Source organism: Mesocricetus auratus, unplaced genomic scaffold (assembly GCF_017639785.1).
Source record: "Mesocricetus auratus isolate SY011 unplaced genomic scaffold, BCM_Maur_2.0 Super-Scaffold_100010, whole genome shotgun sequence".
Classification (NCBI taxonomy): domain Eukaryota; kingdom Metazoa; phylum Chordata; class Mammalia; order Rodentia; family Cricetidae; genus Mesocricetus; species Mesocricetus auratus.
In genome coordinates, this window is record NW_024429194.1 from 10,555,921 (window position 1) to 10,700,099 (window position 144,179).

A 144,179-nucleotide genomic window follows, 5' to 3' on the forward strand; every position below is an offset into this window, starting at 1 on the left:
CCGGCCTGGTCTACAGAGTGAGTTCCAGTACAACCTGCAAAGCTACAGGGAAACCTTGTCTTGTAAAATTTGAAAAAAGAAAAGAAAAGAAAAAAATACCTGCTAGTTAACTGACAGGTCACATGTATTTAAGGAAATACATTTAGCCGCTTTGTAGAATATACTAGAAAAATAAAGGTAAGAGGACATGGATCCTCTAAGAGAATCAAACCTGTCAATGAATTCTTTCCAGCTTGGCCATAACAACCCTTGGTGACCACAGGAAAGAGAACCTAGAGATACTTTAGTGAATGCAAGAAAAATGTCTAGACGGTTCTGTAGAGATGTAGATTGCAGGAAAATCTAGGCCCTTGAGAAGGATTCAACAGCAAAGTTGAATCCTTGAGGGAGATCTCACACCCTCTTCTGTTGACTCTATTTTCCCAAATCAAATTTTGGTTTTTATTAATATTTAATGGTGTCTTCTAAATATATGGATTGCTGATTTGCTGTTTAAACCTCATTTTTTAATTTTTTATTTCCTTGAAAATATATTGTGTTTGTGTAATAGCATGAATTATAGAAGGTCAAATATCTTCCGCATACAGTTATAAAATATTTCTATTTAAATTTGGATCATCCTGTGAATTTACTTGTATTTTGTGAGATAAACACACAGTAATTCCTCAGTTCTCCTCATTTTACGTTTCACAGGCAAAAAGCTGCTTTTACACAGCTTATCCAATTGTGTTATTCCTTCTCCAGTAATGATAAACACCAGACACTCTGTACACTGGTGCTTCACTGGTAATTTTCTCATGTTTTCCTCGTGATTATGGGCTATTCAAGGGGGCACCACAAAGAAAAAGTGGCTCACTCATCACATCGTGTCAAGGGTCTGTCCTATCATCATGATTCACCGTGATTGGCTTGGAGCTTGATTGCCCAGAGAAAGTCTGTTTACCAGTTCCTCCACTGTGAGGTTCTGACTCCCTCCCCTTCTATTCTCCGTTCTTTAGAGAGATGTGACCACAAAGAATGTACACTTGACCGGTAGGAGGTAGTCACTTACTTTCCAGTGGCTTGACAGTACATCAGATACATTAACCATGTGAAAATGGAAGATTTGCCTTTTTCACTCACTTACATACTAGAATGTATCTATATAAGTGTATACTCACAGAATTTATTTCACATATTTATGTTTTTGCTTGAGTTATTATAGCTTTGGCAACAGTCCTGTCATACCTAGTCTTTGTTCAAGGGATTGTATTACATTCATTTTATGAAGACTTTTAAAACAAAAGATGGTCATCAAAACCCAATTATCAATCACTGATTCATTGATTGAAAGATTAACTGGATGATTGATTAATTAATCATGTCTTGTGTGAATAATGCCCCAAATGTGCATTAAAAGCTGTGTTTTAAATACTAAAGCACGCCTTGTTAAATGTTTACTTTAGCTATCCTGGGTCAACAACCCTGTTCAACAAGGCAACGTCCGGAGGCATCACTATCCCTGACCTCAAGCTCTATTATAGAGCTATAGTCCTGAAAACAGCTTGGTATTGGCACAAAAATAGACAGGCAGACCAATGGAATCGAATTGAAAATCCGGGTATTAACCCACACACGTACGAACATCTGATCTTCGACAAAGAAGCTAAAAATATACAATGGAATAAAGAAAGCATCTTCAACAAATGGTGCTGGCATAATTGGAGACTGGCATGTAGAAAAATGCGGATCGATCCATGTTTATCGCCATGCACAAAACTTAAGTCCAAATGGATCAAAGACCTCAACATAAATCCAGCCACACTGAACCTCTTAGAAGAGAAAGTGGGTGGTACCCTTGAAAGAATTGGTACAGGAGACAGCTTCCTGAACATAACACCAGTAGCACAGACAGTGAGATCAACAATTAATAAATGGGACCTACTGAAACTGAGAAGCTTCTGTAAGGCAAAGGACACAGTCAGCAAGACAAAAAGGCAGCCCACAGAATGGGAAAAATATTCACTAATCCCACATCTGACAGAGGGTTGATCTCCAAAATTTACAAAGAACTCAAGAAGCAAGTCTCCAAAACAGCAAAGGACCCAATTAAGAAGTGGGCTGCAGAACTAAATAGAGAGTTTTCAATAGAGGAGTCTAAAATGGCTGAGAGGCACTTGAGAAAGTGCTCAACATCCTTAGCCATCCGGGAAATGCAAATCAAAGCAACTCTGAGATACCATCTCACTCCTGTCAGAATGGCTAAAATCAAAAACACCAATGACAATTTATGCTGGAGAGGATGTGGTGAAAGGGGGACACTCCTCCACTGCTGGTGGGAGTGCCAACTGGTTCAGCCACTTTGGAAAGCAGTATGGAGATTCCTCAGAAAAATGGGAATAAACCTACCACAAGACCCAGCAACTGCACTCTTAGGCATATATCCAAAAGATGCCCATTCATATAACAAAGATGTCTGTTCCACTATGTTCATAGCAGCTTTATTTGTAATAGCCAGAACTTGGAAGCAACCTAGATGTCCCTCACCCGAAGAATGGATAGAGAAAATGTGGTACATCTACACAATGGAGTACTATTCAGCAGAAAAAAATAATGGAATCATGAGATTCGCAGGCAAATGGATGACACTAGAAGAAACCATCCTGAGTGAGGTAACCCAGTCACAAAAAGAGAAACATGGCATGTACTCTCTCATATATGGATTTTAGACATAGATCTGGGGAGTGCCAGCCTACAATCCTATTGCCAGAGAGTCTGGGAAACAGAAACTTCATTTACTGGCTGGTTAAGTACTGAGCTGAACTCAAGAAAGCCAGTATCAGAGAGGGAGGATCGATGATCAAAGGGATTAAGACTGGGCTGGTTGAACCCCCAGAAACAGCTGACCAGACAAAGGTCAAGTCTTGAATCCCAGGCATCAGCCTGGGAATCCAGCATGGGACTGATCAAGACCCCCTGAATCTGGGTGTCAGTGAGGAGGCCTAGGTAATCTATTGAGCCTTGGACAGCAGATCAGTACCCATCCCAAGTATACACACGGTCTCTGGACTCCCATAGAACAATGTGAGGTGCACTCTCACCCTGAACTCTTGGGGAAGGGTCTAGGCCCTGCCCTATATGAAATGACAGACTATGGACACCCCCATGGAGGGCCTCACCCTCCCTGGGGGAATGAGGGGATAACGGGGGGATGGGGGGAGGGCACAGGAGGAGGGGAGGGAAAGGGAGAGGGACCTCGTACTGACTTGTGAAGCAACCTTGTTTCTTATCTAAATTTAAAATGGAAAATAAAAAAATATTAATATAAAAAAATGTTTACTTTAGTGCAGATAATAATTATACAAGAACAAAAATTTGTGCTTTCAGAGTTACATATAGAATTTGTTCTGACCATTTTATTTTTTAGTGTTCATTCTCTTTTCCTTGACTTCACTTACCATTTTTTCCATATCAAGAAATCTTTAACAACCAAATTTTGTCACTATTCAGTCAATTTTTCTTCAAGTTTTTTCAATGAAGTTTATGTTTTCTTTGTATTAGTTCTTCTTTTCCATATTAATTTTATTCATCTATAAAACTGTATTTTTACAGTGAATGGGGTCTTTTGTCCCATTTACATAATTGGTTATATCATATTGGTTATAACCTTAAAACTTTACTAATGCCATGTTCTAATAGGCTCTTATGTTCTTTTATAAGTAGCCATAATGATAAATAAACAATATTAGTTTAGACATCTGACACTTGTATTATACTCAGAGTTTCTAGGTGGTAAAAACATTTTTATAGAGAACTAAATGTGATAGTGAGATCTCGTTTAGCTCTACATCAAAATTTTACTAACAGAACTTCAACAAACAAAAGGTTATTGATTCCAATTAAATATTAGACTCATTCACGTTCATGATAAAAATGAGGACTTATTTCATTTTGGGCCATTCAAATATAATTTAGATATATGTTGACATACATCACCTAGAAAAAAAGTGTCACAATTCCATAATATCCTACTGTGGGTTAATTAATACAAGGAATCTTTATTATAGCTATTTAATTTTTAAACTACATATTAGTGCTCATTGGGAAGTTTCTAATATGAAGTCATGTTTCATAACTTTTAAGAGTTAATTGATGATCACGAACTCTAGCCCAACAGCTAGGGAAAATGTGCAAGACCTACCTAGAACCTCTGCATGTGGATGACACATGTAAGGCTTGGTTTGTCTGTGATGTCCCTAGCAATGGGACCAGTATTGATCCTTGGTGCATGAGATGGCTTTTGAAACTCATTCTCTATGGGGGGAATCATGCCTAGCTCAACCTTGGTACAGGGAGAGAAGCTTGGTCCTGCCTCAAGTTGATCCATGCTTTGTTCACTCCCCTGGGAGGCCTTCCCCTTTCTGAGGAGTGGATGGGGCAGGGGGAAAAGGAAGTGAGTGAAGGGAAGGGAAGAGAGTAGGCAGGGGAAACTGTGGTTTGTATGTAAATTAAATAAAAAATTAATTAAAAATTTAGTTGGTATTTGTAGATATGTGCTGCTCTCAGCTTTGGTCAGAGCAGCATTTAATGTATACTCAAAACTGGTAAAAATGATGCAGATAAATGATTTTCAGTGCTCAGGTATGAATAGATCACTTATATTAACCTCTGTCCATACAAGACTCAAGACACTCTAGGAAAAAGGAGTGGAAAGAATACAAGTGTTGGGAAATGCTGATTTCTGCCCATAATGTACCTCTTCCACACAGTCACTTGTGGCAGCTGTGGTTACCTGGAATCCAGATTCCAGCATGGTTGGGGAGAAGCCCCCAAGGCCCACTGTTATTGGAAGAGTTATAGGCATTTAATCACTATTGAGGGAAGGTCACTCTCTTTGGGAACATGGCTGTTGGCAGGTTGCACATTCCCAGTGAATGATCACACATGCCTGTGCACGTGAGTAGCACTGATTGAACTAAGGTTTGTGGTACAAAAAATATTCAAGTGAAAAGATAAGAATCTAGGAGTGTGATGAGGTGATAGGCCTACAGGGGGAGTTGGAGGGAAGTAGTTATCAACAAACACAGCTGTATACATTGCATAAATGCTTTCAAGAATATGTAAAATGTTATTACAAATAAAAACAGAAAGCTTCTTCTGAAAACATAATTTCAAATATCTTATCTGTGTGATGTTTGAGCTAACAAGCTAAGTTTTAATAGGCATTAAATACTTTAATTTAAAAAGGTGAATTTGGTGAAAGATAATGGTTTTGCTAACATACAGCATCAGAGACTTACAACACATTTTAATTGGAATTCTTATATCTCTAATATTGTTTCTTAATTATTTACTTTATGTAACTAAATTAAAATAAATGTGAAATGTATTTCCTTCAAATGGCATTAAATAGGTATTCAGATATATGCATAAATATTTCTTCAAATGCAATAATTTGAGTTTTGTTTTTCTTTAAAAATTGGGCTTGGGTTTTATTTGTTTTTCTTTTTCTCCAGACGAAGACAATTAAAGGCAAGATGACCCAGAGACCATTATGGTAGATTGTTTCTTTCACAATACTTTAGTTTATGCTGTTTATAAAGGGAAGAAATGGTATATCAAGAAATCACATTGTAATAAAAGGGCAGTAGCCATTGTTTACTTTGTCATATTATTGAAAGCTGACCCTGTATTTGACACTGCCAATTGACGAGGAGCATAGCCAACATTTGTGTTTGGAAACTATGTTGACTCTTGGAGAATGATTTCAAATGGCATTAAGTAGGCAGAGGTTATTAGCGGGTTTTTTATGATATATCAAGAAAAAAATCTAAGTAATTATTTTATTCTAATTAAATATGAATCTTGAATAAACTTCTAAACTAATCCAATAATAATAATAATAGTAATAATAATAATAATGAATTCTACTCTTCATGTACCAAAGATTATTTTAAATTATTCTATATGTTGTGTCAACTTTCATAGAAAGATTTATAAATGAGTATGACACATTGGCACTCTGACCTCTAAAATGATACTAGTCAGAGATTGTCATTTTTAGAGGTCATGGTTTATTACTCCAACTCCACATAAATATGATTAAGACCCTTAATAATGTCATAGAGAGCTAGTTCACCCTTCTTCTAAAGGAGAACCAAGCTAGTGTGTTATCACTAGAATTTAAATCTGTCATTGTAATGTTCTTATACTGCCTCCTTTTCCTAAGCAGGAAAATACAGTTTATGTTTTTGTTTAATAGTGATTCAGTTGATTTAATATTCCTCAAAGCACTAAGATGATGATGATAATGTTCACAATCAGAATACTTTTGAAATTCTACTATTTCCTATACTTATCAGAATGTACACATCTTGTTTCTGGGGAGATGGCAGAGTTAAAGCCCTGTTACCCAAGCATGTAGACCTGAGTTAACTTTTTAGACATTCATGAACTATCTGGCTGTAGAGGAATACATGTGTCACCAGTTCTGAGCTGCAAGGGAGGCAAATATCCACAAACCTCTCTGAACAGCATATTATCTAGACAAATCAGAAAGAACGAGGTTTATGAGATACTGGACTGTGCTTCAATAAAGAAGGTAGAGAAAGTAGGAGACAACCATATATATATATATCTAACATCTACTTAAGTATGTACTAGCAAGAATTTGTTTATATACACATACATGTACACATACTTAACACACACACACACACACACACACAGAGAGAGAGAGAGAGAGAGAGAGAGAGAGAGAGAGAGAGAGAGAGAGAGAGAGTCTAAACCCATTCTAGTTTTAGCAATTCCCTTTAGGTATGAGGCTTACAGGGAGTCAAGAATCATGTGAGAAGACTTACTATTATAGCTGTTTCATCTACCTTTACAACTCTACCAAACTAACTGGGAACATTTGATCTGAACCTAGTTTGCAACTGTAGTTTCTGTAAAAGAAGCTTCAGGATGTTTAATAATGGAGTGAATGTATGAGTAACAACAGAAGAGTTATTATAAACTCAGAACGTTTCTGTCATGAGTGAGAATTTAACTATTTAGGTATTGTAGGCTGTTCTTTCACTGTTTTAACTGCCACATTCTTTTTATCAGTAATGAATTCACAGAATATGCCTAAATGAATGCATGTGGGCATGTTCTAATTGAAATAACATTTTGGAAATGTAAAGCTTTCAAACTCATATGTTATGAAATATGATATTTTTGTTCTTTTAAACTTTTAACATTAAAATGTATTAGTTTTCAAGGTGTATATAAACATGAAGCAAGCTGGATTAACTTGCACAACCTCTTGTTTCCATTGTTTAAAGATAACTGATTAAAGAATGCACCTTTGCCAAGAGACCAAAACAAATCCTGTAATTAAGCAAATTATATTAAAGAACACCATGCCCTTAAAGTCTTAACATGAACTATTTCTGGGAAGGTGTCACTACATTGATCTCACAAAGTGTGCTTGTACTTTTCTTTGGAAGATCATTTTTGGATGTCAGAAATTTGACTAAAATAACAAGAACATTACTTCTAGTATAGTAGGAAAGATATGAATATCTTACATTTATGTTTCTGATTGAAAGATGTTTCTCCCCAAAGGTAAGCAACACTTCCCTATATTGAAAGGTCACAAATGATTTACAGAAGGATTGGGGGAAATAAATCAAAATCTCAGTGTAAAGAATACATGATGTTATTTCAAGATTAGGCCAAGCCTGTCCTCCATAATAAAACAGACCAGGGTTTTGTGAGAAAGCCTTTTTAAGTGGCAATTACTTTAAACTATTCTAACTTAACAGTTTGTTAGGTATAGTTGGGATTAGGCATTAATTTTAAAAAGCTAAGAAAATTAAGGTTAATGATGATCAATGTTATATACTTCACAATGAAGACTGCATACTTGGAATCATAACAGTTATTAAAATAAACAAAGGCCTTGTTTGAGCAGAAATAGAAGAAAGAAAGAAATACCAATGTAGAATTTGTTTTGTAGATCTGGAGAAGCCTTAGTACCCCATGATATATTGATTCCAAATAGTGGAAAAACTCTAGAGTAATAGAGAACAAATCTGTCTTGTGGAAAGTACTAGACTATCCATGGTTTTAAATTGCAAATCATTCTCTTGTTGCTGGCAATTTTAAAGGAGACAATGTATCAAGTGTGTCTAGATATTATACTGTTTATTGATTTTACCACAGACTTAGGCCTTTAAATGTGCATTATGAATAACAATGTTCATTTTATTAAGTGATACAAAATAAAAAATAAATTGTAATTTTTCAGTAAGGATATTGTCACATTTGTAGATTTCTCTTATTTAACATGTACCTATATGATGGGGGAACTCCTTCTGTGTATATGTTGTTGTACAGGTTGATAAATAACACACTGTTGGCCAATAGGGAAGCAAGATAGGTGGAACTTGGAGTCAAGGAGTATTCTGGGAAATGTAGTCAAAAGCTGACAGCTTCCATGTGATTCCTGGAAGAGATAAGTATTGATAGAAGTATATATTAGTAGTCATGGGGTAATACTTAAGACAGAAATAGACAATGAGAAGCCCCAGACATTGGTTGACAGTATTGTAACTAATAGATTCTTTGTGTGTATTTGGGGTTGACTTGGCACTGGGACCAGGCTGGCACCCATGTCTTATAGTTTATATATAACTTTATTTAAATGGTCTATTTTTCATGTGTGTAAACATGTTTCCTATAACCAAGACCCCAGGACCTTTCTAATGGTCCAGTTTATGTGGATAGGATGAAACTGTTCATTGAAATGTTTGAGACAGTGTTAATTTTTTATGTGAAAATTTGTGTTTGGGAAGTCCAGAATATTGTTTTGTTACTCTTAAATGCTAATATAGAAGAAGAGGTTTGGGGCTTGGGATGTTTATAATCCACGCAAACTTTAAGATAAATATTTTTGTCAGTCTGAAGTGTCTCTAAGACCTTGCCTGTAGCTACTACGAGGAGAGACAGTTCCTATCTTTTGAAGACCCAGTGCAGGGCCTTGCTTCATTTGACCACTGGCTCTGTTGGATTCCCTTGCAAAGGAATTCTGGATAGCAAGCTGTGACACAGTAGATTATCAGACCTTGCTGTCAATGAATACAGATCAGAAGCTGGTACTGCCATTCAAGATTAGAGAACTGGTCATTTCTGTTCAATTTTAGCCTATGCCAGCATGAAGACTCTTTAAAAGTAAACCACAGACCTCTGGAGAAGTAACTCTGTGGCAAGAAGCAGGATCTCATGTTTCTCATTCATTTCATGTTATGGGCAATCTACTTATTATTTCTAATTTATGAGGGTATTTCATCATTAAACAATTACCTTGTTTACTTTTAAATCTATCAAGTATTCATTTGCATACCCTTAACACTTAAAGAAAAAATGAAATCCTATTTTACTTTAGCTTATATTAATAATTAAAATTCTGATATATTAATAGCTGTTTTATCCACATTTATAGATTATATCATATATTGCTTGTATTCTTTTTTATAGCTAGATATTACTGATAAGCAATTTACTGAGTCATAAAAGCACCTATAAATAATCCTTTAAATATTCAATCTTATAAGAGTGCATAATTTATTGGTAATTTGCTATGTCTACATACTAGTATCTTAAATATATAACATTTAGGATTAATAGGGCTGATGGTAATACAAAACATGAAATATTCTTCAATAAATGCAAACCTTTTATAATTTAAATTATTATGACCAAAGAGGAAGAGCATGCTGGAATTGGCTCAATAACCCATTGGCTCTTTGGTTAAGAGTTTTAAAGTTTTTTCTTGATTTGCCCTTGGCCTCACAATAACAACTGTAACTCTCAGTTTTATATTAGCATCCAGTGAGGAATATGTAGGCCAAGACACAAAGTAGTACCAACTATGCTTTTTCCTTTGACTTGTAAAATAAAGTGTGTTTCTACATTTGTAGTCAGTTATCAATATTAGAAAATTATATTACTTTGTTTCAAAATAAATTGTTCAACAGTCCTCTTGACCATATTCTCCATGTCTTTCTTCCCTCTTCACTCGCTTCTTAATTCAAGGTGCTGATATCTGATCTTGTCTTTGTGGGGTAGAATATATATATATATATAATATTTCTGTTTCCATTGTGTTTCTTAGGAGAGTGTGTGTGGTGGCTGTGTGTTATTAGGAAAATCACCTGGTTTCTCATAGGTGTGGGCACTGGATGGTTTGATTAAAATATTTTTCTGGGTATTCTAACCCTACAGGAAGTGGGGTTTGTCTGGGGGCAGTGAAAACCAGGGTGTTCCAGCCAGATCTACTCAGTAAGGTCTCTGGGAATGAGGTCAGAGAGTGAGTGCCACAGAAGGTCTGCTACAGCACTGGGCACGAAACTGAGGTATTGGATGTATAATCCTCATCTGTAAGGTTCTATGAGGGTTAGGTTTAAGAGTGTCTGCAGATATATCCATTGGGGCTGGACTTCGAAATTCTGCATATTGAGTAGTTGTTGTCAATTCATAGGACCACTTGAAGGCCCAACTCAATAAACCTTTGAAAGACATCAGGCTAACTCTATACCGAGATCACCAAAACTAAAAAAAAAAAAATCATTTTCCTTTTTAGAGAATAATTACAACACTCTCCTCTTTCCACCTTCCAGACTTACCCATATTGTCGCACCTGCTGTGCGGCCTGCATCCGAGAATGTAGCGAGGTGGTCGGGATAGATGACACAGAGACCGGTCGGTTGCTTTAAGAAAACTTTATGCTTCCCAAGTCAGCTTAGGAGGAGATTCCAAGTCCGCTTAGGAGAGAGAAGTCTCAGGATAAGTCTCTCTAAGAAAAAGGAGCTTCCCTTTTTAAGGACTTCTGCTCCATCTACATACAATTCTTTCCAGCCTTCTCACCTTCCTGGCTGGTGGTTTAATCTCTGGCCCCAGAATCGGGGAGACACCACAGGGGGGACAGGAAGAGGCATCTAGCCGTGGGGGTGTGAAAGGCATGGTATTTCAGTGAGCAAGCCCTTATCTGAGCCCCATCAAGAGCTTTAGCACTGAATTGTTTTCAGTAAACATTACACAGCTGCCTGCTCCCAGGCCAAAGGGGAAGTGGGTTTCTGCTCAAGGTCTGGTGTCCCCACACCATATACCATAAAGCCTTCAAGTCACGTACAATAATCACCTTGAAATGATTCAAATGCATTAACATAATGCTCAAAACTTTGAAATGACAGGTTAAATCATAGGTGTAATATGTAAGCATAGGCAGTTACTTTCTCCATAGTGCTCTGTAACTCATGAAGTAAGAGCAAGAATTGATATGAGATTACATCAAGTTCAAAATTTCTGTGCATCAAAACATTCAACTGAGTTGTAGAGACAGCCTACAGAATGAGAGACCACTTTGGAAAACTATTCATCTAAAAGAAATTAATACTGAAATTTGTAAACAAACACAAAGCATCAGAAGACCTAATAGCATAATTGATAAATGGACCATATAATTCATATTATTTATTTATTTATTTTAGGATTGATTTTTGTATCTACTTATTTTGTTTGTATGTTTTTCCTGTTTGTGTTGTGTATGTGCCTGATGGGCATGTCTCGTGCCCACAGGGTCAAATGAGACCATCAGATCACTTGAACTGGAGATACAGATGGTTTTGAGAACTGAACTGAAACTGGATCCTCTGCAAGACTAATAATTGCTCTGAATCACTCGACCATCTCTCCAGCTCCAAGTAGATAACCTTTTAATAATCTTCTGCATAGACATTAAATATATGATAAAAGTTTCCATATAATTACCTGTTGGGGAAATAAAAATTAAAATTGAATCAATCACAATCTTACTAGGCTAAATGGATCTCATTTTGAAAACAATATGAACAAATAATCATGATAATGTTGGCAGAAAAACATTTTACCCATTACTGCTAGGAAAGTAATTCAGACTATCCTCTGTAGAATTAAATATGGAGGTTACTTAAACTCAATAGTACATATCTAATACAGACATACAAATTACACTTGTATGTTCAAATGAATCAGTAAGTTTTCTTTAGGACTGACTCTCTTAACTACTCTTAGGGGTTACCAATATACTCTTCACAATAGCTGAAAGATGGAATCAAAACAGGTGCACATCAATGTTTAAATGAACAGAGATCCAGGAACACACACACACCCACACACACACACCCCACACACACACACAAATGAATGCACGCACACACACGCACGCACACACAAGAGTTCACAATGGAATATTACTCATCTATAAAGTAGAACTAAGTTATGTATTGTTCTGGAGAGTGGATGGTACTAGAAATAATTATGTTAAGGGAAATAAGTCAGACTTAAATATTAAGTTTTTTTTCATTTGAAGAATTTGGGAGAAATGAAAGAACATGGTAAGAGAGGGTAGTGATTAGTGTAAAGAAAGACAAACTCTGCTGTTATTGTAAAACACTTCTAACAATACCTCTCATATCTATCGTTTTATTCCTATGGGCTTTAAAATGAGTATAATTTCTGTGTTTGTGCATTGGTGATCGATTTTCAATCATCTCTGCCAAGTACATCACGCATACTCATTTCTCACCAAACTTTTGATAAACAGAGAATGACTTCACTAGCTGCTGCTTCTCTGCGTTTCCAAAGCAGTGTGGAAAGATCTATGGTTTCGCTGAATTTTGCCACTATTTACTTACAGCCTTCATGACTTTATTGAATTGTAAGCCCCTCTAGAAGACAAAACTTTATTTATCTATCAATGTGTCCCCAGTGGAGCACCGGTGCTCAATAAATGTTTGTTGAACAAATCCGTAAATAACAGCAGTGGGGGAGACGCACGTGAGATGCTTTCAGGTGGATCTCAGCCTTCTTCATCCATCTTCACTTCTCTATAGCCCTGCGGAAACGCCTGTCTTATAATTCTTGTATAATTTTCTATTTGGGGGACCATTTATATTTCATTAAAAATGAGAGAAGTTCTGAAGTAAATCTTCTCCCCTGAAGTTCTGAGACTCTATTGTAAGTCTTAATTTTCTCTTTTATGCAGGTAGCACTGTGCATAAATATAGAAACATTAAGTGGCTCACTCACTGGGTCTAGGGCAAAGTGGGCCACAAGGATAGGAAATGAATCAGAAGTGTAACCTCTGTCCACAAGGACAATATGACAGATAAATGAGCTCTGGGACAAATAATTCTCTGTGAACATAAACAATACAGGCATACATATGCTGTTGCTTACATGACTAGATACACACCAGTACAAGGAATCACTCCTGTGAATGGACCAAGAAATCTTCATTTTATACATTTTCTATGAGCCATATCAAATAGAAGCTTGGAGGACAGAAACATAGTTTTGTAGATTTAATAATGGTCTGCATAATCGAAGTCCCCCTGGAAACCTAAAAAATTGTGAAACTGGGTGACTGGTTTTTCATTCTTTACTTTTGGATTCATAACAAGACACAGTTTCTGTCTAGCAGATTGACTTCTATGCTGAGCCAAGTCATAAAAGGTCTTGATTTGTTAAGCAGTCTCTGCATGGTTTCATTTGTATAATTCATCTCCCCAATTACGTTAGTGTTGCAAATTAGCAGATTCCCACATATTTCTGACTCTGCTTTATTTATTATTAACTTTCTGTGCTTTCTGCTTTATAATACCATTCTTTAGGTTGTGCTCCATGATGAGCAACCCAGGAAACTCATAATGCACACTGCTTATGAATATGCTCCAATCAATACTAGCTCACTCAATTGTGATGTGCCTTCTCAAGTACTAAGTTTAAAATAAGTATTTTTCATACACAGTGTCTATATGATACACATACAGTGATTTTATATGTGAAACTAAAGTTGTATGTCCATCATAACCTGTAACATGAATTATATATCATAAAAGAATAATCAGAATGTGAATGGTGATTAATTTTAATTTTAAGATATAATAGGAATTTCAGATCTGAGTGTTTCCCAAGAGGCCAGTAAAAACCAAAATCCACCCTAAAAAATCCAAATTCCTTTATTCGTTGAGACATTTCAGTTACACAATCTTGTTGTAGAATGTTATCCTCAACTTGAGGGGAATGGTAAAATGGCATGTCATCGCATTAACCATGAAACTTTATCTTAGATGAAATCTGAAAACCATGTCTGGAAGTATTGATTACTTATATAACCATCTGTAGGAAGCACTTTAAATGAAAACTGTAAATACAAAACAGGGAAAGAAATAGAAATAAAGAAAGAAATATAGAAAGGATGGAACAAATGAACGAACGAAGAAACAAAGGAAGGAATGAAGGAAGGGAGAAAAAGGAAAGAAAGAAAAGAAAGACCAGAAAATTCACATGTTGTGCCTTCTCTTTCCCCACATTTACTCACAATCTGGATTTGATTCCTTCCTTTGTCATGAGAGGTTCAAATCTGGGATTCATTCTCTGGCAGTCTGCTTATCAGGAAGTTACAGAATGATACAAAATCCTCTCAACGTGTTTTTTTTCTCTTTCTCTCTCTCAGATCTGAACTCTCTTTGGAATGTGAAATTCTAGTCACCATCCACAACTCATAAATAACTTGTTTTGATAATTAATCATTTCTCTGTTATCATGATTTGAACGCTAGTGGAACACATGTGCCGATCAAATGAGAAAACCTTCCTTATCATTATGCTTGCAAAAGTGTCATTTGACGACAGAAATCAAAAGCAAGGAGCTAAATGCCTATTACAAAGGCTCATTCACTGTTGGATTATTGATTAGTAGAAATATCTTGAAATTTTAGAGAAATAGGTAATTTGAATGATACTACTTCTTGAGCATTTGTTGCTTATAGACAAATGACTATTTTGACTTGATTTAGTACTTTGGTAATCTGTTTCTAGTATCTGAGAAATAGCTGCCTTTCCCATTTCAACTTCATAGACAGATAAATAAAGAGATTGAAAGTAATTGCTGCTTCCTACTGACCCTTAACCACCAGACTGATCCACAGGATTTTAATCCATGTCCATTAAGTCTAAAATCTAGAAGCCTACTCAGTATACCACATAATTCTACAGTTCAATTTCTACATTATTTCACATTCTCTATAATTTTCAATTAAAATAATGTCTTACAAAATCCTTTGAAATTTAAATCAAAGGAGAAGAAATACAAGAAAATGTTTGGGTAGTATATTAGACTATCTCAACAATTCATATGGAATTAACAAAAAATCATTTAAGGTCTTAATAATTCACTAATACATCTTATAATTAAATCTGGAGTCAAATATTAAGGTGTGTAAAGTTAATACTGAGTCAGAGAAGCAGAGCAGCCAGGCACTAAAGCTCTTACCCTTACAAAATCCTCAGACTGAAAAGAGAGCAAGTTTCTGTCTCCTCCCACCTTGTATTCCTCTCTCTGCCTAGCTATATCCCTTCCTGTCTGTATATACAGACCTCTGGACCTCTATGGTTAACTAGTCACTACCTCTGCCCTCTGATCTACAGGAAGGCTTTATTTGTTAGATTACAACTAAGATACCAACAAACACATATTTGCTTGACTTTTAATATAAGATGTCAGTGTATTTGTTTAAAGCATTAGTTGTCAACCTTCTGAATCCTGTGGCACTTTAAAACAGTTCCTCATGGTATAGTATCCCCCAACAATAAAATTATTTCATTGCTGCTTCATAACTATAATTTTGCTACTGTTATGAACCATAATGTAAATATCTGGCATGCAGGGTATCTGATAAGCAACTCCCAAAGGTTTGCAACCCACAAGGTAAGAACAGTTATTTTAAAGCAAGTCATTTTCCGCAGCAGTTTGAGTCATATCATACACTTGGATTCTTTCACTGTGTGTTTTCACATATCATGTTTCTACAGTTTCTTTATTATGCAGAAATTTCTATAAATATTCTGGGTCCCTGTGATCTTATCAGTGAAGTGCTTATTTTCTTTCTATTTATCATTTTACAACAGACATTGTAAAATAAAAGTTTTATATTCACAACACAATGGAACAGTATGTTGGGAGGGTTTCCATGACCTTATCCTGTCCTTGAACTCCTTGGGTCTCCTTCATTATATCCATAGCCCACTAGGTAGTACCTTTAATGCAAAAAACAGACACTGACACATGACCATCCCTCATGTTCACACGTTACAGTGGTCTTCACCTCTCATATGTACATTGTGTGATTTTGGAGAGATGTCGGATGACACATGGCTTCCATATTTTAGTTATGTTGAAACAACTGTATTCTCTGCTCTGTTAACTCATTCATTTCTCCTTACTAATTCCTGACTACAGGAGCCAGGAAGCCCTTGGCCCATCATCTATTTATTTGTTGTTGCTAATCCTCAAGAGTTAATAATTGGTAATGTGTTTCACTGGTAATAATTTATTATGTATATCTTAGTTTCTTTTATATTTTCATTCTCATCCAAATCTACAGCCATTACAGGATCACATATGGGCCAACACACCTATGTACATCTGAATAAGTACCCTCTCTCTCTCTCTCTCTCTCTCTCTCTCTCTCTCTCTCTCTCTCTCTCTTGTGTGCTCTTTTGTGTGTGTGTGTGATTTCTGTTCCTGCATAATTTTAATTTTTTTGTTGGAAAAATTATTTTCTTTACATGTGAAGGCAGCATATTTTCTCATTTCCTTGAATATTTAACTATGAATTTCTCCAAATGAAGAAAGTATGCATAAGTTTTCACATAAAATTATTAGTTTATTTTCAAGTAATATTTATACATTTGTTTGTAAGATTTTTCTTTCACTTTGTATTTTAACATGGCATCTACAGAGGAAGGATTCCCAATGGATTCTTTGTAAAGTACAAAAAGTTAAATTTAAGTCAGATATATTCAAAAGAAGAGAGAAAGGTAAATTCCACCATTAGACACAATTCAATATTTAATAAATCATGTCTTAATAAAAAACTTAATTGAAATATGTAGACCATAACAATATAAGGGAAATTCCAATGGGACAAAATTTTATTTCATAAAAAAGAGCACCACACATTACATGCCACATCCAATACAGACACAGGGTTGTCATGGAAGTTTACTGGGGTGGTAGAGATAGTCAGATTCTAAAGTTATTTTACTGAGATTTGGTTCTATTGGGAAGTTAACTTATTCGTCTGGCTATCAATAAATATGATATTTCTCGATCTCTTTCTTCTGAACATTGTAGGATTTTGTTTTGCTCATAATCTATATCCTTTCCACCTGAAAGAACATTAATCTATAGAGTATCTTTTTACATGGTTTTAAGCAATGAATCTTGAATCCAATAAAATCCACGTATAACCAAGAATTTCTAGGGCATGGTTATGTTAAATACAGGGCAACTTTACAATAGATCCTGGCTCAGAAGAAGATTAGAAATTATTTAGACAACCTGTATTTAAAATATGCCTTCTTTAATAAAAATAAGTGTTGTTGCATCTTGCATATTAAAGTAAATCTGCTGAGTCCAATGTTAATTCAGTCACCAGAGCACTTACGGGGACATGCAAACAGAAAAATATTTTTAAATTATTTTTAATTTGTTATGAAGTTATTTTTAATTTGGTTATATAATTCTATCAAACAAAATATGAAAATTTGATATATATGAAAAATCTTCCTTGTATATGTGATCTTAGGTGTTTATAAAACGTGTTATCTTAACCTCACTGTGAAAAATATCTTAGTAATGGGGTAAGGAAAAATAATAAGTTGCGAAGTATTGTGAACCTTAGATCCTCAGATGAAGTCACAGTTATCATGAAGTACACATGTTGTATTCTTTATCATTCCCGACCATCTAGAAAGCAGCGGGACTGGTTGGCTAGTCCACATTTTCCTGATTATTCACAATGCAATGTTTCCTTCTTAGGTTTCTTAACGAACGCCAAAGACTCATCATTAACTGTTCTGTGAATCAAGTGCGTGGTTGCAAAACACTCACAGTTTTAGCATAAAGTAATCTAATTGAAACCCTGCTATGTCTCAGTTTTGTCCTCTGACAATTAAGTCAATATTAGTGTGATGAAAAATACAACTCAGATTAGAAACCCTAAATAATATATGGCACTAAAATGGTGTATAAATAAATAGCAGTATCAGAAGACAAACACATATACTCTCCAATGTGGAATTTGAAAGAAATGCCATACAGAAAGGGCTTTATTCATCTGTCTTAACTATCTCCTGATAGAGAAACTGATGTCAATAATGCTATCTTCATTCTTTACATTCTTCACTTATTTTGTGTTTGCTTTTCTTACAGTTTAAAATAGAGTCACAAAAAACATTTCCCTGTTTAAAATCCCTTTATGATTGAATCATCAACTACTTATGCAGATGTTTCAAAAGATCGCTGGACAGGAAAGCAAACCACACTTGCTTCCCACTTGATCTTAATGACTCATAATTTAGTATAATGAGATTGTGTCCATTTCTTTCCATTTCATGATACAAGAACCCCATTGTTTTTACACAATAAGAAACATAGTCCTGCACTCTGCTAATATTTCTTTTTTCTTTCCAAAAGTCTAGTCGCTATAAATATTATCATCTCACAATGAAAAGGTATGAGGATAAACAACATATTCTTTGTGACAACGTTAAATTAATCAGTGTAGTTCTGACCATCATTGAGAATTTTCCCTTTACTTTAAATTCTTGCCACAAGAATAAGAGATAGCTTTTAACATACATTAGAATGCATTCTGATACTCTGTATTTAGCAGTGATCTGTCTTACTTTCCTCATTGACTTTTTGTGCTGCCTAAAAAAAAAGTATTCTGTGCCATATTCAGCCTGTTGCCCATAGCTAGAACCCAAGAAAGCAGAGACCCAGGGTTGTAACCTCTGTAGTTTTTCCTTGTTTGTTGTGTTTAACCTTTGTGGGGTCTTCCTGTGCTGTCTTCCTCTGTTCCTTAATTTCAGAAGGGGCAGTAAGGACAAAAACAGCAATGCTCCAACAATACTCCACCATCTCAAGACAAGGGCAAATACAAATTCAGTCTTACAGTTTTCAGACTGTGTTGAGCTGAATTATATCATGTGGTCCACGTTTTATTTTGTCATCACTCAATAATTGCTTGGAATAGAGAATTAATTCTGTTTTGTTGAAGGAACAGATATAAGAATTCATAAAAATTAGTAAAGTTCTCCAAGCCACAACATTCCTCATTTGGAAAGTAAAACAATGGTATTGGACATATAAGCAAATAAGAAACTATGTGGATGATATGTGTGTGCGTGTGTTTGTGTTTCTCTGTGTGTAGATGCATGCATGCACGCAAGCCTGTGTGTGTGTGTGTATGTGTGTTATAGGGCTTTGTAGTGATACTTATTAAACATCTATGAAGGGACTGGAATGACTCCTAGATGGTTAAGAGCACATGTTCTTACCTAGTTGGATCCTGCACCCATATCAAAGACTAACAGCAAAATAGATGCCTGTATTTCCAGCTCAATGGGATTCAACACTGTCTTCTGTCCTCCTTAGTCACTGTACTCATGTACACATTTCCTGCAGATACACCAACAGGCAACTTAAAAGTAAATGATGAATATAATGACAATTAAAATTTGAGATCTTCTTGGTATTAGGAAATTCATGGTTTTGAAGGAACTCAGACAGGCTATTGGGATAGGGCAACAATGCAGTCCAGCAATGATTGTGTTTCCGGAATTTCACTATCCAGTTGAACAGCCTGCTTGGGGCAACTGTAGTTTGGACATTTATTGGTGCTCTGCTTGTACAGAATTTAAAATCAGACCAACACTAAAGTGAGTAAGCTTTTTAACACATTAAAGCATCAATAAATTTCCTCCTAGAAATGCAACCTATTTTTTAAGTTTTTAATGATTGCTTTTGTTCCTATGGATTTAAATAATGTTTTGTAAGTTTCAAGTTAGCCTATCTACTGTTGTAAAGATTGTATCCATCATGGAATTGAGTTTAACCTCACTTACACAGGAGGACCATATGTGTCTTTGTTTCCAGAGTAAGTTAAAAGATTGGATGTAACAATACTAGAGCAATTGCAGTATCACAGGACATATTAATGACAAAAGGGGAAAATTCTGCAGGGTCTCATCCCCAGACAAATTAGCATGAACAAATATCAGTTACTGATAAAAAGATCATCAGATCGGCCCCATTGTGAAATCCCTGAACTGCCTGTCCAATACAAAGTGGTCAGCCTTGAAACAGACTAGAATGTATATATGCATATTAATATAGATATATTTAATAATAATAATAATAAAAGGAAATGGGGCTTCAGGTATTCTCAATGTCATGTTGTCGCTTCCAAATAACTACTCAGAGACTTATATTATTGGTAAATGCTCAGTCCATAGCTTAGGCTTATTACTAACTAGCTCTTACATTTTTAAGCTAATACATATTCCTTATTTACATTCTGGTGGTATCTTTATTAACATGGTGTATTCATCTCCTGCTCCCTCTGAACCTGTCTTTTTTTAAATAGTGAAAGTTTCTTCCTTTCAAATTTGCATCCCCTTGATCTCCTTTTGTTGTTTTATTGCTCAAGTTAGAACTTCAAGTAAAATATTGAAGAGATATGGAGAGAGTGGATAGTCTTGTCTTTTTCCTGATTTTAGAGGAATCATGTTGAGTTTTCCTTCATTTAATTTAGTGTTGGCTGTTGGTTTACTGAATATTGATTTTATTATCTTTAGGTATGTTCCTGTTATCCCTAATCTCTACAAGACCTTTATCATGAAGGGGTGTTTTATTTTGTCAAAGGCTTTTTCTGCATCTAAGTGAGATGATCATTTGGTTTTCTTTTGCAGTTTGTTTATATGGTGGATTACATTGATAGGTTTTCATATGTTGAGCCATCTCTGCATCCCTGGGATAAAGCCTACTTGCTCATGATGAATGATTTCTCTGATGTGCTCTTGGATTTGATTTGCCAGTATTTTACTGAGTATTTTTGCATCAGTGTTCATGAGGGATATTGATCTGTAATTCTCTTTCTTAGTTGTGTCTTTGTGTGGCTTGTGTACAGTGGAAATACTGAGTAAACTACTGAGCAGTAAAAGAGTCACACAGGATTACAGGGTCTAAGGATTAATTCTGATAAAGTTATCATACGAGTTTCCAGATTAAATGTTGAAACATAAAGCTTAAGTTCTCCTACTTCATTACAGATGCAGACTAATGTGTAAAATTTCCTGCTTTTTCAATGACAGAATAACATAATTTGAAGTAGTAATCTTGACCCTTGTGCAGCTCCAATGGGCTTGATCTGCACTACCACATAAAGCCAAGCATGAGGCTGCACTCTTATAATCTCAGCAATGTACAGTCAACAAGAGTAAGACAGACAATGTTATCCAAACATTAATAATCTGTTTGCCAATGTAAAGAATCCAAGTTTATAATCCATAATTGCTTTATAATTGTAAACTTAAAGTTCAGTAAAAGAAAGCTCTTACTTTTCATATTCCCTTTCTGGACACTATTGCTGACTGGGTTTTTCACTTCATGATACTATTGATAATGATCTCAGCACATATAGTATTTACTTTTTTCTCGTAAGTTTATCCATCATTATTTTGCTGTGTGGGGAGTTGGATCCCAGGACTCATGTGTGTTACTCCAGAACTCTATCTCTTCTAGTTACATCCCAGCACTAGTTTTACAATAAAGTGTGTGATATGAGTTGTAAATTGTTGTAGAAACTTAAAATGATAAAATTGAGTTTGCCTTTTAATTTATGTGTGATTAAAAAAGAACTTTAAGCAGCAGAGTGATTCAGGGGTCAGGTAGCATGGAACATTTCCTGGCACTATTTCTACATATAGGTGTATACATTCAGGGTGATACTAACTGAGCAGGAAAATTCTATATCAATAAGGGTTTGGAATTTCTGTTCATTAAAAGGTATCATTGATGGCTTCAATATTTAAGCAATTTGGCTAAGAGGTTTGCAACTCGTGTAAACCATGATGAACTATTTTTTGTTGTTTTTGTTCAGAATAAATTACAAATTTAAAATCTAGAGAAATCATTTGAGAGCGCAGGAAGTGCAATAGAAAGCCATGGGAAGGAAAACCTTGAACAGGATATTCACGTGGCTTTCAAGATGAATAAATTATTCAATGCCTTTTATATAAAAATTAGAGCTGCAATCCATGCATGCTGCTGTTTCACATTCAAGAGCATCTTAACAGAAAATTAAGGACACTGACAATACTTACCTTTTTTAAATTGCAGGAAAATTATCATATTTATATCATTTGGCAATATGTATATGTGAGTTAGTATAAAACTCTTGAAAACAGATTTTCATTTTTATAGAAGTTGATCACCTGCTGTGCTACTTAGGGTTATTTTTTGACATCTTGATACAAACTAGAGGAATCTAGAATGAGGAAACCTCAACAAATAAAAATAAATAAATCATATTGGCATGTACCCAAGTCTATGAGGCACTTTATTGCTTAATTAGTGATGTGGATTAGTCCACTATGGGTGGTGTCACCTCTGTACAAGTGGCCCTGTGATATATAAAAAAGAATACTGAATGAAATTTACAAGCAGTGTTCTTTAACCAGGGTTTTTCTGTCCTACCTCTTTCCAGAGCTGTTTCTAAATAATCACCCAGAGGCTGCCTCTGGTTCAGGCTTATTACTAACTAGCCTTTTACATTTAAATGAATCAATTTCTATCAATCCATGTATTGACATGTGGCCATGGCAAAACTTGTCTGCTGGCATCTTGCTTCCTGGGCTGCTAGACTGTGTCTCTGCCAACTCTCCCCTCCTCATCTGAGTTCTCACTTTGCTCATTCTTCCTAACCTTATCCTGCCTGGCTATTGGTCAAACAGCTTTCATATTAACCAGTTAAAGCAACAGATACTCACAGTGTATAGAAGCTAATTATTGATGTGGGGAGCCTCGAAGCAAATAGCTAGAAAGACTACTGTCCATGTCTACCTGATAACCAGAAACTCCTTATAAAGCTAAAATGATGTGCTAGCTTAATATCATTCAGATTACGAGCACTCCGGTGACGTCACATGGTGATGATATGTTGCCTGTTGAATATAAACAAATGGGAATGAATATAGTGCTGCATGCAATAGGACTCATGTGTTTAAACAGTGAGTACAACAATAACAATATAAAAAGATAATTTTAGGTAATTTGCATTAAACTGAAAGCAACTCAAATTAATGTAAACTATTAGAAATCAGGATAGTGCTTAATTTGGGGGTATGCTTTTGACTGAGAGAAATTTCAAGGCAGATAAAAAATTGTGCATAACTTTAATTAATAGCAATTTACTTGGGATTGTATTTAAAGCTGAGAAAAAATTCCAACCCATCTTTACTTCCTGAATGACAATTTAAACCTTAATCATAGATTAAACATAATCAGACACAGATTTGCTAGAGTACCTGGTAGAAATACCAGTGAACAGGGGTAGCATACAAGTGTTACATTACTGTTAGCAGTGTCTTGAAATGTACATTTGGGATATTAACTTTGCCAGATGTAAACTAATGCTTTAATGCAAAAATTCATTTAAAGTTCATTCTATACCATTGTACAACTCTTTGCTCTTTTTAAAATTAGATATACTTTTATTTATCCTTTTCCAAGTTTATTCTTATTCCAGGAATATATGACTTGGCGAAGTCCTAGAATTCAATACCCGACATTTTTTGCAAGACTGAGGATGATGGAGTGGTGATGACTTTATAAGGCAAAAGTAACATTTCTACTTTTGAATTGCTAAGGATTCACGCAATGTTTAATATGCACAGAAGTCAACATTATATTATCTCTTAAAATAGGTGAAATCGCACAAAACATGAAATCGTTGCCAATTATTGATTACTTACACATGAAATTATATACCAATGTTTGAATGTGTTTACTCATATTTAATCAAAATTAAATATAAACTTAAATTTACTATTCAAAAGAATTGACATTTTGAAAACTTCAAAAGATTATTTAGTCAGTAGTTTTATACTTTGATCTCTTAAACAAGGGAGTTCTCAAGACAATATTTGTATGATACCAGTAACTTTTAAATACTTCTTTAACTATATTTCTATACACACACATATATATTATGCAATATATACTGTATAGTCAAATGTATAACCATATATATGTCTAGTATATATGAAATTTTCAAGTCAGATACAGTTTATAATTTATTTAGTTGGAAATTATGGAACTTTGTATAATTGTATTTCTCAAATCTAAAAGTAAATGTAAAAATAAAACCACAGTATTTAGAAATACAGCTTAAACTGTAAAGTTTTCACAGTTCCTGGTGTGTTAATTGTTTATGGTTTCCATTATTGGATTGCTATAATTTATTATTCATTATAAACAGAGTAGGAATTATTGAAACGTTATGGTTTTAGGGTTTCTATTGTCGTGAATAGACAACATGTCCACAGCAACTCGTATAAAAAGGAGTTTAACTGAGGTGGTTTACAGTTTCAGAGGTTCAGTCCATTAACATGGTGGGGAGCATGGTGGCATGCAGCCAGGCATGGTCCTAGAGTAGTAACTGAGACTCCTAGATCTTGCAGGCAACAGGAAATAAAACGTCATCCTACTGAGTGAATCTGTATACTTCATCCCTGCTAGTAAGTTTTCATAGGGATATTTCTGTGTACACTAAGAGGAGAGAAAAGTAAAGCAATTGTTTTGTGCGACTGTGACGTCTGTGAGACAATAGAATGACTTGCCCAGCAAGATATAGCCACTGGTGCAATAGTGTCACAAATGTTATGAGAGTGACCACCTACCTTCTGGTTGGATTGAAAGCCAGCTCCAAAATCCAGAACTCATGCCTGGAATTATTAGCAGTCAAAACAAACACAAGACCAGCCTGGTCTACAAGAGCTAGTTCCAGGACAGCATCCAAAGCCACAGAGAAACCCTATCTCAAAAAACAAAAACAAACAAAAAACCACAGCACCAGACACAAAATAAACACACACACACACACACACACACACACACACACACACACACACACACACACACACTAAAGGCTTAAGTATCATCATGGAAGAAGAGGAAGGAAAAACTGGAATAGACAGAGGTAGTAGGCATCTGGAACAAGACAGTATTGCAGACATGACAGAATGCTACAAACATGAAACCTTCATTGCTTTTAACATGCACAAGATCCAGGAAGGCAAAATCTCAGCGGGGATAAGCCAGGAGCTCACGACACTCTACAATATCTTTGAAGATATGGGAAAACCGAAGGTTCCTGGGGGAGGGATATTTAGTTTGTTTCAGAGATATGCACCCTGAGAGACTAGCCATGCGTCATTTGGCAGCCTTCATATACAGGCAGCACTCACTGGAATCACTTCAGTATAAAGAGTATGGATTTGTGGGGCGGGGAGGGGGAGTAGGAGTAGTGATGAAGATAGAAGAGGAATGAAGTGGAGGAAACAGAGGAAGTTTTGAACAAAACACATTAAATGTATGTATGAGTTTCTCAAACAAAAAAACAGACATGAATTGCAGGAACTAAAACTATATAATGAAACCTTGTTCACAATTAACTTACGTTCAGGTTCAGAATTGTATGTTTAAAATGGATATTTGCCGGCTAATTATAAGGAATCAGGATAATGCTTACATATAGCACACTTATATTATATATGAAACAAAACTACTGAGATAAATTATCTGCTTATTGAGACAGATAATTTAAGTGTGTGACATATCAAATATATAGTTTTTAGTGCATATTTGAATAATGTAATTTTATTCGCCTAAAATTAAGAGGACATAGACACAAAGAAAAAGGACCTGTCGTTTATTGCAGCAACTTTGGGCCGTTTGTACATTTAATGTTTCACCTTCAAATATTTATTCATACAGCAAGGGAACACTATGCCATTGTATAGATCATTCCAAATGAGAAAGCCCGCACCTCTTATTTGAGGAAGCATGTGGGGACACCAGACCTTGAGCAGAAACCTACTTCCCCTTTGGCCTGGGAGCAGGCAGCTGTGAGATAATGTTTACTGAAAACAATTCAGTGCTATAAAGCTTTTGATAGGGCTCAGATAAGGGCTTGCTCACTGAGATACCATGACTTTCACACCCCCTACTGCTAGATGCCTCTTCCTGTTCCCCTGCTGTGTCTCCCCGATTCTGGGGCCGGAGATTAAACCACCAGCCAGGAGGGTGAGAAGGCTGGAAAGAATTGTATGTAGATGGGTGACAGAAGTCCTTAAAAAGGGAAGCTCTTTTTTCTTGGAGAGACTTCTCCTGAGAGACTTCTCTCTCCTAAGCGGACTTGGAATCTCCTCCTAAGCTGACTTGGGAAGCATAAAGTTTTTCTTAAAGCAACCAACCGGTCTCTGTGTCATCTATCCCGACAACCTCGCTACATTCTCGGATGCAGGCCGCACAGCAGGTGTGACAGAAGCAGCTGTTTATTTTGCTGAACTCTTTTTTCTTGTAGGTAATTCTGAGATAACAAAGGATTAATGAAAGGTTCAGGCATTATGCTGGCCTGCCCTGTTACCTGGCAGGATGCGCTCAGGCAACACTCTGGCCAGCCCAGAGTTCCGTGAGAACCAGGCAGGTGCAAAGGACCCCTTTAAAGGACTGACCCCTGCCCGTTTACGCTCTCTTACCCTCTTACTCCTCTTACTCTCTTACTCTCTCTTACTCTTTTGCTCTTGCTCTTACTCTCTCTCTCTCTCTCTTATCTCTCTCTCTCTGCTCCCCTTTTCCCTCCCCGTCCACCAATAAACTCCACGTGGGATCATTGAGTCGCGGTCTGTGTCTCCTTACTCTGGAAAAACCTAAACGTTTTAACAACATTGGTTCCAAAGGACCCCTTTAAGGGACTGACCCCTGCCAGTTTACTCTCTTTTACTCCTCTTCCTCTCTTACTCTCTCTTACTCCTCTTCCTCTGCTCTTGCTCTTACTCTCTCTCTCTCTGCTCCCCTTTTCCTTCCCCGTCCACCAATAAACTCCACGTGGGATGGTTGAGTCGCGGTCTGCGTCTCCTTACTGGATAAACCTAAATGTTTTAACAACAATTAACACAGAATTATTTGCTTATTTTAATGTGCTATAGTGTTCTTTACAATATAACTGGAATAAAAATAACACAATGAAGTCAAATTTTGTAGCAGGAAAATTTGACCTTCATTCTGAACCATCAATCTGAATCTGGAAATGAGAATGACTTCTCATTGTTGATGAGTGTGTTCATTCCTTACCTTTTGTTTTACAATGATTGTTTTTGTTTTGTTTTGCTTTGCTTTGCTTTGTTTCAGTGCATAGGATATTTCCGTGCGTGTGTCTATAACCTCAATCCATTTGCTGGATCTCCTGAAACCAATGAAGTCAAAGCAGTATGGAGTTTATGGCCATAGTCCCAGATATGCCATACACTTTTGGCACTTTTATGAGGAAACAGAACTGGCTTCCCAGGAAGGTGTATTTAAGCAGGGCTACACCAGCCTACACCAATGAAGTGTAAGCTTTACCCTGAGCTAATCATCTTCTCTGTTTTAGGTCTCTGTAGTAAATGGTGATGTACAGAGGACACCAATCATTGAAGTTTTATAACTCTCATAAGAATTGTAAAATAAAGATGAAAATAAAAGGAAAGAAATTGGATATTTTTAAAAGTATTTTCCTTTTAGGGAAATTCTTGACACTTGTTTGGATAAATATAGTTTCCAAATAAGCGCTATCCCAGATGGCCATGTGTAAGGTATTATAATCTCTTTTGTTCTGCATAAACTTGTCATCAGAAGCTTTAATGCTGGCTCTGGAAGCATTTTGAAAATCTTAAAACAATAATGTTTGAGCCAATATAATGAAAACAAATTTATCCTTTATTTGTTTTTGTTCTTATAAGAACAAAATTTAAAATTCCTTAAACCAACATGAAATATTATTAAATAACCATGTGCCATTCTGATATAGACTTTCACACCCAAATAAGCCATCATATTTCATGTAGTCACTGGAAGTGCAGGAGTTTGAAAGGAGAAGAAGAAATAAGGGCAAAGATTGTCATTGAAGTACCACTTAATAAATGATACAGGTTATCTATCTTTTTAGATGAGATTTAACCCCCACTAATGAAATAGTTAAAAATTAAAACAATTCCAAATATATGAACAGAAGAGCAGTTATATTTTTGCTCAGAATCCTGCTTATTGTTAACCTACATGTGTGCCAAACACACACACACACAATATTTATTTACACATAGAGGAGTTACCATGTGATGTATGTGATGTCCATTGGGATGTATAGATCCTGATGTCCAAGAATCCAATTCCTTTGTTTCTCTAAGCCTTGATATTCTTTCCTTTACTATACAACACTTATTTATCTACTTTAGATAGTCCTGACAAATTTGAGATTCCAGATAGTGATGATAACTATCTAACTGGACTAGAAAACCTAACTGATAGAATTGGTAGTTTAAAGAAGGAAGATAACTCAGCTCTTAAATGTTTCATCTTTTGCTCATTCATTTTTTCATTGTTAATTTATCCTGCCAGGTTCAAAGGCTTTGAAGTAATTAACAGTTCTTAGGGTTCATGTAATGATTAACACTCATTGCCTCATCTCTGTAAATTTCTAAGGGGTAAATTGAGATATCATTGTAACTTACAAAACCTAGTAAGAAGACTATAGCATAATAATAAAGTGGTAATTATTATCCTAATGTGATTAGTGTCAGTTACAGTTATCACAAAGCTAATACATAGTAACAATGTTATTATTATCCAATGCTTCATAGTAAACCACAATCTTCCTCCTCCCTCTGATTAAGATATTTCTTGGTCACATGTTCAAAGTCAGATGCAGAACACACATTGTCTATTAATATCAAAAACATGTTTTCCAACTACCTAAAACACCTATAACCTGATTGATCTCTTCTAATGTATTTTGTCCAGAGAATACAGAATTAGTATATTCCATTATGTTATTTTACCTATTATGAATTTTATGGTTATGTATAAGTGTCTGAACCAGGACAAATGCAATGATGTCCTCAGATCCCTGAATTACATGTTTACACTAGAGAGTATCTAATTTCAAGATACATGTAGGATAAATAATGATGCATTTCACTTATGATAAATTAAGTGTTAATTATATCAGTGTTTCTCATTTCTCCTGCAGGAAACTTCACAGGAAAGAAAATATATAGTAAGAAAAAGGAGCATGTGTTTGCAAGTGCTAATGTAGCATTCCCAATTAAGTAAATGAATGGCTACATTTTCAGATGAATCAGCTACATTCAAAAGATATTTCTAGGTACCACCTTTAGAAATTGATGGGACTATGACATAGCCTAGAAAACAAGAGCCATCACTGCTTTGGTTTACTGCAAGGTCCAGATGTACCTGTGAGGAGGGAAGAAGAGACAGGGCCATGAGAAAGAACTCAGGGTGGATTCTTCTAAAGATATATAGTTCCTCAGCTGCTTGCCATTGGTTTTTCCCTATAATGAATTCATCTCTCACCATTTATCTCCTCTCATTACAGGTTGTATGAACAAACCAGGTTGGTTGGTTTGCTTGTTTGTTTGTTTGTTTTTCCTGCATGGGACCCTACTCCATGGTTCCCAGCTTTAGTTTTTTTTTTCCATTTTTAATTTAAATTTGAAACAAGTTTCTTTTATATGTCAATCCCAGTTCCCTCTCCCTCCCCTCCTCTCCTGCCCCATATCAACCCCATATCCCCTCCCCTTTCTGCTCTCCAGGGAGGGTGAGGCCTTCCATGGGGGATCATCAAAGTCTGTCATATCATTTGGAGCAGGGCCTATACCCTCCACCACACCCCCACCCACCCCATGTTTGTCTAGGCTAAGCGAGAATCCCTCTATGTGTAGTGGGCTCCCAAATCCATTCGTGTGCTAGGGATAAATACTGATCCACTACCAGAGGCCCCATAGATTAACCAGACCTTCAGACTTACATCCTCATTCAGGGGGTCTGGAACAGTCCTATGCTGGTTTTCCAGCTATCAGTCTTGGGTCCATGAGCAACAACGTGTTCAAGTCAACTGTTTCTGTGTGTTTCTCCAGACTGATTTTGACCCCTTTGCACATCACTCCTCCCTCTCTGCAACTGAATTCCAATATTGATCTCAGTGTTTACCTGTGGGGTTTGCTTCTGCTTCCATCATCTATCTGATAAAGGCTCTAGAATGGCATTTAAGGTAGTCATCAATCTCATAATTGGAGAAGGGCATTTAAGGTAGCATCTCAGCTATTGCTTATATTGCTAGTTGGGGTTAGCCTTGTAGATCTCTGGACATTTCACTAGTGACAGATTTCTCTTTAAATCTATAATGGCTCCCTCTCCATCCATTATGGTACCTCTTTTCTTTCTCTCCTCTATTCTTCCCTGACTCGATCTTCCTGCTCTTTCCTGAACTCTTCTCCCCTCCTATTCTCCCCTTCTCTTTCTTCTAAGTACCTCTCCCCTCCCCCCATGCTCCCAATTAGTTCAGGAGATCTTGTCCTTTTCCCCTTCTCTGGGGAACCATGTATGTACATCTCTCTTAGGGTCATCCTTGTTTCCTAGCTTCTCTGGCAGTGTGGATGGTACACTGGTACTCCTTTGCTCTATGTCTAAAATCTATATATGAGTGAGTACATACCATTTTTGTCTTTTTGTGACTCGGTTACCTCACTCAAGAAGGTTTTTTCTACTTCCATCCATTTGCTGCGAATTTCAAGATTCCATTGTTTTTTTTTTTTTCCACTGATTAGTACTACATCATCTAAATGTTCCACATTTTCTCCTCCATTTTCAGTTTGGGGGACACATATGCTACTTCCAGTTTCTGGATACTATAAATAATGCTGCTATGAATATGGTTGAACAGGTAGGTGTCCTTGTTATATGAATGTGCATCTTTTGGGTATATGCATAAGAGTGGGATTGCTGGATCTTGTGATAGACTGATTCCCATTTTCCTGAAGAACTGCCATATTGATTTCCAAAGTGGCTGCATGAGTTTGCACTCCCACCAGCAGTGGAGGAGTGTTCCCCTTTCTCCACATCCTCTCCAGCATAAATTGTCATTGGTGTTTTTGATTTTAGCCATTCTGACAGGAGTAAAATGATATCGCAGATTTGTTTTGATTTGCATTTTCCTGATGGCTAAGGATATTGAGCACTTTCTTATGTGTCTCTCAGCCATTTATATTCCTCTATTAAGAATTCTCTATTTAGCTCTGTACCCTATTTTTAATCGGATTATTTGGTGTATTGTTGACTAGGTTTTTTAGTTCTTTTTTATATTTTGGAGATCAGTTCTCTGTCAGATGTGGGGTTGGTAGCTATCTCTTTCCATTCTATGGGCTGCTGTTTTGTGGTGGCGAACACTGGTAGGATTTGCTGAACAAGGCAGGTTTTATACGGTTGAATTCTCTAAGAAAAAATTATTGTTTTCTTTTCTTTTATTATTCCCTACAGTCTGACTCTGAATTTTTTGTTTCTTGTTGAGTAGCAAAACTCATGATCTTCCTAGTAAAGTATCTTTTGGGACTTTCACACCCATACATTTGTTCATGCAAAGGATGCTTCCAGGTGCTTTAAATCTCTTCAGCTTCTGTCCACACAGTTCCTTTGTTTGTGAACAGAGCCACGCTTCAGCAAACCCAACCTTTATAACACAAACCATCCTTTTATCGACTGCATTAACATCAAAGTCAACTGAATGGTTTCTTTTGTTCATCATTTCAATTAGAAACAATCTTGATTTACATGTCAATCCATGTTTCCTCTCCCTCCCCTCCTCCCTTGCCCCCCCCACTAACCTCTTCTCCCTTCCACTTTCTGCTCCCAAGGCAGGGTGAAGCCTTCCATAGGGGATCTTCAATGTCTGTCATTTCATTTTGAGCTGGATCTAGGCCCTCCCACATGTGTCTAGGCCTCTCCCACATGTGTCTAGGCTGAGAGAGTGTCCCTCCATGGCTCTCAACATCCCTGAAAGGTTTCTTTATGTGAAAAATCATATATATATATATATCCTACCCAACTTACATGTATCCTTCCCAATTTATAGCATTTGTCAAAATTTTCTGACTAAACTTTTGTTAAGAGAGTTAGTTAATTTAACAATCATTTTTCCATTTATTCTACAAGATTCTCTAGCGGCTGCAGATAGTCTTGCTTGTCTGCAAGACCAATCATCTCTCAAAGCCTGTTGGAGCACTGCTCTTTTCTCCATTAAGAAGCAGTGTGAGTGACTGCTTTCAAATATTGACCGTCTGTTATGTTTTAGGCTGAAAGTCCTTCAAAGAAAATCTTTGAAGAAGGATTTTGCTTTAAATAATTTAAGAAATAGATAAACTATTGTGAATGTAATAAATGATTAACATTCAGACACTTCTGCATTAATATTTAATAAGAAAATGTGTTGTAACATGAAAGATAAATTTCCCTAAATACATAAAAACATGAACCACGAATCATTCATATCTCTTTTCTTATCAGTCTGCAAGTAAAATTTAAGTCCTTGTACATGCTACATCTCTAAAATAACATAACTAGCATTTTTATTGGATGTCAAAAAGTATTTCATAGTCCTTTCCTATTTGCCCTGTGAACTTTAACAATAATCTATGTATCCTCTTTGTTTTCTTTAGAATAAACAGGAAATTGTTCCTTTCTAATTTATATACAAATAATGTCTTTTTTGCAATGCTAAGTGTGTTAGGATATGAATATACACACCATGTATAAATCCTAAACATATCACACATTCCAAAACAGAAGTATTGTATTTAAGATTTTAAAAAATATTTTTGGAATTCTAAATCAACAAAAGAAATATAAATATTGATTTCAAATATGATTAGATTATAGGAGCATTTGATGGATGGAAATAAATGTACTCTATACAAGGAGAGTGCACACATTTTTGCTTTAGTAGAAAATACAAAACTAGTGGAAAAATTCCAAATGTCAAAACTTAGCTTCAGTGATTTTTATTATTTGATGAGGAAGATGGCTGAATTACTTAATACTTATCAACCTTGAGATACTAAGGATTGAGAATGACAGGTTCTAGAAGCCTGAATGTAACCATAATTTTTATAAGAAACTATTTTAATAGATATGTGCTAGACATTCTTAAATATAAAAATTAGAACAAATAATACAGAAACAACTAACACATGCATGATTGACAATAAGTGTATTCTTATAAACATTTTTCCCTCAATGTCCTTTAAGTATTTTTGATTTCTCAGTGTAAAAGATGAGCCATAGAAAGCAAATGTGATAGTAAGTCAGGGATTAAACAGATTTTTTACCACCCTTCCCCGATGCCATGAAAGTAAACCCCTTCACTGAAAAACTTGTTTCTGAGTGATTGCAACAGTGCTGTTTGAAAAGCAAAATTTCTCATCAAAAGCATTGGTTTCCATACCTTGCTTTCAGTTTGACTTGTGTCAAAAAAATAAAAGCACTTTTCCTTCAGCTGTGTTTGTCTTATTGTACAACTTAAGCATATCTGAAATAAACGCAGCTGAGAAACTTGTGTAGCAGTACTTGAAGAGAGGAAAAACAACCTTAATGGATGTGTGGAAACCATTCCAAAGAATGTACGAACCTGACTTATCTTGGCAGATTTAGACTTTACTGAGCTAAGCAGGCTGTTCAACTGGATAGTGAAGTTCAGGAAACACAATCATTGCTGGAATTGCATTGTTACCTCTTGGAAACTGGCTGCGGAAGTTGTTTTGGTGTAAAATATCCCACAGAACATTTATATAAAAACAAATCTCTCCTTACTTTTTTGGCATCATAGGGTCATGACTCCTAGTTGTTCACTACTAAATGCCCATCGCATGTCTCCCTGTTGTTTCCAAGGATGTAAAGCATCATGTGTTCATTTGCACACTCAAGGGAAACCGCAGCAGCTTCCACCAAGACAGTGGCCTATCCAGACCAGTCCTTTAAACACAGAGGAGAGAGCATGATTAACTAACTGTATTCCCAAAGGAAAGTCCACAGCAAGACAGAGCCTAAAAAATGATCTTGGGGAAAACAGTCATTCATTTCAATGCATCTTGGAATTGAAGATCAACATGTAAATGGTACATGAGTGTGGTTGCTTATCTAAAGGGTTTAAAGAGAACAAAACGTTCTCAGTAGTATCCTGTAAGGGGCAAACAGCAAAGGAGCAAAAGCACTAACACTGACAATATAACGTTGGGGGAGTGATGTTGTGTGACCTTGAACCGTGGTCTGTTCTGTGCTATAATGCTTTGCTGCTTTATCTTCAGTTTCCCTGTTTTGATTCTCTCCAGGTAGCAGACACCGTGTTAATGAGACAATTGCATTATCAATTGATAACATATACCAAATATTGTGCATTAGTGATAGCGGATGCTCTTAGTTTTGTTTGACATGTTTTCTACAAAGGCAAATTTTTGAAAAAGGAGTGAATTCATTTTAATGTGATATATAAAAATGCAAAAAGTGTGTGGGGACACCAGACCTTGAGCAGAAACCCACTTCCCCTTCGGCCTGGGAGCAGGCATCTATGTAATGTTTACTGAAAACAATTCAGTGCTTTAAAGCTTGATAGGGCTCAGATAAGGGCTGGCTCACTGAAATACCATGCCGTTCACACCTCCTACGGCTAGATGCCTCTTCCTGCCCCCTGTGGTGTCTCCCCGATTCTGGGGCCTGAGATTAAACCACCAGCCGGGAGGGTGAGAATTGGAAAGAATGGTATGTAAATGGATGGCAAAAGTCCTTAAAAAGGGAAGCTCCTTTTTCTTGGGGAGACTTCTCCAGAGATTTTGCCAGAGACTTCTCCTGAGATTTCTTCTGAGAGCTCTCTCCTAAGCGGACTGGGGTCTCCTCCTAAACTGACTTGGGAAGCATAAAGTTTTCTTAAAGCAACCGACCGGTCTCTGTGTCATCTATCCCGACCACCTCACTACATTCTTGGATGCAGGCCACACAGCAGGTGCGACAAAACTGTGCAGCCATGCATCAATTTGAGGCATGCATTCTTATTAAGGTGGTTTAAAAAAGACAAAATGCATCTCTATCTTCAAATACTTTTAATTTCTTTACAGCAAAAAAAACTTTAAAATTCTTTTGTTTGAGGTCTTTGAACCATATGGTATATTATTGGTATCTACAGCCACCCAACAGTATACAGTAGGTTCTTGATTTTACCTAATTGTAACTTTTTGATATAATGATGGAACTTTCTGCCCAGTATCTGGCAACAATTCAATTACTTTTAACTTCTGAAAATTAAGCTGTTATTGATCACATATATAGATGATAAAATGGTTTACTCCTTTTAGACTTTAGCTATTTGTCATAACTCAATGATTCCCAGGATGTACATAATTTATAGATGAATTATCTATGTTATAATATATATTATACATACATAATCTTTAATCATTTGTCAGTTAGTAAGCACTTAGTTTGATCTTTTTGGTCTTTGTAAATAGTGATGCAATGAACTTGAGAGTATAAATGTATTATGTCTTTGGCAAATGTCAGTTTCTAGTGATTTGAATTTCTCAGCTTTTTTCTTAACAATAATTCTTAAAAGTTTTCTCCCTGTATTCCCTTTTTCTGTTTCTTTAAAGGGTCAATTTGCATTGTCATTCAAATTTATTGACAGAAAATGTTGCCTGAATATTTATGAATTGCATCTGTCTTGAGGAATGAGATATATCATTTACGGAATGGATAAACTTCTTGCCTTTGGAATATTTGTTTGAATGAAGGAATCATATAAAATATATCATCCATTAATAATGACCATTGTCAAAAAAAATAAAATGACTTGAGTCATAGACATGCGATAAAGAGTGACATATAACTCTTTGCAGTTTGGCCTAAAGCAATCTTTCCTCATGCAAGAGTGAAGAATAGAAAATGGACTAGTTCAGGGTGAGGGACTGAGTTTCTGTGTTGAAGTCGTTGATTGTGGTATGTATATTAAATTTAAATATTAAGGATCCAAGTGCAAATGTCAAGCAGCAATTGCAAGTTAGAGATCCTATACAGAGAGTGGTACTGGGTGCATGAAGAAGTCTCCTGCATACACATCTATGCATCCAGACTCCGTTCCTCAGGCCTTACTCATGATAATCTTTAGGATGAAGAGATGGCACAAGATGGACAAATACAAAGTGTGTGCACCTCTTGTCCCAATCCTGTAGATTATGAAAAGGACAATAAAAATGCCATTTTTAAAAGATTGCTGCTGGAGTTCTTTACAGTAGCACATACAAAATCATTTCAGCTGATAAATTAGTGGAGCATTTTCACTGCCACACTTGGCAGGGATGCCAGAGAGTGAACCTATGAGAAAACAAGGAAAATATCATATTTCAATTTAGTGAGGAACATATCCAGACTTACCACTGTTCCTTGACCAGAAAGGGGACTTTTTAATAAAGAAGCAGTTGGTTCATTCCATGGGCCCTCCTGTGCTTTCATCAGATGGTTTGCTGTTTTGCTTTTGTTCACATCAGTGATTCTAGGAAAACAGATGGTAGAAGAAGTTCTTTTTTTATCTTTAAGATTACAACATAGTGACAGTTCCTTTTCTTCCCACCAAAGTGTTTCATACAGGCCTCCCCTCCTTTCTGTTTTTTTTTTTAAATTCATGACCACTTTTTCCATTACATTCATATGTGTAGATATACAGATATATTCTTACATATCACTTGCTCTGTATAATGCCACATGTATGTATGTGCTCAGGGATGACCATTTGATTTGATAACCAGTTGGTGTGTTCTTCAATGGGGAAGATTATTTCTCCAGCTTTAAGCATTACTTCATTAGATGTCGCATTATTTTTTCAGATCACAGAACCAGCTCAACTAACTGTAATAAAGGTTTCTGACTCCTTGCTCACCAGCATTCACATCGTCTCATTGGGTGAAATCCAGGCTTGCAGTTTTGGAATCACCCCTCCCTGCACTGCTTGAGGCTAGGACATATCTTTAATCTTAGTACCTTTGCTTTTACCCTAAGGTACTAATGGAAAAGTGAATTTGTGACTATACTTCTTTCAGAAGACACTTTTTTTTGTTTTTTGTTTTTTTGTTTTTTTTCAAGACAGGGTTTCTCTGTATTGTTTTAGAGGCTGTGCTGGAACTCGCTCTGTAGACCAGGCTGGCCTCAATCTCACAAGAGATCTGCCTATCTCTGCTTCCCGAGTGCTGGGAATAAAGGCGTGCACCACCATCGCCCAGCCATAAGACCTATTTTTGTTATACTTTGCATGTGTAAAGGAAAAAATAATAAGCTAGTTGCATTTCTTCCAAGTACACTGTTGGTAAAAATCTTGAAGAATCTCAAGAACTATATCCTAACATTCCAAGCATGCTATTACTCATGTTATTTTTTGTTGTGCCTCATTTTTTTCATAGAAAGTCTATAACTATTTACTCAGATTTACACATAGATGAACGGGAACAGGTTATTTTAGAAGTGGAATCTTGTTATTGTGAAACATCTCTGTTGCTACCCTTTCAATGAAAAAAAAAACCAGCATAAGATTGTGATGAAGAAGTATTGTAGATTCTATGCAAAAATCTACAGTAATAGCCACTTCCACATCATGTAAGAGTGGCCACAGAACACTTAGAGAAGTGGGAGCCTGAGAAAGTACTGTTAGAAGTTTGCACTGTATAAATCAACTCACTGTAGTAGAGCTAAACCTACTGTAGTTGTTTTTTCTCACTTATGAGAAAGTTTTCAGCAGAGTATTTAGGAAAATTTCCATAATTGAAATTCAAAACATTGCTTAAGATAACAAATGACCTCATGACACTTGGGTTTGGGGTATTGATAGGGAGGTTCCAAATGTTAGCATCATTCTTCATATGCATACTGCTCCTTGTTAATTAGTTCTCTTTTGTATCCATGCTTAGTCAAGTGAAAACAGCTTAATAATTTCTTTGGTTCGAGAGAATCCAGCCTTCAGGCATAGGTCCTTGTTCTATTTGTCCATAGGTCTCCAATTATTATTACAGAATATATTTCCATTTAATCATTTGGTACCATTGGCATAAAGTCTATCTAAATATCTAAATTTTCTGTACTTATTTCAGAGACAGAATAAAAAATTTCTACAACCTATGATACCATTTTGAATGTATTCCTTAGTCATATTTTTAATTTTCAGAACTTTCACTCACAACATATCTCAAATAGGAAAAATGTTGACCTACATCCATGATGACCCAGGAGTCCCCAAATCCATATTAAAAAGCCTGGTATGATGACACACTTGTAATCCCTTTGCTGGTAAGGTTCTGATAGCATTGATTCTTATTTTTTAAAAAAGTATGATTTTATTAGCACCAATAGAAACTGCCACAAGGGGCAATAAATAACTTTGAATTTTCAGGGTACAATCTTCCTTTTGAGAAAAAAATCTAAGCCATTGTAATTTATACTGTTACAAAAAATTTATAGAAAAAAATCCATGGAAACTGAAGAAAACCTATACTTACCAATAATTATATAATCTTGGCTATAACATTATTCTACATGCTTTATAAAACTATTATATTTTGAGTGAATTATATATTTACATACAATTTTAAAGAAGAGTCATAAAGGGTGTGGTGGCTCACTGAACACTGAGAGAAGGCATTTGCCACCAAACTCATGATCTGAACTCAATTCCTGAACCCACACAGTAAGAAAAGAGAACTGATTCTGGAGATCCTGTCAACTCCATGTACAACCCACCCCACTTGCAAACAATGAACTAAAAAGTTAATACAAATTTAAAACATCACAGTAGACATCGTGTAGCCTTTACATCATTTTGTCAGGTGATGATGTCCTGAAAAACTGTAGGATTGTGTCACAGCCATGAAGGTGACATTGATAGAGTCTGGGATAAAGGCATCTTGATCACCACAAAATTTCTTCATGTTGCTCTTTTATGGCTACCCCTGCCTTCCCCCTGGAAATTCCTAATCAATTTTCGGTATCTATAACGTTATGAAATCAAAAATTTATATGAATGGATTTGTTTTGTATGATGTTTCCAATTGGCATTCTCAGTAATAAAACCCTGCCATATCAGCCCGGTTACTGATAACCAGTATGTATCTCTATTTTCCTTCAGCATGAACAGTATTTCCTTATGTAGGTGGTCTGTAGGTTGCTTAGAAATGCACAAATGAAATATGTTTGAGTTGTTTCTAACCTTCATTGTCACAAATGAAGTGACAGTCAAAAATCAATTATGAGTTTTAAATAATAATAATTACTATTACTATCATTATTATTATTATTATTATTATTATTACAGTATCCGACTTGCCAGTTCTCTAGGATAAGTGCCAGGAGTTCATTACTGTGAAGTACATTAGCTCTATATTCAGTTTGGAAAAGGATATCAAATTGTTTTCCACGTAACTGCATCACTTTTCGTTGCTGTCTGTGATGGCTGCCTAATTAACTGTCCCACACATTCTTGCCAGCGTTTGATGTCTCTGATTTAAATGGCATTTACTATGATTGATGTATATTTTGAACTGACACTTTTCACAATAGCAGTCTTTTAACAAAACAATGGGAATGTTAAATTAAAATCCTTTTCACATATCTGTGATTGATATAACTTATAGCAATAACTGTCCTTATCTTCTGTCCATTTTGTAATCTGAAGGATTGTAAACGGTATTATGTATTTTTTTGTAGTGGTATCTGCATAAACACTTCTAACAGTCAGAATTACAGTTAACTTTGAGTATGTGCCTTATAGACTGTCATCATACTGAATTCAGTTACTGGTTTATATAAATCATATGTTTTCAATAAATTCCCTGAGAATTTTATTGTTTAGAAAGTCAGGTCTTCTGTTACAGATGATTGAGCTTCTTTACTCCTGTCTTGCGTAGCTTTCGTTCTGTTTTGTCTTCTTTGGTATTGTAATTGCCTGCTAGCATTTTCAGCAGTATGCTGAATGAGCCAGGTGAGACATACATTCCTTGCTTTTAATATCAGAGGGGCACCCGGCTGATGGGGAATGGTCTTCTGTGTATAGGTTTGTCTTAATTGTTGATAAACAATGCACTGTTGGCAAATAGGGAAGCAAGATAGGTGTGACTAGGAGAGGTGGAGGATTCTGGGACACAGAGGCACAGTCAGTCACTATGAAGGACACAAGGGGAATAGGAGGTCTTGACACTTTCTCTGGTAAGAGAAGACCATGTGGAAATACTCAGATTAGCAGTTATGGGTTAATAATTAAGTCAGAACTACCAACAAGAAGCCATAGCAAAAGGCCAACAGCTTCATAATTAATATAGCATCCTGTGTGTTTATTTGGGACTGACATGGCTCAGAGACCAGGCTGGCGGGAAGAATGCTGGTTATAGCCAGCTTTCCAACATCCAGTGCAACATCAGCATACAGTATTTTAAAGTTATCTTCGAGTTCTTCTAAACTTTTTGTTGTGAATATTACTTTTAATCTTTAGTGATTTTTTTTCTGACGCTTTTTGTACTAATTGATACTATCCTTACTAGTTTTCTTATTCTTTTCTTTATTTGCTGAACTGTATTGACTGCTTTGGATCTATAATCCAGGCTCCCATCACTGCTATAAAACCCCACTCATAATACACAATGATTTATGCTGCTTAATTTTGCTTGTTAATATTTTGGTAAAAATCTATATTCATTAAAGATTCATGATTCAGTTTATAGTTGTCTTCTTTTCGGGTACAGTTTCTGTGTATTTCTGAGACTGGAGTAACATTAACTTTGTAAAATTAATTGGGAAGCTTATATTTCTAGTTTCATAAAAGATTGTGAATAACTTTATAAAATATTTTTAAACACTTGATGGCATTATCCAATGAACCTTTTTAATACTGGAGTGTAAAATGTAGTCTTCCCACTAGCCTCCTGGATCCCTTTGCCACTTTAGCCCCCAAATAACACACCAGACACTATACTAACTATGAAGCTGTTGGCTGTTTGTTATGGTTTCTTAAAGGCTAGCTCTGAATTAATTATTAACACATAATTGCTAATATACATTTTTATCTTACAGAGGATGCAGCCTCATGGGTCCTCTCCCTGCGATCACATAGCAATGCCTCTCTTCACTACATTTCTCAGAATCCTACTAGACTTCTAGTCCTTCCTGTCTTCCTATTGGCCAACAGTGCTTAATGTACATATACACAGAATGACTTCCCCATCATCTCCTCTTTTCTGTCTAAATAAAAAGAAAGGTTTTAATTTTAGCATAGTAAAATTATATATAACAGAACAGTTGTCAAGTAAGAACTATAGTTACAATATTTTGTCCATTAACATTTAGTAAGTTTTAAAGAAAGTATTTTATCATCTATCCTATCTGTGTGATTCTAAAGTCTTACATGTAGTTTATCTTTTATCATACCTAAGGAAAACTGTAACTATCTGTCTTCACCTCCATCAAAGACCACAGAAGGTTAAGAAGAATTGACAGAGACATCTCACTACCTGGACAGCCACCCAAAATTCCTCTGAAATGTTAGGGCATCTGTTTGCAGATCATAGGCCACTGTGTGTCTGGCAGACTTCCCAGCAAAGCAGGAAATTTTTAAACTGTGTGTATGCATTGGCATTTTGTCAGTCATTTTTCTGAGTCCTGAAGAATGTCTGGCAGACTCTTCCATGAAGAAGGAACACTGTAGGACTGTCCCAGTTTAGCAGTCACTTTCCTATGGGTCCTGCATGTCCACTTTATTCAGTAACCAACAAACAGTCCAGGCAAGAGAAGTTTCTTGCCCAGATGGCTAATCTTGCCATGTTGAAACCAAACTCAATAACATGTTTCTTTGATGCCTACCTTCCTCTCAGACATACTTGATGTGTCAGGAGTAGTTGTGTCTCAATATCATGAAAAATCTTAAACCATTTAAATGCCGTATATTCTGTAGGTCTTTGGAAGGTTTGAAGACTATACATTCATCTGAAATATGTCTCTGTATATCTAGAAAATCTAACTAACCTAACTGTAAGTTCTGACTATTACAGTAACTATCTATAATCTGTACTTAATTATATATTACATTTTTAAAAGATCAATATAAACACAATATTTAAATAAGAGGAGAAATATACATATCACAAAGTTGACCTTAAATTTGTATCAATAAATGAAAATCTATTCCAATGCAAAGTAGTCCTTTCTATACCATAATCTCCCTTTTAAATTTAAAAAGAGATTGGTTGTGATCATTAACCATTTATAAGGATCCCCATTAAAATGAAACAAAAATTTATAAACAATATTTGGGAATATGGGTGTTGTTCATTCCAAACTACTTTCTGCTGGTGGGTGAGCTGTCCATATCATGGGGATCATGACAAATCTAAGAAACCTGGCTAAGTCCTTGATTTATTAGCCTGCAAGGTTGCATCCTCTCAGCTGTTTCAGATGTTGGACTGCCTGTGGAGACACAAACAAAAACTAGTTTCCCAATAAGCTGTCCTTATATTTAAATTTAGAAGTGAAACTATTTTCAAAATATATAAGTTGGATTAATGTGGTAGTACTTGTTTTAGCAGTTGTTTCTATTTCATTAGCAGTGAAATGATTCAAAGACACCACAATAGCATATAGTATCCAGATTCTCTGTGTTTTTTCCATTTTTACCTGGCTTATATTACTATATATCTTTTACCTTTATGTATTCATTTTTTAATCTGAGACAGGGTTTCTCTGTGGAAATCTTCCTGCCTCTGCCTCTGGAGTGCTGGGATTAAAGGCATGTGCACCACCACTACCCAGCCTCTGTATTTTTTTTAAACCACTTTATTTTGTTTCTTTTTCTCTCTGAAGCCTACATGTATTTTTAAACACATTGTAAAACTTTTAGAGGTTTTACTGGATTGGAATCTGACTTTACTGTAAATCTTTATGTTTTTCTGGCCACATGTCTTTTATCTACTAAGAGCCATGGCTGTTTTAACTGTGGTCTTTCAAAGATGGTGGGTATAATTTTACTGCCAGCACTGGTGTGTAAGTCTCTGCTTGTCTCTAGCAAAACAGAGCCCACAGGAGAAAATGCTGCTGCCAAGAAGCCTTGCTTGTCTCTGTTCTTTTGTTTCTAAACTCCCTTTTTAAGTTTTTAAGATTCTTAAGTGGGAGTTCATGCCCCAAGTTCAGACACCATATGAAACGTGTGTTCTTCCTGCCTGCTAATCTAAGTATTTCCACATGGTCTTCTCTAAGAGGTTTGGAACCTTTCTCTGCGTCCTACATCATGACTAACTGTGCGTTTGTTTCCCAGAATCCTCCTCAAATCCTTGTCCCACCTATCTTGCTTCCCTGTTGGCCACTATTGCTTTATTTACATATACAAGGATGGACTTCGCCCATCACTGGAGATTTTTAAAGTGTTTGAAACTTATGAATGCAATTATCTCAATGAGAGTAGTGATCACTGAGAAATATCTTATTGAAAAGTGTGCCATTATCCATATTTAACTAAGAAACTACACTGTCTCATCTATGCCATCCTTATCTACAGAGTTCTTTGCTTTCCTTCTTCATTCTGTAGATGTCTCCAATATGTGCAGCAATTTCTGCCTTCTTCATGATATTAATGGATACTTTTATTTTTTATTTGCTTGTCAGCTTCTGTTTTCAAGTTTAACGTCTGCTATTGCTATTATTACTGTGTTTGTCATTGTGTTGCTTTCTTTTTCTAGGTTCTGAGAATGTCCCTATTTTTGTGTTCGTTTTGGTCTTACAATGTTTATTGTGGGACATCATATAACACATAATAGTTCCCATGACATTTTCTGTTTGCTATAGTCATTAAAAACTTTAATTAGTGTCAGTTTTATTTATATGATGTGCAGTTTATAAAGTGATTCCTGTCCTACTCCTGACTCTAACTTTCATCCTGTAAAATAATTTGAACCTGTGCTTATGATTCTGTGAAAAAAGAAGAATACACTCCTTTAGTACACATTTCAGTACATTATGTTCCTCAAAGTAAGATATTATATTTTTTTGTTTCAGAACATTAAATTTTCCTGTCAGAAAATTTTCTTGATACACAAGTGACTTGAAAGTCCTGTCTATACCTTCTCATAATCTGGTGATTTTTCTGGTTGCCATCTTTAATAAACTTAAGTGTAGGTTCACTTATTTCATGTGTATAAGGGTTTTGCATGAATGTATCTAAGTGTACTATCTGCATGTCAGGAACCCTGAGATGTCAAGACAGGGCATAGAATCTGGACTGGAGTCTTGAATAAAATTTAGCTTCTATAATGATTCTTGGGCCTGAACACTGGGCTTTTGTAAGACCAGTAAGCATTCCTTTTTACATAAAAAACTTTTAAAATAAATTTTATATACCAACCCCAGTTCCCTCTCCCTCCCATCCTTCTGCTTCCTCACCTTCTCCCTACTGCACCACCATCCACTCCTCAGAGAGGGTGAGGCCTCCATGCGGAATCAGCAAAGCCTATCACATCACTTGAGACAGGATCTGCCCTGTATCTAGGTTGAGCAAGGTGTCCCTTTATTGGGAATGGCTCCAGAGGCCAGTTCAAACAGTAGGGATAAATACTGGTTCCACAACCAGTGGCCCCATAAACTGCTCAAGCCACACAACTGTCACTCACATTCAGAGGCTCTAGTTCAGTCATATGCAGGTTCCTGGCTGTGAGTCCAGAGTCAGTGAGTTCCCACTCTCTGGGATCGGCTGTTTCTGTGGGTATTCCTTGTCATGTGAGTATTCTTGCTCTTATACACTCAGTCTCCTCTCTTGAGCCTATATTAAATCATTTTGATACATACCTTAGTAATTTTCCTATCTTCATATGGCATGCATCTAAAACTTTAGAATACATACTATTAGACAGTTTCAAATTAGTTTTTTTCAAATAAAACTCACAAAAATTAAAATTTACAAACACTAAGTGCACAGACACAGAACTTTTATATATAGCCAAAATAAAATTTCACAATGTCTAATACGCTTATCCTGGAAAATGCTTTCAATTCTTGTCAATCTCTATACTCCAACAAAAGAACATAGTCTTTCTGTCTCCACATTTTTCCCTAATTTGTATAGAGTTTCTGACATGATCTGTACTGTTAGTATGTGAAGTTTTTCATGATCTCATCATTGTCTGTTTATAATTTTTACCTCTATGCCTTTTGTCACTCTGTGACTATCAGAGTTAGTTATAATTTTTGGCTGATTAAAAATATGACATTTTCTAGTTTATGTCAAGTCTAATTCAACCAAATTTAATTGATTTTATCCTGAATTGTCCCACTCTAATTTTAGTAAATGACTACATCCACTCAAGCTTGAGAATTTTTCTGACTGGAGTGTCAATTTCCTAATCTGTCTGCTCTAAGTCCTGTCCAATGCATTTGTGTGGCTGATTTTTGTAGGTGGGCAAAGCTTACTGAAAAAAATTGCTCTTAAGTCAACATCTTATCCATTATAGGGAGAAATATGATTGCGTGTATATCAGTAAATGCTGAATTTTATCCAGTTGAAATTTTATTAACTGTTGGAAAATTATTGAAACGGAGTGTTAATTTTTGTGGTATTTTTGTCTTGCCTGGTCAGTTTTTGTTCTATGTTTAATCAGTATGCTAAGTATATTTCTTTTTATGTTTTTGCTGAAAATTATTGTATAACATAGGCTTCATATATCTCTTCTAAAATGCAGAAAATTGATATTAATTTTGTTCTTTCATACCTACATTTTACCATGTTTCTTTATTTCTTATGGGACTTGTTTGAACTAAGTTAATGACTTTACATCTTATTTACAATTCATTGAAATTTTATGAATTATTTAGTAGTTTCCTATTATTAAAATTGTGATACATTAGTATTTTGTTAATTGATGTCAATTATCAATAAGTATTTAAATATTTCTTCTTGCTTATAAAACTTAGAACCATTTGCAAGCAACAACTTCTTCCTTCGCTGTTATGGTTCTCTTCGTTATATTTCTTTTTTATGTCTTTTTTATTTTTAAATTTAAATTAGAAACAAGGTTGCTTCACATGTCAAACCCAGGTTCCTCTCCCTTCCCTCCTCCCACTCCCTACTACCAGGGAAGGTGAGGCCTTCATTGGGGGGTATCCATAGACTGTCATTTCATCCAGGGCAGGGCCTAGGCCCTCCCCTAAGAGTGCAGGCTGAGAGAGTGTCTCTCATTGTAGGATAGACACCTGAAGTCGATTTGCATGCCAGGTATAAATACTGATCTATTATCCAAGGATGCCTAGGCCTCCTCACTGGCACCCACATTCAGTGGGTCTGGATCAGTCCCATGCTAGATTCTCAGCCATCAGTCTGGGGGTCAGGATCTCCCCCTAGTTCAGGTAAACTGTTTCTTTTGGTTAAACAAGCCCAGTCTTGAACCCTATGCTCATCAATCATCCCTCTCTGTCACTGGGTTCCTTGAGTTCAGCTCAGTGTTTAGCTGTGGGTGTCTGCCTCTGTTTCCAACAGTCATTGGTTGAAGGTTCTGTTTCCCAGACTCTCTGGCATTGGGATTGCAGGGTGGCATTCCCCTGATTCATGTCTAAAACTCATATATAAGTGACTACATACCATGTTTCTCTTTTTGTGACTGGGTTACCTCACTCTGAATGGTTTCTTCTATTGCCATCCATTTGCCTCCAAATTTCAAGATTCCATTGTTTTTTTCCCAATGAATAGTATTCCATTGTGTAAATGTACCACATTTTCTCTATCCACTCTTCAGTTGAGGGACATCTAGGTTGTTTCCAGGCTCGGGCTATTACAAAAAATGCTGCTATGTACATAGTGGAACAGATGTCCTGGTGTTGCATGAATGTGCATCTTTTGGGTATATGCCTGAGAGTGGCAATGCTGAGAGTGTAGACTGATTCCCATTTTCTTGTGGAATCTCCATATTGATTTCCAAAGTGGCTGTATGAGTTGGCACTCCCAAAAGCAGTGGAGGAATGTTCCCCTTTCTCCACATCCCCTCCAGCATAAACTGTCATTTCATTTCTACATCTCTTTTAATGGTAGGGTTGATCACTGTAGTTTATATTTGTCTTAAGATGTGGTAACATGTATGTAGTATCCCCAGCTGAGTATCCTTCAGCAGTTGCAAAGTGTATTGACCATAATCACTTCACTTAAATGTGTGTTGCTGGGTTGCATTGCAGAGTGTGTCAAGATTTTTATCTCCAAGGAGAAACATGAGTTTAAAGGAAAAGTGTGGGAAACTCACTACTTTCACTGTAGGAAGGTTGTCTAACAGCTTTTTTGACAGTCTTAGAAACACCAGTTTTGTGAAGTGACCCAATTTAGAAAAGCTTGGCATTAAATATTCCACATTTCCAGTGTCATGAGTCATCCAGTGTGTCACTGGGGTAAAACATAAGAATCATGACTAGAGTTCAATCCTTGAAAAGCTCATGACATTCTTAGTTTGCATGACATCACAACTTAGACCAAGGTTTAACAAATTTTCTATAAATGATTTTAAATATTTCAAATACATTTAAGAATTTAACCTTGAACTTTAATATATATTGTTCCGACAGGCACATAGTTTCTGTCAGTTGCTTGATTCTGCAACCTTTAGACAAAACAAAATAACACATAGAAAACAGATGAGGGTCGGTCACAACTAGGTTTCAATAAAACTGCCTTTGCAAAAATAAGCAATGGATCACATTTAGCTCACTCAATACACTGCATTCTTACCAGAGTATGTAGGTGTGATTGACAAAAATCTTTTTTGATACCATCTATTCTATTTGTCATTATTCTAGTTTTTTTGAGAGACAAAGCTATATCAAATGAGATCTTTAAGATGTTATTCCTTTTTATAACTTTTACATTTGAATTATTTTCAACTGGGGAAATATTCAATGTCTGATAAATCAAAGGAGTTCAACCTGGTTGTAAATTTGTCCAGTGGTTAAGCTATAGAATAGGTATTTCTTTCACCTGTGAGCTCCAGGAAAAAAGGGCCTAGCCTACATTTTGTAGTGGCAACTGTTTTTCAACACAGTTGTATTCCAGCAGACACTCATGAGGTAGAGTTTGGGTAGTGGTGAGATCAATAGTCAGGGCAGTTCTGTGAAAAGGGCACTAGCAGGGCCTCTGGGAAGGCATGTGGTTGAAACTGATGCAGAATCAAGTGATTTGAGACTATACACTCCTCCCCTAAGCTCCTGTGGCTGATAATGAGTCAGTTGTATACTCTGTTTTGGTTTTCTCTTTTTTTTTGTTTTTTCTTCTACTAAGAAAAATGTGATAAGACAGTATCATTCTTACATCTAATTTGTCACAGTTTCTTTGGAAAACTCTTTATCCTAAAACAGAAAATATTTCTTCCTGGTGTCGATTTTACTAAAAATATTGACTGGCATTTGTTTTTACAAGAAGAGATACACTTGTGGGTTTCTTTTAGGTTTTATATTATTTAAACTGAGGTACCATTCATTTATTCTACAAAGTTTCTAGATAAATTATCTGCAAAGTCTATGAAGATTTTTCCTGTCTCTAAAAATTATTATTTTCACCTCCTGTTATATAATATAGGAAGACCTATGGATACTCCTTTGCACTTTGCATTACAATGTAATGTGACCTTTCTTTCTTAATTGAATGATTCATACAATGATAATGAAGGGATTTTTATGCCTATGTATATATTTGTATTTATGTGTTCATGATGGAGGGGAGGTTGTTACACATTTTTACATGTGTGTGAAGACTGGAAGAAAACCTTAGATGTCATCCTCACAAATGCCATCAATCTCCTTTGACACATGTTCCCTCATGGCATTGGGGTCACCAAGTAATTTAGACTAGCTGAACAAGGATCCTCAGAGATCTGCTTTTCTTTGCCTACCTGGATCTGGAGCTATGAGTCTGCCCTACCACCAGCAGCTTTTCATGTGTTCCGGAGGTCAAAAGCATTCTCACGCTTGCAAGACAGACTATTTCTATGCTGCTCTGCCCAGCAGGCAGGGAACCCTTGTAAGTTCCCTAGTTATCACTATAATTATCATCATCACTATCTCCATCATTGCATACTATACTATTTGTTTATGGTTATCTCCCCATCCCTGTCTCTCTCTGTGTGAAAGAGCATGTGGAAATGCCATGTGATATATGGCTGAATCATTGTAATATGAAAATCCAGTCTGCTCCAGGACCAGCTGTGAAAGAACTACGAGATACATAGTCTTCCGGCCCCATCCTGGAACCATGATTTTCCATGGGGCAGTGATTGCTTGGACTTGAGAATCATATTAGTGTCAATGTCTAGTAGCTGGAACATGTTTTTAGTACTACTTTGGATAGAAACAGCCTTAGAGAAAACTGTAGGCCAAAAGGCACTAGTCTCGTTAAATTCCTCCTTGATTTCCTTAAGGAAAAACTGCCAGAATCTGCCATATTTAAATACAGTCACACGCGTATCTTCTTACCTGTAAGAAGCTGGCCAAAGAGAGGATGTTCATCGAATTACTGAGAAACACCAAGAGTAGACTAGACCGTTGACCCCGAAGCCTTGCCTCATACTTGAGTGCCCTGTGTAATCAAGCAGATTTCAATTGGGAGGTGATTCCACTGACAAAAGAGAGCGAATAAAAGTCCTGGCAAAGTCATAAAGCAAAGAATTGGAGAGGTTGTCACAATTTGCAAGTATTCCACCATCCAGGTGCTGTGCTCTGAGGAGGGCTGCATCAATGTGCCTCATTAAGGCCGATGCAGGAAGTGACAGGAGCTGACTGGGAGCTGAGTTGCAGCACTGTGAGCTACAGAAGAAAACCCTATGTGAGAATACTTAGAGCAGAGCTTTGTGTCTCAGCTTGGAAAACAATGCTGTATCTTTAAAAAAGCAGAGATGTTTACATAATGTACTCAAAGGCAGAAAGACATACTTTGGGAGAAATATTTTAGGTTTAAGGGTTATGGTTATGTGTTAATAACAGAGAAATTATTCCATACCTTAGAGTCTGATGCCTGGTCTTTTCTTATTCAGTAAAAGGAGAATATAAAATCATATTATAAATGTGGCCAGAGATTTGGGACCAGTGATTGTGGGAGGGCGCAGCAGCTAATTTCAGCATTTAAGATTTCTTACACATGATCACGATACTCATAGGTGCTTTTCAACATAAATAAACATAAGATTTCAGCTTCCCATCCTTAAAAGCTTAAATGAGATGGTTTAATTAAATTGAAAAGGAAAAGAAAATTATTTCAGAGGATTTGCATTATTTATACCATTTGCTGCTCCAAACTCTTCCTGTTCAGCTTAGACCCTGAATAAATATTTTGAGATACAAAGATTTAGAATTTGTATTTATGATTTATACTTATTATTAATATTTCAGTGAGTATAAAACCTGGTAAAATAAAATCCTCTGTTCTCTGTTCATTCCTTTCCTTCAGTTGACCACTATTCTTAATGTTTGTATGCTTCAGATGTACAGACTTAATAGTTGTGATGATAATACCACTCAAACCTTCACTGAGTAGAGCCAGATACTGCAGTAAGTGCTCTCTGTCTTCATTCATAAATGGTTTTACAAAATCCCCATTTGGATCTTGCAATTACTGTTTCTATCCTAATAAATAAAAGAACAAAACAAGCACAGATAAGACACTTTCTTAACAAAATATTATCACTGCCATTTTTAAGTATCCCACAATATTCTTTGATCTCCAAGGTTCATCCCTCTTTATGTAGGGAAGTAGACTTGTTTTCTAAGTTTTTTAATGTTTGCATATTACTAAGTCTGACTGAATCAAGATTGTAATATAGTACAGTGATTAAGCCATTATCTTGGTGATAAACATGCATGCTAGTAATGGTTTTTATAAAAGTTGTCTGTAGGTAGAGGCGCTGTTATAGTAGCCTTTCATTAGCATAAGTTAATAGAAATAGCACTTTTGATTCGAGATAGTCTGTTAGTACAAGCATCCTATAGATGTGGTTGATTACTTTCCAAAATGTTGTCAAATGCCATTATCAATTTTACTCATTGTCAGTGTGAAAACTGAAAGCAATATTTTCTAGTCATTTTATGTTGTGTTTACCTATAGTAAGTGATTTGGAGTATACCTGCATTTCTTTTTAATAATTACATCCTATTTTAAATTATATAGTAGACACAATATAAATAGTAAATTTATTATTATAAAGAAATACAGATATATGAAAATAAAATATTTTCTTACTCATTGACAACTGTTTTTCACATATTCATTATATATTTACAATATATAACTATACATATATAGTTATATATATATGTGTGTGTGAATTTTCAGCTAAACTGCATATTCCTAAATATAACAAGTTCAGTATACATAACATTGTTTGCATGTTTGTTTTTGGAGCTGACCATTTGGTATTGGGTAACCAGTTGGTGTGATCTTCCCTGATACCTACTGTTATACTTGTTTCTTGCTGGCCATTCATAATTTGTTAACTGCCTCATCGTTACTTTACATGACATGAACAGATGAAAAGATTTCAAGGTGTAATAGTTGTCTGAGCTCATTGATTATTATTTGTGTTTATGGTTGCCACATAAAGGACATTTACAGCAAGACTCACAAACAGTATTGTTCATTGTTTTCAATGTAATTTGGCAAAAAATACCCCTCAAGAGAATATTTTTGCAGTATTTTGATGTTCAGCAGAAATAGCTGGACAACATTGTGTGTCTTATTCAAAACTGCTATATCAATGGAGTAGACAGGAACCGTTACTTTTATAAACAGATAATAAAACCTACCCTCAATAGTTTATTTGGTTTTCTTGTTCCTCATAGGAACAAGGCCATAATTCTTGAATTCATGCCATGTGTGCATGCATGCATCCATCAGTGCTTGTGTTTTCTGGCGTACTTTGTAAGCTTATTTATTTTTAGATGTGCTACCGCTTTGAGTGTGAATGTGTTTAAACATGAATCAGACATAAAGGAATATGACAGAATTCTAGAAGGCAATATTTAATTTTGCTTTTAAAATGAGTTCTCACCATTTTTCATTTGTTGAAAATGATTCATATAATTTCCCAAAGGTAAGTAGTGAGAAATAGATGATATTGAAAAGTTTATTCTGTGTTTTTCTCCTTTGATGAGAATTATGAGCATAAAATGGAAAGTTGTTTCTGCTAGTTATAGCGACATTTAGCAATGTATGAAGAAAGGTCCAGAGTGGAAAATAAACAAATATACTATTAAAGATTCAGGAAGTACATTTCTCTTTCAGTTTCTAGCCTGACAGAAATTGGAAAACACATATAAAAGTGGATCAGAGGGACTGTGGCTGCTCTTTCTCTCTCACCTCCAAGCATTGTAGACTCACTCCTATTCCACAAGAGAAAGAAAGGGAAAGAGGATGTAATAATGAAAAAAATAAAAACAAATAACAGTGACTTTGGGAAGAACTCTGATCAGATATCTTCTCCTTTGTGAGAAAATGTGTCTTTACTTATTTATTTGTTGAGAAAGTTCTGTCTAGAAGAAAGGACATTCATTATTTACCAGTGTGTTTTCACTGGGCTTAATAACTTTAGTAGAAAGTAGCATCCAGAAATAGAAAAAATAGATTAGATAAGTATGATTTAATATGGCACTCACGGTTTCTTTTTCTTTGCATAATAAGTAAAGATCAATTGTACTGCTGTATTGCCTACATTTTAGTCAGAGTCCACACCTCTATTTTCTCTTCATATTTTTCTTCGATAGTAATTATATAATTTGATTATCTTCTGCCATCTCATTTTATAGAGAAGCTTGTGTACTTTTTTACCACTGCAAATGTCTCATCGTTACATAGTTACCATGAGTATTGATTAAGCATTTAAAATATAAAGATCTAAATTTTCTAATTACCACTTCATATGACATAGGCTGTACTGATTCTGATAAAGAATGGCATTTTGCTCTCTGGTTATAGTGGGAACGAAAGAAAACGCCAAATAAGATGCACTTCTTCCAAGTCCTCTCATTCCCATAAACACTTCTATCTGCCAGATGGATGGGTTGCAGTCCAAACATTAGATCCTTCTTTCCACGGATGAAATGAAGATATATTCACAGAGCTGGGAATACACCATGGATACTAGTGGAGCACATGGAAACTCGAGGAACTACACCTCATCAGGGAAAAGCTTGGGAGATTATGGTTTTTTTTTTTGCATATTTTTTATTTTAATTGTAAATAGCTTGTTTTACATGTCAATACCAGTTCCCTCTCCCTCCCCTCCTCCCACACTCCCCTTCCCCCTCCACCCTCACACCCTATTGACAAATCCTTCCACATAGGGGATATCTAGAGTCTGTCATTTCACTCTGGGTAGGGTCCAGGCACTCTCCTAAGAGTCCAGGCTGAGAGAGCATCCCTCTTTGTGCTATAGGCACACGAAAACTGTTTGTATTCCAGGAATAGACACTGATTCACAGCTCAGGGCCCCATAGGTTGCCCAGGCCTTCTCACTGACACTCACATTTGGGGGGGTCCAGATCAGTCCCATGCTGGCCTCCCCACTGTCGCTCTGGGGTCCAAGAGCTCTCCCCTGTTCAGATCAGCTGTCTCTGCTGGTTTTGCCAGCCCAATCTTTGCCAGTTTAGTCATCACTCCTCTCTCTCTGTCACTGGGTTCCTTGGGTTCAGTTCAGTGCTTAGTTGTGTGTTTGCCTCTGCTTCCATCAGTCACAGGATGAAGGCTCCCGGATGGTTATAGACATCAAGTTCATTATCAGGAATGGGCATTCGAGGTGGTCTCTCCACTATTGCTTAGCTTGCCAATTGGTGTTATCCCTTTAGATCACTCGAGGTCACTCTGGTGCCTGATCTGTCTTCTATCCTATGATTCCCTCTTCCCCCTATTCTACCCCCACCCGCTCAACTTCCTGTTCCCGATGACCAACTCTCTTCCTCTTCTCCCCCTCTCTTCTTCCCAGCTCCGACTCCCCCCAAACCCCTCGCCGTGTTCCCCATCCATTCAGAGGATCTTGTCTCAATCCTCTTCTCTTGGGTACTATGCATATATGCATATCTTTTAGGTTCTTTCCTGTTTCCCAGACTCTCTATCAGTGGAAGTGCAGACTGGCACTATCCTCATACATGTCTAAAATCCATATATGAGTGAGTACATACCATGTTTGTCTTTTTGCGACTGGGTTACCTCACTCAGGATGGTTTCTTCCAGTGACATCCATTTACCTGCGAATTTCAAGATTCCATTGTTTTTTTTTTTCTGCTGAGTAATACTCCATTGTGTAAATGTACCACATTTTCTCTATCCACTCTTCAGTTGAGGGGCATCTAGGTTGCTTCCAGGTTCTGGATATTACAAATAATGCTGCTATGAACATAGTGGAGCAGATGCCCTTGTTGTATGAATTTGCCTCATTTGGATATATGCCTAAGACTGGAATTGCTGGGTCTAGTGGTAGATTAATTCCCATTTTCCTGAGGAATCTCCATACTAATTTCCAAAGAGGCTATATGAGTCGGCACTCCCACCAGCAGTGGAGGAGTGTTCCCCTCTCTCCACATCCTCTCCAGCATAAATTACTTCGGTGTTTTTGATTTTAGCCATTCTGACAGGAGTAAGATGGTATCTCAGAGTTGTTTTGATTTGCATTTCCCTGATGGCTAAGGATGTTGAGCACTTTCTTAAGTGTCTCTTGGCCATTTTAGCCTCCTCTATTGAGAAATCTCTATTTAGTTCTGTACCCCACCTTTTAAGTGGATCCTTTGTTGTTTTTGGAGACTTGTTTCTTGAGTTCTTTGTAAATTTTGGAGATTAGCCCTCTGTCAGATGTAGGGTTAGTGAATATCTTTTCCCATTCTGTGGCCTGCCTTTTTGTCTTTTTCGCTGTGTCCTTTGCCTTACAGAAGCTTTTTAGTTTCAGAAGGTCCCATTTGTTAATTGTGGATCTCAGTGCCTGTGCCTCTGGTGTTATGTTTAGGAAATGGTCTCCTGTACCAACTCGTTGAAGAGTATCTCCCACTTTCTCTTCTAAAAGTTTCATTGTGGCTGGATTTATGTTGAGATCTTTGATCCATTTGGACTTAAGTTTTGTACAAGGCGATAAACATGGATCTATCTGCAGTCTTCTGCATACCAGTACCCAGTTATGCCAGCACCATTTGTTGAAGATGCTTTCTTTTTTCCATTGTACAGTTTTAGCTTCTTTGTCAAAAATGAAGTGTTCATAGGTGTGTGGGTTAAAATTAGGGCTTTCGATTCGGTTCCATTGGTGTGCCTGTCTATTTTTGTGCCAATACCAAGCTGTTTTCAGGACTATAGCTCTATAATAGAGCTTGAAGTCAGGTATGGTGATGCCTCCTGAAGTTCCTTTATTGTATAGGGTTGTTTTGGCTATCCTGGGCCTTTTGCTTTTCCATATAATGTTGATTAATGTTTTGTCCAGGTCCTTGAAGAATTGTGATGGAATTTTGATAGGGATTGCATTGAATCTGTAGACTGCTTTTGGCAAGATTGCCATTTTTATTATGTTGATCCTACCAATCCAAGAGCATGGGAGATCTTTCCATTTTCTGGTATCTTCTTTGATTTCTTTCTTTAAAGTCACTAAATTCTTGATATACAGATCTTTCACTTCCTTGGTTAACATTATCCCCAGATATTTGATGCTGGTTTTGGCTATTGTAAAGGGTGATGTTCCTCTGATTTCTTTATCAGTCACTTCATCATCTGTATATAATAGGGCCACTGATTTTTTTGAGTTTACCTTGTATCCTGCCACATTGCTGAAGGTGTATATCAGCTCTAGGAGTAACCTTGCAGAGTTTTTTTGGTCACTTATGTAAACTATCATATCTTCTGCAAATAGTGAAAGTTTGACTTCTTCTTTTCCTATTTGTATCCCCTTTATCTGCTTTTGTTGTCTTATTGCTGTAGCTAGAACTTCAAGTACAATATTGAAGAGATATGGAGTGAGTGGACAGCCTTGTCTTGTTCCTGATTTTAGAGGAATTGCTTTGAGTTTCTCTCCATTTAGTTTGATGTTAGCTGTTGGTTTACTGTATATTGCTTTTATTATATTCAGGTATATTCCTGTTATCCCTGATCTCTCTAGGACGTTTATCATGAAGGGGTGCTGGATTTTGTCAAAGGCTTTTTCAGCATCTAGTGAGATGATCATGTGGTTTTTCTTTCGCAGATTGTTAATATGGTGGATTACATTGATAGATTTTCTAATGTTGAACCATCCCTGCATTCCTGGGATGAAGCCTACTTGATCATGGTGGATGATTTTTCTGATTTGTTCTTGATCTGGTTTGCGAGTATTTTATTGAATATTTTTGCATCGATGTTCATGAGGGAAATTGTTCTATAGTTCTCTTTCTTAGTTGTGTCTTTGTGTGGCTTGGGTATCAAGGTAGTTGTAGCCTCGTAGAAAGAGTTTGGCAGTGAGCCTCCTGCTTCTATTGTGTGGAATACTTTGAGGAGTATTGGAATTAGCTCTTCTTTGAATTTCTGGTAGAATTCTGCACTGAAGCCATCTGGGCCTGGGCTTTTATTGTTTGAGAGACTTTTGATGACTGCTTCTATTTCATTAGGGGTTATAGGTCTGTTTAGATTGTTTATCTTTTCTTGATTTAGTTTTGGCAAGTGATATCTATCCAGGAAATTGTCCATTTCCTTTAAATTTTCAAATTTTGTGGAGTACAGATTTTCACAGTATGCCCTGATGATTCTCCGGATTTCCTCAGAGTCCGTTGTTATGTCCCCTTTTTCATCCCTGATTTTGTTAATTAGCATGCTCTCTCTCTCTCCGCCTTTTGGTTAGTTTGGACAGAGGTTTATCTATTTTGTTGATTTTCTCAAAGAACCAACTCTTTGTTTCATTGATTCTTCTCAGTGTTTTCCTGGTTTCTACTTGATTGATTTCAGCCCTCAATTTGATTATTTCCTGGCGTCTGCTCCTCCTGGGGGAGTTTGCTTCTTTTTGTTCTAGAACCTTCAGCTGTGCTATTAATTCTCTAGTATGACTGTTCTCCAGTTTTTTCATGTGGGCACTTAGTGCTATGAACTTCCCCCGTAGCACTGCTTTCAAAGTGTCCCATAGGTTTGGGTATGTTGTGTCTTCATTCTCGTTGAAATCGAGGAAGTCTTTAATTTCTTTTTTTATTTCTTCTTTGACCCAGGGATGGTTCAGTTGAGCATTATTCAATTTCCATGAGTTTGTAGGTTTTCTGCAACTTGTGTTGTTGTTGAATTCTAATTTTAAAGCATGGTGGTCAGATAAGATGCATGGAATTATTCCAATTTTTTTTGTAGGTGCTGAGGTTTGGTATGTTGCCAAGTATGTGGTCGATTTTAGAGAAGGTTCCATGTGGTGCCGACAAGAAGGTATATCCCTTTGTATTTGGGTGGAATGTTCTATAGATGTCTGTTAAAACCAGTTGGGTCATAACTTCTATTAGTTCTTTTGTTACTTTGTTAAGTTTCTGTCTGGAGGTCCTGTCTAGCAGTGAGAGTGGAGAGTTGAAGTCTACTACTATTAGTGTTTGAGATTTTATGTGTATTTTGCGCTTTAGTAATGTTTCTTTCACGAATGTAGGTGCCTTTGTATTTGGGGCATAGATGTTTAAAATTGAGACTTTGTCTTCATGTATTTTTCCTTTGCTGAATATGAAGTGTCCTTCTTCATCTCTTTTGATTGATTTTACTTTGAAGTCTAATTTGTTAGATATTAGGATTGCTACACCCATTTGTATCTTGGGACCGTTTGATTAGAAGATCTTTTCCCAACCCTTTACTCTGAGATAACGTCTGTCTTTGATGCTGAGATGTGTTTCTTGTATACAGCAGAGGGTTGGGTTCTGTCTTCATATCCATTTTGCTAGTCTGTGTCTTTTTATAGGCAAGTTGAGGCCATTGACTTTGAGGGATATTAATGACCATTGATTGATGATCCTTGTTTGTGCTTGATTTATTGTTAGTGAAGTTATTTTGTGTAGTTTCTCCTCCCTTTTTCTTTTGGTGTTTTGTAAAGTGGGATTATATATTGCCTGTGTCTTTGTGAATGTAGTTATCTTCCTTGGATCTAGGTTTTCCTAGGTTTTCTGTAGAGCTGGATTCATGGATACATATTGTTTAAATCTGGCTTTGTCATGGAATATTTTGTTTTCTCCATCTATGGTAATTGAGAGCTTTGCTGGATATAGTAGTCTGGGTTGGCAGCCTTGTTCCCTTAGCGTTTGTAGGACATCTGTCCAGGATCTTCTGGCTTTCATCGTTTCCATTGAGAAGTCAGTTGTAATTCAGATAGGTCTGCCTTTGTATGTTACTTGGCCTTTTTCTTTAGCTGCTCTTAATATTTTCTCTTTACTCTGTAGGTTTGATGTTTTGATTATTATATGGTGAGGTGACTTCTTTTTCTGGTCGAGCCTGTTTGGTTTTCTTTAAGATTCTTGTATTTTCATAGGCATATCTTTCTTTAGGTTAGGGAAGTTTTCTTCTATGATTTTGTTGAATATGTTTTCTGTACCTTTGAGTTGTATTTCTTCACCTTCTTCTATACCTAGTATTCTCAGGTTTGGCTTCTTCACGGTGTCCCATATTTCCTGGATATTTTGTGTTAAGGATTTATTGGTTTTGAGAGGTTGACGACTCTATATCCTCTAATGAATCTTCAACACCTAAGATTCTCTCTTCTATCTCTTGTCTTCTATTGGTGATACTTGCATCTGTAGTTCCTGATCATTTACCCAGCTTTTCTATTTCCAGCATCCCTTCATTCTGTGTTTTCTTTATCGTTTCTATTTCAGCTTTCAATACTTCAACTGTTTGAGGTGTTTCCTTAATTTATTGATTGTTTTTTCTTGGTGCTCTTTAGATGCTTTGAGAGATTTGTTTATTTCTTGAATTTTCCCCCCATTTCATGGATTTTTTGTTTGTTTTTTCTTCTATTTCTTTAAGGGATTTCCTTGTTTCTTCTTTGAGGGTCTCCATCATCTTCATGAAATAATTTTTAAGGTCTGTCTCCTCTTCTTTGTCTATGTAGTGCTTTTCGGGTCTTGCTGGTGTTGGATCCCTAGATTCTGGTGGGGTCATGTTGGTGTTTCTATTGCTGAGTGAGCTCTTATTTTGATTTCTTCCCATCTCTTCTTCCAGTGGGTGCTGGTGGGTTCTTTCTGTCTCCACTGGTCTCCTTCCTTCCTGCAGCTGAAGCTGGGGATGCTGACATGGAGTTTGGGGCCTGGAAGGGCTGATGTCTTTCCTGAAGCTGGACTTGCTTGGGTTGGAGTCTTGGAAGGGCTGATGTCTTTTCTGTGTGGGTGGGTCTTCTGGTTGCCAGGAGAGGCCCCGGAAGATCAAGGGGATGGGTGTTGGGCACCTGAAGCTGAATAATAAAAGAACCGATTTAGGTTATCACCATCCCATATTTCAAGTTGTGCTACAGTGCATTTACAAAGTGGAATATTAATCAGCTGCTAGGAATAATGAATTTAGGGATGTTTCAGTTAAGTCAATGAAGTTTAAAGCAATCAACCTGAGTGAGGTAACTTAAACAAACACCAGGACAAATATTGTATGATTTCTCTCATATGTGGATGTTACCATTTATGACTTCCATATGTAAGTTACAATCACAATAATCACAGAAGTTAAGAACCTAGAAATGGACCAGGAAGAAGAAAGGATTTCTTAAGAAAGGGAATTGAGATTATGGTGTTATAGAGAGATAAGGGAAAATTTTTTAATTTAAATTATAAACAAGCTTGTTTTACATGTCAATCCAAGTTCCTTCTCCTTCCCCTCCTCGCTGTCTCCCAAGGACCCCCACATCTCATCCCCACTGTGCTCCCCTGGAAGGATGAGGCTTTCCATGTGGGGTCTTCAAAGCATGTCGTATTATTTGGAGCAGGGCCTAGACCTTTTCCCTGTGTGTCTAGGCTGAGAGAGTATCCATCCACGTGGAGTGGTCTCCCGAAGTCCATTTTTGTAATAGTGATATATACTAATCCACTACCAGAGGGACCCATAGATTGCCCAGGCCTCCAAACTGACATCCATGTTCAGGGGGTCCGGAACATTCCTATACTGGTTTCCCAGCTAGCTATCAGTCTGGTCCATGAGCTCCTCCTCGTTCAGGTCAGCTGTTTCTGTGGGTTTCTCCAGCCTGGTTTTGACCCCTTTGCTCATCACTCCTTCCTTTCTGTGACTGGATTCCAGGAAGTCAGCTCAGTGTTTAGCTTTGATTGTGTGCTTCTGCTTCCATCAGCTACTGGATGAAGGTTCTAGGATGACATTTAAGGTAGTCATATCGTAGGTTTATATAACGTGAGGGATGAAAAAGTTAAAGGAGAGAATAGTAGTAGTGACAGCTAACTATAGACAATAAGAAAATTCATATGGAATTCTTCTACTCTAGAAGCTTCTTAAAATATATTCATATATTAAAGTAATGAAAATGGAATCAGCAAATAATTAGAGAGACAGAATCCCAACTGAATATCTTATGCCACCAAGCAAAACTACCCTTGTTGTGAATGTATTACATCTTGTTGAGTTGTTGGCCAAAGGTATTCTATTGAATACTCAAACACCAAAATTTATTGAAATCAATGTGAACTAACACGGAGACCCACAACTGGACAATGTGAAGAGAGTGAGGGGATTTGGAGCACTCTGTCATTAATAGAGGTCTTCATCAAACTTCTCTCAAGTTTCAGGGGTCTGTACTGAAAACAAGGCAGAAGGACTATGATATTCAGAAGTGGTTGACCTTATACTGTTACTCCAAGTACCAGTATTTTCAGACATAACAGATGAGGCACATATGAACTTATAGGACTGTCACAGCAGTCTCAAGACATGTGCAGGTTCCCAGTCCTACTTAAGAAGATATCCCTGTTGGTACCTGTTGGCAAGAGAAAACTCAGTTTTCTCCAATGCCCTCTCCAGGACAGTGTCCATGCTGAGGAGTAGATGGCTGACACAAAGTACACTCTCTGATTTCTGTTAAACTTGTCTCATTCTGCTTTGTTTCTGCAGTTTTTGTCTTACTGATCTAACCCTAAGTCTAACCTTACTGTGGTTTCCGTTTTTGTATTTTGTAGGATTTGTGTGTATGTATATATTTTCATTTTGTCTTTTGTTTGTTTTTTGTTTCTTTTAAAGAAGAGATAGGAAACAAACAACACAAAGGTGCATATGTAGGGAGCTGGGGAGGATCTGGGAGGAATTGGGGGAGGAGAAACAGACAGAATGAATTGTATGAAAGTCTTTTTTCTATTAAAAAACAGACAAGAAATGTAATTCCAAAGAAAAATATTAAAACTTATGTACATCTAATTGTAATAATTAATGATTTATAACAATTCCCATTTATAACAGATAATTGATGTCAGCTATTTTGTTTCATTCTGGAATACAAAGACGCAAATGAGAGAACTCATACATCTTAGCTGTAATTTTAGTTTAAACAAAACATGAGGTCTTCCTCCAAACTGTTTTACTCAAAAATGAAATTATCCAAGTGACACAGTGGCTAGTGACTGTTGCTCTGAACAAGACACTCTTAACATGTGAATCTACATTTACATATATGTTGTGTGTTTTCATAACATTTCAAAAAGGTAGTTTAGGATTGAATTCTCCTAAACATATTAATAAATGTTTTCTCTGTGTAGCTTTGGAGCCTGACCTGTGACTAACTTTGTAGACATTGCTGGCCTGGAACTGACAATGATCCATCTGCTTGCTTCTACTTCCAAAGTGCTGGGTTTAAGGTATGTACCACCACTGCCAGTCAAGATTCTTTTTTTTTTAATGAGCATGGAAATTCTCAGATTTAGTTAGGAAATTTTCATATTTTTTAGTTTCAGTTGAATTTTCTATCCATTTTAGTTTTCGTCTATTCTATTGTTGTACCTGCCTCAAAGGTATTAAATGACTCTTTTCTCTCACTAAGGAACAAAAGCCGACTTTGATTTCATCAGGTAATTATGTTACCTTCCTTTCACTGAGGCGGTATAGGCTTGTTCTCTGTGTTTTGAATTAGAAGTAGGTATTTTAAAGAGGGCTATTAACTTCTAAGGAATAGAAAATTCTATGGATAATAGACTGCTACGACCATTATAATCTCATGTTTGTCAACTGTATTAATTAAATTCACATATAACATCATTGTATGTGTTTCTTATAAAAATACAGAAATAAATACAAAAAATAATATAACAGTAATTATTTGCAAATTAGAAAGAAGTACACCAGGGCTTAATAACAGACTAAATAATTTGTGTTTTATGATTTTTAACCTGTGTAATATATAAAACTTTCACGAATATAGTAAGCAAATTGTCAACTATACTTGATTGAAGCTAAAAGCAAATACACGGACATGCATAGATATTTGTGCATGCATTTGTAAACTCGGGTTTTATCTGTGCAATATTATTCTTTACCCATTGTCCTCTCATTGCTGTCTTATTCTCTCTGTGTTAGCAATGAATGAGAAAACTAGTAGCAATAAGAATATTGCTTTCTTGATTAGAGCCATTCAGTTCTTTTCCATGATGTATTTGAAACGCATAAACAAACCAAACAAAAATTCTAATCTATGTGTTTCCAAAAGTCTTTATGAGTTTTCAAATTCACTATTGAATCACGTAGTTTCTATAGCAACTGTGTCAGGAAACAAAGCAGTAGTGTTACATAACTGAACAAGAGAGAAGTACTCCACAGATACTCAAATGCAGTTTTAAAACTACATAATAAGCTGTCTTGTAGTGAAAAGTAACCACATGTTACTTGAAAGTGTATATCCCATAGAATGAGTATATTGCATCGACTCAATGTCATATTTACACATCAGTTCATTTGTAAAGAAGTTAATTAGACACAGAATTTATTGCTATTATTTAAGATAATAGCTCTCATAATACATAGAATTTACTGATTTTTCTCAATAATAAGGTATCTAATATTAATTTATATGTTAACTACTATACAGTCTTGATACCTTGGTAAATATCTGTGGTATATATATGAACATTATTATTACCACTTCAATTTAACATGAATCTGTTCTAAAATAATAGGACACCCACTATTGAAAAGTAAAATTGTCGAGAATAAATTAGTGGTGTGTTGTCAGTTATAAATGGGGCACATATATCATAAACTCAAATCTCAAGGAACACCACAGAGATGAAGGTCAAAAGATCCTAAGAGATGGAGGTTGTTGAAGGGTACTACAAAACACTGATTTCTGGAAATGACAAAGCCACTGTAAACATGAACATATTCAGTTTTTCTATGAGTGTGCATGCGGGGACACACACACACACACACACACACACACACACACAATTTCATGCATGCAAGCGAAAGTAAGAGGCTGCAAGTTGGGAAGAAGAAAGTTGGTGAGAAGATGAATAAGACATGAGAGGATAATGGGAGATAAATCATCACCCAATTATGTATATAGATATACTCACACAATCTTAAAGGAAACAAATGAAACAACATTTTCATGTAATGTTCAAGCTTTTTCGTGTCAAAAGGGAAAGACTAAATGAGCCAGCATTCTTGGTTGGCATGGCAGAAGAGGAGGAAATAGATACAGTAATTCAGCAGAACATGTACCCAGCTGAACATCCTGGAATATTAGATAGTCAATAAATATCTATTGGACCACCTTGAATTTAACAGAATATACAACAAATAAGCTTGGGTACAGACAAGATTCTCTGACCATAAAGAATTCTGGTACAAAAAATAAACACTATGGATATAGCAAGGGATATAGGAGAATTAAATCATGTTGACTAAATTAGGGAATTACTAGTTGGCATAAATATAATGAAAATTTTTAATATTAAAGATTGTATAGTCCAGAAAAAAGTTACTTGACTCTCCTTTCATATAGCTTTAAATAAAAAAATATGCTTATTGTTAAACAAAACAGAAAAGTTCTGGAAATGCATAAATTCTGAAATTCTACATATCAAGATTAGCATATATTTCCATACTGTGGGAACCATGTAGTAGTTGTAAATTAAGAGTCAATTCAGAATATAAGCTTATATTTCATTATAGGTGTAGAGGCTGTGTTGAACATTGTAGTATAACCACAATGTGGGACAAATGATAGGATCTATACAGTGATAGCAATATTGAAAGAATTGCAGAATACTTTATTCTCATGTTAGAATTGTAATTATAACATTGTATAATGCCAACACAATTATAAAAAGAAATATATGGTAAATGAAAATTTAGGTTAACATATAATATCACATATTATAACATAATATATAGATATATACATAAACACACACACACATATATGTACATGAAGGAAACATAATGACCAAAATTAAATAACCAATATCAATTTCACGAACTCTGAATATTTTTGCTATTTAATGATATAAAGTATCATGTCCTGCAAATGTACACAGACATAGAGTTAATAACCCTCTCCATTTTTGTGGACTTTTACCTTTGAGGACTCATTTTCCCTAAACTCATGTGTGTGGTAATATTATCTAGTGACTCTGGGCTTAATACTTTTATTTTTCTATTATTTCTCTTTCAATTCCCCCACTATATATGAGTTTATTAGGATGAACCACTTTGTGTGTTTGAGGAAATGGAATCTTTGAAAGAATGAGGTTATTTTATTGAAATTATAGAATTATTCATTTCCTATCAGTTACAATGATCAGTAGTGATTAGTCAACCTTTCTTTCAGAAACTGCACTTTTTTATTTTTCTTCTACAGGTATTTATTCTACCTTAAGTTTATCAAATTTGTAAAACCTTTTAAACAATAAATATTTAATATTTCATTCAGTGATTTCTAGCATATTTTTATTTTAATCTAACTCATTAAAACATAGTTATAGACATTAAATAAATATTTGCACCTGCATTTCTGGGATAACTGTAAGCTATGGGACATTTCCTATGATCTGAAACCTTCTACTAAATATCATCCTTGTTTTAAAAAAATGATACGCTGCTTCACAGTAACTCTAGAACATTATGCCACTATCAAATATTCAGGTTTCTTCAAAATGTGTGTCTTCTGTAGACTTTCTGACAAATTTCTACATTGCATATTTGATCATAATTCATGTTGCAACAATTAGAGTGATTTATTCTAATCTGTTTCTGTGTGGGGTTGAATTGAGCAAGTACATCCCAATTTGTTTACGCATTTACCAGTGACAGGCTTTTCAGTCAATACCAGCTTGGAGTTATGAATCCATCATGGATATCAGTGTGCAAGTGTTGGAGTTTGTTTAGTTTAACTTAAGGAAACTCTCGTGTGGTGAATTGCTAGGCTATTTGACAAATAGATGCTTGATTCAAGGGAAACTTTTAAACTGTCTTCCAAACTGATTGTGAAGCAATACATGTTCTCAGCAATAGCTTCTAGGACTGTCAGTTCAAGCAGCATTTAAAAAATATATTTAGCCTCCGAAACAATACAGAGAAACCCTTTCTCGTAAAAACCAAAAAAATATATTTAACTTCTTAATTGTTAATATGTGTATTATTTTTCTTTTTTTATTCATTTATCTGTTGATGATGAGAGCCATATTAAAGAGGAATGGATAGGAGTTGGCTTACTTTTCATATGTTGGTAACTTTCTATATCATATGATTAATAGATTTGGATACACACTTTTTACTGGGTTGGGGATAATTCTTTCTAACTTCATTGAAACATTCCAAAATAATAAATGATTATAATGTGTAGAGATTTTATGAAGTAATTTTTCTTCAACCATATAAATACAGCTATAGTTCCTCTTAGTTTCTGTCATGCTGTCAGATTTATTCCTTTCTATGAGTCAAACTAAGTGTCCATTCTTAGATATAAGCCATTGTGTAGTAGCGTTAACATTAATTTCCATACATTTGCATACTTGCTATAATTTTTTAAGGACCTATGACCATGTTCTGACAGCTGGTATATGTGTGAATTTAAATATTCATTGTGATGTGATGTTATGTGATTTTAGCTTTTCCATGACATAAGCATTTCTCCCAACCATATTTAGTGAAGGGAAAGATCCTTTTGAATCTGATATTCTCATTGTGCTTCTCAATTTTAAGTCAAAGTTCCTGGAGAGAAGGAGCATCAGTTGAGTATTTGGCTCTAGAGACTGACCTGTGGGTGTGTCTGCATGGAATTTTCTAGATTAATAATTATGTGTGAGAGTTCAGACCATAGTAGGTGGTGGTACCTCTGTCAGGTTGGTACTGATTGTGTATGAATGAAAGCTCTGTATGCTTTGTATAACAAACCAGCAAGAATCATGCCTCTATATTCTATTCTTTAGTCCCTGCATCTAGATTCATAATTGAGGCCCTTTCCTAACTTTCCTCAGTGGTTGGGATATAATAGCCAAAAAAATCCCTCTTTATTCTGCATGTTGTTTTTTGGAGGGATAGTTGTTTTATTGGGGTGGTGGTGTTTGTTTTTGTTTGTTTTCCCATAGCAACAGAAAAGCGACCATAACTAAAATAGGAGTTGATTCCAGAGGATTGGCTATTGCCGTGACAGACATTGCCATATTGTTTTGGAAAAGGCAGTGGAACTTTAAAATTTTGAGTGCGGAAAGTGGTTGAGTGCTCTATTACAGGCTACTCTGTGGGAGCTTGGAATATAAGAGCATCGATATAAATGCAGACAATATAACCTTGGCATGTGAAATTTCAGTTGAAAGACTCTCGGAATGCTATTGTACAATGTTTAAATTAAGAATGTGCAGTTTTTCCCTTAGCATGGGCTGAAGGAGAATCTGTAACTAACATGAGACCAGCATCACAAAAGTGAAACCTTTACATCACCGGGGCAGTTGATGCTGACTAGCTGGCATTGAAAATATGCTATGATTAAGATGAAACCAGCATTATTGAAGTGCAGTCTTCTGAGAAGTATTTCCTCAGTGTATGAAAGCTGTGACCTAACAGGGGACATGGCTGTATTTTAAGCTGAGAGTCAAACTTTGTGTTGCTTAATAGTGTCCTATGTGGTACTTGATTTGGCAAGAGGAAAGCTCAAGTGTGAAGCTGCTATGGATGGAAGTTGAGGCTTAGCAGTATGTGCCAGAGTCTGGGTGCCTAAAGATAGCCCATGACAATCTGTTGGTGAAGACACAGCATCTGGATGCTGTGAAGATTCTAGAGTTGAAGGATCATTGGAGAGAAGCTGAGGCTTGTCATTGGGGAAGGTGAAGCCTTAGTTGTCATTGAGTCTAACACATTGGTGACACCAGGCCTGTGGGAGAACCACCAAGGACAGAGCACATGTGGATTAGAGCTGTCCTGTGGTGGGGGATGTCCTGTATGCTGCATGCTTTTTTTACTGCTTGATGAATAAAGCAATGATTGGTCAGGTGTCAGGTAGGGAGGATAGGCATGGCTTCCAGACTAGGAGAATTTGGTAAAGAGGAGGGCGGAGAGAAGCTGCCAAAAGGTGCCATGTAGATACTGGGAATATAGGATGCCAGGCATTTCTCTGTTAAGTCAAGGTCATGTGGAAATACTTATATTAATAGAAATGGGCTAATAATTAAGAAAAATCTAGACAATAAGAAGCCTGAGCATTGGCCAGAACATTTATAATTAATATAAACCTCTGTGCAATGTCTCTCTAAAATTTTCAATTCCACTCAATTATGGGCCTCTGTAAACCCAAAATAAATTGCACTATTTTTTTCCTAAAGTGAACGAACCAGGCTATAAGAGGCATTGCACTCTTAATTGTTAAAAATTTTGAAGACTGTGGGACTTTCAAAAGTTGGCCCATGTCCTTATTATGATATTGTTATTTACATGAGATCTTGAGAGCAAACAAGAGTCAAAGTTACGGGTTAATAGTAATGTATTTGTGTGTTAAGGTTACAAGGAGTCAGCTGTGCTGGTCATTTTTGGTCAGTTTTACACAAGCTAGAGCCACCATGGAGTGAGATCCTCAGCAGAGAAATTGTACCCATCAGACAGGCATGTAGACTCGTTAGAGGGAGCATTTTCTTGATGAGTAATTAAAGTGGGAGAGTCTGGAACACTGTGGTAGATGGCACCCCTGGTGCTGTTGGACTCCATTGTATGAGACAGCAAACTGATTGAGCCATGTAAAGGAAACCAGTAAACACTTTGCCGCCATGATCTCTGTTTTAGTGTCTGACTCTAAATTCCTTTTGGAGTTCCTGTTTTAACTTCCCTCAAAGAGAGACTCTAACAAGTAATATGCAATAAATTCTTTCCTCAACAAGTTAGGTTTAGACAATGTTTTATTAAGCAATAGGCAGTCCATTATATCAGCTCACAAATATTTCCCATATTATGTATATTATGTCATTTTAACAACCATTTTCAGAGTTTCCTTCAGTCATGAAACATTTGTAAATAAATGTTTACTCCTTTCTTCATCCTAGTCTTTCTTCTGTATCTTGCATTCTCATAGTACTGTCAAAGTGTCATTAATATATTATTACATATCCTTAATGAAAATTTAAGTTCATACACAGTAAACACTGTGTCTAAAGCTTATGGCCATTATATATATATAAACATAGCTTTGAAAACTTTTTAAAGTATCATTTATAAAACCAATGACTATGCTATAGTTGTAGAGTGAGTGTTGCAATAGCTCAATTTATAGTAATCTGTTACATACAGTGATATTATAAGGACAACTTTGTGGGATCTCCACAAACACAGGAGTTGGTGAGAGACAAGAAGGAAATCAAGTTCAACATGACTCAGTAAGCAATGTCGGTTCAACTTCTTGAGTCTAACTCCAGACAGTTTGTTTTAGGCATATTTAAGTACAATACAATTTTGGAAAAAAGTTTCCTCGAAGCAATTATTTCAATCCCAGGTGCACAATAAAGCTTAATGTATGATGACCTTGTAATTCTACAAAGCACATGTGATCTCTTTAAAAAAGATGGGTTTTATAGCTTACGGACCCAGTGCGGTATCTGGTGCAATCACCATCATACAAATAGCATAGAGGATCACCAAGCTAAAGAGTACATGTGATATCTCCCATAAAGATAGGTATTATGGACTAAGAAACAAGCTCAAGATGAAGGTCTATGGAGTGAAACTCTAGGATAAGCATAATAGATTGTAAAGTCACTGTGGCTTGGCCCTACAGATAGTGCAGGTCACCGGGCTATTAACTACATCCACTCCCAACTTTCTAGGCAGAGAACAGGTATGTATCTCCTTTGTTGAAGAGGCAGCACTGTGTGCTTTACATTTCTGGTTTTCTCAATGATTATCTGTGCCGACCACACAACTTGAACTTTTATCTTCATTTTCTTTAGAGTAATTTGGTGTTATCCTGAACCAAACTTATGACATGGATCATATGTCTTGTCCTGTGTTAGCTTTGTGATTTGCATCTCATACATTAGATTTTATTAGTGGTACTTGTCAGAGTCAAATCACTATGGAATTAAGAACAAGTTGTCACAGGAAAAAAGGCAGAGGAAAATGCACCAAACTCACATGATAACTAGTCCACCACTAGTCTCAAAAAGCATTAGTTTATGAGAGTTCCAGATCCATGACTCAAACACCTCCTAATGTCATCACCTCTTACAGCAGTAGAAAATGAAGTACTGATAGCTAATTTAAGGCCCATAGTGAAACTTTAGCATGGGCTAATATGCTTCTCAGTGTTGTTGTTTATTTCCAAGTATTATTATTTCCAATCATGATTTATGTCTACATAATGACTAAATGTCTACTGACCTCTTGCATATTCTTCATTCCTATCCAATATACATACTTAATATGGTAGCAATAAATAATGTGAATACTGTTACTAGTTAATTGGTGGCATATAAAGACTTCTAACTGAAGTCAAAAATTTTTTCACAATTTCAGTATATATTTCTTACTCATGTTTGGGTACTCTATTTTGGAAATAGATTCTTCAGTATTGGAAAGCACACAAGCCAATGCAGCTCAGTGATGCCATTCCATTTTTGCACCTGGCTGTATTTCTTTCCAATCAATCTGTTCACCTTTAGGGACATGGAAATATTTGTTATGCCAACAGCAAAATCCTTTTTCCAAAAAAATCTGATGCTGGGCAAAAAATATTCATGCTTTCTAGCTTAATTGCAAAACTATTTTTACTGTTTAACTAACTTATAAAATGCATTGAAATTGAGCTACCTAAATCAACTTTGCATTATTACACATTATCCAGTTTTGATCGTCTGTAAGTCACAGTGGGAGGCAAGTCTAATCTCTTTCTAGACTGAAACCTTGAACTCTTGTATGCACCTCATAAACACATACACAGGACCACATTTTGGATTACATTTATAGACTGAAAATATTTACATATGGGCTGGTTAATTCCCTCATGTCCTTCCATTCATTTAAGAGCTATTGTAAATATCTGCAAAGTCTATAAACATTTATTCATCCTTGAAATTCATTGAACATCATTTTTCCTATATTTTTCTAACTTTTATTAGCTTCTTTCTTGATAATTTTAATTTTTTCTTTAATGCCACAGCCATTAAATTTATAGGAGCATCAGCAAATGCCACTGATGTACATACAATCCTTCATTAAATTGTTCAAGTTCCATTTTCAATTCTGATGTCCCCATTGAGGTTTCTTTGCTGTTCTTAACTCTCAAATCATGTGCATAGGTTTTTCAATAATTTTGCTCATGTTTTTTTACCATTGAATTCTTCATAAAGCAGTATATATGTATGCTGACATATATATTTAGCAATGAGAATTGTATGGCAGTATACTCTAAGCAGTCTACATGTTTCTTTATAACAGTAAATTATCCTCTAAATCGTCACTGTCGACAGGTTTGCAATTAAATTTTCCAATTGGTTTATTCTGAATAATCAGTTTTGTCTCTAATATTCCACAAAGCAGAATTCCAATAATTCTATACACTAAACATTAGACACGACACATGAATTAATGATAGTGGGGATATAACTCATGAACAAAGTATGGGGAGTTCAGTCTCCCACATTCTTAGCACCATAAACAAGGAAAGAATGAGGAGGCTGAAGGAAAGATGGAGGAAGTAAAGTGGAAGGATTAAAGGAAGAAGGAAGGAAAGACCTAAGGAAGGAAGGCAGGCAGGCAGGCAGGAAGGCAGGCAGGCAGGCAGGCAGGCAGGCAGGCAGGCAGGAAAGCAGGCAGGCAGGAAAAGCATATTGTTCACTAATATCTCCAGAAACCTGTGACTACAAAGGACAATGGCAGATAAGAAAGTTAGTGACATAGAGATCAAAATGCAAAATGTCAAGAGACAAAAGAGTGGGGTCACATCCTGTCCACCTGACAGTCATTTAGGGCTGACTGCTCTGTGTTCCTAGCACCCTTATGGCTAGTAGGTCAATTATTTTGAATGTTTTGAGAGATCCACAGCTCCCACCCACCTGGAAACTAAAAATGTTGTCAGGAAAAAAAATCCTGCTGCAGAGCTTTCCTTCCTTCATGATCCATCCGATAGTGTGTTCACAAAGTGTACTTACTCATACATATTTTGTTAGTAAAAACACCTTGGGAAATTGTTATACCATTGGGGTAAGTTTTTTGTTGTTGTTTTTTCTTTTCTTTTAGGGATGGGGGAGACTTGGTATATAGTCACTCAAGTTTTGCTTAAGACTCAACCATTTCCTTTTACCTTGGAGATAAGATTTTTGTTTTTGTCCCAACCATTTTTAACAACTAAACTCTTAATAAGACTGTGACAATATTGGATTCGTATGGGAAATATGGAAAATATCAAAAGAAAATGCTGTAATAATATGAAGCTGACCTTTAAATAGGTTTGATAAAAGACATTTTCATTAGTAGGATTCTTCTAGGATAAAATGACCTGTATACCTCTATTTTGTGTCATACCTACATAAACAACCTGATGTAATAAATACTATGAATAATAGATGTTGAATGAAACCAAATATATAGGAATAGAAATTTTAATTATTCTTTTTTTAACACTGTATAAAAAATTCCTCACCTGTTGAAGATAATCATTTTTTTATTTTAAAGTTATATATTTTTTATTTAAGTTAGAAACAATCTTGTTTAACATGTTAATCCCAACTCCCTCTCCCTCCTCTCCTCTCCCTCCCTCCCCAACAGGTCCCCCAGTCCCCCACCCAATCTCCACCCTGTTCACCAAGGAGGGAGAGGCCCTCCATGGTAGATCTCCAGTAACTGTCATTTCATCCAGGGCAGGGCCTAGGCTCTCCCCCAAGAGTCCTGGCTGAGAGAGCCTCCCATATTGTGGCATGGGCACTCAAAGTCTATTTGTACGCCAGGGGTGAATACTACCCTAGGCCCATAGAAACTTCAATTATTCTAAAGCAACATTTTGATTACTTTTTAGGAAGTTCTCTTTTTTTCCAACTATTTTTTTTTTTGGTTTTTACGAGACAGGGTTTCTCTGTATTGTTTTGGAGGCTGTCGGTCCAGCCTAGCCACGAACTCACAGAGATCTGCCTGCCTCTGCCTCCCGGGTGCTGGGATTAAAGGCGTGCGCCACCACCGCCCGGCCTTTCCAACTATTTTCTATGTGAAAGAATGTAATTTTAAGATTTATAAGTTATTTTTATCCAGTAAATACGTCTTAAGTTTGGGGATTAAAAATATTAATTTGTCTGCCAAGCAAATTTGTAGGCCAATGGGAAACTCTCGGAGAAGTGATAAAGGCCCTTATGAAAAAGGCAGATGGGTGACCCTATTCATCAATCAGCCCTCCAGAAAGGATTTATTTACTTATGATTATTAAAGTTGTCTTTTCACCTAAGTATTTACTAACAGGCTTCAGGTAGAATAAAATGTAAAAATTAAAAATAAATGAATGAAAGACACATCATATTGGCGATTTTGTGGAAGCCACAAACACATTCACATGAAGTTATACTGATATGTTTCTACAAAACTTTTCTAGAAGTTTATATGCAAACTGTTTCTGGTAGATTGTTCTCTGTAAGGTGACACTTTACACTCAATACCTCTCTTTCATTAATTTTGTTTACTACAGAAATCACTGGGAGAAAGACTAGGTTTTAATCACCATTCTTACGATGTAATGGAAAATGGATTCTGATTCTCATCACAGCAGTGTGAGTCCTAAGAGAGCCCCTTTGTGCTCCTCCCAGGTGCACCCCTGATGTGGTTCAAGAACTGTCACAGTCTTTAGTCTCAGTAGTGTTCTTGGAACTCCTCTACGAGGTTATGCATTCTAATGTGACATTTCATACAAGGAAAGCAATGCAGATCTGACATGGTGATCCTCAGTCTTTTACTAGGCAGTATTTTCCTAATATTTTAATTACTTGAGATTATAATATAATTATATCTTTCCCCCTTCCCTCTCCCCTCTCCAAGACTCCAGTGTGCTTTTTAAAGTGATGATGATTTTTCTTTTTTAAAAGCGTGAATATTAAAAGGCCTAACCCAAAATCCAAACTTTCTAATCCTGGTAAGCTTGTGCTCTCACTGAGACTGGTGCCATCCGTCTTTCTTCCACATGAACTCAAGCTGAGCAGCTGTTGCCCTCAGAACTTGTGCACTGGTTTGGCTAACTCAAGGCACTGCTTCTACTGAACTCCCTGAGTGACTACAGTATGCTATGGAATGTACAAGTGTTTGTCTGAATCATGCCTTTTCTACAATGAGTCCTGTCACGCCCACCTCGACCAGCAAGGAAGAGGCACCGCCCAGACTCTTCTTTAAGCAGTTTATTCAGGAACCTTGAACAATCTTCTTCTCCGGCGGAGTGCTGGGGAGCGCCAACCCACAGCTTAAAAGCCCTTGGGCGGCCAACCCCAGTATGCCACAAGGAACATGCAGATAGGTCCACGTATGCAGAAGCAAGCCTGATATCCAGCCTTAACCAAATACAGGTGTTGTTTATCACAGAGAGCACTTGCTGACAGGCTAGCAGAAGGCGGAAGCCAGCGCTATCTTAAGGGTGCGGCACTTCGAGGCTCTCTACAGAGTCCAAGCATATCCTTTGGTTGGTCTTCAAGAAATCCCTGTCCATATCTAAAGTCTAGTAATCACTTCTGGCAGCCTGGCTAATTTTTTGCTTAAAAGATAAATTTGGAACTTGGCAGACTCGTTGAGTTTTGCTAAGTCTCAATTTCCCAGCTGATAATTAAATCCATTAAGAAGATGGACCATATTTTGTATTAATATATACACATGTCTCTTTACTATGAGGCTTTGAACACACTGTTTCTTATAATGCAAACCTTTGTTTTAAACATTAAAAGAGACACTTGAAAATGTCCAGATAAAAATGTATTTAAAGTATTTTCTATTTCATAGGCCTGGACAGTCAGGTAAACATACTTTTTCTACAAAATACTTTATATTTCACAGAATGTTGATAAGAAAACACTTCATTTAATTTCATTCAATCATGTTGAAATAATTAGTTTTTTTCCTACTCAGATAAGTTAAATAATTTTTCCAGTAATTTCTAGACTAGTAATTTTAGGGCGTGGGGGGATATAAATTTCTACAGACATCACTTTGTTAACACAAATTTGCATCTGACTCAGCAGTGGTTCTTATACATTATGAAAAGCAAACCGAATTTTAGAGAACTTTATGAAAACATCAGTTTCAGTGTTTAGTAAATGGAATGCATAAGGAAGGGCTATGAAACCAATGCTGAAAAAAATCAATCCTACAGATTCCTTTACATTGGAACGCTGTATTTTTTTAATGCAACATATGTGCTTTCTAAATTTTAAGGAATTGGTTTTAAGGAATTGGTCATACATATACAAACTTGAGGTTGACTGAGGGACTAAAGCATCAGGACAACAATTTAGCTATTTCTAAAATACTTCAGAATTTGTATAGAAATGACACCTACAAATTAGACATATGCATGCCTTTTTTCCAGTGCAGATGAGTAGTATACATATAGGAATTAACTACTTTACCTGCTGTCACACATGCTACATTGAAGGTCCTCACATATCAAGAAAACATGGCTCACCCTTTGAAAACATTCCAATCTGCCATTTCAATTTCTCCTTTGAACTCTAACTTGTATAATGTATGTGTTCCACTAATTTAGCATTGGAGAAAAGGTACAGTTTTAATAAATATTTTGAAGTAAGAACTATTTTTTCAACAATTGATTCTACATATCAATAATAAATAGTAAAGTAAAATAAATATAGTAATGTACTTAACCCAACACAGACATACCACACATACACACTTTTCCTTGCCGGCTCTCCTCTGCATATGAAAACTGATTTCCTAGAGAAAGATACTTAATATTTAAATATCTCTATTTGATGCCACCTAATGAATAGAAACTTAAATACAAAAGGCCCATTGTACTAGGGGTATTTAGCCTGTAAATCTCCTTGCTAATGTCGTAACACTCATGGTAGCTGTATCCCATGGCTCTCCAGTAATTGTAATCTGCTTTGCTCCCTGTGCTAGAGATATAATTACGTTAACAGCTTTCCTACACAGGCACCATACTTTGCCATTATGAAGCCAGCTTCATTTAATTAGAATCATGCAGTAAATTAGCAGTTATAAGGACTGCTGTGTACGAAGGGATCTCCATTTTCTCACCACTTACTTAATCCTCAGTCAATGTTAAGATTACTGTTCACTGAATCTCCATAGCAAAATCACCATCACCCTCCTTAGATGTTGGAATTCAGCATCTGTATGGATTTGGAACAAACAGTTTTCTCCGGATGCCCAGGAGTTAGGATTATCAGAACTCCATCCTGCTCCTGGCTGGAAACACACAGGAATGAACAGAGACAATGCCCCTGTGAATGAATCCTCCTTTCTTTCAAAGCAGCGTTTTAAAAAGTAACTTGGTAAAAGTAGTATTAGCTGGGGAGTGAAGAGAAGGGCAGAGTGATTCTCTCTAAAAGGAAGTTCCCTCCTTGTATTAGCGTTTGAGTGGGGAGGGCTTTCATGCCTAGAGCCTGACAGAAACACATAAAATTAAAGGACGTTATTATGTATCAGACTGTTGAGTTTAGAGTGAGCCAGGAAGATAACAGGTGACTCCTGTTTTGGTTGTCACTGTGTGCTTGTCATCTCTGATAGTCAAATTTATTAAGGATTATGATGAACATGGCAAAACTACACATTTTAAGCAACATTTCAAAAATCAGAGCACCAAAAAAAGACTATTCATCTGTTCACTTTCAAAATAGATGTCAAAAGACTTCATACTTTATCGTCTTGGTGTTCTATAACAGTTCTCAAAGTCTGATGCTCAAATGTATACAAACGTCAAGAAAAGGGCACCGGGATGTTGCAGAAAAGTTAATTGGATTGTGTAGTCAGTAGGTAAAGAGGTCGGGAGAGCCAAGCTCTTTTCCGGTGTTCTGATTGGTTGGTAGCAAGGGAATCGCTGATGCTAGATGGAAGGAAGTTTAGCCCAGCGGCTAAAAAACACAAAGTGCACGTGAGCTCTGAGACACGATTTCAAATTGGGAAGAAAGGAGATCGAGGGAAAGGTATCAGCACCAATTCTAGGAAATGCAGCCATACCTCCATGGAGAAAAGACCAGGCGTCTGTTAACATCCTGGAGAGATCTGGGCTCCTTAGAATTTTCTCATGCTTTAAGAGTTTGTTGAGGAAATTCTGTCCCTTCCCCCTTCTCCTAAGGACCGTTTATGTCGCTCCTAGGGTCCACCTTGCTTCCTAGCTTTTCTGGTAGTGTGGATTATAGACTGGTAAGTAGTCCTTTGCTCTGTGTCTAATATCCTTATATGAGTGAGTGCATACCATGTTTGTCTTTTTATGACTTTTGCAGAGAGGAGGGTGTGATGAGCAAAGGGGTCAAGGCCAGGCTGGAGAAACCCACAGAAACAGCTCACCTGAACAAGGGGTTGCTCATGGACCCCAAACTGATAACTGGGAAACCAGCATAGGACCAACCCAGAACCGCTGAATGTGGGTGTCAGTTGGGAGGTCTGAGCAGTCTATCGGACAGCTGGTAGTGGATCAGTATTTATCCTAATGTACGAATGGACTTTGGGAGCCCATTCCACATGGAGTGATTCTCTCTCAGCCTGGACACATTGGGTAGGGCCTAGACCCTGCTCCAAATGATGTGACAGACTTTGAAGATCCCCATTGAGGGCCTCACCCACTCTGGAGAGCAGAAAGAGAATGGGATAGGGAGTGGGTAGGGGCAGGGGAGGTGGGGAGGTAGAGGGAATTGCGGGTCACTGGCATTTCTATGTTGAAACAGTACTCATTGCTAAGTGCTCTGAGAAGGTAATACAACAAGATGCTTGTGAAGGAACTCATATACTGATCAATGGATGGTATAATCCAATGAGAAAATTCTTCACTGTACCATATTGGGTATAGCTTTAGGACTTTTTTATAGGGTGATAGAGGTGCATCTATGATATCCCTCATATCTCTCACTTTCTCTTCTCCCAAGTGTTCTATCCTGTGAAATTAATCAAGCAACTAATTCAACTAACTGCCCAGTCAAGGAGAAAATGTGGTCTGTGGGCAGCTAAGTGGATATGAGAGCAATACACCAAACTCATGCTACCCTCCCTTTCCCTGTCCCAATTCTTTATTGGATGTTTGTTTGTTACATTGATATTTTTTGTTATGAAGCCCTGGCTGGCTCAGAACTTATTTTGTAGAATAGACTGGCTCCATATTTACACAGATTCATCTACGCCTGCATCAAAGTGGTAGGGTTATGGATATGTGCCTTTACATTTGGCTTGTGCCATCTTAAAATAATACCTCTATCATTTTAATAAGATCTGACCTATCTTGCCTTTAAAATATGATTGTTCATCATTATTTCTTCCCAAAGGGGGTGAGATGCTGAAAAATATGAAACACAAAACCAAAATTATCTATGCATTATTGTTTTGTAAGAAGAAAATAATAGCAAGACAGCAAGGAAAGAATCATCTTTAAAAAAAATCACAAAAACCTGGAGAGATTAATATGACTCTCTTTGTTATTGTTGTAAACTTTAGTACATAAATTGTGGTGTCCTATGTTATAAATTTAACTCACAATTTTTTATTTATTTTAAACAGCTACAAACAAAGAAAACAAAACATATAAACAAGAAAACAAACTTTGAAATTAGGATGATGACAAAGAAGGTAAAAGCTGTTCCCACACAAGCTTGAATATCTGTGTGTAATCCCCAGGATCGACATGCAAAGTGTGATTCAGTGACACAAATTTGTAATTCTAGCATTCCTACAATTAAATGGGAGGTAGAAACAGGAGGGCTAGCTATCTTGGAGTACAGAGACAGAAGAAAGAGGAAAATGTGGCTCAATTAGGGAAAAGTAAGGAATGACTCCTCAATGCTGTCCTCTCGTGTTATCATATGAGAACACAAGTACACACATGTACATGCAACTCATGCACACGCACAAATACACTCACAGACCATCATGCACACACACACACACACACACACACACACAAGTTAAATAAATGAACAATTTTTTTCAAGAAATCCTGGCTAAATAATTTGAATTGAAATGTCTTTACATGGAACCATGTAGTTAGCTTGGCCTAGCTGCCTCGAGAGTCTATGGCTCCTGGGGCACAAAGACCCTTCTAGTTTCCTCAGGCACTGAGTCATTCAGGCCACTTTGTGTTTCTCTGTATGTTCCCTTAGCAGTCAAGGAAACACGGAAACCTTACAGGACAATTGGTCTTAGACATTAATCTTGTATACCCTGCATAGCTTTCAAACATTAGTGTTTCCTGGCAACTACAACTTTATGATCCTTGCAAGTGCCGTTATATTCTGTTTCTGATAAAGGTATAAAAAGTCAGATTGCTCTTAATAAAATTATTACAGCTTCAGTGGTGCTTTGACCCCTGCAATCAGCCTGATGCCCTCCTTCATAGCTCTACCAGATGACCTTGGCCATGTAAGTAAATGCAGGCGCTTGTGTTTCTTGATGCTTATATTGAGAATCTGTGCTTAGCTTGGCAATAGTGAATATTCTAACAAGTATTCCCTTATGAAACATTTTAGTTTCTTGGGATCCACAGTGCATCTAATTTTGTCTTTTTGAGAGAACTAAATATTTCCATTGAGCTATCAGAAAGTATGTAGAAAACTTTACTTAAATATGCAGAAAAAAGACAGTAGTAAAAACTACCAGTACCGTGTGTTTTTTACTATTCTGCTCTGACTATGTTTATCTATTTAACTTTTATTCATATAGCTCACAAGCATAGGATACTATTTATTAAATAAATATAAATCATAAATAAGGTGATCAGAAAGTAGATGTTTGATCTTTAACTGCTAGGAAAAATTGTACACTTTCCCCTTTAGGAGATGAGGAAGCCCGAGTTGTAGGCAAGAGGTATGACAATAATCTCTGCACACTGAGACATGTGAAGTGCCCTCCTCAGACACCTACCTTTATGTTTATTTTTTATTAGTGGTGGAGTAAAGATAATTATTATGGCGATACCCGTTATTAAGAGGTCTCCTTATGCACAGGAAATTTGAGCCAAAGGCTGTAACTTTTCTAATAATGAGGAAGGTGGATATGTAAGAGGAAGAGGGGGTTAAGTGTATGGGTGGGGCTGAGTAGTCAGAGTGGTGGCTTTGGAATGAGCAGAGACTGTGGATACAGATATGGTGGCACCTGTCACAAGCAAATCTCTTTCTGAGGCCCAAATATTCATATCATATCTGTGCATTTGATTCCATTTTTAAAATAATTTTTATTACAGAAATCATCTTCCTCCATGTACTGTATTGTTATATGTCATTAAACTTTTTATATATTTATATTGCTTGGCCATGTCTCGTGTACTGGATGGTTTTGTGTGAACTTGATGCAAGCCAGTGTCATCAGACACGAAGGATCCTCAGTTGAGGAAATGCTTCCATGAGATCCATATTGGGTTAGTTATGGTTTCTATTGCTGTGAAGAGACACAATGACCATGGCAAACATTATAAAGAAAACACATAATTTGTGTGGCTTGTTTGAAGTTTCCAGTGACATGGAGCATGGCAGTAAACAGGCAGACATGATGCTGGTTACATATTGATTGATCAAAAGGCCAACAGGAAATATTCTCAGATTGATCAGTATCATGAGTATAGGAAACCTCAAAGACCAACCCCACAGTGATACATGTCTTCCAACACCTACTTCAACAAAGCCACATCTCCTAGTAATGTTACTACTCCCTTTGGATTTATGAGGCCAATTGCATTCAAACTACAAGGACAGTGGTAAGGCAATTTCTCAATTAGTGATCAGTGTAGGCGGGCCCAGCCAATTGTGGGTGGTACCATCCCTGGGCTGGTAGTCCTAGATTCTACAAGAAAGCAGGATGAACAAGCCAGGGGTAGCAAGCCATTAAGCAGCTCCCCGCTCCATGGCATTTGCCTCAACTCCTGCCCTGTTTTAGTTCCTGTTCTCTGACTTCCTGTGGTGACGAGCAGCAATGTGAAAATATAAACTCAATAAATCCTTCCCTCGCCAACTTGGCCTTTGGTCATGGTGCTTCCTCACAGCAATAGAAAGCCTAACTAAGACATATGGTTTTCTGCTTTGATTTGCGTACACTTCCTAACTTTGTTGTTATTTTCTTCCTCGAAAATTTGTCTGGTTTAACTTAATACATGAAGTCCAACATGACACTTAAAAGTTGGTTGATCCATTTTATCTTCATAACTCACTCTAATTTTTACCTAACAGGAAATCCTCTTGGTGAATTTGTACCATCTTTTAATTTGCACATGTTTTCATGAAATCTGCAGTATGAATTTTTGTGCTTGCATTTTCTTTTCCTGTAGAAATTATTTCTTATTTCTTCCGTTATTGAAAACAGGAATATTTTTAAACTAGAAAGAGACTGCAGGACCGAAGGTTTTTGTTAGTTGTTTACACATTCTTAGACGTCTGCCATCTTGTTTTAAAACTGAAATGGTGTTTTTGTTTTGTTCATCTCAATCTCCTTGCTGAGCCACACAGTTTTCATCATCCTCCCAATCAGAAACGTTCACCTTCTTCTGTGGCAACTGTCACTTTGTGCAAGTGAAGCTTATTTGTTTCTCATGCAAATTACAGAAATAAATTTGTTTTTATCAATAAGTCAAAATAACTAAAACTGTAATTGATAAATTTAAATTTGAACTGTAAATCAATGAGTGTAAATGTTTGCTTGCCATTTGTTATGTCTATATGCTTAAGAACTCAAAGGGGAAGGAATCCACTCATAACAATTAATGTGATACTGCTAATACTGTCATGCTTGAGCCTGCAGTATGCTGACATTAGGAAAAATCATTATCTATAAAATCCATACCAGATTTAAAAAATACCCAGCATATTTCTGCTCAATATGTGCTGAACTTCTATCATAGAGTGAATGGGCTAATGATATATTTCTGACCCAATTAGCTAAAAACTCCCGAGAAACTGCTAACCTATTAGTGTAAAACAGAAAAATGACCTTAAAGGCTATTCTTTGGCTATAGAGTATAATTTGAAGTATTTTTGATAATATATAAAGCTCTGCTTCATGTTGTAGCTAATTTAGCTTTAGGGTGAAATGAGAAATGGAGAGAAACAGCTGTCCCATGTAGATGTGACGAAAGCTTTCAACTCTCCTCATAAACCTAACATTTCTGAATACATAGGCTTCAATCGAAACATGCATTATTTTACTGAACTTTTTAAAAATTAATTTCAAAGATTTTCCCAGATACTTCCTGAGAAATTCTTACAAATTACACAGTAAGGTTTAATGTAATAAGTATAATGAAAAACACATACAGCTATTGGGGATCAAGCTTCAGGCTGAAGATCAGAAAAGCAAAGCAGCTATGCTAGTAAGTCTTACCTCTGAGAAGGTGAAATGGCAATCAAGTCTCCACAAATCCTCAGAGGCAAGAGTTCTGAGTTCCTGTCTCCTCCTGCCTTGTATTCCTTTCTTGGACTAGCTGTATCACTCCTGTCTCCAACTCCCTAGTGCTGGGATTAAAGGCATGTGATCCCAAGTCCTGGGATCAAAGAGGTGAGCTCTGTTACTACTTACTCTTGTGTAGGCCAGAGTGGCCTTGAACTCACAGAGATCCATCTGCCTGTTTCCTGAGTCCTAGAATTAAAGGTATATGCTACCACTGCTTAGCTCTGTGGCTTGCTAATATGGCTGCTGGGATTAAAATTGTGTATCAATATTATTGACCTCTATGGCTCGTGGCTAGCTTTGTATTCTGAACCCTTAGACAAGCCTTAATAAATCATAAATAATATATCACCACAGTTAAACAGTATGCATGCTAGCCCATTAGCATTTTACAGGGGAATTAAACATGATTTTTTATTCAACTTTTAAATTCAAATAATTAGGTAATCTTTTAAAAATATTTTTATTAATTCTCTGCAGGTTTCACATCATGCACCTTGATGCCACTCATCTCCCTGTCCCTTCATATCTGTCTTCTTCCCTTTGAAACAACCCCAACCCCCAAAATAAAGTTAAGTTAAATTTAAAAGAGAAATCCTCAAAGTGAAAGCTGTAGTATGACACATTGAGTCTCATAAACCGTTTAGTCCATACATCTTTATTTGCAAGTGTTCATTGCAATATGTCATCTGATCTGAGGCCTCTGGCTTCTGCTACACAATTGATACTGGACCCTCAAGGTTAACTTCTTTAGGATCCCCTGATGTTGCCTGCATTGTGGAATCCTGAAGCTTTGAATTTACAGGTGCTGACCCTTCACATGCTCCAGCAGCTCATAGAGGAGGTAGATATTTGGTGGGTCAAATTACTCCCTAGCTCTGGGCCTGGGTGGAAACTGGATTGGTAAAAACAGAACAGCAGGATTAAGTAACTTCAAGTCTACATTCAATTACAAATTTATTTTGAAATATAGACATTTGTGGAGATATTGTCACTTTCCCCTGCTCCAGAGCCCAATGTATGTCTCTCTTACTGTTGTCCTTGCTTCCTAGTTCTCTGCCAGTATGGATTGTAGGCTGAGTACATACCATGTTTGTCTTTCTGTGACTGGGATGGTTTCTTCTAGTTCTATCCATTTGCCAGAAAATTTCAAGATTCCATTGTTTTATTCCACTGAGTAAATGTACCACATTTTCTTTATCCATTCTTCAGTTGAGGGGCATTATAGGTTGCTTTCAGATTGTGGCTATTACAAATTATGCTTCTGTGAACATAGTTGAACAGACGTCCTTGTTTTATGGATGTACATCTTTTGGTATATGTTTAAGAGTGAAATTACAGGATCTTGTAGACTGAGTCCCATTTTCCAGAGGAACCCCCATACTGATATCCAAAGTGGCTATACAAGTTGGCACTCCCACCAGCAGTGAAAGAGTGTTCCCCCTTTTCTACATCCTCTCCAGCATAAACTGTTATTGGTGTTTTGATTTTAGTCATTCTGACAGGAATAAAATGGTGTCTCAGAATTGTTTTGATATGCATTTCCCTGATGACGAAGGATTTTGAGCATTTTTTTAAAGGTGTCTGTCTTTCAGTCATTTTAGATTCCGGTATTGAGAATTCTCTGTTTAGTTCTGTATCACAATTTTTAATTAGATTATTTAGTGTTTTTGGTTACTAGCTTCTTGAGTTCTTTGCATATTTTGGAAATCAGCTCTCTGTCAGATGTGGGGTTGGTGAAGATCTTTTCCCATTCTGTGGGCTGCCATTTTGTCATGTTTACTATGTCCTTTGCCTTGCAGAAGCTTCTCAGTTTCAAGAGGTCCCATTTATGAATTGTCGATCTCAGTGTCTGTGCTACTGGTATTATGTTCAAGAAGCAGTCTCCTGTACCAATTCTTTCAAAGGTACCTCCCACTTTCTCTTCAAAGAGGATCAGTGTGACTAGTTTTATGTTGAGGTCTTTGATCTATTTGAACTTAAATTTTGTGCATGGCAATAGATATGTATATATCTTCAGTCTTCTACATGCCAGCATCCAATTATGCCAGCACCATTTGTTGAAGATACTTTCTTTTTTCCATTGTATAACTTTAGCATTTTTTGCTGAAAAGCAGATATTCATAGGTGTATGGGTTAATATCAGGGTTTTCAATTAGATTCCATTGGTCTACCTGTCTATTTTTATGCAAATACCAAATTGTTTCCAGGACTATAGCTCTATAATAGAGCTTGAAGTCAGGGATGTTGATGCCTCTGGAAGTTCCTTTATTGTACAGGGTTATTTTGACTATTCTAGTTTTTTTCCATATTAAGTTGAGTATTATTCTTTAAAGCTCTGTGAAGAATTGTGCCGGTATTTTGATGGGGATCACATTGAATCTGTAGATTGCCTTATGCAAGATTTCTATTTTTTACTATTATTATCCTTCTTATCCAAGAGCATGGGAGATCTTCTGATTTTCTGGTATCTTCTTTTATTTCTTTATTTAAAGACTCAAAGTTCTTGCTACATAGGTCTTTCATTTGTTTTGTTAGCATTGCCCCAAGATATTTTATGTTGTTTGTGGCTATTTTATAGGGTGATGTTTCTCTGATTTACTTCTCAGCCCATTTATTGTCTGTATATAAAAGGGCATCCCAGGGATGCAGGGATGGTTCAACATACGAAAATCCATCAACGTAATCCACCATATAAACAAGCTGAAAAACAAAAATCACATGATCATCTCACTAGATGCTGAAAAAGCCTTTGACAAAATTCAACACCCCTTCATGATAAAGGTCTTGGAGAGATCTGGGATAACAGGGACATACTTAAACATAATGATTTTTTTGAGTTATTCTTGAACCCTACCACTTTGCTGAAGGTGTTTATCAGCTGTAGGAGTTCCCTGGTAGAGTTTTTTGGGTCACTTAAGTAAATTATCATGTCATCTGAAAATAGTTAAAGTTTTACTTCTTCCTTTCTAATTGATGTCTTTCTGTTGTCTTATTGCTCTAGCTAGAATTTCAAGTACAATATTGAAGAGACATGGAGAGAGTCAGCAGCCTGTCTCATTCCTGATTTTATAGGAATCCCATTCAGTTTCTCTCCAATTAGTTAGATTTGGGCTGCTGGTTTGCTGTATATTGCTTTCATTATATTTAGGTATGTTCCTGTTATCCCCAATCTTTCCAAGTCTTTTATCATGAAGGGGTGTTGATTCTTCCAAAGGATTTTACAGCATCTAGTGAGGTGATCATATGATTTTCTTTTTTAGTTTGTTTATATGGTGGAATAAATAGATGGATTTTCCTGTGTTGAACCATCCCTTCATCCCCTGGATGAAGCCTATTTGATTATGATGGATGATTTTTCTGATGTGCTTTGGATTCAATTTGCTAATATTTTATTGAGTGTTTTTGCATCAAATGTTCATGAGGGAGATTGTTCTGTAGTTCTCTTTCTTAGTTGTGACTTTGTGTGGCTTGGGTACCAAGGTAATTATAACCTGGAAAAAAGAGTTTGGCAATGAACCTTCTGCTTCTATTGTGTGTAAAACATTGAAGAGTATTGGTATTAGCTATTCTTTGAATTTCTGGTAGAATTCTGTATGGAAACCATCTGGCCCTGTGTTTTTTGGTTTGTTTGTTTTTTGTTTTTTTGGTTGGGAGACTTTTGATGACTGCTTCTATTTCATTGTTCTCTTTGTTTCTATTTTATTGATTTCAGCCCTCACTTTGATTATTTCCTGGCATGTACTCCTCTGTGGTGAGTTTGCTTCTTTTTGTCTGAGATCTCTTGAGCAAATTGGGAACATGGTGGGTGGGAGTTAGAAGAAAGAAGAGAGGAGAAGGGGAGGACATGAGGGAGCAGGAAGATCAAGTCAGGGGAAGAATAGAGGTGAGAAAGAAAAGAGATACCATAATAGAGGGAGCCATTATAGGTTTAAAGAGAAAACTGGCACTAGGAAAATGTCCAGAGAACTACAAATATGACCACAACTAACAATCTAAACAATAGTTGAGAGGCTACCTTAAATGCCCTTCTCCTATAATGACATTGATGACTACCCTATATGCCATCCTAGAGCCTTCATCAAGTAGCTGATGGAAGCAGAAGCAGACATTCACAGCTAGGCACTGAACCAAACTCCTGGAATCAAGTTGCAGAGAGGGAGGAGTGATGAGCAAAAGGGTCAAGACCAGGTTGTAGAAAACCACAGAAACAGCTGACCTGAACACAGAGGAACTCATAAACCCTAGAATGATAGCTGGGAAACCAGCATAGGACCAACCCAGACCCCTGAATGTGATTGTCAGTTGGAAGGCCTGGGTGATCTATGGAGCATCTAGTAGTGTACAATTGGACTTTGGGAGCCCATTCCACATAGGATACTCTCAAAGCCTAGACACATGGGGGAGTGTCTAAGCCCTGCTCCAAATGATATGACAGACTTTGAAGATCACCCATAGAAGGCCTCACCCTGCCTGGGCAGCAGGAAGGAGATGGATTAGGGGCTTGGTGGGGGGAAGGGGAGGAGGGGACAAAAAGGGCACTGGGATTGACAGATAAAACAAGATTGTTTCTTGTTTAAATAATAAATGAAAGAGAGAAAAAAAAGAAATTTTTGGAAAAATTTTCTTTATACACCTTAGCTCAATAGTGATGATTCTGTTACACAATTCCCTGTGTCATTTTCAGCTTATCTACATTGCCCAAATATAATTTTATCATAACCTAGAAAAATTATAATTGTCCAAAAGGTGCATAAGAGTTTCTGAAATTTCACTTAAGTGAGAAGTCTTTGATGTTGATTACAACGGTTTCTTTCTATTCATAATACTACAGTACTAGAAGAGAAATTATGTTCAAATAATTTAACATAACATAAGTACCTTAACTTCTACATTTTTTCTTTTAGTTGAGAGTTATTTAAACATAACTTGTGAATAACAGAAATATTGATTATAGATGTAAGGTCTATGTCAATTAATTAATTAAAAATGACTTCAGAGGCACAATGTATCTGAATCCATTAGAGAATAAAAAAATTCTATTTGTATTTATTTAATCAAAAGTTAGTTTAACTTTACTTTCCCATGGTCTTTTGTCTATCTGTAGTTGATTGGTAGCCTATATGTTCTGTGTGCTGTATGCTTCTTTATCTGTGTGAATGTTGTCTGATGCATGTTCCTACATTTTTAAATGACAAAGGTCTTGCTTTTGTTTACAGTGAAGAACTCAGCAAGAATCACATGGGAAAGGAATGAGAGACACTTTATGGAACTATTTAACAGAGTTTTAGATGGGGGAAAGTTGTTTCTTTGACCCCTACTGTCATCAAAGCACTCAGGAAAGCAAACCATACTTCAAATAGGTACTATCAAGTAACATCCCCATGTTGTTACCAAAATTTATGGTAGATATTTGTTGTACCCATTTGCTTCCAGCTGGTTAGGTGCTTTCAGCAAAGGATTAAACACATATTTGCATATCAATTACTCTGGGTCTTGGCATAGAAGAGTAAGAAGAGGAACCAAAGCTAAAATAAATTTGAGCCAATCTGTATTGTATTTCAGTAGCAGCTTATTTACCAAGGATCTACATCACCTGGGGATTTATCTGTAACACACACTATCGCCAGAAATGTCAACAGCATGTTGCACCAGATATTCACAGTTATTGTGGTGTCCAGACTACTGAAACCTCTCTGGAAACAAAAGGACACACCCAAAGTTTGACTGTAAGTCTTATCAAGATTCTATCACAAACAGAATGCTGGAGTCTCATTGGTTGAGCATCACTGATAAACTCAAGAGAAGTACCCAAATGACTCTGAAGACTAAGAACCTTGTTGACACAAACAGAGTATCTCTTACAGAAGTTGCTGATTCTAGAACGTCTCTCCCTCCTGAAAATGACTTATGGTATTCCATTATATCAGTTTCTTTTCCTCTGATACTGAACTTATAAACTGAGTGTGATGGAGTTGGGATAAACAAAAACATAAGTGTGAATTTATGGGTAGGTTAATATGTCAGAGAAATGTAAATCAAGAATCCTGTGACTTATTAGAGAGCCCATTAAGATCTTTTAATATAGCAAAACACAGATGAGTCACCAAATGAGAGTTTGCTAGCTAGGCAAATATAGCACTAAAATGTTGGCTCACGAGATAATACCAATGAGTGAGGAATTCCAGGAGTTTGTAAGACTTCTGCCAGTGTGAGACATTTGTGGACAACACAGATATAGGAGGACTAACTACTACATTTCATGACAGAAGGACAGTTCAAAAATCTTGATAGACTGCAATGATGTACTGAACTGATGAAGAATTGAACTGAAGTCACTACGGGATTCTATATTTAGGTTAAACTTGGGCTGCATAAGTTAAGATTGAATGCCCTATCTTATTAGCAGCTCATCAACTAGTACTATATGATAATGACAGAAGTTGATGATGAGAGCCAAATTTTAGAAAAATAAACAACCCAGTCCCCAGAATTCAAAACAGAGGTGTGCTGAGTGGGAGCCATGATCCCCTATTGTATCTTGAATCAATTACTAGATTCAAGGGAGAAGACTACTTTTTATAGCAGAAAAAACAGAATAAGAAAGAGTGGGAAAGGCAGAATTAAAGAAATTTCACAGGGACTGGAGAGCCAGCTCAGTGGATAAGTGCACATATTTATTAATCTTTCTGAGGAACAGGACTCAGTTTCCCCGAAATCACATAGTAGTAGAAATCTCCTTGAAACTCCACTGCCAGAGGATTCAATGCTCTCTTTGATATGCGTATATATCAGTCATGGACATGGTTTACACATATACAATCAGACTATGTACTCATACACTCAAAGTAATAGAATAAAATCTAAAATTTTTTAAGTTGTTTCATTGTGTGTGTGAGAGAGAGAGAAAGAAATAAAGATAGATAGATAGAGAGAGAGAGGGAGAAGGACAGAGAGAGAGAGAAAGAGAGAGAGAGAGAGAGAGAGAGAGAGAGAGAGAGAGAGAGAGAGAGAGAGAGAGAGAGAGAGAGAGAGAGAGGTATGTATAGGAAGAGTTGGGAGAGTTTATTTATCCACAGTCATGATTATATGGGAGTATATTATTGGCTTCATGAAGGTGATAACTTCTTTCTTGTCTGAATAATTTCTTATTTCCAGAATTATAATAACTTGGGCATTGGAAAACATTGTAACTTTGTCAAATTTTAGTTGTGAGGTTGTTAAAATAAAAGAAGTGGACCAATTTAAACATTAAAAGCCACATATCCTTATCACTCGGTTGACTAAACGAGTAGGACACCAAATAGTGAACAAAATTAGATAGAAGGTTTATAACTGAGAGGAAACTACTACATAACAGTAAGACACAGAACATTAAAGGGACTATTTGGGAAAAAAAGGATAATTAAAAGTAGGGTCCCAAAAGAATTTTCTGGAGGAGTTGAAACATTCACTCTCTCAAGGAAATCCTTAGAATCAGGAAGTAAATAACTCATTGCTCTAGGAAGTCCCTGAAACTGATTAGATATAACAGGTACCTCCTTCCACAAGAGTGAATAAGTTTTTTAAGTTTATTAAGCTGAATGACTCATTCTGATCAGACAAACTGAATGGAAGAAACTCAGACCTGTTGAGCCATGTGACAGCCGAAACCAACTGATGAGCTCACTGCAACTTGTGCAGTGTGCTCTATGTTCCTAGGTTTTGTGAGCTGTCACTCATATTAGGGTGAGCTTTTTGGTAATGCAGTTGTCTGAGTTAGTGAAAATCTTTTGAGCCAACCTTTCCCCGTATTCCTGTAAGTAACTCCAACAATGCTTCACATACAGGATAAGTAGGGAAAACATACTAAAAGACTGTAGAATCTACACATGTAGTCAGGTATGCTGGTAATTCTTGACTTTGAAGTCTAACTGTTTTAGAAATTGTAGAAGTCATTATGTTCATCTGGAAATCATTCAGAGACTCTGTGGTAATATTACACAAAAGAGTGAATATTTCAATAACACTTGCACTAGGATACACATTTTTACAATACTTATATTCTCAATATTATGAAAATATGTAGAAGTAAAATTTCTCTAAAATGTTTTCCACAGGGAAATTGTCCAATTTTAATGCTTTTATTTTTCGTTATACTCTTATACTGACTTATAGGTGAGAATGAGTAACATTATAAAATCTTCTTTTGTTTGTTTGAGACACAGTTTCACTGTGTAGCTTGGAAGCCTGTCTTGGTACTTGCTTATAGACCAGCTTGGCCTCGAACTCACACAGATCTACCTGCCTCTGTCTCTCAAGTGATGGGATTAAAGGTGTGTGACACCACCACCCAGCTATACATTCTTCTTTATTTCACTTAGTTTAACTTGTCTGTGTGCTTAAAACAATAACTAGAAACACATTTCTCTAAAAATAATAGTAAAATGTTGCAGAAGTTTGTTCTGATAACTTCTTCAATAAGCTATTATCTGTTCTCTTTTTACCAGAATCAATTTTCCTACAGGATAACTTGATCATTTTCAGTTAGAATGAAATGGGGACAAAGCTCAATTGAAAATGTATGGAGTTCTGGGGTTGATCCTCAAAACTACACTTAGATCTATATTTAATGAGTCCTTTAAAACCAAACTTTTAGTGCAATTAGGTGCTTAGTGATAGCAAAGCCTAGTCTTGTCGCTACCATTTAAGTAGGTCACCATATTCATGAGATTATTGAAATGCTAACAAGTTCAGATCTCATCAGTTTTAGTACCAGGGTGAAATATTTTGTAAATATAAATAATGTTTTTCCTCAAAATTGGGCACATTATACTATCATTTATATTAAGAACATCCTTTAAACTGTAAAAATAAAATGGATAATTAAGTTGTAAATAATCAGGATTTTAAATTATGGAATCAATTTACTTTTTGTCTAATTGATATATTAAAAGGGTACAGGTTCAAAATTAATTCCTTAGCTTTGGTATTCATAGCAAATTGACAAATTTTGTTATCATCTTTTATTTATTTGTTCTGTGCATATATATTTTACATTGTTATAAGTGTTAGTAAGTTATATTTCAAGGCCACACATTACCTTCATTTCCTAGCAGATGACTCTTATATCTTAAAAGATTATTTTATACATCTGTATAACACCTATACCATCCATACTTACTATTCATTTAAAGCATATACAATACATTTCTAGCTACACTTCTTGTTCCTCTGACAACATACCTATTTGAAGAATTTTAAAGGATGTAAGGCTTATTTTGGCACATGACTTGGGCAGATGTGGACCATGATGGTCAACCATGATAACAGGTAGCTCTGCAGTAGAGAATGGGGAGGCTAGCCTTTTGTTTGTGTTTAGAGAGTAGAGAAGTTAATGCAAGTGAACACCAGACTTTTCCATTTCTCTGTCTTACTCAGTGTGAGTAAAACAGGAATGGTATCCTTTGCCTTCAAAGCATGTCTCTCCCTTTGGTTAATTATCACCATCGATGTCATCACATACATGTCTAAATTTATAACTCATTCATGTTTTAGTTGTTTCCTTATCCAATTAATCATTACAATAATTGTTTTTCTATGACTATTCTAGTAGTTGCCATGACAATTTTGTTTGTCAACTTAATTGTATTCATGCTGCTACTTTTGGTTACAAGATTTTATGGATATATATATGTATATATATAAGCATATATAAATATACATGTATACATACACATACATATACATATAAACATGTGCATACATGTATGCACATACATACATATATACATATATATGACATTAAAGTATCTGCAAATTTTTCTAATGGACAAAGAAGACTAATAGAGGGAAGGATATGAAATGAAAGACTAAATGTTGTGGGGGAAATATGTTCAACATAAATATGTATCTGGTCAATTGCCTTATGTAGGAACCAACTTATTTTAAGAAACTAAATAATTTTTTTTCAAATTATGCTTCCTAGTTCTCATACCTAGCTTCTTATGAAATACAGTACTCTTTAGGAGGTGAGATTATCAGGAGGTAATAGGGGCAGGAAAACTCTACCCTCATGTATAGAAATAATGACTTTTATAAAAGCTGTTTGACCCTCTTTGTGCTCCAACATTTTTCATTTCTTACCATGTGATAAAAAAGAAAGAAAACTCTCTCCAGATGCTGGCATCTTTGTTTTAGATGTTTCAGCTCCCAGAGCTATGAGAAAGCAATTTTCTCTTCCTTATAAATACCTAGTCTCACACATTCTAACACTGCAACAGAAACAGACAGATGGTGTCTTTGTCACGGCTCTGTGAACATTGCTGTGAATAGCAGTGTACATGAACAAGGCAACTCATAAGAGAAAGCATTTAATTGGGTGCTTGCTTACAGTTTCATGGTTAGTCCATCATCATTAGGGTGTGAAGCAGGGCCACAGGCATGACAGGCATGGTGCTGGAGAAATGGTACCTGGTGAGTAAGCATTCGAAAATGAGCCAGTGGAGACCAATGTTACTCAAACCACCATAGATATCAGACCACCATAGATAGTTATCAGATTGGAAAAATAAGTTAACCTGGGTATTTAAAAATTTATGAATATCAATGTATAAATCATTCCACTTAATATTTAGTAAAGGAGATTTCTCTTTCCTGCTCTATCCTACAGCTGCCTTTAAATAGTCACTCAGAGGTTTAATATTAATTACAAAGGCTTGGCCAAAACAGCTCAGGCTTATTACTAGTTAGCTTTTACTTTTAAATCCATTTCTATTACTCTGTTTTGCCACATGTCTCATGGCTTTAGCTGTGTTCCAATACATCTTGTTCCTCCAGTGGCTGGCATCAGCCTCAACTCCTTCTTTCTCCTGTCTGTATTGCCATTGGCTTTCCCTCCTTGGCAGCTGTAATCTGCCTGGCTATTGGCCAATTCAGCTTTTATTATCAACCAGTTCACATTGTACCAAAGGGTTATGTATCAATACCTAAATAACATTTTCAATGATATGTGAACATGTACATGGGACAAGTAGGCTTTGAATGGTTGACTATATTATGAAAATATGCTTCATTGTTCTTCACTAACAACTTCATATGACAAGGTAAAACTTGCTCTTGGGTGTCTTGTCTGCATGCATATCTGTGCACCATGTGCCTACCCAAAGAGTAAGGAAGACAGTGTCAGATTCTTTACAAATGTTGTGAATGGTTAGAAATCAAACCCAGTTCTTTGGGAATGCCAGGCATTCTCTTAAGAACTGAGCCATCTCTCCATAACTGAATATATGTGTGTAGTGTTAGTTTGTTTCTGTTTTTACATCCCAGCCAATGTTTCCCCTTCCTCCTCTCCACCACATTTTCTCATAGCTCTGGAAGCTGAAACATCTAAAACAAAGATGCCAGCATCTGGAGAGAGTTTTCTTTCTTTTTTATCACACGGTAAGAAATAAAAAATGGAGGAGCACAAAGAGGGTCAAACAGCTTTTATAAAAGTCATTATTTCTATACATGAGGGTAGAGTTTTCCTGCCCCTATTACCTCCTGATAATCTCACCTCCTAAAGAGTACTGTATTTCATAAAAACACTAGGTATGAGAACTAGGAAATATAATTTGAAAAAAAAATCATTTAGTTTCTTAAAATAAGTTGGTTCCTACATAAGGCAATTGGCCAGATACATATTTATGTTGAACATAATTCCCCCACACCATTTAGTTTTTTTATTTTTTATATCCCTTCCCTCTTTGTCCATTAGAAAATTTTGCAGATACTTTAATGTCATATATATGTATATATGTATGTATGTGTTTCCTCTTCCTCCTCTCCTCCTCACTCCTACTCCCCCCTTTCACTGCTTCTCTACTGTTTCTCTTCAGAAACATGTGGGCCTCCCGTGGATGTCAGCTAGCAATGTTAGATCAAATTGTCGTGAGATCAGGCATCTCTTCTATTAAGACTGGATGAGGCATTCCAGTAGGAGAAACAGAGGGAGATGCAGTATTAAGAGTCACTTAAGAACAAGTTACACAACTATAATATATATGAAGAAGTCCTAGTTCAGTTCCATGAAGTCTGTACAGATTCTGGGAGTTCCTATGAGGCCAGGTTAGTTGGTTCTGTGGTTTTCTGGTATTGCCCTTGAAAACTCTTGCTCCCACAATCCTTCTTCTCCCTGCCCATGCCCCCCCCAGGATTCCCCAACTTCAGCCTACTCTTTGACTGCGTGTCTGTACATCTGTGTCTATCAGTTGCTGGGTAAAGTACAGTAAGTGGATTTCTGTAGGCTTCAACGGACGCTGTAACGATACGCGACACACAATTACTGAAAGTAAAGCTAAGTATTTAATGTAGAAATACTCACAAGATACCAAACAAGTAACCCAGACGATACAAGCCGTTTCCTCTGCCGAGTCGGAAGCCGAACTCCAGGAAAAAGGAGCGAGACTTCCTGTGCACTGTCATTTATGCCTTCCCCCGTAACGCCCCCTAGCCATGCCCAAAGTGGGCCTGGCTAGTGACTTAGTTCCGCCTACGTACGTATACGTCTTTACGTCCAGCCGTATACGTCTTTAGTCCTGCCTAAAGTGGGTGTGGTTAGCGGTGTGGTAAACCGCCCTTTTATTACCTCATCTGTATGCGACTCTAATAAGTCATGTTTAATGGCGGCATCAGACTTCCTCCTACAGATTTCAAACATTTTTGATAATATTTTATTTCTGGTTTTGCATTATAATATTTGCATCTAAGATTAAGGTATATAGAAGTAAAAATCTAATGATTCTCCAAAAGAGATTGTATAATAAAGTCACAAAATATTAGAAGAACGAATTGCACTCACTAACAAATTGTTGTTCAATGTTCCTATAAAATAAAATACCCTCCTGATTTCCTGTTGTATGTTCATACAAAAATAGCTTTGATGACTTACATCCTGATTAATTAGAATTCAACATATCACATTCCTAAAATTCTCAGCATAGAATGATTTACCAAGTTGCAGTTGTTGCTAAAAGTATTCAGTGTAAACATAGACATTCTGAATGTCAATTAATTATGCATCTTAACTTTCACTTAATTATGTTTCTTAATTATGCAATTTCATGTATGGTACTTACACTAATTAAATAATTTCAATATGTGACTAAATGTAGCTGCCATGTAATAAAACATTTCAAGATATTTTAAGCATTCTATAAAAGAATAATAGGTTTCATGATCAAAGTAAAGCTGTTAGCCATCTACCTGATGTATACACTAGTGCATTTCAAAGTGTGTTGATTTATGACTTTCTTTGTTCTTTGGCTATAAAAACTTCAAATAACTGCTATCTCATTGAGATGTACTATTTGGAACAATATGAATCATTATTCCTTAATCATGGTCACTCATATTTGACATCAGAATATATCATCTATTCTTTGTTTTACAAAAGCATTTTTTAACAAGGAGATGATACTTACTTCCAGACACATTTTGTGTGTCTGCATTTACCATTTAATTTTGAAATCTGGAAGACAGTTACAGTTGACCAAATACTCTTTTTAAAACATGGTAATGTAAAATTCCTGGAAAATTAAACGATAATGATTTACTTTTACTTAGACTATATAATGTTTTATGGAAAGACTGATAATACTTTAATCAGATAGAGGAGGTAGAATGTCTTCTTACCACTTAGGTTAAAAAAAAGTTCTTCATGTCATAAAGAAAAGTTAGTTTGATTTCAAGATGCATTTTCTCCAAACACCTAGGGCCATTACACAGTATAAGGTAAGCAGAGCTTATTGAACACACCACATTCTTCACTGTCAAATAATGATACTGGCAGATACCATAGAAATGATCTATTTCTGTGTCTGACCATCGTAACTGATGGTCTGTTACAGTGTTACAGCAGTATCTAGGAGACTACAAATCCAAAAGCAAATGTGTTTCTCTTTACATACTTTCCATACTTTCTTTGAGCACATCAGCTTCATAATAAGTTTTGTCTTCACTCATTTTAAATTGAGGAATAGAAGAATGAGAAAGAACGTAATTCTAAATGCAGTCATAAAGCCTTGATATGGTATTGGAAGTGATGAGACAGGAGTGTCTTTCATCAGGATTGTGGACTTGGTGAGACCCCGTATTTTCTTTTAAGACAGATAGTATATAATGATCAGCAATTACTTTGAACATATAGACAATTATCTTGCCTATTGTAAAGAATCAACCTGGGTTATTGCACAACTGTGCCTAAAGCAGCAAGCACAAGTAATGATATTACCATTATTTCTAACAGTCACTGTAATTAAGGCTTAAGGGTGGAGATAAATATATGAGTAACTCCCTCAGAAGAACTATTTAAAGCTTGCTTTTATGTCTGCACTAACCCTGTCCTATCCTAGTCTCTTCCAGGGAATTGCTGGTGTATTGAATTACTTTGCCTCTGAAATTAACCCTGCAGGGCTGCCCAAGTCTTGGGCAGCACTGAGTTGTAGCTTATTAGTGTGGAACGACATCCATGGAATGCAACCAATTTGCAAATAAAACACTGATGAATGAGGCAATAAAATGGTAAGAAAGGCTACTTCCTTTCCATGGGGAAACACTCAAGGCTGAGTGTGCAGAAGTTTTATGCTAATATAAAATTGGTTCAAGCAAAGTTCCCAGTTTTATAACCTAACAAATTGGTGCCAACTTATTTAAGCAGTCTAACACCAGAGAAAAATGAACACTCTTCAAGGAACATCTGTTTAGAGGGAAAGTCGGAAATCATTAAAAATGCATTCCACATAAAATAATTAGTAGGAATGATATCAGCATCGATATACTCAAATTATGATTTTCATAAACAGTAGCTGTTATGAATAAGATTTGTCCCCACACTGGATATTTGCATATTTTATATGTATTGTTGAATGGCCCAGAGAGCAGATTTTTGCTGGCAAACCCAAGATCAAAGAAAATTTCTTATCATTCTCTGTACATAGGAAGAGAAAAAAGGGACTTAACAGAAATTTGGTTACTATAACTGACTCTTTAAAAAACGGGTTTAGATTTTGACTTCATTGTAGATTGGATAAGCCGAAAGAAATCAGCAGAAGTCAAAACACATGAATATTGATATATAGGTGACTTCCCTAGGGCTAATACATTTTGATTATTTTTCTGATCTTGGTCATCTGTTAGTAAAAGAAGCATATGGAATGATAATCTTAATACAGTTTTCTCTTTTTAAAATTGTAGCTACAGTTAATGAAAGTAGAAGGGTTCCAGATACATTCTTAAGGTTATAATCAATTAGTACATTTTAAGCTAAGGGAAAAAAATCTCATGGAGGGAGGGGATGAGAACTCATTTTAGAAGTTTTATCACCACACCAGAACTAATAATTCCACTTGTGATGACTTTTTGTTGTTATTTATTCATTGTTGAAGCAAGGCCATACTTTAACCGCACTCTGGATCTCTGCCTCAGTTTGTAGCATACCGGATTATAGGTACTGTCTGTTATGTGACGTTAGAGGTTCTCTGTGGAGATGCAAAGCATGTGTCTGTTCACACTAATAGGGGACTGGGGACAGAAGAAAGCATGATGCCACCAAAGTCTGACTTGGTGAACCAATGATATTTATTGAGGAATATGGGTGAGGGGTTACTTACAGATGCAGCAATGACTCCAAAAGTTGTGTCATCAAAGTCTCCCTAGCATTGTTGACAGCTCACCTAAACTGGAAACATGGAGCAAACTGCACAGTCTGGAGGCATCTCAATAATGTGGGGAGTGTCCTTTCTAGTTGGCTTCCCTGGCCTGAGCATCTCCCAAGCAGTGTCCTTTCTAGTTGGCTCCCCTGGTCCGAGCATCTCCCAAGAAGCTCTATTTGTCTTTGTTTCTTCCTTGTACATCAGCTAGTTTCTGCTTCATCTAAGCAGCTGGGCTAGTCTGAAAATCCCCATTACAGCTTTTCTTGTCTAGAAGTGATTCATAGCAGCCTTTTCTCTTTATAGACCATCAGGGAGGAGGACGCTAGTGATTCTGGTCCATTTTCGAGGTTTCCTTAAGGTATTTTGAGTTCTTTACTTCCTGTCTTATTGAACTGCCCTTCAGGATGGAATGTTTCAATCTCTGAAGAAACTTATATGTGGTATGGGCTGGTACACTCACCAGGTTACTTACTTTTTATTTAGAAAATTCTTCATAGATTTTTTTCCTTCTTTCCTTCCTCCCTTCCTTCTTTCTTTCTTTCTTTCTTTCTTTCTTTCTTTCTTCCTTCCTTCCTTCCTTTCTTTCTCTTTCTTTTCTTCCTCCCTCTCTCCTTCCTTCTCTGCCTCCCCCGCTCCCCCTCCCTCCATGCCACCCTTCATGTGTAACATGAAGTAAATAATAGTTATTATAAACTTATATTATAGATTCATATATGTAAATAGGTTGCATATTTCGATTCTAATCTATAATTTTCTAATGAAATAGTTTCATATTTGATGCCCACAATGGTGGATCCTTTTGACTGATGAGGCAATGTTTAATCTATATTGATAGTAAAATATCCTTCTACTCCAATGCATAGAAGAAGTAAACTGTTGTTTTGACATTGAATTTCTGTAGGAAAGGAAAATGATTTTTTTCTTATACAATTAAACCCAGAAAAACTGTAAACAGAACAATTATTCGCAAAGGGTTATAATTTATTAATCTTTGTAAATTTGGGTATTAGCTGAGTTGTGACATTTTTTTATAGTAACTTTGTTCGAAAACTCAAAGAGGACTTTCAGTAGTACAACCCTGTGAAATTAAAAAGAAAGCAAATCATATACTTCCAACATATACTGGCACAAAGAGGATATTTTATCCCCTAAGGGAAGGATGGGCTGAATGTGAGGAACTATTGGGATAAAGCAAACTGAATCAACAGGACAAATGTCAAATCCTGTAGCTCCATGGCTCAGGTCAAAAGGCTTAGATGGCTTCTGTCCTCACTGCTTTTCTGCCTGCTAAGTGATTCTCTCTTTTCTCACAGTCATGATCTCTGTGTGGTGCTCCTCTTGGCAGATAACCTATAGGTCTGGCATTTCTAATATCTTGGGATCTCAAAAGCAACCCAGGTTTCATTTCCACAACTTTACACAATGGTTTCTCATGACTTCTTGCCCTCTCGGGGTCTTCATGCAGGAATTTCCCTGTCTTGCATTGCCTGGTATCAGCAGATCTCTGAAATCATGGAATAAGATTCCATGACCTCTGTCGGGGCCCGAATATGACATTTCAATATAGGCCTCAGCTCAGTTCCAGGAGCTAGAGACTCCTGTTATCTTTTAGATGTCAGATGGTTATCTGCAGATGGCCTGGTCACAGTGGAGAATGACTTCTAGTTTGTGTAACAATAGACCTATGCCCCACACCCATCATGGGGACATGCCTGGAGACCAGTGAGACATACCTGAAGATGAGTGAGCAGTGCATTATGAGAGGTCTGAAGGTTTATGTACCTGTATTCTAATACCATCTCTAGGATTGAAGGAAGTGTTTCCTAGTCAGCCCTGTATACATGACAAAAGATAGTCTTCTCCCTAGTACCCCTGCTTTTAGAAAGCTATTTAAGAGGATGCTTGAATAAACCGGTGTCTCCAGTATGAACTGAGAGCCTTCCTGAAATGACAAGATGTCTCTGTCTCTTTTTTTAACATTGTTGGGTAGCTAGGACTTCCATGATCTACACTCCCCTATTCAAAGTTGAACCCGGGGCTATTTGTCTAGTTCCAAACCCAGCCCCAAAGACATCAGTCCAGGATAGACGACCCCTGTAGCATAGGACAGACCCTGGCAGACCTCTACTTGTTTTCCATCATTACTCTACAGCCAACACTATGTGGATGACATTGCCAAATTCTGTTGTCAGCATTGGAGAGGCCCAGAGTCTCTTGAACCTCATTGACAGTGTTCTTTTCTAGGTGAGGCAAAGTCTAATACCCATCTGTCTTTTGCTTAATCTCTTTTAGCACAAGTCTTGGCTGCAACATTCAATTTTCTGGTGCTTTTCTCTTCACACTGTTCATTTTCTACTTTTCTGTTGATCTATCATTTTCATTGTAGATCCTCAGAAGAAAGTCAAAATTAAGCTTTCTTGAAATTTCCACCAAAGAAATTAGTCCATTACTTTTAAGTTTAGTCCCAGACAAGTTCTTAGGAGAATAGCATAAAGCAGCAACACTCCTTGTCTAAACTTCACACAGAGGGTCTTCAGCACAGTAGCTAATATTGGTCCCTTTTGAAGCACTTAAATTTGGCCTCATAGTCTCTTTCTCTCAGCAGTGTCTCTCCAGATCCTCCATGATGACCCATCAGCACTGCTGAAAACAATGGATCTCAACTTCCTGTTGTGGTGACCCAAACAAATTATTTTCATTGCTACTTCATAACTGAAACTTTTCTAAACCTTTGAATTGTATTGTAAATATATTATATGCAAGATATCTGGTATGTGACCCCTGTGCAAGGGTCATTTGACTCCCAGAGGCGTTGTGACCCTCAGGTTGACAGTCATTGGCTTATAGTATTCAATTACTTTTCTAGTTCAAGATTTAGTCTTCCATAGTCTTCAAAGACCCAGTTGGGCCAGGTTCTCCCTGACCATAGCCAACTCTTTGGTATCACCATGTGTGTTATTATTGCTATGTTATCATAGCTGTTACTATGGCACCTGTGACTCTATGACTAAGGTAGCTTAGAGACAAAAGCTTACTGTTTCAGAGGCTTAAGAGTCCAACACAATAGAGCAGGCATTAGACACAGACACAGGAACACTTGAGATCTCATATCTTAAAGAAAAAGCAAGCTTGTGTTGGTGATAGGCTTTGAAACTTCAATGCCCACCTCTAGTGACTTTCTTCTTGTCATCTCACCATCCTAAGTTCACCAAAACAGTATATTAACTGGGGACCAGTATTCAAATGCCTGAGCCTCTGAGGGGCATTCTCATTCAGAACACCACCAAAGTTAAATTAAGATATGCACAAACAGGCAAGTCATGATTTGCTTGGCATGTAATATCAGTTTATTATTCTCATAAAAATTTCTACAAAGGAGCAATTTTATGTTTGATATAAATACGATTGCAAAGTAAGTAAAAGAAAATAGGTCATTTGTATGTATATATGATCCTAACAACCGAGCTTGGAAGGGAAAGAAAGAGTAAACATGTTTCATATATAGGATGAAGTTTCTAATAACCTTTCAAAATATAGTAAGTATAGTAAACTGAGAAAAGTAGGAATAATTACTATAACTGAGATGTTAGACCAGTGGAAAAAGCAATACGTGGAAATAAGAGTCAATTGGCTTGATAATTGTTATTAAATTATTTGGGGAAATGTATTATGGTATACCATAGGTGTAATATGCCAAGGGGTGGCATGAATAGGGGAGACAATAATGCAGATGCAACGTTAATGGTCCTTGTTTTGGCAATTTTCCTAGGGTATTTTAAGTTAATGTGCATTCCCTCATAAGTAAATCAACAGGAGAGAGATGGACTAAACTGTTCCATGAAAGTGTATTTTGTTAAACAGTGGGTTAACAGTGGTTACTTTACAGACGTTTTGAGACTCCCACAGGACAGCTCACACAGGCATCGCCACTGAAGTTTCCTGAATGAATTGAAATCCCCTGCATACCCAACATTGTTACCTATTCATATAACTCAGGAAGGGATCTGTGAATCACATGAGTTTGATGGGCCTTGTAGGAGCTCTTGTTTTCTTCTTTAAACCCTCACATACAAGCCACCTTGCTATTTCTGTTTTCAGATCAGAGCCCCCTTTCTACTAGTTGCTACTACATACGTGTGTACACATTTTCAGTATAACCAGCTCGGTCTCTGCAATGTTGCTCATATGTAGGTTTTCAAAGAAGACGCTTTGGTATTGAATACCAAAATGGTTTTTGTTCCTTACAGACAGCTACTTATCCCCATCAGCTTTCCATGGTTACCTGTAGCTTCGTTTGTTTGCTTTGGTGTAGGAATGAAGCATCATGGGCCATCACTTAATCCCTTCTATTGTCTATTGGTGTTATCCTTGTTTTGACCATGTCTAAGCAGTGATGTTGATGACTATGGCTCTAGTTTGTTTCATTACTAACAGACATAATATCACCACAAACTACCTGAGATCATTACCTAGTTTTATTATGTTTTAAACAATCTTATTTTTCATACCAATACCAGTTCCAGCTTCTTCTCATCCTCTCTCTCCCCCACATTATCCCCACACCACCCTCCATTGAGTCCTCAGAGACCGTGAGGCCTTCCATGGAGAATCATCAAAATCAGTCACATCATTTGAAACAGGATCAAGGCCCTCCATCCTGTGTCTAGGCTGAGTAAGGTATCCCTCCTCAGGGAATGGGCTCCAAAAAAACCAGTTCATGCACTAGGGATAAAAACTGGTTCCACTGCCAGAGGTCCCATAAACTGCCCAAGTCCTACAACTGTCACCCACATTCAGAGTGCCTAATTTGTTCTTATGCATGTGCCCCATCTGTCAGTCCCGGGTCAGTCAGCTCCCACTTGCTCAGGCCAGATATTTTTCTGGGTTTCCTCAACATGGCTTTGACTTCTTTGCTCATCACTATTCCCTCTCTACAAGTGGACTCCACGAATTCAGCCCAGAGCTTCAATGTGGATCTCTGCATCTGCCCCTTTCTTATAGGAGGAGATATTTCAGTCCTTGGGAGGCATAACCACAATGGTCCTAGTGCTTGGTCACGATGCAAGAGATTAAATGTGACAATTAGGTACATCGTATTAAGTGCTTTAGGGCAATACTTCTTAGTATTCCCTCCTAGTTGTAATTTTTCTACTAAACCATTTGATGTGTCTCAAATTAACCCTTCAAAAATATCAGAGTTTGTAATATTCTATAATAAATCAAAAGAATTATGTGAAGATAACACCCAACATGAGAATATATTATGTAGCATACAGTGCTTAAAGATTATCTCTTACTGCATTGAATGAGAAGGGGACTGCATTATAAATTAAAAGAGCTCAGATTTTCAAAAAATCCCAGTTAGAAATATGTTGTCTATAAAGAAATGTCTTAATGTGACTTTCATCTTTTGCTTAGTAATTTTAATATAAGCAAAAATTATTATAAAACACCATGGTGTTGCACTTTTTCCTCAAACCAATCTTAATTATAGTTCAGATATTGAGCAATATACAGTTGCTATCATCACTACAAGTTTTTGACTGCTAAGAGTGTATTCAAAGGCAGACAAAAAAGTTTTAGTCCTGCTATTAACCATACTTTAGATTATTTCAAACTAAATATATTTTGTCACTTCTGATTTAAAAAAAATATTTCTTTCCTCCTAACTTGACAACCATTAATGAAGTTTGTTGTGACAACAAATGGTTTGTTTAGCTTACATTGTCACAATTTTCAGAAAAATACAAAACTATAGAAAATATATTTACTCAGAATATGCAATTAATTCTAAGATATAAAATACCTTAAATTCTCTCATTTCTTTAGCATTTCTAGCAAGCATATTTTCCTGCTCATTTTTTCATTTCAAAAAGGAAGTTACTTACTATACTAGATTTTAAAATTCCTCAATGTAATATTAAACTTCCAGTGAATATGTACCTGTAGACAGTGACAATTTTTTACTGTGGGGTTTAAAGGACAGTTCAAAAATAAAGAGTTTCACACAGTCTGTCTTTTCAGAGTGACTTTAACACTTTACCTGCACCCAGAATCTAAGCCAGAGTCATCATTAACTACTACTAATCCATTGCACTAATGTACTGTGTCATAGACAACTCCTCTAGCATGGTACATTCTTTTCTGATGCCATGATTTTGTTTTGTTTTGTTTTTAAACAACTTCCAGACAAGGTAGCGGTAGTCCCGCCATGCATGTCTTCTTGCACAAATGTAAACATTTTTGTTTGGCATTGGGTAGGCAAATAATTTGCTTTTTGAAAAAAATTTACAGTCATCTTCACTAAATAAATTAACTTGTACATTACCTCAGGACTACTCTGTCATTGCTTGGGAATTAATAAAGAAGATTCTTAACTTTCTAAACATCAAACCTCTTGGACATAGGAAATATATCTTTTCTGGTTATTTATTTTTTCCTTTTATTTATTGTAGATACATGGAATGTTACATTTAGTAATCATCATTATTATTTGAATCTTGTACAAAACTACTGTCTAAGTGAATATTTAAAATATTATACATGAACATTAACCTTCACTTGATAGATTTCATTTCTGAATTTACTTCTAATTAGTTTTGTTCTCCTGAAAGCAACTGAGTAAAATTTATTAGAACATTCAAACTGAATTTCCAAAATGATTTATCGAAACCACCTTTTTTATTTTTCTTATTTCAAATAATTTTAGATCTGGTCTCCAATTACTAATCAGCATTTTTCACACCTTAAAGCAATACAACATACACCAATAAGTTGAATTCAATAATGTCTTGAAAATAAGGTAATGATTATGAGAAGATAATCTATCCACATGGTCCAGTTTCCTATATATTCTCGACCTATCTATGTCTACTCTTTGAAACTGGTTATATCATCCAAATCCTATAGTCTCTGCTAGTTCATACCATGAAATTATATTATTTATTTGTATATCATGGAGAATAAGTGAGACTTTAAGCATAAAACATTTTGAAACAGTGTTGGCAGATAACAATTCCCAATTGTGTACAAACATTATTGCTGACTTTGTTACACTACATTTTAACATCTATTATCTCAATATAATCTTTTAGTGAATTTTCCAGTCCTTACAGCATGAACTTTCAAATTTATGAGGATAGGAATGTGTTATTATAAATGGGAATTACATTAATTTCATGGATAATTTGAAAGTGGTGGAATAAATGGCAGTTAGATGTCCGACCTCTGGTATGGAATACCTTCCTCTTTTCTTTTCCTTTTTATCCTACTCAGAGGAGTACTTTGTGTTCTTTATGTGTTTCCATAAAAATTTTATGTTACTCCAAACTAGCTTACATAACTTAAAACTATATCATAAAGCAGTACTGTGTTATTTTTGATGTTTAATAAGAAGGTGTATTAGAATAGACAAAGTTGAAATATGGGACCTAAAATGAGAAACAAGACATCATGCAAAAATGTAGGAACCAACATTTAAAATTTATACACATACAGGTACACACACACATAAGTATACATGCACACAAGTACACACAAACACACACACACAGGGAGAGAAAGAGAGAGTCATATATGATGATTCCTATTGAAGACAGGAATTAAATGATCTTTCCATAATTGTCTAGCAAATTGAAATATCCTGAGACAATTTGCTTCTTCAAGAATGTACTTTCTATTTTTTCCTGGATAAAATGCTTTATTTTCTCCCAATGATGAATCAAAATTAATGACTCTGGAAATTTCCCCTGATTTTTCTGACTATGTGTTTGATTGATAATTTTTATTTATTATAGTAATATGTGTTTGTCTAAGTCATCTTTTCCTCTGGTTCAATTTAGATATCTCTACTTTTAATTTTCATTCTATAAATATAAACATTCTTAAGTAATCATATTGTTGTTTAGTAATGTAAATGTTCTAGAACACACCAGTCCTGGAATTTTTAAGTATATTTCTTTGAATATATACTTCAATTATGAATAAAATTCCTTACATTTCTCTTTCCCCATGGAGCCACACTCCCAGATCAGTTCATTTGTCCAGATACATTTTCATAATAATTCTTGAGTTTTTAGATTAATAATAATCTGTGCCTTTTATTTCAATTTATTATTGAGTTTACTAAAATGTTTATTATGTGTATATTCTGTCATTTACTAATTCATTATATAATTTCAAAACTCTCATTTGTAATTTTAAGACATTGTCTTTGAAGACAAAAATATATCCAGAGTGAAAATAAGTCTACAGGTTTTATTTAACTATGCAAACTGATATCTGGGGTTGGACATGATAGCACGCATTTACTTATTGGGGATACCACATGGGATAGAATTTGTTTTCTAATTTGTGCTTTAAAAAGAGCTTAAAACATAATTTCTTCTTTGTCAATAGTCTGATCTGATTTAAGTAGGTTAAAACGGCCCCCAAAATTGGATGACTCTTTGAATTCACTTTAAATTCCTTTCTGTAGTGATGCCATCATTTAGGATTGGAACTCTTGGTGAACTCCTAAAGAAGTTTTAGTTTGTGACTCGGGCACTGGTTAGCTATTGGAACAACGCCGATGAAAGAGATACAAGCAGATTCCCTGTAATTTCAGGTCTAGGACAAAATAACCATTTTTACAGAATGTCATGCAAAAGCTAGAATGAACATCTGAATACTTTTTTCACATCTAAATTCATTGTAAAAGTGAGAAACATCACCTAAGTTAGAGAACAAGCCAGTGACACAGATTACTCTTTTACAGCGACTGCACAGAATTTCCCCAAGTGGTTCTTAAATTCTTTCCCATTGTCTTTTATTTTAACCATTATGTGTTAAATCACTAATCACCTAATTTCCAAAAGCCACAGCCAATACTAAAGTCATTTACCAGTGTGATAGTCTGAGCAATATATGCCACATTGCATAAGTATCTATGCCAATATCATCAAAATCTTAATGAAACCCAATTAATCTGTCTGCACTGTGGCTTTTCAGGTATCTTGTCCCTTTATTACACAAGTCAATCTCATTTGTTAAGCCTTTTATAAGTTTGAACTAAGGCAAGGAATATTTACCTAATAGATCTTTTCACAGGGTCCAGGGAAAATGAATTGTTTTCTCTCATTGATTTTTGTATTTTATTACTATTTTGTAAAAAATAAGAGAGGAGCTACTATTTTATTATTCTGAAAACTATTATCTTTACAAAAAACTGTGGGAAATAAATAAAAGTAATAACGCTTTCATGAAAACAAATTTCATTAATATAATAAAATTTAATAATATCAGCTCTCTAATATCCACAAAATGTTTAAATTATAGATATGACATTTAGAAAATAATTATTAAAGATGCAGAAGTATAAGAGGGTCCTGTATACTCCTAGGAAATTTTCTTTTGTACAACCTGGAATTATAGAAAAATAACAGAGGATATGGTTCAGTATTTTACTTATTGTGAATGTGTGTTGAAAAAATAGAGTACAATCTTAGTAGCTCACATTTGAAAGGAGAAAAGGAATCCTGCAATGGTTTTCCCAAATTTTTGAAAAAGGAGTAGTATGGAGACAGTGACTGAAAACAGAGAATTTCCTATATACACTCAGAGAATTAGAAAGACAAAATTAAATGCATTAGAATTGGGATCATGTACAAATATTAACTATGAGGAATTTGTAAGTACTCATTATTCATATTTCTCCAGTTCTATAATATGTTGTCCAGAAGAATCTTGATCCATCTGCTTATAATATAAAATTTAGTTATGAATACAATTTCAACTTATTTCACAGCATAAATTATAAATGAAATTCTTATTTATACTTAATTTACAATTTACAGGCCATGATTTTGCCTATGTTAATCAATTTATGATATGATTTTCAATAATAAGAAGTTATAGAGTGTTTTAGAAAACTGTTAGATGTCTGAAAAAATTGGTATGTGACAAATAATGTCTCTGAGGATCTTACACCTAGCTAAAATTTCATACAATAAAGATGTAACGATTGTCAGAATGAAATAAGACCTTATGGGTCATCAAAACAACCAGAAAGGGCATTTTAAAATTTCTAGAATTGATTGTAAGTAAAAATTGAATACCCCTGAACCATTAGAATGTTAAATAATGTGTTAAGAGCTGAATTCCAGGCTGTAAAAACCTACATTAAATATCAGAAATATCAGTATTTATCCCGGGTATTCAAATGGACTTTGGACTCCTATCCAGCAATGAGAGACACATTCTCACCCTGAACTCTTGGGGGAGGGTCCAGGCCATATTCTGGATGAAATGACAGACTATGGACACCCCCATGGAGGGGAAATGAGGAGATATTGGGGGGGTTGGTGGGAGGGCACAGGAGGAGAGGAGGGAAATGTAGAGGGACCTGGAATTGACTTGTGAAGCAACCTTGTTTCTAATTTAAATTTAAAAATAAAAAATATATAAAAAACAGAAATATCTCAAATAAATGTCTTAATTTTGCACCACACAGTAAAATGTAGGCAGACCACAAATGATCAGGTGGTAAGAAATAATAAATACCAAGACATGAACTAATAAGATGAAATAAAGGAATAATTAAAGAGTCAATAGCAGTATGGAGAAGAAGAAGAGTCAATTGTGTTTGAGGCTGCAGCCCCTTGTGGGTTTGCCCCCCCCCAGCGAGGCCCACATTTCAGGAAGGGAATGTTCACCATAGATTGGACTTCATGGGTCCTTAAAAATAGAGGAGATCAAAGATGGGGTGGTTGGGAATGTGCGTTTCATTTTGTAGGAGTCTGGTGGAGGTGAATATGATAAAAACTGTTGTACAAAAAGTATGCAAGAACTGATAATGTGAGAAAAAATAAAATTCAACGAGACACTGGTTATTTGAAAATTTAAATAAGATTTATCAGCAATAATTAAACATGAGAAAGGAGTTACCAGAGCAGAAATTCATGATACTCAGAAGACCGTTAAGATATATTTTGTGTGACAGCTTCTCTATATTGTCAACTTGACTACATCTTCTTTTGTTTCTCCATTTTTAAAAACTTTTTAGACTATAATTATACCTCTCCTTTGTAAACACAAGCCCTACCCTTTCCCCTCCCACTCTTCAAATTCATGCCCTCTTTTTTCATTAATTGCTATTGCATGCATATATACATACATAATACCAAATAGAAACTGCTCTGTCCATGTAAAGTTACTTGCATGTACGTTCTCATGACTGACTCTTTAACACCAGACAACCAACTGATGTATTCTTGCCTGGAAAAGCCACTGCCCCGACTCCCAGCTTTCCTCAGCCACCTATAGTTATTTCTGTATGGGTAAGGCTTCATGGATTATTCCCCACAGTCTTTAGACAGAACCTTACAGCAAACTCCAGGGTCCTCTGGTGCTTGGAATATTTCCATCTCTTCATCCACCATGTTCCCTGAATACATGCTGTAGTTGGTTGGATTATTTTAGTCTAGTAAATTCGTTTCTGTAGACTATTTTCCAATAACGATTACTTCCATAGTACTGAGAAGGTAGCTAGAATTTTTAGTACCAGGGATGGTTTTCCTCTTGTTGAGAGGGTCTTACATACAAAGAAAGAGCTGTTGGTTATTTCTACTACTTCTCCCTGAGCTGACTATCATGATCTTGGTATTAACTGTTCCACAACAAAAAAATCATAAAGGAAAACACAGAGAGCAATGATCCATTTTCAAATAGAAGAGGTGTGGATGTGACTGGGTCCAGGGAAGTTCTGAGGGCACAAACAAGTTCTTGATTTCCATTCTCATTACGGTGCCTTCTTCTCCCAAGAATGCACTTAGAGTGTTGTGGAATATTTCCTATGATAAATTTACTGAGGAAGAGAAGACCGTGGCCAAATTTACCAATGATTCAGTGTACTGTACAGAAACCACTCAGAAATGTACAACTGCAGCATTACAGCTCTTTCTGGCACAACCCTGAAAGACACCAGTGAAGGGAAGGGCACTTAACATGCTCATATATGTGTATGTATGAAAGAATAAATAGCCAGATGTGCCATTGTTCACTTACTCATGGGCTGTAGTTAGTTAGTGGATGGATATAAAGGGCACAGGAAAAAAACACGATTAAAAATTGAGGAACTGACTTGTGAAGCAACCTTGTTTCTTATCTAAATTTAAACTGGAAAAAATTGAGGATAAAGTTATCTAGGGAAGAAGTATGTGGATAGATATCTTCAAATGTGTTAAAGATGTAAAAATACTTGTATAGTATGCAAATGTTCAACAAAGGAGCAGTTAAGTAATCAGGTAGATGGGATGGCCCATTCTATGGACAATAAGTTTATTCCTCAGTCATCCCTGTGGTTTCCAAATGGACCCATGAAAACAGTGGCCATGGTGGCATAGATACAGGTTAAGCAAAGGTTTGATAAATTGGATTTCTAGTCACCAAGGGTGACCTGTTTACAATCGCTGCTGAGTACCAGATCTGTCACCAACTTACTTGCCTCCCAACAAGGCACCATTTTCCAAAGATTCCAGCCAGTGACTTGGTGGCAGATTGATTACACAGGGCTGCTTCTTCTTTGAGTCAGTGTCCAGTGTATACTATATTTTCTCCCACAGTCAAGATTCATGGGGAACAAATGCAGTAAATGTTGTTAGTTCTATTAATTGTCACCCTCAGAGACTCAGGAGGAAAACCTTGCCTCTGTTCCCAGTACTTTTAAGTTCTGCAGATTTAAAAGATTAGGAACCAGAAGAGAGAGTGCTCATACAAGGAGACAGGACAAACATTTCATTGAACTTGTCGCACATACTTCCCTGTGGTCATTTGGGGAAAGGATACAATTACTCCCAACTACAAAACAAAACAAAACAAATAAACAATAACCCAAGGACAAGTGAATTAACTTACTAATTCTACCAGACATTTAAATTGGAACTTGCACCAATGCTTTTCAAACTATTCTTTCATATATGAAGGCAAGGAATGCAAACAGAAAATAAATAAACATAAACAGGAGGCATTCACTATGACTGAGTGGGTTTCACTCAATGAATGCAAGAAATGTTTGCCATACTCATGTTAATAAATGTAATGCATCATATTTATGAACCAAAGACTATAAATATAACACATTATTTCTGCAGATTCAGAAAATATATTTGACAAAATCTAGCAGGTCAAAAATAAACCTGCGGGTTCTATGAAAAGAAGGAACGTACTTCAACATCATAAAGACTACACATACCAGATCTAGAAACAGCATTCTTTAATTGAAGCAACACACAAAATATTTCCACAAAGACAGCTGACCAGATAAGGGGGAGCTCTTGTATCCCAGACTGATGGCTGAGACGCCAACAGGGGATTAATACAGACTCCATGAAAGTAGTGCCAGTGAGGATACCACAGAAATCACTGGGGCCTTGGGTAGTACATCAGTGTTTACCATGGTGTATGAATGATTTTTGGGAGCCCATTCCAAATAGAGGGATGCTGTCTCAGACTGGACATGTGGAAAGGGCCTAGGTCCTGCCCTGAATGAAATGACAGACTTTGAAGATCCCCTCAAGGAGGGCCTCACCCTCCCTGGGGAATGATGTTGGGATGGGGTGGGGGGCAGGGGAAACTGGTGGAGGGACAAGGGAGGAGGGGTGGGAGAGGGAGCTGGTATTGACATGTGAAGAATTCATGTTTCTAATTTAAATAAAAACATATATTAAGGGAAAATTCTAATAAAGTTGAGATCAAGAAAAGGGTACCCACTTTCTCAGTTTTATGGATTATAGTGTTTGAAATACAAGTGACAAAACTCAGGCAGCAGAAAGAAATAAAAGGATTATAAACAGGAAAGGGAAAGTTCTAGTTAGACTCTACAAATGGCATAAACCTATCATGACATATCCTAATAACTCAAGTGAAAAACTCAAGATAAAAAATTTTTAAAAACTCTGCATTTTTCTGTATATCAAAAATAAGCATAGTAAGTGAACAAAGGGTGCTAACCATTCCGTTCACCAATTTGTTAATGTAATAATTAAAAATAAACCTAACTAAGCAAATGTAAGATCTCTATAATGAAAAATTTAAAACACTGGAGAACTTGCAGAACAGCTATAAAACTTTTCCTTTTCATGGATGACACAATTATTAAACTGTATAAGTATATATTCAGAACTCAAACTAAAGAGTCAATTAATTTATAATAAAAATTCTAGTGACATTCCTCACAGAAACACAAAGCTAATGAGTAAGCATAAAATAAATTGGTGGGTGTGAACAAAGTTCTCATATAAAATAAATGGAGGAGATAGCATAACAACCATTTCAAACTATACTATACAGACATACAAATAAAAATAGCATGGTACACACACACACACACACACACACACACACACACAGACACCCATACACACACACACACACACACACACACACACACACACACACACAAGCCTCACTTATATAAATCAATGGAATAAAGGACCTAGAATCAATACACAGAGGTAGGACATCATCTGACTTTTGACAAAGAACAGAAAAACATGTGTTAGAGAAAAATACAGCCTTCTCAACAAATGGTGCTTGAAAATTGGATATGAAGACGTAAAAGAATGAATCTACTATCTTATCTTCCTCTGTGAATAAAATTCAGAGTAGATCAAAGGCAATGGAATATCTGAAAATCTGTAATTGCTACAGGAAACAGGTATATCATGTCAAGCTATAATTATAGGTAATAACATGACTCAAATGACTAGAATTGTTTGGGAATTAACTTAAAGTACCAATAAATAGAATTTCACAAAATTGAAAAACGTCTGCACATCAGAGGCAACAAAAGAGTTTAGGAGCATCCTACAGAATGGGAAACAATGTTTAGTAAATACAAAAAGAACTGATGTAAATATTCATAGAGAAAAATTTCCACTAACTATTAAAAACTGAACAATCCAACCCATAAATGGGCTAAAGGCATGGGCAGAGCATTATCAAAAAATCAAAAGATAAAGTATGGAAATGATGAGATGATACGGTTGCTTTCCATGAAGAAAGGAGGAGCTGTATTCTTATCTTTGGCACCCATCGTAGCCAGTGTGTATCTGCGATCCAAGCACCATTGTAGAAATGTGTGGGAGAAGACAGGAGAATCCCAGGAAACTCAGGAGCCCATTATCCTGTTACATGCAACCGTTAAGCAAGAGACATCATAACCTGTCACAGTCATGGTGGAAGGCAAGGACCAACACTCAATTGTCATTTTACTTCTGTATGTGTTACGTACACACACACACACACACACACACACACACACACACACACACACACGATCATAACCTGTCACAGTCATGGTGGAAGGCAAGGACCAACACTCAATTGCCATTTTACCTCTGTATATGTTACGTACACACACACACACACACACACACACACACACACACGGAGGGGAAGAAAAGGAGAGAGAGAATTTAAAAAGTGAAATGTAATGATCAAGAGAAAAGTGTGTATAAAATACTCAACATCTTTAGACATCAGGAAAATGCAAATTAAAATTAAAACCACAATCTGAAAGTTATAATTGCGAGGCAACTCTGGGTTATTTAACTTCAAAATATATTACCAATGTACGATTCTCCAAAAGGCATGTTGTCCTTGTCTCAGCAAGTGCTCATTATTGCTGTAAGATTTAGATTATCCTTCCATAATGAAGCTCCATTAGTCACACTCAAGGATATTCTGAAAGCATTGTCTGAAAATTATGGAGGAAAAGATGACAAGAAACCAAGCTCTTAAGCAGAAGTACCAAAACAGCAACTAGTTCAAAAAGGACAGAAATTGTTTGAAGATTAAAGGACTACAAAGGTAACTAATTGTGTGTGTGAACAGAGAAAGGAATGTTTATTACTGGAATCAAGCATGCTTTAACAAATAAAGGGAAGCCAATCCAAATCACAATTATTAGAAGCTTTTATAATCTTTTCATCCCAAGTGATCAGAAACATTTTACCTGACTTGAAGCAGAGAGTGATGGATACGCCAGGATAAAGACAGTCAAATTAGTTAAGTAACCCAAGAAATTGATGATAAGATTTCTTTCTTGGTATAATAACATTTTTCAATTCAACTTTTCCTATTCTGATTAATTAGCAGAATATTTTGAGTGGGTTCTGGCAGATTTACTGCTAATTAGGTTGGCTCAAATTTGCTGCCGAGTACAGGATTTAGTGACAGCAGTTACGTGACATCATATTTATTAAGAGAATAAAATCATGGATGAGGTTCCTTGTGTAAATGAATATTTTTATAGAAAGTTTGCTCCATCTTATCCTGTGTTCTGAGTGGGAACAAGAATACATTTGAAATAGTAATAATTGTTATTCATATGTCCGAATGAAAAAGACATCCATACATAATAAATAATATAGCAACTCTTCTATATTAATAAAGAGATAGTAAAAAAATTTCATAGAAAAAATCTAAATAAAACACTTCAAATAACTGAAGTTAAATTTTACTAAGAAGTTAAATTAAAGCAAAAAAAGTAAAATGTTAAAGATTACAGAATTAACATATATAAGAATGGTGATTTTGCACTATACCTGATGTCATTTAAATTGACAACATAGTGTCGCTTCATTCAGTAAATCTCAACCCAATATTTTACATAAACATATGTTGATATACAAAATAATTGCTTATACATAACAAAATTTTGATATTAATAATTATTAAGGAAGATAACAATATATGAACCAATAATAATATAGTTGTACAGTTCTAGAAAGGTTTAGTCACTTGAAAATAATCATCTAGAAATGTATCCCGAATTCCCTTATTATATAATAAAAGATGTATCGAGGAATGTCAACCCTTTTGCCTTATAAATCAAATTCAATATAAATGTAAACAAATATGATAGTTACTACAGTTGTGTTTTTCAGTGTCTCCTAATCATTCAGTGTTTCAGCTACTACAGGAAAGAGTTATCTGGATACATTTTCCTCTTAAAGTGTCTGATGCTAAAATTCTGTCTCTAGTGGCGATGTAAACAATATCTACCCCTCCCCCAGTCGCTATGGCAAACCAACCATAATTCCACCAAAGTTCACTCTATGGAAACTGTGGACTTATTAAGCTTAATTTCAAGGCAATGGATGAGGGGGTTACAGGCAGGTACACGGTGACTTTAGAGTAGCCACACTAGAAAGGAGAAAGGCTTAAATAACATTCAGAATGCCTGCTTCAGAGCGTGTAGGTGGCATTCACTCCCATCATCCTTCACTGTGTATAGTCTCAAGGCCTTCCCAGAGAAGCTGAGGCCATGGACAGTTACAGCCAAACTGCAAACAACTGGTTGGAAATGGTGGCTGGATCCCCAGCTTCGGGACCATGGTGAAGCCTGTCACCTACTTCCAAGAGGGAAGGCCAACAGTCAACCAATCCAGCTGTGGTATGATGTTTTTACTCTTTTGGCTTTTTGAGAGGCCAACCACCACCCAACTCCCAAGTAAGTTATGCCAGGAGACTTTTTCTTAGTTATGAATGTCTGAACTTAGCTTGCCTTGTTTCTAGCCAGTTTTTCTTAACCCAGATTATCCTATCTATCTTTTGCCTCTGGACTTTTATTTTTCTTATTTCTGTATGTCTTACTCCATTGTTGGCTGGGTAGCTGGTTGACTGGTCCCTGATGTCTTTTTCTACCTGTTCTCTTGATTTCTTCTTGTTTTTCCTTCTATTTATACTCTTTGCCTGCCAGACACACCTATCCTTGATCCTGTCTCCACTATTAGTTGTTCAATTCTTTATTAGGACCACCAGGTGTTTTAGATAGGCATAGTAACAGTTTCACAGAGCATGAACAAAATCACACACCTTAAAATAATATTCCATCACTGTGATGAACTTTGGCAAGCAAAGTTAGCTTAACATTTGAATACAGTGAGAGTTTGGCCTTAAGATAGTACTTTACCACAGTGTCTTAGTTCAAAGATATGATTTATTCATGGGTATGATATATATCTAAGTGACACTGAAATATTTGGAAGTATGTAAAAAGCATATAATCTTGCTCTTCAGGAATTCTGAGCTCTAGATAGAGGCTATTCCTTAATATATACTATATATTCTTATGGAATGTGAGTTATGAACAATGAATTATGAGCAATGTATATAACGCATTATACCTCAAATCCCAATACTCAGGAAACAGAGGTAAGCAGATTTCTGAGTCCAAGGCCAAGCTGGTCTACAGAATGAATACCAGGAAATCCAGAGCTAAACAGAAAAATTTACCTTGGAAAAAAAAGCAGCAGCAACCATGCCAACAACAATAACAACAAAAAATGAGAAGATGGAATCATGTTTAGGGTGTATTTATAGGCATAGTGAGGCATAATTTTTTTGTGGCCACAATGCCAAATTGCTACCAAAGCTCACACCATAGACACTTTCTGTTCTCTTGATGTTTTGAAGATTTAAGATATATAAGATACTTATAATGACTTTCAGTAATTATATCTATATTTTGCAATCTTCCATCTTCATTTTACATCGATATAACCTTAATTCCTAATACCAACATCTCAGAAAAGTTTTTTTTTCATCAACTCTAATTTGTTTTCTTACCTTCAGCCCAGGGGCTGTTGGAACATCAAGTACTGTCAGACAAATTCACTAGTGTTTTGTTATTAAAGCACAAGGGCTTAGAGAACTCCACCAAAGAGGAGGCAGAAAGAATACAGAGCCAGAAGGGATGGAGGACTCCAAGAAAACAAGGCCCCCAAGTCACCATGAGCAAAGCTCGCATGAACTCCCAGGGACTGAAGCAGCACCCACAGGGCCCCCATAGGTCTGCACCAGGCCCTCTGAATGTATGTTATGGCTTCCAGTTAGTGTTTTTATGGGATTTCTGAGTGTGCAAGTGAGCCATTGGGTCTCTGATTCTTGTGCCTTCCCTTGGGGCTCTTTTCGTTCTGTTGGTTTTTCTTGTTCAACTTGGATGAGATAGTTTCTTTTTATCTTTTACATTATATTTTTATATAATTTTAAGTGAATAAATGAATGAATGGAACCTACCAGGGTAAACGTCAGTCACTTATACCTGCTGAGAGAGGAATTTCAGTTTACTTCAAGAGTGACAGACACTGCATATAACACTACATAAAGCAACCATCTCAGGTCAGGCCTCGTGATCAGGATTAGTTGACCTACATATAACACAATCCATATTTTTTGTTTGCTGTTATTTGGTTACAGTTTGATAAGTTTTGTTTCTTTTGCTTTGCTTTCTCTCTCTCTCTCTCTCTCTCTCTCTCTCTCTCTCTCTCTCTCTCGTGTGTGTGTGTGTGTGTGTGTGTGTGTAAGACTTAATTTTGTTTTCTTTGTTTGGGGAGGTTCTGTTTTACTGGACTTTTTTTGATTTTTGAGAAATAAATTAAAGTGGATAATTAAGGGGAAAGGAGCTAGGAGTTGGAAGAGATGAAAATGTTCAAAATATATTCAAAATTAAAAATTGTTTTATATAATAAACTTTAACAAAAACAAATATCCAAAAGAAAAAATGAGCACAAATCAAAACAAAACAAAGAAACATAATAATCTTCTTGTATGAAGTAGATAGTCTTAAGTCATTTTGTTTGATAACTTGTTATTTGCAGCCATGTCTTTATATTGTTAACTCGCAGGGCTATATGATTAATGGACAACCTGGATGGATTAACAAAGGGATGACTGAAAGGAGGCAGGTATTCTCACACTACTATTTCTATGTATACTGGCATAATTATTCCTCATGTTGGGGCAATTTAAAATTGTTTAAAATTTCAATGGCTGTGGAGAGTTGGAATACTTCTGGTACAGACCCTCACAAAAATTTCCATGTGGACTATTGCTAGTCCACTCACTAGCCATTCCTTTCCCTCTCTGTTTCAGACTCATACCCTGACTATAAAGACAAACTTCTTGTATTAACACAAGCCCAGTCTTCCATTAGCCAAAAGGCTGAGATCCCTCATCTCTGATTTCATCACACTGCTGTAATGCCATTCTGTAATAAATGAATGAAATGAAAACAAATATCCATAACAAACCATAAAACAAAACCAAACCATAAAGAGCTTGAAACTGATTAAGTCTGTGCTAGAACCCAGAATTTGGAATAACCTAAAATATGCATTTTCTGGCCATCCTCACCCAAATTTTGCTCCAAAATAAACTACTTCCTGTTCCCTATAAGGTACAAGATGTATTTTTGCAATGACATAACACATATGCCAAAAATGAAGGAGACAAAATTTCAATATCATATAAATATATTAAATTCAGGCTAACTTACCAAAAAGGAAACAAGAGAAAGAGGAAAGAATCTACTAGAAAGAGCTTCTACAATGGCAGACTAAACATGAAAACATGGCAATAACTGGCTATTACTCAAAAACATGATAGAATTAATAATTCCGTTTAGAAAATGAAATTCCCTTTCTATAAATTTGTGCACGTGAAACCATGCAGGGTCACGCGATCCCAGCTAATAGTCTCCATTTCTTCACACCAGAGAGATCAGTTTTGATTTATTTTTGTTGTTCATTTTTGTGCCTTTTCTTCATAGTATACACTTTCACAAGACTGGGTGTTTTGGATATATCTAAAAATATACCGCCAAGTTTTATCTCATAAATAATGTAGTAGATAATAGAAGATCAGACATCTAGCAATGCGTATTCTCTATGATAAACCAGGCAGGTCTGGGGTGAGAAGCATGATAAGTTTTTGTTGTCTTTGATATTTACAGCAGTTTACCAGCCCACATATTTGAGGAGAAACTTATGTCAACGTTTCCTTGATGGTATTTTGAATCCTTGCTTTTTTCCTCATTCATATTAAACTTATTTATTTATTTAGTATTATACCCCCACAGTATCCCCTCCTCCCTCCCCTCTTCCCAGTCCATCCCCCCAACATTCCTCCCTCTGTTACCTCACCCCACCCCCAATCCACTCCTTTTCCTTTTCTGTTCAGGAAAGGGCAGGTCTCACATGAGTGTCAACAAATCAGGCTATTTCAAGTTGAAGTAAGACTAAGCACCTCCTTATATATTAAGGCTTGGCTAGGTGACCCAGTACTGAGGAGTAGAGTTTCAGTAGCCAGTAAAAGTGTCAGAGGTAGCCCCTGCTCCCACTGTTAGGAGTCGTAGAAGAGGGCCAAGCTTCACAATTGTAACATATATGCAGAGGACCAAGGTTATACCCATGTAGGCTCCCTGGCTTTTGGATAAGTATCTGTGAGCATCTAGGAGCCCAGATTAGATGATTCTGTGAGTTATTTTGTAGTGTATCTATTAAATGGGAAGGATACAGAGAAGAGCAGCAAGGACTTTAAGAATACTTGCTTTTTTATTTCTTCCAAACAGAATGACAGTGGCCCCTTTGGCATTTCTTTTGCTCCTATGCCCTGTCAGTATAATAGCATAGTGTCTTTGTGTTCTTTGTGTTAAGTAATACTATTGATAAAAATTGTGCCATTGCAGTTCTGCAAAATTCAGTACCCACCAAGTGTCCCCTCCATTTTTGCCTTCTTTCTCCTCTAGGTACAAAGACTTTGATATGCTTTGAAACTGAGGTTTGCTTTCTGTGCATGTATAATATGTTGAAATGTTAGTCTCACAGTCTGAAAGACAAGAGAGTCAGGTGTACTTGTCCAGCTTCCGTACACATGCTCTGAGAGGGTCTTGGTAAACGGGTGGATGATAATGTTATGATTTAACAGATATTAACCCACCTGATATATCCAATAGTTTTTGAATTGTGGGGTGCTTATTTAATTGAAATATTCATTTAAATCTTTGAGCAGTCTGAATAGGAAGGCAATCCTACCATAATTCAAATATTGCTTGACCTCTTGCTTTGAACAGGTTAAAAACTCTTTTATTAAAGTAAAAATCTATCTCCAAATAATTATGTTTCTTGGGAATGAGATATGGCAATATCTTGAAAGGAATTAACTATAATAGATGAGGATCACTACTGTTTGAGTGACATTTCAGTACTATATGAAGGAATTTTCCAAAGACATAATGTCCCAGTACATATAAAGTAAGAGGTGCACACAATACAGGAAGAAGTATGCTTTAAAATTTAACTTAGTAAATTTTAAGCAAAAGAAGGCAAATAAGCTGTAATCCCATTACTCCTAATTCAACTGAAAAGTGGAATATGATCAAAATATTCCCTGACAGAGTCTGAAACACTGTTTCTGCCTTCTTTCACCTTAAGAATGTATTTATTAGAATGTATATCCAGTGGGTGATATTGTAGGAGAAATAAGTTTATCTAAAACAATATCAAGAAACTACTGAAAAAGCTGTATTGAAGCAGGGAAGGGGGAGGGGAGTTATTATTTCTTGGGAAACAAGCAAAAGAGGTAGGGCTTGAAAAATCAAATAAAAGCAAAACAAAGAATAAAATGTCAACACATTAGTTAATAGCATGAGAAAGTTAGGTATCCTCTAGCGATATGGTAAAGAATGATTGTACAGAAAGTAAAGGACACTGAAAACATAGAACCAACATGACTGCTCACGGTATACATGCCTGCTTTCTTTTTTTTTTTAAATTTTATTTTCCAGTTTAAATTTAGATAAGAATCAAGGTTGCTTCACAAGTCAGTTCCAGGTCCCTCTCCCATTCCCTCCCTTCCTCCCGTGCCCTCCCCTCCCCCCCCCCCCGTTATCCTCTCATTTCTCCAGGGAGGGTGAGGCCCTCCATGGGGTGTCCATAGTGTGTCATTTCATATAGGGCAGGGCCTAGACCCTTTCCCAAGAGTTCTGGGTGAGAGTGCACCTCACATTGTTCTATTGGAGTCCAAAGTCCGTGTGTATACTTGGGATGGGTACTGATCTGCTGCCCAAGGCTCAATAGATTCCCTAGGCCTCTTCACTGACACCCAGATTCAGGGGGTCTTGATCAGTCCCATGCTGGATTCCCAGGCTAATGCCTGGGATTCAAGAGTTAACCTTTGTCTGGTCAGCTGTTTCTGGGGGTTAAACCAGCCCAGTCTTAATCCCTTTGATCATCAGTCCTCCCTCTCTGTTACTGGCTTTCTTGAGTTCAGCTCAGTACTTAACCAAGGGAGTCTGCCTCTTCTTCGATCAGCCACTAAATAAAGTTTCTGTTTCCCAGACTCTCTGGCCATAGGATTGTAGGCTGGCACTCCCCAGATCTATGTCTAAAATCCATATATGAGAGAGTACATGCCATGTTTCTCTTTTTGTGACTGCTTTCTTTACATATTTGTATGCTACTAAATAGGGACATTTCAAAATGAGTAGTCAGGAGACAAACAAACAAAAAACATCTACACATGAATATTCAGCAAAAGAGGCTATTCTTTTCTTTAAAACACTATCTTATACTGATGTCATTTTCTGCCATCCTATGGGTTCTGTTCCAAAGCAATATATTTGAAACTCCGTGTGTTATGGAGAAGGTTATATGGTTATAAACTATGTCATAAAGGAAGACAACCTATATCATGTTATAGGCTGAAACTCTATTTGTATATTACCAAATGATCTATCAGAAGCAAATGCAACAGCGAAATCAGGACCTGTTGTTGTAATTTAAAAACTACAGTTCAAGAGAACAACAGCATTTAAGAGGGGAAAGGGAAAGGGATCATATAAAGGGGAAAGGGGAGAGACAGAGACAGGCCTCTTAGGACAGAAGCAGATGGAGAGAGGAGAGAGAACAGAGGGGCAAAGGGGCAGAGTGACAGAGAGAGAGAGAGAGAGAGAGAGAGAGAGAGAGAGAGAGAGAGAGAGATTAATAGGAAGTGGGCAGGACCCCTTTAAAAGGAAAACAGTGAATTTTCACTGGTGGTGCTCTTAGTGGCAGCAGCTGAGGGTGTGTCCTGTTAGAACCCAAAGGACAGGCCAGTGCAGATGCCTGAATACTAACATCCCTCCCTTTTTATTTATTATAAAAAGGTGAGGACTTAGAAAGGGATATCAGGTAAGGCAGGGGTGAGGATACTATGTCCTTAGGACTACTTCCTGCTGACCTGGGGAGTGTTGCTTATCTTTTTGGGAGATCTAGGAAAGCTGGGCTGCTGGCCATGTATTGGAGTAGTTGGCTGTTTTACTTCACTATCCAGGCTCTTCTGAATCATCAGGTGTCTCCTGGACTTGGCAAAATGTCATTCGTGGTGGATCCAAATGGTTCCCTAGGGCTTAAAGCACTTGATCCTTTTCCATCACCACAATATCACCCGGACATGTTTAGTAACCTTATGCCTTCAGATCTATGGCCAACTGCTGGTAGTCCTGCAACAGTGGCTGATTGGGCATAATGGTCAGTTGCGTCTTCAAAAACATCCTAATGGGAGCAAGGAGGTACAGATGATGACAGAGCTCCCATGAGTGAGGCAGGGAATCAACACCCAAGGGTACATTTCCAGACAGGCACAGGGCACCCAGTGAGTCATCACACACTGGGAGGGGGAGCAAGGGCTCTGAGCCTAAGGAGACACAATAATTGCCTGGTACCAGGACTTTGAGAAAAGCCAGAAGGCTAGAAGAGGACTGTCGCAAAGAAAGGAAGCCTCACATCCGGGGGAATGGTCAGAAGTGGAAATGCCATCAGAGACCCAAATGTTAGTACTGAATGGAAGCCAAATCCATCAGCAAACGGAAAAGCAGATTTGTTGCTGGAGGAAGGGAGCAGAACTATTGAAGGTGAAGCAGGTGGGTAGCGTTCCAGCATGAAGTGATTACAAAGTGCTGGGAAGCTGATTTTTTTGTAGGCTTATTGCTCATGAGCGAAGAACAAGATCCAATGGCTTTTATCAAGCAAGGATCATGTGAGGAAGGCACAAGCCGCCTTGGCGATTCGTCAATCAAGGGGCGGGGGATGAAGGACCAGAGGGTCTTAGTCTGGCACAGGACACCCAATGGATCATCACACAAAAGGTGAGGGCCAAAGGCTCAAAGCCCAAGAGAGCTGCGGTTGTCTGATTCCAGGATTTAACCAGACGGAAAGTAGAGAAACCATGCTTGAGATACTAGGTGGTAAAGGTGCAGCGGCTCACGAATCAGACCGTTTTGGATGGAAGGACCCAGTGATCCAGAGAAGTGAGGCTGCCATATGTGAACCAGGTTCTAGGGTCCTGGTGTGTCTTAAGCTGCCTGTAGGAAGGAGGAAGCACCAGGAGAGCCTTCCTGAAGCTGAGGGCATATCCTATCAGAACCCCAAGGACAGGCCAGTACAGATGCCTATATACTAACAACTGTCAGATGTATTTTGCAATAATTCTAAGAATATTGTGTTTAAACTGGAAACTGGCTATACATTTTCCAAGAAATAAATGAAGAACATTATATGAAAATTTAGAAGCAGAGAAGTTTCAAACTTATTTCAGGTTATGAAACACAGTTAAGAATTAACTAAATTCTGAATCCATGGTTATATATCTGCAATTCAAAAGAGTATATCAAATACAGGATTTTCATGTATTTGTTTAAACATGGCTATAGAAAATTACACTGAGATTTTCTTGGATAAAAAATAAAGGCATAATAGCATTTGCAGGTATTAGCCTGGGAATTAGTAACTGTGTCTGTCCTGTTAGTAGTGGAAATAATCGATGACCTCGGTTGTACTTACAGGAAAAAATTGAGAGGAACAATGAACATTAGATTCACCTCCTGCCTACACTTTATGTAAATTTAATTCGTATCCTCAGAGCTTCAATCTCTATTATACAGGGAAGCTGGGATTGGGAGCTATCTTGTAAGCAATAAGACAGGTAGCAGGGTTAAATCTATGAGTATTAACCTGTGTGTTTCCTGTGTGTTCTCCTTTATATCTGCCCGCATTTCATTGGAAGTTTAAATTCCTCTCATCCTCTTTCTCATCAGACATAGAAATGAAATATAAATATTTAGAGGAAGCATTGACCTAAGGGATAAACTGGAAGATTCTAACTTGCACTTGCAGGACTTACTTTCTGCCTGTCAAGGCTAACACTAATTATGAGAACATGGGTGCATAGGAGAAAGGGAGAACGGGAAAAGGGAGAGGAGGAGAGGGAAAATGGAGAGAGAGAGAGAGAGAGAGAGAGAGAGAGACAGAGAGAGAGAGAGAGAGAGAGAGAGAGAGAGAGAGAGAGAGAGAGAGAGAGAGAGAGAGAGAGAGGGAGGGAGGGAGGGAAATGGCAATTTGACACTGGATGAGAGTAAATGCAGAAGAAAGAGCAACAATGGCCAGAGGCTCCTGGATGTCAAGAATTCAGATTCTTCTTCATTTCTTGTTTCCTGTCACCTACTACCTAGATGATTAAATCTCTCAGCTCACCCGGGTGTCAGTGGTCTCTCTTGATTACTCTGCATAGGGAAAGGACACTGAAGAGAGATCCCCTGGCTACATTTTTCACTGAGGATTTGAAAGGAATCAATTTGGAACTGGCCTAGGAGGTTAGTCACCATTTGACCTTTGCCAGTTAATATACAACGTTGAAATTAATTCCTTCCCCATAATTGTGGCCTTAGTCCCCATCCTCTCATTATCAATATAACTTGTTATTTTAAATATTTTTTCGTTTTGTCTTTCTAGAAGCCTTAGCGTAGTCTTCTATATAGTCTCCTCAGTCCAGAAACATTCAAGGCACTTTGAAAAGTAAAACCATAAATACTTGTTAATGAATATGAAATGGAAATCTTTCTGAATGTATTCTTAAGTATTTATTTAGTTAAGTGTGTGTGTGTGTGTATCTGTGTGTGTATTATGAATGTATATTCCCATAATGCCATCAGAAGTCATGGAAGGGCACTGGATACCTTGGAACTGAAGTCAGAAGCAAATGTAGCAAACTGTCATGTAGGTGTGGGGAACTGAATCTAGACCTTTTACACTAGCAGTAAGTAATCTTAACCTTGAGGCTTTTTTTCCAGCCCTATCATCAACATTTTCATGACCTTGACTACATGTGGTTACATTAGAACTACAAGTATATGCATCAAAAAATCCCATCAGAATATTATTTCAAAAGATGGGTTGCTTATTTTTCAGATGCTTGTTAATTTTCTACAATGTAGTGTACTTAAATCTGTTGGCTGCTTCAGAGTAATGATTCTAAAACTTCCCTGAAGGGAAAGTATGTAGAAGCATCTGTGAGCTTTATAAGTGGCTTTAAATTTCACCTTTGGAAGAATTTTACTGGAATATTTTATTTAAAGTCTGAGGATAACAAATGTGTGAATATTCCTTTGTTGTCAAATTATCAGCAGAATGTCTATATTTATGATCCCAGATAGAGGGAAGGAGAGGTGAGTTTGATAGATAGATAGATAATAGAGATAGGAATGCAGAATATACTGAAGCGGAATGGAATGTTATTTAGTTTACAGTCCCTTTCCAAAGCCTAATTTGGTACAGGAAAATGACTTTTTTTGGTCTGACACCTGGAATTACACATTGGAAGATCTGTCAAGATGAGCATGGCGTATGATTTTAAATCAAAATATATTATCACAGACTCAAGACACCAAGTTCATTTTGTGTAATCTGATTTAAGAATGCAACTATACTAAAGAGAATGCCTTATTCTCAAGAGTTTGTTAGCATTTTATTTGTAACATAAATGGTAAGTTGTCTACACTGTAGAGATATGGAAATAATATAGACTCTGAAATGGCATATGATAGTGAAAAGAAATTCCATGCAAAACAATTAGACTTAAATGTATTTTTAACTTGATATGCTGTTTAATATTTAAATAATGCACTGTTTCATTAAGAGCAAATTACCTCTGAATAAAAATATGCATAAACTAAAATTATTTAAATATCATGATTCCAAGAATTATTTAATGCTACCAGTACAGTTAGATGTACTTTCTTAGCTGTGGATGTAAGTTTTAGCATTCATCACAGTGTAAAATATTTAGTATAACTCAATTGACATTTAATTTGATATTTTTCCAGTTGTAATTTAAAAATGTATTTTTAGTGTTCTTTAACCTTACATATAAAATTAAAATATTTGAAAAAGACAAAAGATAGATTTTAAATATATTGTGGACAAGTAGAAATTGCTATGAATCAAAATCAGCCTGCTTAAAGTAACGCATATTAAAAGACACCGAGGCATGCATCATTACTGTACATAAAATATATCTGAAGCTACAATAATGTGGATGTTAAAAGACAGATCTAGTGTGCAGTTTAATAGGTCAGCAAGGGATCATCGGTACCATCTCTGTGAAGGGTGGTAAGTGGGTTCTTCCAGTTTTCTGACATCTATCCTGGTCTCTACCTTTTGTGCTGGGGACAGACATGAAAGTGGGAACTATTCAATCTGTAGGCTTCTGTGGAATATACAACCCATTAAGACCTTCAGGCTTGTTGCCATCTTAGAAGTCTCTGGATTCCTAAGGATTGACACAAAATACCGAACCTCTTAGAGTTTGTCTGCTGTCTTCCACTAAGCAACACACCTGCCTTTTTTTTCATTGGTTTTGTTCTTTAAAAAAAATATCGCATTAAGGCTAAAACAAAGGCGGGTATTGGAAAACATCCTTTTCTTAAATTCCATGATGACTATTCTATTAAATAAATCCAACGCCATACAAAAATTATCACTCATGAATAAATATTTGTTTCATTATTAAACTATTTTCTGTAAGTGTATTATTTATGTATGTTCATATATTATGTATGTATACATGTGTATCTATGTATATACCCCTCTATGAGAATTCACGGCCTCAATTTTTAATTTATTTGTAGATTAATCAAACTTGTTTCAATCTCATGTGCCATTTTCAGACCCTGAACTGTGTAATTCATATTTCTTTACATTTTCCACTTGATTGTTAAACTTTAAGTCAAACTCATTCTGTCTTCTTATGAATTATGACCTATTTGTTGCAAGCATGCATGCATGCATTCAGAAACATGGGAGAGAGAGATACAGAGGGAGAGGGAGAGAGGGAGAAAAAGATGGAGAGAGAAAGAGAGATAGAGAGAGAGAGAGATCCCCATTAGTTCCTATAATAGAAAGAGTTGTGACCTGTGTTGCTTTGATACTAAGGAATGCAAGAATCTGCTAATGTCTTTTCTCTGCACTAATGCTTAGTTATCACTATTCTTTATAAGGTACATCTTTAAAAACTTTTTGATACCTATGTGTTTTTCTAAAGTCCCGTTCATGTCTTCAGGTTCGGGTCATGTCCTCAGGTTTGGGTCACAAAAGTAATTTATCGTATCCCCAAAGAAACACCTGTATCATGTTAAGAAGCATTATTTTTTCAGCAAATCTGCTTATTCTCTTATTCTCTAATTTCCCACCTAAAATTCATGTTTATCTTACAGGTATTTACTGAATGGCAGCATTGTGTCAGCATTTAGGCAGAAAGTATTCAATGGTGGGCAGAAAAATGAGCAAAAAATTCTCAGTTTAGTAGATCTAACACTCTGAAAGAGACAACATGTGTACCAAGAAAATATATAATGAAATGCCTCATAGCAGAATGTTTGGTGGAAAAAATAAAGTGAGCTAAAGTGAAAACAGTAGTGTTTATTTCTGGGATAGTGAAGTCTGAAGAGACTGTTATTAACGTTAGATGACAATTATTGGAGAAGAGAGTCTTGGTCTGTGACCACAGCCAGAGCAAGACCTCAAGCACGAATTGCCACAGTAAGAAAAAAAACCAAACTGCTTCTCAGCACTGGGGTGAGAAGGAGGATGAAAAGCAGAAGGCAGGGTCAATGTGGATGAGTTCACTGTAGTAAGCCTCTTCCGTTCCTACCTGCAGGCTCTTACCTTGAGATCCTGACCTGACTTCCTTTCATGATGGTCTATAAGTTGTAAGACGAAATTTTCTCCAAGGAAAATAAAATGTGGATAGATATTATATATATATATATATATGTGTGTGTGTGTGTGTGTGTGTGTGTGTAATCTGTTAATATATTACATATGTTCTATCAGAGAAAGAAGAACCAAAGAAAACACATTTTCACAAGATTAATAAGGCAAATCATAGCATAATTTCTTAATCATGGGAAAGATTCAATCATGCTTGTTTGGTAATGGTGCACTTGCTCAGGTTTTGGTAAGCATATGACGTGAACATCTGTGAGATTCCATTTTGTTCTTTAAAGCACACACGCCTAAGCAACAAGGAAAATGAGATTAACAACTCAATTATTTTCACTATACATGTAGAGTGAGAAAAGCCAGTCAAAACCCCACAGATAAGGGAGGGACTGTAAAATTGAAGTGTAGCTGGTAATTAGTTCTTGAACATGGAGGAAGAACTGGTTCTCCCCCACGAGGCAGTGCCTGAGAAACTCCATGATGCTTCACTCATTCACTCACGCACAAATGAGAGGTACTAGGTGGACTTAATGGATTGTGACAGATAAGCACATGAGTTTGGAAGGGGGATTTGGATAAGAGGCCTGGGAGAAATAGGACATGGATTTCATCAGAATGCATTATATGCATACATGAAATGCTGAAACATTAAAATCTCTACTATGCATTTGAACTCAAAGTCTTTCCTTCTCTCAGTGAGAGTTACAAAAACGCTATTAACATTTGTTCCAACATTTCTGGAAATAAACTATATAGTGAAACCATACTTATTTTTGAAAATAAATCTATTTTCAGATAGTTTTAGTAAGCCTGGAAATAAAGGTTGTCAATACTTTAGAAAAATCATAACCCTAAAGAGTGCTTAGTCTTCTATAGAATTTCTCTCTGATAAGAAAAATAACAGGCATGTTTAGTGAATAGAAAAGAGATCTATGAAGGTCTGTGTTTAATTTAGTGATATATTTGTTTGGGAAAATTGTATGAAAACGAGTTTACTGATCATTAGTTGCCTTACATTTTCCAAGAAAATGCTTTGTAAATACAGAAAATTTCACCTTCCTTTTGGGTCCTTTTGAATCTACCTGGATTTTAGCATTGGTTTATAAAGGAAAATTATATTATGGAAAAAATAGAGATATGATAGAAGGAAGAAAAGAATGAAGGAAGGAAGGAAGGAAGGCAGAGGAGGAGTTAAACAGAAAAAAAGGAAGAAGGGGAAAAAGGAAGGCTGGCATGGGTCTACGTATTCTATTTTTCTTTCAAAAGATTCAGGTAAAGCCAGGATAACACCTACCAGCATTTAGATATTTCTCCTGAAGACCATAGAAGAATCTAGTCTATACCCCTTAAACAGGAAACTTGACTTTGCAACAGAGACCATTACAGAAAATAACAACTAATCAAGATGAAGATATGTGAGGGCCATTTCTAGTGGATACATCCAGAAAATCTACATTTAAGCTAAGGGATCATTGTGGAAGATGAGTTGGAAAGATTGTAAGAGCCAGATAATCAGGGAGATTGCTGAGAGATTGTGTCTCTTAATAATATCAGAAGCTACACCCATGAAATCTCACCAACATGAGCCTAAATGTGAGCTGAGCAAGGACAACAATAGATATACTTTAGTGGAGACTGGAAAGCCCAGGAGGTCTCCATCCTAAAGAAAGAAGTACAGACAACTAAAGAATGTTGGAAGGAGAGAAATAGTCTTCACCAGGGAGGAACACATCAATTTGATAACCAATAGCAAATGGTCAGCCAGAAAATATAAATAAGTAATATTATACAAAGTAAAAATATATTAAGAAATATATATATATATATGTATGTATGTATACATTAATGAATGCAATAACCAGTCATGAAAAGTGTTGTAAATGGATGAAGGAGACGTTAGAATAAGAGGATTAACTGTGGGATGGCGAGATGGCAATGTAAAAGGTGAGAGGGAAAACTAACACTACAGACTTTTAAAAAGTTATAGGAAAGCCTACTACTGTAAAAGCTGCCTGTAGCACCAGCACCATGAGCAAATCCAAGATATGGGGAAATGAAAGAGAAGACATCAGTTGATTGTGCTAAGAGAATGCTGTGCTAACAGAATGCATGTGTGTGTGTCTTTATGGCAAGTGCTAAGAGATCTCTCTTTTAGAGAGGGAACAGCCTTATATACAGTCTTACAGCACAGTGGGAAAACCCCAGGTGGAAGAGATCGTGTTTTCCTCCAGCTAGATGTTGATGTCAGTGGGGCAAGGCCGTAGCAGTAAGCCAGAAATAGAAAACAGAATGCCCTGGTTGGCTGACCAGAGACTCACAGAGACTCCATAGGGGTTGGGGCCCAACAACTGCCTAAATATATACAACTGAACATTGTGCAGAACACGAAAGACGTTGGAACACTCAGTCCCAATTGGGATGTCTTTACGACACCCCTTTCCCTCAGGGCTGTGGGATTCACACAGAAGACAAGGCAGAATGATTGTAGAAGTCAGTGGTGGTGGAGGACTCCAAGAAAAGAGTGTATACCAGACACAGCAGAGCTGATGTACATATGATTCCCGAGAGACTGTTACAGCATGGATAAGACCTGAACAGTTTCAACACAGACAAAAATGCCAGCATGGAGAAAGAGAAGTGAGCACTGAGCCCCAGTTCTAATCAAGAAGCTCTTTGAAATTGTTAGCTTCTGTGGTAGGGGAAGCTAGTTTTCTTCAGTGAATTGAGAATGGGTATATCATCCATACACCGTGACAGATCTCACGCTTAGGAGTAGTTGACCAACACAAAATAAGAGTCCAAGTTTGTGTGTGTGTCTGTGTGTGTGTGTGTGTGTGTGTGTGTGTGTACACGAATACACACTTGGGCTTTTAGTTTAATATCTTTCACTTTGTAAGAGAAAAATAATGTGAAGTTCGATAGGAAGGTAAGGGAACATGTCAGGCAGGAGTGCAAAGAAGTTATCAGAATATATTGTACGAAAAGCCAAAAAATGCATTATATTAAATTTGCAAATAATAAATAAAAATCGATTTTAAATGAATTAAATTTAAAAATATTAATTTTAAGAATATACAGATATAATTATATCTGTCTTACTATTTATAGCATGCTAAATATGAACAATAATTGTTGAATTTCTGAAATTCACATTTAACTAGCGCTTTTCTTTAAATCTAATTACTCCAGTTAAAGTTGACTATGTGTATGAGTTATTACCATGTATGAAAGGCTCTGTAAAAATATAGGCAGCCACAGCTTCGAAAGGGATAACTAATTACAGAAATTACCATGTTAGGTTCTCTGATTTTCATCCATTGTCAATAATCTTCATGCATGAGTCGGGCAGGCATGGTGAACACCCTTAATCCCATCACTCAGGGGGGCAAAGCCAGGTAGATCTCTGTGTATGTGTGGTCAGTTTGATCTACCGTGAGTGCCAGCACAGGCTCCAAAGCTACAGAGAACTCCCCTCTCCAAAACAAACACACACACAAGCAAAAATTATAATAACCTCCATACATTGCTCCCATTTTTCCTTAATTAAACAATATTCCTTCTGAAAAATGAAATATATTTCACAGAAGAATTTGAGAACATGAGAAGAGGAAAGAGGGAAGGAAAGGAGAGATAGATTTCAAGTTGTATAAGAATGGAATTTCTACTAGAAAATTATGGGGCTATGATTTCAAATCCTCATTTGTACAATTAAAGCTGAAGCTTGACAGACACTGATTTACCTTTCCTCGTACTGAGAAAAAATTTATAACATACCATTTTGTACTTATACGTTGGTTTAAGATTTAAGAAGCGTTGGTAAAAACTCAAAACTTATTGCCTACCCAGATTATATGACAGACTCTGAAAATCCCTCATGGAAGGCCTTACCCTCCCTGGGTAGCAGAAGGGAGATGGAGTGGGATAGGGGCTTGGGAGGAATGGGGAGGGCGAGGAAAGAGGGGAGAAAAAGCAACTGTGAGTAATACATGTAAAAAGTTAAATTTATATATATATATACATATATATATATACATACATACATACATACATACATACATACAACCTCAAAATTTTGCTGGGACACATAAAGAACCATGATACTGACTCTGACCTAACTTTTACCTGCTTGATATCTGTTTTTCCGTTTCCACTAATAAGGGTACTGGATTGTGGATATAGCTGAGAGAGAGATTGGTAGAGCACTTGTTTAGCATGTGTGTGTCTCAGGATTGATACATGGTGCAACCATATTAATCATCAACACGAAGGTACTGGTGCAGCCTCTGTCTGAGTTCTCACATGCTTCTAAAGTTCTGAAACTTCATGGGGGTGCTCATCAGAGTGTTGTTAGCATTCAGGCGTCTACACTGGCCGGTCCTTGGTGTTCTAACAAGATACACCCAAAGCTGCAGCCACTAAAAGCACAACCTGTGCACATTCACTAAGTTCCTTTTTGAAAGGGACCTGCCCACCTCCCATCTTTCTCTCTTCTCTCTCTGCTTCTCTTACTGTCTCTCAGTCTCTCCTCTCTCTCTTTCCCCCTCTCTCTGCCTATGTCTCCTCTGCTGCAGCTCCTGTCCCCAGATGCTGGCCTGTCCTCTTCCCTACCCCCTTTTCCTATTCACTTTTCCCCAATAAAAAACCCTTCCACCTAAGCTCTGTCGCAGGAATCTTCCTCTCACGAGCCACTTTTTAAAGTTACAGAATTCACATTGCTAAAGAAATTAGTACAAATTTAAAAATAAAAGTTAATAGGAGTATCTGGCTCATTATGACTTCTTAAAAATGTGAGTCTCAAGTTCATATGAAGAGGGATAAAATTCATTGGGTTGATTTCTCTCATCTTCCGGCCAATTTAGAAAGTCACTGAAATGGACACAATTTAAGCTGTGCATGTGATTAATAAAAGTCATGAACTGCTGTGGGTTCCCAATCTGCTTTCCATAAGTGGATATAGAAATAGGGAATTCTCCAAATGGTCTTTGTTTTACAAATGCTGTAATATTATAACATCTCAAATGTAGTGGCTACCAACAACAGAATTGCTTTTTGACAAATTATATAACTGCAATCTCTGAGAAATTATATTAATCAGCTGCCACCCATTTCCTAAGGAGAGAGTTTTGTACTTTGTACAGTTCTTAGCAGATATTTATTGCAAGGAGAACCATGACGAAGCAGGCTAAGCTGCTTGGGATCACTTAACTGTGCAATAAAACAGGCTACACAGTGATAGATTGAATGTCTTGGGCTGTGAGCAGACAGAATTCTGAAACTACAAACAGAACAGGGTTTAAAAGGACACACTGCTGGCTGGGCTCATTTAAATGTTCCTGGCGGAGAATAAAATTTCAAACATTTTAAAAAATGATATCAAAATTGAGTTGCTGGTAGATAAGAAAAAGCAACACAGTGCTTTGGAGAACAAAGATGTGAAAACTGTTAAAAGGCTTGCTTGCAGCCCATTCTACCCCTTCAGTGTCTTCTCTGTAGTACTTAAAGAAGAGATTAAGGATTTAACAACATTCTGTATGAGTGTGCTCAGCTCCCACTCAATACCAATTCAGTCAACACACACACACACACACACACATACACACACACTTTTCTCTGAAATTATATGGCTTGGGATTTCAGGAAGAACTGGCTCTTTTACAGTATAATCATGTGATTGTAGAGCTGTGTCTCCTTTTAGGACAGGGCTTCCAGACTCAAAACGATTAAGTGACAGGAAGATTGCCTGGTGAATTTAATGATACTGAAAGGTTTGACTTTCCTTGTGAGGTTCAACTTCCTGTATAATAAATGTGATTCTGTGACATTGCTGAGAGTCTTGTGTGCTTTGTCACAGGCACCAGACAGATGACCCCACACAAGTGACTAAGCTTCAGCGTCCTTTGTTGTGAAGAAATATGATGAGCAATTCAACAATTCAGGCAGCATTACAAGATTAATCAGTTGGAACCCAGAGTAGTGTGTGGAGAAGACTTAAAAACACACACTTATTACTATACTCTAAATTACAGCTCCAATATACTTGAGTACTTCATTATAGAAATCTGACACCTCGAACATTTTCTCAACTGACTTTACTCAGTTGTTTCTTGCTTACAATGGGTTCATTTATAATTACAATGCAAAATAGCAAAAATGTTTGGTTTTAGAGTTGTTTTATGTTTAAAGGCATGAAGATATGTTGATATTTAGAGAGCACAGCTATGCTCCAGAGCCATTGGTGTATCTTGTTTTGACACTGATGTGCCAGTCTGTGAATTTTTCTTTTTCACTTGAGTGTATTCCTGGGACAGCCAAAGAAACATCACAGCCTCATGATTTATTTTCCCTAAAGTGTCTTCTTCTAAGACAAGTTTTATCTAGGTTTTGCTAATCAAACTCACCTGCAAACAATATTTCAGTAACTTTTTACTTCCTATTTCATTCAAAGAAAGAAACCATTGCGTTTCCATCAACTATATGCATAGAGATGTGTTTTATATTTCTTTGTAAATTGGCCTCAGAATGTATTTTTCTTCACTAAATGCTTTCTTCCTAATGTTGGCCTCAGGAGATACAATGCATTTAGCTCATTCACACCTCACTGGAAAACTAAGCAAAGTACAGGGTGACAGTTACATTATGTAAAGTTGTAACTTACCTTGAAACATGATGGTAATTAAATTGATTCATACATTGAAAAATTTAAAAAGAATTTATGACAATAATAGAAGTTTTGCTAGAAACTAATATGATAGGATATCTCTTTTAGTCACCATTTATTGATGTCCTTTTTAACACTTATATATATTTTCTTCATTAGGCTTCATGTTTCTTTGGTTAATTTTTTTCTTGTTTCTAGAGACAGGGCTTATCTTATTGCTTTGGAGGTTCTCGTGGAATTCACTCTATATACCAGGCTGGCCTCGAACTCACAGAGATCCGCCTACCTCTGCCTCCTAAGTGCTGGGATTAAAGGTGTGCTCCACCAATGCCAGGCTTGTTTGGTTAAATGAGTAGTATTATCTACTATTATAAATTGTTTATTTCCTTATATTATCTAAATGATTCTTGCAAATTATACAACTGTGTTTTACAGCGTTTATTTAATGCTGATTATGTTAGGTAACCAAATTTTACCGTCATTGTTGTTGACATATAATTAGGTAAAAAAAGAATAAAATTCACCAGAGTAAGTATGTGTTCACAATATTGTTCAAGACAATAGTAAAAGATGTATTTATAAAGTCGGGAACACATAGGTATGTAACAATAATGTAAGATAAAGAGGTCATAAATTTGAAAGTGTGGAGGTTTTAAGGGGTTGGAGAGAATTATGTAATTTTGTTTTAGTTTCAAAATGAATCTAATGACCACTAAATGAAACATTATTTCAGTACTTTAATGACCTTGTAAAGTTTAGACTAAATCCTATTTTATTAAAAAGTCATTTTTTTTGGTCTCAATGTACAAAATGTATAAAATAATTCAAGGAAAACACATATAATGCTTTCTAGCATTACAAATATTTAAATGACATTATCATTTTATGAGTAAGCAATTATGCAATGCTGTAAATGATATAGTCAAGAGAAACATAGTATAAATTCAGAACATGTACACTATTGAACACTACTCACCTGAAAAAAAAAACAAGGAAGTCATGAAATTTTTAGGTAAAATAGTTGGAAGTAGAAAATACTACATTGAATGAGGTAACTAAGACCCAGAAAGATTCTCTTTCCTATGTGGTTCTCACCTCCAAATATTCACATGTGAGTCTATGTCCTGGAGTTGCAACAGAAACAAAAAAAAGCAAAATGGCAACATGGTAGGGGTGAGGTGTGGTATGAAGGGGAGATGAGAAAAAACTGGGGAAAAGCTGTAATTGGAAAGTGGGAGAAGGGACAGAACAGAAGGGGAGGAAGGGAGAAGGAAGAAAACACGTGAAGTGTGCTAGACCAAAATGTAAAGAATCACATTGTATTTATTTTCGCCAAATTTCATATTATGTATGTATTTGTACATTCATACACATGTGCTCTTTTAATGATGTTAATCAACTTTGTTAAATACTCATTAAAGGCAGGACAAATGCTCTGCCATAGAGCCATAGATTATATGATAAAAATTCCAGTATCAGGCATAAGAAGCCCCATTTGTTTTGTTGGTCAGACTCCAAAGTTAAACAGACTCCAAAGACAACACTACTACTCTTACCTTAGGTTGCCTCTCATAGGCTGAAGGTAAATCTCCATTGCTGAAGACAAAACATATTTCAGACACAGGATACAAAGAATCAGAACTGAATGAGACCTGAAAACCTTGTCCCTGAGGATTAACTTCTTTTGTAACAGAAGTGGCTGTGCAACCTTATGAGAAAAGGGCAGCAGTCAGTAACCTAGCCAACTTTGAAGTCCATGAATGATAACAAATGCTACTGAGTATAGGGTAACTCTCCTCAATGGATACAACCACAGCCCAAATATTGAACCTAAGGCTCTGCAAGCACCATAGAAGAGGGATGGAAAACTGAGGAACAGCAAGGAAACAAACAAACCAGTCTTGATGCTTTGTCTCCCCGAAATGACAAGGAAGCTTTACTTACGATATTTCACCAATATGACTGACTAGACTTGATATAAACAAAGATGATGACAAAAAATACGCTAAGATGGAGGGGGGAAATTTCAGGAAGCCTGGTTCCTAGACAAAGAACTAGAGGCAACTAAGGGATACTGAGAGGGAGAGAAATAGTGTTCTCCCAGAGGGAAGACCCTTAGTTATCTAGTATCAAGTGGACGGTGGTCAGCCCTGACACTGGATTCATATAAGGAAAACTAAGGTGAATTCAGTCAGTTGCAAAAAGCACACATGTGCACATAAACACACACACACACACACACACACAATAGAGGGCAGAAATTTATGATGAAGCAAGGGATGGTGTTGTGTGTGGGAGGAGTTGGAAGAAAGGAACTGTGTTTCTTCAACAAACATCATTAAAGTGGTATCATGATGGGTAATAATTTTTGACAAAAAATTGCGAAGTGATATTGGAGTGAAATTATTAGCGTCTAATATTTTCTTATATTAACTTCCGATAATTTTGCAGCTGTTTCAAGTACTATATTAAAATTATTTTTATTTTTATTTGACTGTTTTATATAGCATGAGATAAGTTTTAATTCCAATTTCATGCATGCAGTTCCCATTTTCTCACCATCAACAATTGAGAAGACTGCTTTGCTCTTTGTAAATGCTTGACATCTTTGTTAAATTGATGGAACATAGATAACTAGCTTCATTTAGATGTTTCCTAATCTAATGCATGCACCAATGTTCACGTATTTGTACTACTAGCATGCTTTTTAAGTATTATGATTTTTGATATTTGAAATCATTTAGTGTTACTGCTTAAGTTTTATTTTTTCCTTTATTTTTCATATAGCTTTGACCACTTATTTTTTCTGCATGTGATTCTGTACGAATTTTAGAGTTTAAACATGCCATTAGCAATTTGATAAGGTTTTTACTTTATAGCCAGGATGCCAGCATAGGACTGATCCACACCCCCTGAGTGTGAGAGTCAGTGAGGAGGCCTGGGCAACCTATAGGGCCCTGGGCAGTGGATCAGTGTTTATCCCTGGCATACAAATGGACTTCGTGTGTCCATAACACAAAGAGGGATGCTCTCTCAGCCTGGACTTTTAGGGGAGTGCCTGGACCCTGCCCTGAGTGAAATGCCAGACTCTAGATATGCCCTATGTAGAAGGAAGTGGGGATAGGGTGGGAGGCTGGGGGTAATGGTGGGGGGGTGCGGGAGGAGGGGAGGGAGAGGGAACTGGGATTGACATGTGAAGCAAGCTATTTAAAATTAAAGTAATAAAAAAGAGTTACTTTCTACAGTCAGGGAATTTTAATAATACTAATTGTAATTTAAGGACACAGTAGAGCTTTCTATTGATTTGTTTCTCTTTCTGTTACTTTTACTCACTGTTTGTACTAAAAGTATATAGGGTTTTCACCTTCTTGGTTAAACTTATCTCTATTTGCACTATTTTTATATATTATAATGGTATTTTTCTCTTTCTATGTTTATGTTTATTATATGAAAATGTAACTTATTTATAGGTTGGTTTGAGTTCTGTAAATTCAGTGCTCTCATTTATTAATTCTAACTTTTTTGTGGTACCCTCAGAATTTTCTACCCAAAGCTCAACCTTTTAATTATTAGTTTTATTTTTGAGATTATAATAAATTAAATAATTCCCCCCCATCGTTTCCTGCCTCTGAATGCTCACATATATCATCCCTTGTTCCCTCTCAAAGACATTTCCCCTTTTTTCATAAACTTCTTTTATGTATTCCTAGATATACCTGCTCAGTTTGTTTTTAATTTTATTTGTATGTATGTTTTCAGTGGTGGCCTTTTGATATTGCATAAATAATTGTGTAAATTTTCAAAAAGATCAATTATATTACTTTTTTGTTTGCGTTGTTTTGTGTTTGTCTCTTGATTAATTGCTCTGACTGTCACTTCTGCAACTATTATTTGTGAGAGAACTTAACAGGGCCATCCTTGTGTGGTTCAGAATAGTAAAGAAAAACTTGCTTTCTCTTTCTTTCTTTCTTTCTTTCATTCTTTTTTGTTTCCTTTCTTTCTTCCTCCCTTTCCCCCTCTCTCTGTCTCTCTCTCTTTCTCTCTTTTTGATTAGCTACTAAATAAAGCCCGTGGCAGTTTTCTATTTGTTCATTTTTCCATTGACATGACCTCTATTATTCTCTATATAGCATAATTCTCCACATTCCTGGTGAAATTAGTAAAGAATCTCCTTTCTGAGAAATGTTTTAGAATGTTTAGGAAAACAACTGTATTTTTTTTCTTTCTGCTAGCTACCTGCAAGTCCAGTGAAAACTTTGCTTTGTGTGAGCAAATATTCCAGTATGTGGAAGGATGTGATGTGGTATGATTGAAACAACACCACTTGTATTGTAATTTCTTTCTTACTTGTTTTCATCAACTATATGGGTGTGCCAGAAATAATTTAATGTTTGCAGAATGCACAAAGATGTCCTGATTTTTGAGTAGCTAATAGTTGAACTTGATGAAGGAAGATGAAAGGGAGACTCTGTAACTCCCATGTTATAATCAAATCTTGGGATAAAAATTGAAGTGATGAGTGTTTAAAATTAATTCACAAAACTTTTAGAAAATAATATAAAAAGAACCCTCCACTTGTTTTAGAATGAACATAATTGAATCAACAAAGGAGACAAGAAGAAAGACAGTTCATTTCGTTGTAGTTCGTAATACAACATTCAGTCTCGTTTTCATTCTGTAGTGGAAAAATTCAAAATAAATCCTTCAGCTGCTCCCTTTACAATTACCCTTTATTGTGTTGCCTTAATTCTTGAGATTTTTTCTCTTCCACCTCTTCTATTCTGTTGGTGAAGTTTACTTCTGTAGATCCTGTTTGCTTTAGTAGATTTTCCATACTTGTTTCTGACAAGCATCAAGCCAGGTAAAATGTAGTTGAAAAGGTCAGGGATCCTACAAAGGACACTGAGGTATCACTATGTGAAACTGAGAACATGACGCCTATGTGGCAATGGAGAACTGAGAATGCTAGAGATTCCAGGAGCATAAGACTTTTGTTGGGGCATACGGAAGACACACCAGGTTATTCATTTCGTTGTCTTGTTTAGAAGTTATCTTGTTAAAATTCAAATTGACTGAACCCATTGATGGTTTTAAACAGACTTATAAATACGTGAGTTACTTTTTTTTGAGACAAGTTCTCATTTTACATTCTTTAGCCCTACTGGTTTGCAATTAGCTGTACAGGTGAAGCTGTCTTTAAAGTCCCAATTGATCCACCTGACATCACCCCCCAAGTCCTGAGATTAGAGCTGCATGCTACTACTTTCATTGTTTTGAAATATATTAAGTGTCTTTATTAACTTTTCTATACTCATAGCATTATAGATTTATATTAAGTGCCACATCATGCTACTAAGTTGGTAAAACTCATATATTTGAGTAGTATATAGCATGAATAACTGGCTCTCTTGATTATTAAAAGCAATTTGCTCACTACTTAGCTTAGTTTGCTTTCAATGACTGGTATGTGTGTGCTCACATGTATGCCTGGGTGTGCATACTCAAACACGTGCATGTGCAGGGCAAGAGTCAATGCCACTTGTCTTCTACTATCACTCTCCCCCTTGTTTTGTTTTTATTTTGAGATAAGGTATTCCACTAAACCTGTAATCCGTCATTGCAGTTAGAGTAACTAACTGGCCAGAAAGACCCTAGTATCTGACTCGCTTCCTTACCAGTTCCAGGGGAACAGATGCACACAGCTGTTCCCTTTCTTACATTTGCGCTAAGGATCTGAACTTGGGTCCTCATGCTTATTAATGAGGATGTTACTTCCTGGACCCTTTCTTCAGCCATTAAACCATTAGGTCAGTGAGTAAGTCAAATGTATGTTCATCTTGATTAATAGGGAAAATGAATACTTGGGATTTTTTATTGCCTAGCCTGACTTGATGCACACATTGATGTTTATCAAGATTCCATATAGCACTTCAGTGATAATGTGTGCATTTTTTGTGTGTGTTTGTGTGTGTTTGTGTGTGTTCACACATTTGTCAAATCATTTTAAACTACCAAAATCTTTGTGTAGTCTTTTAACATTAAAAGACAGAGGAATTCTTAATCAAGACAACAAAACCTAGCATTTGCTCTTTAATAATTCCCTGTTGCCTTGAAACAAGAGCATATTGGAGAAAAATTCTAGGGAGAAAGAAACCAAAAACATCATTTTGGAGTATATCAAACAAAGCATTTTATTAATTTAAAAATGAACTTTAGACAACTCAGTTCTAAACAGAGGGTTCTTTCTCCCTGGACACTATCAACACTATGGATTTACTTGTAAGACTTTCATTCTTGTTGGAAGACACACTATTCACATTATTTTGCCACATTTCATCTCTTTCATATTTATGAGTATATGTTTCTTTTGGGGAGATAAAGCCTAAGAAAATAATTAACTCAATGTCCCACCTTCAGTGTTATGGGGCAGATTTGTTCACCAGCCATCAATAACAAAACAACATCAATGCCTGAAATCTATTTTGAGTAAGTTTCTGTCTCTCCTCAGACTGAGGTTTTTTATAAGGTTTAATTGCTAAATTTTTTTGAGCTATATGCTTTTCTTCATATAATTTACCTTTTCCATAAATCAAAAGTATATTTTACAGGAGCTAGTAATGCATCTGAGGTGTAGAGTGCATGCTAAACATGTTTATGGACTAACTAATGTGTCATAAACCACACACACACACACACACATACACACACACACACACCAAGTGCTATTATTCATGTGTTTTTTAAATAAAATTCCTGAACATAATTAAGTTTTCTTTTATTACTTTTCAGCTTAATAATAATTTCCTTTAGCTGTTGTATTTATCAATTTAAAGTCTTCACTAGCATATATTAATTAGACATGACATATTTTGTATTTTCAGCATGCATGGTATACAATGCCATTACCTGCGTATATTTTTTAATAATGAGTGGGATGATGTAAGGACGGTAGAGGAAGTGTGTGTACATTTGAAATCATTTTTAGTTAGAACATTGGGAAAGAGGTTTAGTACCTGAGTATTTTACAGTTTCTTCATTTACTTAGACTAAGCACCTATACATATCAATCATTATGATTTGAGTTTCTTAAACACAATGGGAGTGCCTCTGACTCTTTTGGCTGCTCTTGGGACCCCTTTCCTCTTAATGGGTTGCTATTCCCAGCCTTGATATGAAGCTATGTGTCTCGTCTTGCTGTATCTTGTTATGCCGTTTTCAACTGATATCCCAGGGAGGCCTGTTCTTTTCTGAAGGGAAAAAAGAGGAGTGGATCAGGGGTTATGTGGGTCTTGGAGGAGTGGAAGGAGGAGAGTCAGAAGTAGGGGTGTATTGAAAATCAGAAAAAAAGGAAAAATATTATTAAATGTTTATGGGCAAAAAGGGGGGGTAATTAAAATCTTAACTATAATTGCACAGTAAATAATATGACTAAACAATATTTGTTTATTTAAGCTCATGAGAGCATTGCTCATCTCACTATTTTAAAATATAGTATCTTCTAGAAGCTTGAATATTTCCCAACATATTCATTTAAGATCTTTACCCCTCATGCATTCCTACTCAATTAGGAGATGTGAGATAGCTTGACATCATACATGCTGCTGATTATTAGCAACTGTTCAATGAGGTTTTTTTTCAGTCAGAGCAACTGTGTAAAATAGTTATGATATTTATGTTGGTACTTTATGTTGGTAAAGTGTTTATCCTTGGAAAGTCAGTTAAATTTTTCTAACTGTGAGAAACCTGTGCTTCCACTAATTATAAATAAAAACTCCTAATTACCCTACAGAAGGCAATGGTTTTTATAAAAGTGATAGAAGCTATGGAGTACATATTTTATGGGGGGATTAAAGAAAATTTTGGTAATTGAATATTTTTCATTCTATTTCTTACGTATTGCAAAGTGGTCTCTCTTTGCCTGAATGGCAATCAGACAATAATTCAGAGGATTTTTGGAGGATTTCCTCAGGGCATACAGTTATATTTAAGAGGAATAAGTTCTCATTTTTGAAAGAGTTTGACCTTTTATTAAGTCTGTAAAGAAAGGGAGTAGTGAAAACTTGTCCAACAGCTTTTCGTAGGCTTCAAATAAGAAAGGCTGCCATGGTTTTTATGGGACAAATCAGAGTTAATCAGACTTCAGTGGGTTGAGTTGGATTGTCCTCTGTAACTCTTCCTGGGTGTGAGCTCTAAGTTCAAGCATTTTATAACACTCTCCAAATTTCATTCAGTTTATAGAAATTGTGACCATCTCCTGGAAAGTAAAAATTGCATTGAACAGGCAAAAGTGGATGATGAGTAGAAAGAAAATTGGGTGCACAAGTACTTTTATCTGATAATGTCTTCCACCATCTTCATGGATATACTGATTAAAAAAGGAACTAAAAGGTCAAAAATGCTAATTTATAAAACGTAGCTACATTATCTAATTGAAACCAAGTCTCTTGAGAAAATTTACTTACATATCTTTTTTACAGTTCATAATATGTATTTCCAATATTCTGATCACACATGTTTAAAGGAATATTAGGAAGAAGCCATTATTTATATATTCAAATAGGTAGTATTAAATTTTAGCACTGGTTAAGTTGTAATTTTAAAAGATTTTGGTTGTATTTATAGGCTATTCATGAAACTTGGCCCACATTTCTTGTCTTTCCTTACTGATATGGTTTAGAGGGTTGTGATCAGGAATTTATTTCATGCTTTAGAGCTTAACCTACTGGGAAAAATAGTGCTAATTTTTACTTCCATGAGTAGCTAGTTGGAAACATCTGTCTTTATTTGAAGAATAACTACATGTTAAAGTGTGTTCTCAGACTTTAACATTAATGCCAGGGACTTTTGAAATCAGATTAATACTCATTTCCCTCACAGTTGTTATTTTTTTCCCTTGAAGCTGGTTGAGTCAGAATATTTTCATTAACAGCCAAGTTTTATGGTGATGCTCATTAAATTGATCCTGGGATCAACTTTAGGAATATCGAAAAAGAATGAATATTTATATGCATAATATTGTTTGGATGGGTGTGAAGAGGACATACGCTGTGTCTGTACTTTAGACGATTAAGTTCTGTATGGTCAAGGATAGTTAGATTTTTAGCCCAGGCCCTTAAATTGTTTAGGGGCAGGCAGTATGAATATCTACCCTGTAGCTTACCCATTACGGTTTTCTAAAGCCATAGAGTCATAGGGTTGTTCTGGTAGATAAGGCAGACATTGTCCTTTATATTTTAGTATTTTGGAAAGAATAACAAGGATCAAATTTGAAAAATTAAAAGTAAATATAAGTCGATAACCAGTAAAACACCGGGGAAATTTATCATTTGATAGTATGACAAATCCCTGTTAGCTGGGGACAGGATAGATAGTAGGGTTTTATAGATATATTGCCTTTGTGAAATTTGGACATCTTATTGTAAATTATACCTTAGAAAATAACAAAGGCCAATTGGGTAATAGTTCTATGAGGAAAGAACATCTCTAGTATGAGCAGATAAGAAAGATTCTAAAGCACAAAGCAAGGTTGGCATTTTAAGGATTATGTACAACAAAATATTGTATGAAATGAAACCAGAGCATTATTTTTGGTTTGGACAATAGAGAGCAACACCCTCATTTGTTTTTTTTTCCTACAGCTGTTTTTTTGGCAACATTATTTTTACATACCAATCCCAGTTCCTTCTTCCTCCTATCCTCTCTCTCCCCACACCACACCATCTCCTTTGGTTGTAAGATTTGAGATCTCATCGAAGAAAAGAACTCTTTCCTTCACGGAAATGCATCAATGATGTGATTATTTATAAGAAAGAAATTGGAGTGTGCATGTCAATATTTGAGTAGATATAAATGACTAAAACTTAAGAAGAAATCTTGGAAAGGATAAATTTAAGATAGAAACAAATAAGCATACCTGGCAGAATGCTGGAAATTCTAGCACTCAGAAAGTAGAGAGCAGAGGT